The 120,027-nt window shown below is 44.6% G+C and overlaps 1 protein-coding gene across 1 annotated transcript; it reads left to right on the top strand.

The window, feature by feature from the left end:
• The first annotated feature begins 17,414 nt into the window (after nt 1-17,414).
• On the top strand, nt 17,415-114,187 carry LOC119442436 (CREB-regulated transcription coactivator 3-like). Its single transcript, XM_037707318.2, is given in 15 exon segments — nt 17,415-17,616; nt 25,907-25,981; nt 33,603-33,665; nt 33,667-33,858; nt 35,274-35,338; nt 37,687-37,781; nt 41,728-41,808; nt 46,958-47,073; nt 49,505-49,572; nt 50,411-50,685; nt 53,497-53,753; nt 64,796-65,074; nt 97,470-97,754; nt 102,900-103,152; nt 106,407-114,187. Coding segments are annotated over 15 exon segments (2,445 nt in total). The 5' UTR covers nt 17,415-17,505; the 3' UTR covers nt 106,637-114,187.
• Nucleotides 114,188-120,027: the final 5,840 nt, after the last annotated feature.

Raw genomic sequence — 120,027 nt, 5'->3', positions numbered from 1 at the left:
TGAAAAATCTGTGCGGCTTATGACCCACAATTAGCGAAAATGCATTTCTGTTTCCAGTAACTCCACAGGAGGTCCGGCTGACTTTATGTCTCTTAAAACCAGCAGCTGCAGCTGTTGCGACGTGGATGACATACAAATTAGGGCAGTTAAGCATGCCATTGCTATCGTAACCCCTGTTTTCGAGTACATCATTAATTTCATCGTTTCTTCGGGCACTTTCTTAGGCGTCTTCAGGTGGCCAAGATTTCTGCCATTTTCCAAGGCGACGACTAACTAACTAAAATTACAGATCTATTTCAATTCTGAATATAGGGGTAGAAATAACGACCATTTGAGCTACACAGCAGCTTACTGCAGCGCCACAACACTGAAAAGGGGAAAAAAAAACTACATCTGTTTCTCGACCTTCCTCCGTACCTTACCCTACCGACCTTCCTCCGCACCTTATACATGGCTCAATCTGACCCAGTCGGCCTCAATCTGAAGCGCATTTCTTGAAGTCGCTTATTCCGTGCTGCGCTGACAGAGCAGCTATGGCTGCAGAACGGGCTTGGTATGGCCGTTTGTTATAGGCTCAACAAACGTCCCTGGCCCACCATGCCTATAAGCGCGAACGCTGTCGGCTCATGATTACTGCGTCAGCAAGTCTCAAAAAAGAGACAGCTGGAATGCCAATGGCCACTATGAGTCGCGCTTCATGCAGCGCTGACAGGACGACTGGATCGACGGGCACGCTTTTGCAACTCCATCGAGTTAATGGCGCCCCTCAGCTCCCACAGCACTGCACGGAATCACTGGCACAAAGCTAGCAGCAGGCGCTCGGCAGCCAGCCTGTTACATAACTCGAGCTCATCATTGGATGCCGGAGCGCAGGCGTCGCGCGTTCGCTCGGCCCACTTCCTATAATAGTCTGTTGCGCTGGCAACCGATTCTTCGTCGGCCAACCGGATCTAGTCCCGCGGGCCCATTCCTCTTTCGTGATATCCATAGGAAATTACGATATATCATGGTTGGAACAGGTAATATAGCCATTACCCGGCCTGTCAAATGTACTAAACTTGGATGTAATGTAAGGGATTGGAATTACGCACTCGCCAAACAACTTACTGCGTACCCGCCGTGGTAGCGTATTAACTAGCTGTCGCGTTGCGCTACTAACACGAGGGCGCGGGATCGAATCCCTGCCGCGATGGCCGCATTTCGATGAGGGTGAATTGCAAGAACGCCCGTGTTGCACGTTAAAAAAACCCCAGGTGGTCAAAATTAATCCGGAGTCCCTCAGTATGGCGTGCCTCATAATCGAATCGTGGTTTTGGCACGTAACACTCCTGAATTATTTTGTTAACGTATTGCTTCTCACTCCCCCCCCCCCCCCCCCCCTTTCTTGTTTCTTATATTTTATTCTTTCTGGTATCTATCGTTTCATTGCTTGTGTTGAATCACGCAGACTTAAATTACCATGAACCTCTTGTCACAACGTTTCCTTCACACAATACTACTATATCAAACGACGAACGGTAACAACAGATGCACCCTCAGCACCCTGGGAACGTTCGGTCCGTTCCTCATCATAGCGGTGGATCTGAGTGAGCCTTTCAGAGAGGCAGATTAGGAGGAGCGAGCAAAGGACAGCTTAAATCGTGCATGATACCCCCCTCCCCCATTCCTCCCTCCCCCTCTTTCCCCCTTAGCAGTGAACAGACAACATTCCGTGACGATGAAAACAGCTCGCTCGTAATTGAGTTGTCAGGGCCACGTCACAAGTTGCTGTGTTCAGACCTGCAACATCGACCTGTTGTTCACAGCCGCACTCGTGCTTTAGTTAAACTGCGGGTCCTTTCTTTTTCCTTTCTATTTTGCGGAGAGCCGTTCAGGACATCAGCGACGCACATACACGCATGAGCGCACACACAAGCACTTGTTACAGCTTCAACTCTGTCCAAGTATTTGAGACAAATAATAATTTTATTGGCAAGCAATCAATGCAGTGGCGGAGACCAAATCTTTGTGAAAATCACCAATACACATATCAACAAGTTATATTCTTTATAATTGTAACCTTTTAAGCAGTAACTTTTGCACATATTCTAAATTCGAAATTGAGTGGGGAAGAGAGAGAGAGAGAGAGTTTATCTTAAGAGAAAAGTTCAGAGGTTGGCCTGAACTACTGTGTTCTTGCCTGCTACTCAGCATTGGGCTAAGGGACACAAAAGTAGAGACAGAAAGCGAACATGATTAGGAGTCGCATGAATAATAAGCAGAGTCGCAAGCAGAGTCGCAAGCAGAGTCGCATGAATAATAAAAGCATCGGAACACTTATTATTACAGTCGCATATCCAGTTCACTTTCTCTCGAAAAAGTCGCATCAATTGGTCTTCGGTGCCTGACACACATATCATTTTTCGCCAGGGACCTTAAATAAGACTTTAAGAAAATTATCCGGTTGTCAAGGTGTGCCGAAGACTTAGCCGTTGATTGTCCCTCTCGCAAGTACAGCGGGCACCCACAAAGCACGTGGTCGATAATGTCCGGTACGGTGGAGTTATCAATGTTCAGGCTATCCGCACGTACGGTAATACCATATCGAGTAAAAGACATGCCAAGTCTCAATCTGTGTAGAAGGCTTTCGTGAATTCTTTGAATGTCACGTGGTATGCTAAATCGAAGGGCGCGAGGACATACCGCAGCGCCACCGCCTGAATGACGTTTAAAGTTGGATCCCGTGCAGGAGCGTCGGCTTCGGCACCGGAATTTCGGTTGGTTGTTGTACATGTACTCAACAGTACTTGTTCTTTGTTCTGAGTTTAGGGTTTTGTATGCTGTATAAGAATGTGCGGGGTTTCTCTGCGCCATTAATTTCGGGCCCGATTTCGCTATATAAGTACTATCGCACAATAGAAAGCATGGTAGCTTCTACAGAAGCTCAACGGTAGTTAAATCTCGGTGGCATATTTCGAATAAAAAGGTCTATTCGCAAGTGTGAGCAGTCGAGTACGTAAAGCGGGATTCACGCGACTAGTGCAACCAGTCATGCACGTCACAGGGAGATGTTTCATAACTCTAGGGCCTCCAGTTGGTTTGAACATGTGAAGGGATCTCGTCGTAGCTGTTTGGCATTCCAAGGTACGCTTAGTATATATATATATATATATATATATATATATATATATATATATCTTGCCCGTGCTGATTTAGAGGACGAAAATCTCGAAACTGACGCTGATTTCCCAATTCTACTGTGTGGACGTACAGTGGCGTACCAACTCTTTATCGAGTGGGAGGGGGGGGGGGGGTAGCCGTGCGGGGTAACGTTCCACTCTACCATCCTGGAACTTCGTTCGCGGACGCTACCCTCTGCCATGCCGGACGCCGACCAGCAGACTCTTCCATCGCCACCCGTCCCTTGCGCTGGCACCGTTCGCCAGCGGGAACCTCCCATCTTCAGCGGAACCGACGACAACGACGTTGAAGAGTGGCTGTCATCCTATGAACGGGTGAGCGTTCACAACAAATGGAATGACTCGGACAAGCTGGCTTACGTATCCTTCCATCTTGCGGGCGTCGCCAGTCTCTGGTTCCGAAATCACGAGAGGGATATCCGAACGTGGTCGGCGTTCAAGACGTCGATTACCGAAGTATTTGACCGACCCGCCGTCAGGAAACTCCGAGCCGAGCAGCGTTTGCGTACACGCGCAAAGGACACGGGTGAGACGTTCACCAGCTATATAGAAGACGTTCTCGATTTGTGCCTGCGCGTGAACGCTGCCATGACGGAAGCGGAAAAGATCAAGCACGTCATGAAGGGAATCGATGATGACGCGTTCCAGATGCTTTTGGCCAAGGACCCGCGCACTGTTGGCGACGTTATCAGCTTGTGCCAGAGCTATGATGAATTGCGTAAGCAGCGAGCTCTGACCAGGCGACATCCCACACCTAATGCGGCGTCACTCTGCAGCCTGACCACCGGCCCCGAACAAGCCTCCCTGATAACCCAAATCAAAGATTTCGTCCGCGCAAGAAGTCGCACGACAGCTATCTCTGGTGTCCATCACTCCGGAGTCTGCCAGCACTTTGCCGTCTCCTCTCCGTAATGTGATCCATGAAGAGGTCGCGAAAGCGCTGCCAGCTGTTCCCCAGCAGGATGCCGTGGCACCACCGGTCACTTATGCTGCGGTTGCTGCAATGGCCCCTCCCAGTGCGCCCGTACCACGTTTCCAGCAGCCTGTGCACCGCCCTCCTCCTCCCGTTCCCTGGGCCAGCACTGCCGTCGCTAACCCGTGGCGTACGCCGGACAACCGCCCTATATGCTTTGCTTGTAGGTATCCCGGTCACGTCGCAAGGTTCTGCCGCCGCCGATCGCAGGCGTTCGATGACGATCGACGAGCGTCCTATGTGCCGCCCGATCCAAATGCGTCTTATGGACCCTTCGATCCATCACCAGCTCGCTCCCAGAATGATCGCCATCCTCGCTTCGAACGCTTCCGGTCACCCTCCCCACGTCGCCGATCGCTTTCCCCAATGCGTCAGCGACCCGTCTCTAACGAAGAGGGAAACTAGACGACGCAGTTCCTGAAGCAAGAACTGCGCAAGTGTCGACATGCCGAAGTCCTCCTCCTTTACCTGCCAATGTCATTGATGTGTTTGTCGAAGATGTCGCTACAGTCGCCCTCGTCGATACCGGTGCCGCTATTTCAGTTATGGATGCCAGGTTTTGCCGCTTGCTTGGTAAAGTGACGACGTCTCTGTCTGGATTGTCGCTTCGAACGGCAAGTGCTCAACCCATTCGCCCTACAGCTGCTTGTACAGCCCGTGTAACCATACAGGGCGTTTTATACACGATTGAGTTCATCGTTCTTTCATCGTGCTCCCACGCCGTTATTCTAGGATGGGATTTTCTCTCACGCCACAATGCCATCATCAGTTGCCCTCGGGCTGAGATTGAACTTTCCCACCTTGGTGACCTGGCCTCGGTCGATGCTCATCCTGCCGCTAAACTTCTCGTGAAAGAAGACACCTGTATTCCCCCGTGCTCTTCAGCATTCGTACCAGTTTCGTGTAGTGCTATATCCGACGGGACGGTCTTATTCGTGCCCTCTCATCACTTTGTTACCCGGAAAGCGCTTCCTTTGCCCTTTGCAGCTCTTGACCTCGCCGCCGGTGTCAGCACGATGCCCATTTACAATCATCTTTCATCGCCGCTATCACTGCTCCGCCGCGAATACCTTGGTTACGTCGAGTCGGTTGATTCAACACGAATTGTCTCCGTCCTCGACGAAGTGCCTTCTACTGCCGTTCATGAACTGAGTGCCCTCTCCGTAGCCGACTCAGCATGGACAGATGTGTTCAGCCCATTCATCGCCGACGATCTGACACATTCGCAGCGATCTCAACTTCTCGCAATCCTTCAGCACTTCAGCCGTTCTTTCGACGTTGCGCAAACATCTCTTGGCCGTGCATCGACAATCGAGCATCACATCGACACTGGCGCTCACTCACCGCTGCGATATCGCGTGTCCGCTACGGAACGTCGAGTCATTGCAGAACAGGTCGATGACATGCTTCGTCGAGGCGTCATTCAACCTTCACAGAGCCCATGGGCCTCTCCCGTGGTACTTGTCACAAAGAAAGACGGTTCCATCCGCTTCTGTGTTGATTTTAGACGGTCGAACAAGATCACACTGAAGGATGTCTACCCATTACCACGCATCGATGATGCTCTGGACTGTTTGCAGGGAGCCGATGTTCTTTTCTTCGCTGGATTTGCGGTCATGCTACTGGCAGGTTCCGATGGCAGAGGCTGATCGCCCGAAAACTGCCTTTGTTACACCAGACGGCTTGTATGAATTCACCGTCATGCCTTTCGGACTTTGCAACGCACCTGCTACGTTCGAAAGAATGATGGATAATGTTCTGCGTGGCCTCAAATGGAAAATCTGTCTTTGCTATCTTGACGACATTGTGGTGTTCGCCTCTGATTTCGAAACGCACGTACCTGCTCCACCTCCAGCACGTACTCACTTGCTCGACCAAAGCCGGGTTGCAACTTAACCTGAAGAAATGTCGATTTGCTGTTCGTCAGCTCACAATTTTAGGCCATGTCGTGTCAAAGGAGGGCATTGGCCTGGATCCCGAGAAGCTACGTGCTGCTACTGCGTTCCCAAAACCTACCACTATCAAAGAGCTACGCAGTTTCATCGGCCTCTGTTCTTACTTTCGCCGATTCGTTCGAAACTTTGCGTCAATTATATCACTTCTCACGCAGCTCCTTGGTGGCTCTAGAGATCTCTCATCATGGTCTCCAGAGTGTTACGACGCCTTCACAACCTTGCGCCGTCTTCTCACGACGCCACCCATTCTTCGCCATTTTGACCCTCACGCGCCAACCGAAATTCATACTGACGCAAGTGGTGTAGGCCTTGGCGCTGTGTTGGCACAACGTCAACCTGACCACACAGAATACGTCGTCGCATACGCGAGTCGCACGCTAACCAAGGCGGAGACCAATTACAGCGTAACAGAAAAGGAGTGTTTGGCCATTGTGTGGGCGCTTGGCAAGTTTCGCCCATATTTATACGGCCGATCTTTTCACGTAGTGACCGACCACCACGCACTATGTTGGCTGTCGACGCTAAAATACCCATCGGGCCGCCTTGCCCGCTGGGCATTGCGAATTCAGGAATACGACATCCGCGTGGTTTACCGTTCCGGGCGAATGCACTCCGACGCTGACGCGCTATCCCGATCACCGCTTCCCCCGAAGGCCAGTCACGACTCCTCCTGCGAGTGCACATTGTCATCTCTGGACTTCGACACTATCGCTGCTGCACAGCGTAATGACCCCTGGACTGCATCTCTGTTCGAACTTCTCTCGGATACGTCGAAAGTTCCAGCGTCACGAACGTTTCGGCGCCAAGTTCCTCATTTTGCAATTCGAGACCAGCTACTGTATCGACGCAACTATGCCCCAGAGGGACGCACATGGTTACTCGTCATTCCACGAACCTTGCGGTCAGCGATCTGCTCCTCCTTCCACGTCGACCTACGAAAGACTTCGACACCGCTATTACTGGCGGGGAATGTACAATTTCGTTCGCCACTTCGTCCGTGCCAACGCCGCAAAGCGCCACCGCACAACTCCGCCGGTGAACTCCAGCCTTTACAATGCCCATCCTGACCCTTTGATCGCGTGGGCATAGATCTCTACGGGCCACTTCCGTTGACTCCTACCGGCAACAGGTGGATCATCGTTGCGGTAGACCACTTAACACGTTATGCGGAGACTGCTGCTTTACCAAATGCTACAGCGCAGGAGGTCGCCAATTTCATGCTACGCCGTTTTCTCCTTCGTCATGCAGGTCCACGTGAACTTTTAAGCGACAGAGGCCGCGCCTTCTTATCTGAAGTCATCGAACAACTGCTTGCTGCATGCGCTATTGTTCATCGTAAATGCACTGCCTATCAACCACAGACTAACGGTACCACGGAACGCTTCAATCGAACTCTTGGTGACATGCTTGCCATGTACGTCTCACCTGATCACTCTAATTGGGACCTAGTTCTTCCGTTTGTCAGCTACGCCTACAACACCGCGACTCACGGCCACTACCGGATTCTCATCCTTTTACCTTTTTTACGGCCGTCATCCTTCGCACGCAATCGACACCATTCTGCCCTACCGGCCGGACCCATCCGAATGCCTGCCGATCTCGGAAGCAGCCAGACACGCCGAAGAATGTCGCCAGCTGGCCCGACAATTCACCTCAGATGACCAGAACCGTCAAAAAGCCGTTCACGACGCCCAGAACTCGGCTCCCACTTTTCTCCCGGGCGCCCTCGTCTGGTTGTTAGTGCCACACCGCACGCCTGGGCTCGCTTCAAAACTCCTTCCGAAGTACGACGGGCCATACCGCATTCTCGAGAGAACATCACCCGTTAATTACCTGGTCGAGCCGCTCACGCCGCGGTCCGACATGCGACGTCGGAACCGCGAAGTCGTTCACGTTCAGCGTCTCAAGCCGTATCACCATTCCCTTATTTCCGTGGGGCCCTTGTAAGGAAGATGACGAACGTCGGCGCAGAGTCAGCAGCATCGGCAGGATCAAGCGCGTAGCAAAAGCTCGAGCGAGAGGACTGTGCTCGGTTCATCCTACGACCGGCTCGCACTTCGAACCTCAATAAATCTCTTTTTGTGTATATATATATATATATATATATATATATATATATATATATATGACTCTCTCTCCCTCTAATAATACATACATACATACATACTACATACATACTACTACATACATACATACATACATACATACATACATACATACATACATACATACATACATACATACATACATACATACATACATACATACATCTCGAATTACTATTGCACTAAGCGAAAAATTAAGCGTGGAAATGCGTCTGTCAGTTATTTTTATGTTTAACGAACATAGACCTCTTTATCAATCACACATGGAGAACCACGTAGGCCCGAAAAATCATTTCAATTTGCATTTACTTCTTGACACAATATAAAATCTATGATACAGCGACAAAAGGCAGCGGATACCCAGAGGTCCCTGATCCTGCCCAGGAGCAGCAGTGCAGCGCACATAATTAATTATGGCGCTTTACGTGCCAAAACCACGATCTGATTATGAGACACGCCGTAGGGGGGGGACTCCGGAATAATTTGGACCACCTCGGTTTTTTTAACGCGCACCTAAATCGAAGTACGCGGGTGCTTTCGCATTTCGCCCCCATTGAAATGTGGCCGCCGTGGCCGGGATTTGATCCCGCGACCTCGCCCTTAGCAGCCCAACAGCCACTAAGCAACCACGGCGGGTCGTGCAGTGCGCATAAAAATTGTACAGTTGTTAGAGACAATTTTACTAATTAAACAAAAAATTGTACCTGCTGTTTAAGTCTACAACACGAATGTATCGCTAGTTAAGATAATCGTATTGTCGAGGTTATACACAACGAAGTACAATCAACATAAATGACTTGCAATATTCACAAGAAAAAAAAAAGGCAGCAGACCTGTGTGACCTTGCAGAATTGCAACAAAATTTCCAGCGAAGCTGTTTCTTTCGATCAGTTTCAATAAAAGTTTCACTTACCTGCAATTATATCGTATAGTTTAAAAAGTTGCCCGTATATGATTGTTCTGTTTGAAACCTTGCCCACATGTAATGCTGTAAAGCATTTCTTGTTAAAAATTTTCAAAAAGCCAGTAATTCCTTAACAAATCTTACTTTGCCATTACATTTCCCATTTATCTCCCTACTCTCCCCCCCCCCCCCCCCCCCCTTTAATTCAAATTTTGCTAGCTTTGATATATCGGGTGAGTTCACAGTTATCCCAGCGCAGCGGGATCAATTCTGCTTTGTTTGTAAAACAAATCATAGAGCTCCGGATCGCGTGCTTGCGCAATTTACTGCAAATATCACAATTAGTCCCCTGTCTTTGAAGTTTACTTACATAGTGCCCATACCGCGCCCTATATTTTCGCCAAATATAAACAAAGTGTCTCGTTTAGTTCACCGAGGACATCGATGTAACCAACTAGGAACACCTTATGACGTATGAAAATAGGGGGAAATATGACTGAACCAGGAACGCGAAAGTTTTGTCGCACATTGCACTTACCATGACCCCCCTCCCTTTTCCATGAAATATAAATCTGTTTTAACCTACAGCTATATCCGAACACTGGGAAGCATAGCTGGAAGCGATCATATCACACGCTCTAACACTTGAATAAGAATTTTTTTTTTAAAGACCGTGTTTGATCCAACCTCATTTAACTTCGCTCAGAGAGTTTTCATAGCTAGCGTACCCTAAATTTTCGATAAATTTGGTGTTGGTGGCATTTATAGTTCTGTGAGGGCTGCGGGCTCAGTTCTGCCCCGTTAGACAGTCTTATGAGTCATAACACTCTAGAGCGCTGCATACGTAATTTATTGCGAAAGCCGCAATTACTCATTTATTTTGAACTTCACCTACACATCAAACATTACCTGGTCCTCTGAGTCACAAAACATAGAGAAGCTGCTTCCTTTAGTTCGGTGAGGACACAAGGTAAACCCAATATATCACGCATGAAAAAGTAAAGAGAAAAAAAAGAGGGTTCAATAATTATTCATAACGCTCCTAAATAAGCCAGAAACGTTACAACTTTGCGACATATTCTGCTGAAAATGCTACCTTTTCTGCCAAGTATAAAAAATATCTAAAACGCAGAGTTCTCTTGGGACATTGGGAAACCTAGCCAATAACAGCAGCGTGATACTTTCGAATACTTGCTTACAGTTTTTTTTTAAACTGCATTTGATCAACACGCATCTACCATCGCACATACACGCATTTACCATCGCACATCCCACGGTAAAATTGGCGTATTGTTCCCCCTAAGTTCGCAAAATTTTACCTCAGTTGTAGTTAAATCTACGACAGTGAAGCCGTCTGTTCTGTTGGAAAAAGGCGAATTTAACCCACTCATTTGTGACATTATCTACATATTGCCCATTCTATGCCGCTAATTTTCCCCAGATATAAACAAGATGCCTTGTTTAGCTCACCTGGGACACCGGAGAAACAAACTACGCATCTAGTATGATGCACAAAAGCACATGGAAAGAACGATGGTTAATTAGTAATTATCTGCAACGCTTGCATTTAAAACAGGAAAGTGAAAGTTTCGCCACGCATTGCACTTGAAATTATCCATATTTTCACGGAATTTCAGGTCCATATCTTGTGCAGTTGTTTTAGGAGTCTGGGAAACATTTTGACTAGCGGCAGTATGGCCACCCTGGAACACTTCAATCAGTAACTTTCTACAAAGGCTGTAATGAACCTAAACAGAATAAAGATAAATCGCCTGCTACTCAGAACATTGCTTCCTACTTCGAATAAATATAAACACCGTGCCCCGCATAGTTTACCGAGGATACCAGGGGAAGACAACTAAATACCGTGTATACCGCAGAAAAACTGGGAGGAAAGCGAATATTCAGTAACCATTTTTAGAGCACATACGCAACCTTTACGGGTACACGTCACCAAAAGTGGGTTCCATTTTTGCAAAATATGAAATATCTGCTGTTCTTGCTCCTGTACGGAAACAAGTAATAGTGTAGCTCTTATTTAAAAACGACTTGAAAATGAAATCGTAAAAATCCTAAAAAGAAGTGACACATGCCTTTAGAAATAATTCAATTCAGTACTCTATTGCTATTGAAATGGCTTTGCAGTTTCGACCACGGTCATTTTCACGAACATATCCCCGTTAAGTCGTGATTACACAATGAAATTCGATAGTTATGCCTTTAATTGGTTTGATTAGATTTTTGATGGTGATAAGATACTGAGACTATCTCTGGACGGAGATGCAATAGTTCCAGCATTTGATAATCCAGCGATTTCATGCCGTAATGTGCAGCAGTCGTTGGGCGCGGCTGACTGTAAATATTATCCGGACCTCTCCTTTCGCCCGCAGTTTAAATATAGCAAGCCTAATTTGTTTTCAAATACGGTTAAGTGGTCCCAAAAAAGTGGGCATGATGCAAGTAGCGCAAGTGGACATTTTTTAGGGCGGGAACTGTCCAGCGCCAGGCTTCTCCGCAATGCAAGCGTGTATGGAGAATCCGGTGCGTCGCTCGCTAGAGCGTCACGAGGAGCCACAATAGACGATCCTCGCTGCCCAAGCAGGAGATACTTAGTAAAGAAAAACATTCCTTACGTGGCCACTCTATTAAGAAAACAAATTTAGCATCAGCTGTAGTTTTGTTGGATTTTCCGGCACGCATCCGAAAGTGCCCGCTTTCAAAAGGGGAGGGGGGGGGGATGGCATACTTTGCCCCGCCCCCACTTTTGACAGTGAGGGAGGGGGGCACGTGCCCCCCCCCCCCCCCCCCGGCAGATACGCCTATGTGGACGTATCTCGAGCACCGGTTGGATCCAATTCTACGATTTATAAACGTGACGCTAATGCTGCTACTAAAAACATGTATATTTAGTGGAATTTTATAATCAGTGATTCTAATGATGATTCTTGCACAAATTTTGATATCAGTTACATGATATATGATACTAAGAGGCTATTTTGGACATTGTCCAATTCTGGCATCTTGCCAAATTTTGTAATGGTGGCGTTTTTATCCAAACAGAGAGGCAGCAGCAGCCCTCTGGACCAATCAGAGCTGACAAGATTGCAAATTCGACAATACAGTGCTCCGTGCATGATGCACCATAGACGCGTCCGTGTGTGTGAATGAGTGTTAACTGTTTTATGTTCACGTATTCTCACTCTCTCTATACCTGTAAGCTTCGACCTCCCACCCCCCTTCCCCTCGGACGCGGGACAGTTCAGGTTCCCGTGCAAGCGCAAGACAGTTACGAGGCCCGCTGCCTTTCCCCCCCCTTACCAAACAAAATACTACTACTACTACTACTACTACTACTACTACTACTACTACTACTACTACTACTACTACTACTACTACTACTACTACTACTAACTACTACTACTACTACTACTACTACTACTACTACTACTACTACTACTATACTACTACTACTACTGCTACTACTACTGCTGCTGCTGCTGCTGCTGCTCCTCCTCCTCCTCCTCCTCCTCGCCTAATTTGTCAACGTCCGGAATAGCACTCCTGGCCGACAAAAGTTATCATTTTGTCTCGATTTGCTTTATTTATAAGCCCATAAAAGCCACTGTGTTCGCTAAAGAACTTCGCATGTCTTCGCCATCTTCAAGTATCGCATTCTGCACACTGGCACTGCCGCGAACGCCGACGGTGGCCTTCCTCCTTTCTACATTGTGGGTCCTCACCGGTTCAAAAGCGTATATGCTTTTAAACCAATGATAGGTAGTGCATATTGCACATGAGGATAAAGGGGCTGAATTCACGAACTTTTCGTCCCTAAGAGCTTTTTGCCATTGACAGGACGCTTTCGCTATATATTTAGCCTTTTGGTTGTGCGGACCCAATGTTTGGGGATGCAAACCGCTGGCCGGGCGAACAAAGAACGCGAGAAGCAGGCCCATAGCCAGGGGAAAGGGGAGGAGGGGGGAGGGGCTCTTTACGCTCTTCTATAGCTAGCGTTATTTCCTTGTTCCGCACTTTAGGTACGATTGAATAGGTTGGCTCTGATTCGCTCTAGAGAGAGAGTCCTTGACGTGAGCAACATAATCGCAACGTTTACGAAAAAGGCACGGAGAACTTTGTTTTGCCGTATGCACTTTGAAGCAAACGGTCGCTTTCGAATCCCGCCCGGGCGAATATTTAGCTTTAACGCTGTTTTATTTTTATTAATGAAACCTATTGAGACGAACGTATAAAAATATTACACTATTAGGAAGATTTCTCAAAACGAAAAGTATAAAACTTTAAAGTAGTATTTAAAAAGTCACAAATTTCAATACCGATTTTTACCGAAAGTAATTCTGAAATATGTGTTCCTGAAATAGCCGCCTTCAGCAAGGAGGTAGCGGGATCGATTTTTTCCCGGCCGCGGCGGCCGCATTTCGATGGAGGCGAAATGCAAAAACGCACGCGTGGTTGCGTTGGTGAAGAGACGTTAAAGAACACAGGAGGTCAAAATTAACCGGTGCCTCCACTACGGCGCGCCTCATAATCAGAACTGGTTTTGGCATGTAAAACCCCAGAAAGAAGAAGTATAGTGCCCCCCCCTACCCCCCGCCTGGAAAAAATTCCTGGCGACGGGCCTGGCGAGAAGGATCTACAAAATAACGTGAAGTGAGTACAAAAGAACGTAATCAGCGCGTGGGGCTTTGGGTACGCAGAGACACTCAGGTGTGCTATTTATAAAACTTCCTATTATTAATAATATAATTAATGTCCGACACCACGATTGTCTCGCACTTCTTTTACGAACAGTTCTAGCCCAAGAACTCTCTGAAATCGTGCTCTGGGCCCGTATTCACAAGGATGCTATTACGCTTTTCATAGCAGCAAATGCACGGTCTCATTTGTCGTTTTACCATGGGCTCCCAAAGCCAACCGGCCTACCGATCTTTGGTTAACTTCCAGCCCCGACAAGATATCCGATTTTAAGCATAGAAGGGCATTTGCGAATGTTAGCAATGGCACCATTACTCCTTTCCAGATTCCACGCACCACCTCATACTTGTTGTGGCCCCACAGTGCTCTGTGTTTCATTATTGCTGCATTCCACTTCCCCTTTATTTTCAGATTATCTTGGTGGGTGCTTCAGCGAGTCTTTCCTTCGTTTATGTATTCGCCAAGGTATTTATATTGCTTGACTATGGGTATGACTTGACGTTGAATTGACACCACGTAATTACTCGTCTCTTCATTAAAGATCATAATTCCCGATTTCTCTGTGCTAAATTGAGGTCCTAGATTTTTCGTTGCATTGCCGTACATATTGGCCAGTGTCTATAAATCTCTTGCATTGTCCGCTAGTAGCACTATGTCGTCCGCATAAATCAGTGCGGGGACCTTCTGTTGCACCATTTGTTCATTACGCATGTAGGATAAATTAAAACCTAATTCGCTGTTTTCCAGTCGTCTTTCTATACCCTTAACGCAAAGCGTGAACAATAATGGTGACCGAGGACATCCTTGCTTCAATCCTTGGTGAATTCCCACCATTTCATTACCTTTTCGACCTTCCCATACAACTTGTACTCGCTTTTCTCTATATTCCCTGTCTACGTTGTCATAAGCTCCTTTAATATCTAGAAATGCCATGCTATCGATAAAGGTCTTTTCTGACCTACTGAAATCTCTATGCACTGAGTTAGTACAAACATATTGTCTTCTAAGCGTCTGCCTGGCCTGAACCCATTCTGTAGTTCTCCCAATACACCGTTTTCCTCCATCCACTTCGACAGTTCTAATTTTATGGCTTGCATTGCCATTCTATATATCACCGACGTTACCGTAACTGGCCTGTACGAGCTCGTCTCATCCTTATCTCCTTTGCCTTTGTAGAGTAGGTTCAGCTTGCTTTCACGCCATCAAACGGGAATTTTCTTTGTTCTAATCACTTGCTCTATGGCATTAGTCAACAGTGCCTTGCTCTTTGGACCGATGTTTTTGATTAGCTGTATTGGGATTTTATCGGGTCCTGCTACCGTGTTATTAGGGACATTTTCTGCTGCCTTTTTCCAATAAAAGCTTTCTATGCTAAGTTTTGATCGCGATCGAGCCCGATCCGGATAGAAATTCTCGACTGCGATTGACTCCCTCGCGCAGCTTGCGCAAAGGAGCCGATCACGACTGAGAAATTCGATCCGGATCGGGCTTGATCGCAATCAAAAGTGCGCCGTGGGACACCCGTATAACTCTTCGTAATAGGAGATGCTGGGTAATAGCGATGTCGGACATATTATATTGACCCTTTTCGCGGCGATCCCGTGGGCGGTGCCATGTTTGATCACGTGGTGACGCGTCCATTGCTTGCCTCAACTGCCTCCGTTGCCTCCTTGTTTACAATGGAAGTGTATGACACCGGCGCGGCTTAGAAAACCTCTGTTTTCGGAGATATCGTAGACGGTGACTAGGTGGGCGACACGAAGCTTTGATCACAGCTTCAGAGAACATGCAAAAGCGCTTTCGGAGCTGATTAAGCTATTTCCAAACGGCGCAAGCAGCGTATATGGTGCTTAATTTTTGTTCTATAAAAGCGGTTCCAAGCTATCCCAGCTTTCCGATTATGAATTCAGTCAGGATTGGTGTGTTTCGCTCTTTGTTCTTTATTCGGCAAATATTTTGAAGCAGTGGCTTGTCAGTTTGTGACTCAGTAAAGTTTCTCGGTGCGGCCACTATCTGATTATTTTCTGCCTAATCGCTCGCGGGTGGGTTCAGTTCCGATAGATTTGTTCTTGCTGCGCACAATGCTTGAAACGTAGCTGTTTTGTACATTCTAATACCTTGTAGCAAATATATATTACAGCTAGTAACTCGCTTACTCTTGTGGACCGTCACGAAACATTCAGCTTCGACCATTCGTGCGCCATAGGTGTAGTCTGTCATTTATTGTGCCTATATATACAGTGCGCATATATTCAAGAATGCGCCCATTCAGTTATTCTTGATACGTCGGCGATAGAGTCGGCGTAAGTTTTCCTGACATTTGGGACAGATGTGTATATATAACGTGCGCGAAACTTACTATGACAGGAAGCGGCGCTACTCTTTTTGTTATTGTTTAACGAGTGGTACTCACTCTTGCCGAGGTTCTGGGGATGAAGCCCTTTCTTTGAAGGTTAGCGATACAAGGCTGGCGGATGAGCAAATTTCTCTATCCTCGAGGAAAGCCGTACAACACGAAATGCCAGTAACACGTTCGGAGAGTTGCAGCAGTAGTCCGCGAACTTGGCCACACAGATTCATTCTATTCCTTAACATGTCAGTCACTATTTTTGCAGCCAACTACTCCACACGTCTTCAATCCACATGATTCAATCTAGCATAATTGGAGCACAGTGTGTCAGCGAAAACTCAGTTGCATTTCCGACAGCTGATCGCACAGAAGCAAGGCAGGAGCGGTAATGGTTTCGTATTCGTGCGCGGTCGCTGAGGAGAGGTATGGCGCGCCGCCGTGAGCGCCATCTCGTTTCTCTAAAACAAACTGCTCCGCGAAAAGGGTCAATAGCAAAGGCGACTGACGTTGGCAAACATCATTTACGAAAGGAAGCTTCGTGAATTCACACCCACGTCTTGCGTAGTTTGTGTTCATATAATGTCCACGAAGAAGCGGGTCTTGCATGCGCCTTTACTTTTTTCATATATATGCATATATTTAATTTTAGCCAGCGTCACATGGTACATACTGTAACATACCGTATTTATACAAACATCAGCGCAACGCTTATAGTTCATTACTTAGACAGGAAGGTGCTATTTCTCCGTTTTTGCATTCTGCCAAAGAGCGTGATTTTTCCAGTTAGCGGGATGGGCAATGAGCTTCTTAACAAGCGACCCTCATTCTTTGCCACGTACATCGTTACAGCGAGGTCACCGCCGCAAGTGTAGGGCTGCGTTCAACAAATACAATGCGGAACGAAAGCGCCTCTGGATTATTGCCCCGTCCCGATTTGTCACCATTTGAAAACACATGGAAGAGAAAATGTAGATGGAGAGGGAGGGGAGAGGAACAGCTGTTTTGCAACAAAAAAGTGCATGCCCGCGCGGCATTCCTCTGCCGAACAGCACATATGCTGCTGCAAACGCATTCGCAGAAAAAATAATAATACAACCACGCTAGCGATTACAGCGCCAACTTTTTTGGTGTACAAAATAAACACTAGTGACAAAATTAGGGTCTACTCACTGAAACTTTCAGCAGCCACCGTCATCGCGCACACTCTTTGCTGCTGTTGCGTTTTTTTCGCGCTCGCTGCGCACCAGCGCGGCCAATGGACGCATTACCTATCGTCGCTGTGGACGGGGTCGAGGGTATCGCGTAGTAGCGAGGCGCTTTTCTATCATGGCGAATCCGAGGAAATTTAGCGAGAAGATCGCTTTGCACAATCAGAAACAAGCTGAAGAAACGGCGGCGTTCGAGCAGATCATGCGTGAAGTGATGGGGGCAACCCGAGTAAGTGTCCGTTGTCATTCATGCTGTGCAGTGCGGCGTCTCTGCGGCGCGCCACAACAAAACGGTCGCTGGAGCCTCACGGTGCGACCACGAAGAAAACATCGCGGACGACCGTTTTCTGTTGCCTTGGACATCGATCAGCGTCCCTGTGTATTGTAGCTGGTGTATCCACGCGCTTGGAGCGTTCCGCAGTGCCCTGGCGCGCTTATGTGAAACCGTTTACCGGACTTGATCGTTCCTATGATACGCGTCTGATCTGAGGCGCTCTGCTGTCGCTGAAATGTATTGCTTACGAACCAGTTGGATGGCGCGCTGACGTTTCAACGCTCGTGTGCCGTACGGACCATCATCCCGGCCGCTCGCATTACCCCAAACGAAGCGGCGGTACGCTAAATTCGAGCGAGACGCTCCGAGGTGTCTGCGCGGCTGGCCCCCTTACAAAAACAGATCAATAGATACCCAGCAGCACACCACTTTTTCCAACGATTGCGTTGCGGGGAGGAAGGGGGGAAGCGACTTCGGTAAACTCCGTACGCGCGCTTTGTTTTCGCTTCCTGCGGTGCTTGTGGGTCCGTACGAAACGCGGTGTTCGTCCGTGTCCTGCGGTCCTGGGCGAGCCTTCCGCGTGTATCGTTGACAGCCGCCCGTGATAACAGCTGCGCGCGATGACCCGTCTTATCCCCGTGTGCGCCGCGGGCCCCTCTCTAGCGAGCAGCACCGACCCAACGTTTGGCACAGGCCGGAATTTATGAGCACTCGGTGCGTGCATGCTACCGTGATTGCGCTACGTAGTACTCTCTCGGCCGCGGCATCTTGTTCGCGCCGACCGCTGCCAGACATCAACCGTTGTCGCGACTCTGGGCTGGTTACGTAACACTGAGCTCGGCATCGCTGCCGCATGTATTGTTTTGGAGGGAAACGCAATCGCGGACGCTGCTGCATGTCGTGCCTCGTGCGAAGCGTGCCGTATCGGAAATGCGAGTACCGCCGGCCAACGCTGTCTGTTTAATCGCATGACGCACGCGCGCCCAAACCGCAAATCCCGTGGTTGCAACGGCCGGCCATTCAACGAAGTCTTGGAGGCGAGCCACTCTTCTCATCGGGAATTCCGTGAACGCTAGTTATTCGCCGCGCTCCGTTGCGCGTATCAGCTGCGCAGACGCCGATGCATTGCGACTGTTGTTTCTGATGCTCGCGAGGCGCGCATGCTGTAGCCAGAACGGTGATTGCTGCCATAAATCACTGTTCACTGTGATATCACTAAGTGGTCCATTTTGACAGCTGAGACAGCTGCGCTGAAACTGCTCGCAGTTTGATTCACAAGAGCCCAGTGCCTTTAAATGCCTCACAACGTGCGCGGTGCTTTGCGCGTTTCCTTTGCGAGCCTTGCTTTACTTGATCGTTTTACCATGATCGGGTTGTTTTACAGACCGAGCCAACATAACGTACGACAAAAAAGATTGTTTGACAGCCTGAGCTAATATAACTAGCAGGAAAATAAGATGGCGGTTACGTTGTACTCAAAGAAACCAGCCCAAGTTATGCACAGGTGTTTTTGAGGCTGCTCACAATAAAGTATTGGGAGTGAAAGGGCAACAGCTGCCATATGTGAGTGGTTGCAGTGCGGCTTGTGCCTTCTCCTTCTTCCCTTTTGAATTTCTTGTCAAATTATATGAACGTAATTACAGCCTGCTTGGGGGATGTTAGCATGCTCTTTTTTTGAACTGCCATTATACACGTTTACTTTCACGAAGAGAAAACATACTCTGTTGTTTTTATTCATATCCTAACACTTCTCCAAGCAGTTCGCTTCATTATGGTGGAGCACTTCTAATCTATTTTCCTTGGAGCTTCTGCTCAGATTTTGTTCTTAATTGTTGATCATACTTTTTTGTTAGCATTTTATTTCTGCAAATGAGCAGCATACTTGATTTACTTTGATTTACTTCCACTGACGTGATTTTCAGGGGGTTATGCAGTACTACTTGCCAGAAATTGTGGCAGCTTTTGGTACTATGCGATTTTCATTCTTGTTCTTTGCAGGCTGTATTGCAGCATTGTATTAGGCTGTAGATTGATGTCTTGTTATGCTTGTAACGGTGACGGCTCATATGCACGATGCAGTTAGTACTGCTCCCCCCAAAAAGAAGGAAGGCAGGGCAGCACAACACATACACGAATATATTTGGGCACTGCACAGCTCTGTGATTATTAAATTTGAGACAGCAAGAGAGACAAAATAACCCTGGAAGCATGATTTTCCTTGACACTGCCTTTGCATACATTCATTGGTATTGTTTCTGGGCCAAGACAAAAACCTTTCTGAAGACCACTGAAGTTTATCGTAATGTTTCAGTTCATTGAGGAAGTATTTGTGTTGACGAGATTGTTTGGTCTCCTGTTTCTTGTGTCTCGCTTTATTTTGCCCTCTTGAAATTGTTCTGCAGGTGTTGGTAGGGCATTGAATACATTTTAGTTGCAGTGTGGTGCACCAAAGTTAAGTTGCAGTGGGCACATGTATTTTTTCTTTAAAATTAACATTTTGAATTTTTAACCAGTGGCCTGCATTGGTTGAAATGTCAAATGTCCTTCACAGAGCTGCTTAAAGCGTGCATATCGCTGTGTGGCATAAAAAACTTCCATTTATGATTGAGGATTTAAGTTGTAAAGTACAGCATCTGCTAGTGAGTGGACTTCTGTATGTCTGTGTTATTTCAATTCCAGTGTGCTGGAATGAGGCCTTTAAAGCAGGCTGCAGCTTGCAAAAATGGCTGTAGAATATGAAGATACAAACTACTCTTTTTATCGTTTCTTTGTAGATGCAATGGTGACATGCTAACATTATTTTGGTAGAGGTTTAATTTGCGTAGCGGTAGGGAACAGGGCGTGTAATTTTTTTTTTCTTTCACAATGCACTTATGTCCATCAGTAGTAAATAAAGAAAAAGGAATGTTGCAGAACTACAGTGGGGATCTCCTCATCTGTGTCTAAAGGTCAAGGGTGAGCAGACTGCGAAGCAGAGAATCGATGATGCATGCACACATGCTTCACTAGTAGTGAGTCAGATGATATATTAAAATTCTGAGGCTTATATACAGGTGCTTGAAAATACAATATTTCAAAGGTTTATACAAGCAGCTTGTTTGTGCAAGCCAGCACATTTTGCATGTTGCGGATGAACATTATTGAATTGACACCATAACCGGAAAGCCTTCCTGATAGCAATCGATTTAGGGCTGTGCTAAATGTTTAATAAACGAGAGCATTGTGACAAGTACTGCTGTTCCACCACCTTACTTCCACATGCAATATAGCTCCAAACTGAATTGGTGTATTGCCAGCTAACATTGCAACTTAAATTCTAGACCACTGGTGTGAGTTCTGTGGGTGCTGGTGTCATGTATCTTGGTTTTGCGTCTATACTGTGCCAAGGGTAATAATCTGAGAGGCTCTATGTTTTCTGTATATGGGGGGTGTAGGTGAAATGCCGCAGTATGTGAAGCAGGGTGCGCACCCGAGACACAGTCGGTCGCAGACTAAAAAGAATGCATTGATTAATGCAACTCGGAGAAAATTTGTGCATAGGCTTTAATTCTCCTGCTTGTGCAAACTGTCTCTTTGGGCATCAGGGTGGCGCGAACCTCCCTTGCCTGAGACGAGAGACTGCTTTATGCAACAGGCAGTCATTGATTGACAACACTGATGAGATCTGTTACTGAGCCCTGTTGCGTGGCTGTTGTAGACCTGGGGCCGTATAATGTACAACTACTTCATTCTGACTTTATTCCAATTTTCTGATGTCAAATTTACTTAATCACTGACGCAAGCATCAGGTCAGGACTCGTAGCTTTTTTTGTACCGCCAATTCAAACGCTCTCCTCTTTTGTAGAAGGTCACTTTTGTGTGCTTTAAAAGGGAATAGAATTGCCTACCTTGACAGGTTTTTCTTATCTAATTGGCTGACAAGAAGCGAGGAGTGCGCAGAACTGGAGAGGGTTTTGATGGGTCCCAGCTAGCACAGAAAAAGTAAATAATGAAATGAGGAGGGCAGTGTTGGCGTCTGCGGTTGGTCTGCTTCCCTTCACTTAGCTTGCGGTGACTAGTCGAAAATCGCAGTGGCGTGCAATGGAAGGTTAAAAATTGCTACTAAAACGGATCCTCATTGAAGAAGTGATGGCACAGTGATGTTGCATAAATGTCCGAAGGGGCTCGACAACGTTATACTGCCATGCAAAAAATGTTGATTATACACAGAGAAATCCATTCTCTCTGATAGCTCTGAATAGCCAGTGCCAGAACGATCTGCCATCTTTTATTCCTTTCGGAATGGAGCAGTCTCTGGCTATTCCCCCAAAATTTCAGTTTTGTTCGGCATATTAATGTATCTTTAGTGTGTACACATCACTTTGACGTGGTGAGTTCTCGTGGTTTTGTGATGTTGCATAGCAGAAAGACTTAAGTGGCCGCAGCCCCCCCAAAAATTGAGCAATGGCGTAGGGCTAACGGCGAAAAAAGGTGTAGAATGTAGAGGGTGCAGTTTTCGTGATGTGACAGACAGGTGAAATGGGTTTGGCCCGTAAAAATTTGGATTAATCTTGAGGCGCTAGTGGCAGACATGCAATAGAAACAGATTAGAATAGCTTTATGTTGTAGCGCCCCTGATGTTTGAACACTCACAACTGTAGTGGGTGCTGTCCCCCTCCGTTTGCAAGGTGTTGGAGCAGCAGAAACTCTGCAGGGGCCCTGTTATGTGACCCGACGGCAGCTCTGTTCACATGCGCAGTGGCTTTGAAACCTTTGACTGAGAGCATACAATCTCTGTGGCTGGCGAGGGATTAGTTTGGCCCTCTGTGGTGTGTCTATTCTTGGTGACATGAGTGACTTGGTGGCACATTACCTTGCTTATGGGTGGGAAAATTGAGTTTTTTGTAAGTGATGTAAGGGTAAACGCTTTGTCTATTCACGATTCCTCTTCATAGTCTTGCATGCATATGTGCTTGTGCTGCGAGTGTAACTGTTGTGTGTTCGCTATTTACTGCTCAACCAGTGTAGTGCTCTCACGGGTGTATCACGATTTCGTGGAAGGACTGCCTGTAGAATTTTGAGGTGACTGAGTCGTAGTTGTTGATCTGTCTTCTCCTTCTTGTTTCACTTTTTAATGCTGTTAATATCAATGATTAGGGAAAACTATGTTAAGTTTAAAGGCCAATTGCAAGGAAGTTTTACTGTGTCTAAATTACTTATAAAATTAGTGTATATACTGTTGAAGCAGTCTTGGTAATGGTGTCAGGCTAACTGTCTAATTTTCCTATTAGCAGCGTTTAAATAGCATCCAAGCAGACAGTGCATGCATCTGGTGGTTAGTCGACATGACTTAAATCCCAGCACGTCACCTCCGAGATTTATCAGCGCGGTGTGAGCAGCTCCGGGCACCGTCTAATCTAAGAGGTTATGTCGAGGAGCTGTACTAGTTATAGGTCTGGGTCATGCGTCACTTCTGATGAACCGTAACAGGGTAATTTTTTTTTAATTTTCCAGTATCGAGACATATTTTTACTAACTTTTCGTGCCGCATCCACTTATATCTGAAACGTAAAAGTTTGTACAGAGGCTGCTTTATACCTACACTATCTGTAACCGAGGGCAGCTTTAAAGGGGGGTGAGAGGGGGTGGCTGACGCCGTTGTATTTGTTCCTGCCCCTGCATTGCCCCTCTTCTAGCATCATGTAGTGCCAAGTAATGGATTGCATCATGCACCCCCAGTGAAAATGGAGAATCATGTTCAGTCCCTTCCGTCCCAAAGAAACATCCTGCCACCGCCCCTGCCTGTAACCAGACTTCTTACACTGTCCAAAATTTTGTTGCTGTTGGCCTTAATGAGTTTCTGTTGTACTGGCGGCATTAACCCCTTTTAAATTATTTATCATTGTGGGCAGTACCTTGGGGACATGATTTATTGGCAGATTTTACTGCCTCACTTTGTATATAGCAAGACCTAGGCATGATTTTCATTACTAGTGGACACAGCTCATCATTGCCCAAGCTCCAAAAATTGGGCTGGAATGCGTCCCCCACCCACCCCCTTGTTGCCTTTGTCCCACAAAACTCTGATGATATACTTCCCATCTTGCAGTTGCAAAAGATTTGTTTTCCTTCGTGGATATGTAGACTCGCTTGCCTCATTAAAGTAGTGTGCTTTGCTTAGTCTTTTCTTTCATGTCATGGAAAACGTTACTGATTGACCTTACTTATTCTATTTATTATTGCGTCTCGCACAATGCTTATCCGCCATATGCTATACTTATTACATTCATACTGAGCTGCAATTTGCATTAAACTTTCTTTTATAAAAATTGAGTTGTCTGACCTAATGCAGGTGACTGAAGTTTTTATTGGGTCTTTTAAATTGCTTGTGCTGTGATTAATTATATACTGTGTAACCAGGGTTGTGGAGGTTGCAAATTTTTTCATCACCCTAGTAAAGTTGACAGCTGCATTAGTCTGCAAAGCATTGCGAAATAGGCTGGGGCAAAATGATGTGGCAGAAGAATGTAACAACGCACAAGCACAAACATTTATCTGGTGGGTTCGTTGAACTGTCTCAGTTTTTCGAGCAGTTCATGACTACTAAGCCAGGTTTGTCTTTTAGTCTTTCTGCAGTGTAGGCCATCACTCACATCCTTTTGTGCCCCTGAATATTTTGCCTCATTTGCATTAATATATTATTATTAATATGATAAGGGTAGTAGGATCGGGGAACTTGATTCTCTGAGTACCGGCAACTGGTCAGGATGCCAAAATCAGAAAATATGATTTGCTATATTGATGAAAGTTCTGTTTAAGATTACTGATTATTCTAAATACTGCAGTTCCAAGTAGGCAGCCACTCAAAGCCTTGTAAAACTACAAGATGTGATGCTTTGCGGTGTTGCTTTATAGACACGGTACTCTTTGATCCCTTTGACTAGAAGCTTTTGCAGATCCCTACTTGTACACGAATTCCTCACATTATTGCCCACAAAATATATTTGAAAATGTTTCACTCTCATCAGTAACATTTCAGGCATGATTTCTTATACCGGTGTCGCAATCGTGGCCGACCCAGATCGGATTTCTTGATCGCAATCAACAATGGTCACTGCTACACGGTCCAATGATCCGGATCGGTTTATTACCATCTTCTGATCGTCAGCAACTCTCAGAACTGCATAATGCCTTCACTACAAATTCAGATTTGTAAAATATGGTTAAATTTTGACAATATTTCAATTTTACAGCTTACTATTGCTGATAAACAAAGTTTTTAAACATTTTTTTATTCAGCTGCTTTCACTTTTTGTTTTTAGCGTTGTAGAGAGTGCAGATGTTAGCCTGCGATTGCATTTCACGGATCGTGATTGTCCGGATCCGGAACCCGCAAGATCGCGATTAAGCTCAATCCGGATCGGTCCCGATCGCGGTCAGAAGTGTATATGTGACACCAATATTACTGAACACATGAATATTGGCATAGGGGGATTCACAGGACGCTGTAATCATCCGATGAACTCAGTGACATGGATCACTAGTACCAAGTCACTTTCAGCAACAAGAAATCACTCGGTGGTTCAGTACCAGAGCGCCTTATTTCTTTCAGTCCATGGAATTATTCAATGGTTGTGCAAATCCATCCAACATGGCGCTGCCATCAATGTTCAACTGCCTGCCATCTGAGATTGAAGCATCTTAGCGTGGATGCCCTATGCAGCTCTGTGAATATTGAAACACTGTGCTTTTGGATAGGGTGAAGGCCTCACATGTTTGGTGTTATGCAGTCACTGTTGCTATAAACTGTGAGCGCTTCTTGACACCCTGTGCAAGAAAGAACTTGCCGATTGAAAAGTACTGTTTGCTATTTGTTGTGTTGTCTTTAATAGAATTGATGTGGCATTTAATACGGCATTTAATGCTTCTGGCAGTGAGCTTTTAAATGTAAAAAAAAAAAAAATAAAGTAAGTGGGGGGGGGGGGCTGGAGTGGAGGAGAAAACAAAACTTAATTTTCTTTTCTTGAGCCCTTATGAGAGCCAGCCACTTACAAGAGATGTAATATGATCGTTATGTCTGAGATATATTGTTTCTATATTATGTTGCTCTGTTCACTTCTAGGGTCAGATATCTTGTTTTTGACTATATATTGTAGTTCCTTGGTTTTTGTTTTGTTGTGAACATTATGATGTGTTTTTATCCTTGCAGAGCTTATGGAAGGGCAGTTATTTATTACTCTTTATTTTGTTCTTGTTAAATTTTCAGAACAACCATGGGCAAGACAATATGCAGGGTTATGCAACTTCATATGACAGCTCTTACATCCAGCAAGCCGCCAATGTAAGCAGTTTTGCCACAACGTTATGTTTGCATTGACACTTGTATCTGGTATTGAACGGATACCACTACACTTTTGTTGTCATTGCTGAATGGACAGATATAGACGGGTGTTGTTGTGTTTTGTTATGGTAGTTATGCTGGTTATGCCTCAGGGCTGTTTCAGGCACTGCTTTGTTTACGTCATTCATATATACTGGTTTTGAATGCTTGTTTGCAGTCACTCTTGTTGTGTATAGTGATAAATAATGATGTATGCACTTCATGTGACACATTGCAACTTGCCACATTTTGTCCTGTGAGCGTTTTGAATACATTACTAAATTTGCTCATTTGTTGTCAATATTGTTACCATTTAAGCAACAGTTACACGTTGAACAAGCATGGGCAAGGTTTGTCTAACCCCCCCATTGTAATTTCAATTAGCAAAAAGAAGGGCTCCCTGCTTCTGCACTGTACATGGTGTATAATTCCAAACCATCGATGAATCTTGGTCATCACAGGGAGTTGTATTGGTATGACCAGTAGTACTAGTATAGGTCGGCATACTCATTCACGAGCACACTGACTCATACTCTTCACATTCATTTCACAGGCGTGAGATAGTGTGTTAGTGAGTGATGAAGGGTGCGAGTTGTTGGAGTATGAACAGGAGTGAGTGCCGATGAATTTGAGTGGATGTGAGATATGAGTGCAAGTGACTGGCGGCTAGTGTGAGTGGACATGAGTATGTATGCGATTGAGTGTGAGAGTGGCTGGGTGCGGGTAATTGTGAATGGAATGACTGAATGTGAGTGAATGTTGGTCAGTCTGAGTGGGCATAAGTAGGAATGTGAGTGAGTGCTGATGAGTGTGAGTGAGTACATAACCTGCGAAAATATTTGTGAGTATGAGTCAGTATTCGCTTATACTGCTGAGCATCCTCTTACATATCATACAAGTACTGACCTAAAATTTCATTTTTCATGTTTCTCACTTTGTTAGGTACCTGCTGAACTTGTAATAATGCCATGATGCCTCAGTTTCTTGAGCATACAACTAGTCATTAATTATGTTATCTTTTAACATGAAGAGCTAAAAATGCACACCAAGTGCAGTGCATCTATGAAACAAAGCAGGCCTTCTGTTTGTATCTGGAAATTGGCTCTGGTGGTCATGTGTTATCACAAACTGTTGGCAGTGTTCAACACTGGACAAACAAGAAAACCTTCATCCTGGAGCATTAATCCTGGAGCCACCAACTTTGTGACTAAGGGCTTTGTCTTCATCAGGGTTAATAACCATCAGTCAGCCTGCTGCAGTGATTGAACGCCACACCATGAAAGTGTCACGAAAGCTGGGCATGCTCCACCAAATCAGCCCTTCTGTCAATTTTACAGCAGAGCTGTTATGATGAGTTCCGCAACAGTGTGGCAACAGTGAAACCTGATGTCCTGATGGCCGGCGTGTTGTGGCATGGCTGGTATAAACATCAATCAAACAACAGCCAGCAATGCAGCCTGCATCAGAACCCTGATTTTGCTTTGAAACATAATTATTAATGGTTATAAATTAAGAGTTACCTTGGGCATACCTCACACAAATAGACAACTTCTTGGTTTATCTTATCCAGTAACCTGTACATTTTTGTTTCTGGCATCGCGTTTCACTGTCTCCACCTTGGAGGTCAGCTAGGAGGTGCCCTAATCAACAAACATTTCGTGGCTGTCGCATCTGGGCTTTTTGGCCAAGATCAATATTAGTACCAGTTCTTATGAGTATGTTCATGCTGTACTGTTTCTTCCTTTTAGATTATTTGAAGGAGAAACGTATGTCTCTGTACAAAGCTCAGATATAGTGAAGTGTTTGCAAAGTCTTTTCAAAGCATTTCAGAGACCCCTGGGGCTTCTGATGGGTGTGAGAACTCTTATACAGCTTCGTTGTCCTTGATGTATCAGTTGCTCAGATTGGTATACTTCTGTAAAGGATGTTTTTACTCTGTGCTTCCTGTATATTTGACAAGGGTTAAGTCTGGTCCTCTGCTTTAGCTTTTATTTGAACATGGGGCACCCTTCTCACCTTGTCTTCACGGTTATCCCTTCAAGTACTCATCACACTTGGCTTTTGGCAATAGGTTCAGTGTGGCCTGTGACCACTGCACAGAGCTGAATCACCCACACATCAGTGGTTTTTTCATGCCATGCCACAACCATCACCTTCCACTTCTGTGATGCAACCACCACTGCAATCACCTTCGATTTCTATGATGCAGCCAGGAGGCCTGATTTAAGTGTGAAGCCATGCTACTTTTGATGCAAGTTTTGAAATGGTTGCATTAAGGTATGATGGAACTAATAATTTGTTGGCCTCTTAAGGCTTGATGCCATATTTAATAAGTGGATGACTTTGCATCAAAGACAGGGAAATGAAATGAGGCAGAAATTTGTGTCAGTACTCCTTTAAAGTATGTTTTGCAAGAAAGTTGATTTTCCAAGTTTATCAGTTTACTTCAAATTATGTGTACTAGAGGCAATCATTCTGTTTAGTGAAAGTTAGCATGTTGCCTTTCTTTGGCATTCTTTTGGCCTTAGTGTAAAGATGGCGATGTTGGTATGATTTTTATAATTGTTTGTGATAGCGAAAGGGTTAACATGTTGATTTTCTGCACTAGAACTTGTTTGGTGCACTTCATGCCTGTTTATGCTGAGTCTGTATAATGTTCTGAACCACCTGGCTGCCTATGTGTCCTGTGGGGAACTTTGGGACTGACATAATGTGTTTGTTAGTGAATATACCAATTTCTGCCTTTCCTTTGTTTCCGTCTCTATTATTGCTATGTTTATTCACAGATACTGAAGTGATTTTTAACTGCTTGTAGTGGTACATTTGCACATATTACATTTGGAAAATGGTGCAAGGTCTGCGTTGCCTTCTGGAACAGCGTTTTCCATTCAAGACTCTCGTGCTCTTCCAAGGGTGACAAGACATCGATGTCACAGAAGACTTTTGTGCGCGGATCGCTGACCAAGCGACTCGTCCAAATCCTTCAGCCGAAGTGACGTCCCCCATTCCCGTGATGGCCGCATGGACCTTAACAATGGAGGAGCTCGAGGCGGCACTAGCTCTCTGCAGGCTCTCTTCATCTCCGGGTCCAGATGGTATATCGTACTGAGCCTTGTGCTGTATCGGAGAATCCGCACGGAGAGAATTGTTGAGTCTTTACAACTCCTCATGGCAGGAGGGAAATGTTCCTGATGAATGGAAAGTAAGCCGCCTGGTGCCACTCTTGAAGCAGAACAAATCCCCACTCGAGCTCACGTCTTACCGTCCAAGTGTAGGAAAGATAATAGAACGGATGATCCTTGGCCGCCTGGCATGGTACCTTGAACACTACAAGATTTATCCGAATTCCGTGGCTGGTTTCCGACGTGACCGCTCTTCCATCGACAGTGTAGTTGATCTTGTTTTGTATGTTCAGCACGAAAGGTCCCGTAAGCGTTTATCTGCAGCTTTATTCTTAGATGCGAACGGTGCATATGATAACATATTACATGAGGCCATTCTCGATGCTCTTGCGACGGTTGGCCTAGGTGGTCGAGTCTTTTTGTGGATTGCAAGTTACCTGGCTGCAAGATCATTCTTTGTGTTAACTGACGATGGCCCAACTACACGACGCTTACCATCAGGGGCGTTCCTCAAGGCGGTGCTCTCAGCCCGACGCTATTCATCCTCGCTCTTGTTGGACTTGCTGAATACTTGCGAACTACCATCAAGATTTCAAATTTACGCAGACGACATCTGTGTCTGGACTTCAGCAGTCACATGTCCTCAGATACGTGCGTGGCTTCAAAGAGCGGCAACTTTGACAGCGAGCTGCTTGTGTAAACAAGGTCTCAGCATATCACCAGAAAAATGTGCACTAGTGGCATTTACTTGCAAACCAATGACTCCTTATGTCATCTCAATCAATGGGCGGACCATTTCCTATGTCAGAACCCACTGGTTTCTTGGCATATTCATTGACCGAGACCTCTGTTGGAGCCCGCACGTGGCCTGCATGAAACATTGCCTGACAGCAACTTCCCAGTTGTTTAAATACTTGGCAGGAAAGACGGGGGGGATGTCAGTAGACTGCAATGCCGAAACTCTACAGAGCTCTCTTTCTCAGTTTTCTAAGATATAGTCTACATGTACTGAGCAACACTTGCAAGACAAATATTCGTGTTCTGTAGGCAGCACAAGCTCAAGCACTCAGAGTTTGCCTTGGTTTGCCCAGATGCATGTCAACAGAGGCAACTATTGCGATTGCTCGGGGCCATCCAATGCAAATTCACATTACGGTGGAAGCACTGAGAATGCACATCCGACATTTTGCACGTGCCCCCTATCTTGATGCAACACCTTGCAACACTGCACCTTGCAACACTACCTTCAGACAGGCGCCAAGCATCGTTCTCTAAAACTAACATCAAGCACAACAACAAACTTCCCTCGGGCTTCACCGCTGCATCTAAACCATCGATACCCCCTTGGTGTCTTATTAGCCCCACAGTACATCTCAGTGTACCAGGAATCGGGAAGAAATCTGAGCAGTCGTCACCTGTGCTGAAACAACTGTCTCTGCTTACTTTTGCATGAGAGGTATGCGGACAGTGTACTTATTTATACTGATGGTTCCATAAACCTCCAGTGTTCGTCCGGTGCTGTGGTTGTCCCAGCAAGAGCTATTGCCATCAGCTTTAGGACTGACCACCCAACGACATCGACAACTGCGGAACTAGCTGCTCTGCGCGCTGCACTTTGTTTAGTCAATCGGGAACCACCTCGACAATGGTCAATCTTCAGTGACTCAAGGGCAGCCCTACAATCTGTGCGATCAGCTCTACGTCGCGGGCCATACGAACAGCTCGTATTCGATATTAGATGCCTACTCCATGCATCACATGAGAAAGGACACCACGTGACGTTTCAGTGGCTGCCAAGTCACTGCGGCGTCATAGGGAACGAAGACGCCTGATAATGCCGCTCGGGCAGCTCTTGAAGACAGACAGGAAGAGGTCATACCACTTTCACGGTCCGACGCAGCCAGCAGACTTCGAGTGCTTGCACAGGAGATCACGCTCTCTCTATGGTGCACACCAAGCAGCCAGACGAACCGGAGCAATCGTCAATACCACCTGCCCTCTTTGATGCATCTCTATATGCCAACTGGACTCCGCCGAAGAGAGGCCACTCTACTTTATCGCTTATGGCTAGAGGTGGCATTCACAAAATCTTATTCATTTCTCATTGGAATGGCCGACAACGCTCTTTGCAATGCTTGTCTTTGTGAGGAGACGCTAGAACACATTCTATGCGACTGTCCTGAATATAATGTTCAGAGACAGTCTCTGGCATCCGTTCTAAGCGCACCTTGACAATAGACCAATATCAGTTAAAACGATTCTCACATGTCGTCGATAGAAGACATCGCAGCTGAAGGCGACGAAGGGACTACTTAGGTTTTTGAAAGAAACGGGCTGGGACAAGCGGCTGTGACAGTGATGTCATGTACCACGTAAGAGTGACGGACTGTGACTGACGATGTGTGTGCTGTGCTATGTGCGCTCTCTCTCTCCTCCCCATCTGTCATTCTCCCCCATCCTGCTCCCATGTGTAGGGTAGCAAACTGGTTGTGCTGAACTGGTTAACCTCTGGTTAACCTCCCTGCCTTTCCTTCTCCAATCTTTTCTTCCTTCCTTACTGGAATAATACTTCAGAGCTTCTTCGCTGGCGTGCTCAACAATGCTGTAGATGGTGTAGTGGCAAGAAGCCTCCTTTGCTGCTCAGGCCTGTTATGAAATGTTTTCTATGAAGAACCTTGTAGTAATGTTTATAGAGTCCACGTGCTGTCTTGGCATCATCCACTCTTGTAGTTTTCATTCTTGGGTGCCTCTAAGTGGCTTTATTGAACAAACAGAACCCTGTTATATAGGCACATGCATTTGTGGGAAGCATCCATAAAGATGTGCCAAAGTACCTAAGTAAAAGTGTCCTTTCTTTAGGGATTGGTGTTGTCATTTGTTCTTAGTTTTTATGAACTTCTGCAACTGATGTATAAAGCATCGTTGAAGTCTTATAGCCAAGGAAAGCTTTGAGAGAGCAGGCATATAGGTCATGTGTACATAGCTATAAACAGCAAACAGCAGCTCTCATTGTGGTGAGAATGCTGCTTACATGGCCACATTGTTGTCATGAGTGACATTGATAGCATTGACACTAAATGACATGATCCACATAGATTATTGAAGTGCCTTCCCAATGCACTATTATGAGCTCTGTATGTGGGTATTGTAGATGCATCAATTTGGGCAGTGCTTGGGAACTGTGGTCCTTGCCTTTGTTACTGCTTTGCTGATAGCTAGTACTAAGAGTTGTTGCTTTGTCCTTCATTAATTATAGTAGCATAAGATATGCGAAAGAGCTACTCCAAGCACACTTTTCATATACTCATGTCTCAGTACATAGGCCTTTTCTGTAAAAGGTCTTTTGAAAGTGCAGGCTTACTACTCTTTGTTGCTGGTGCTCTGAATCAACCCATATGCCAGGATGGCTGTGCAAGATAGGCTGAATAGCTTCTCTGTCACTTCCTCTGGACAGTGGCTCATGCCCTAGAGCATGCCTACCGGCAAGGAATGGCTAAATGTGTGCTGCTTTTGATGGATCTGAGATGCAAGTTCTTTTGCCTCTCTATCATAAAACATTAGCTTTATGTTAGAAAGCAAGAGGTTGAAAATGAGGCTTGGCAAGCTTTCTAAAGCTTCCATGTTCAGATATTAAATTTAGCAATAGCATGTTAACATATGGCTTGTGATGCCATGATTTGCTACTGTGTGGTGTACACCGGTTCAAAAACAACCATGAAATGAAGCAGTTTATGATTTGACAGTGCATGTTGTGTCATTTACATGCTACTGCTTCAGAGGTATGCCGATATGAAGATTTCAAGCCAATTTTTCTGTGTATTATATATTTTACACCTACTTGCAAACCAAGTTAAGTGCCTGGCTATGTTAATGAACTTATTGTATCTCCTCACAATGTCATTGTAGCAGCTGTGCTCTGTATGCCTTCCTTCTTTAATAGTTACTGGTAATGCAGTACAGAGGACATGCAATATTTTAAATAAATCATTGTGTATAGAGTGACCACTAGGCCTAAAATTATATTCTGCTGAGCCTGATGATATTGATCACAATGTGACATTGCAGGACAGGAGAATGAACCCTGTGATGTGGAAAAACTTTACTGCCGTGATATCAGAGTACTGGATGCAAAAATGTCCATGCAGTGTGATTCAGAGAGCAGTGGGACATATATTGAAAGGCATCTCTTATCTTAATTCTACAGCCTGTTGCTGACTGTTGCTTTTGCACACAATTGCATTCAATGGAAGTAATGTTCAGTGTACAGCTTCTTAAAGTGTAAGTTATTCAGCTGAAAAAGTTTGAGTGGTTCATGATTAGCCATGACCTTACTATCAATTTAAAAAAAATGAATTACATTTTTTTTATGTCAGTGTTTCTTTAAAAGAGGTGCTACACGCATGCGCTGCTTTGCACTGCTATATATATCTTCGCTTTGGTTTTGGTGTGGCACTGTGCAGGGGGCATACTCAAAGCACCAGCTCAGCATCTCGCCTTCCCTGGGTGCCTATCGGGGCGGCTCAGTTGCCGAATGTGAACCAGATGAGTGGAGGGCCGGCCCACAGCATCGACCTACAGGGGGCACTCAGTCACCTCGAGGACATGCGCCAAGGCCGCGAGGCATCTGCAGTACTTCCTGACCGACCACACGTGCGTGAACGGGGTCGTCATGCCACTGCTCCTCACAAAGGCCGACAAATGGCCTTCGACAAGCGTGTATCCTTCTGGGTATATGCACTGTCAGGCTGATTTTGGTGCACTGAGAGTCAACCCACACTAATTCAAAACTTCTTCAAACTATATCTAAAAAAAATTGACAAGTGTTAGTGATGCAATATTGAGTAAAGCATAATTCAAGCTAAGCTATTGTTTTATCTACGAATGAATGTGCACATCGAGCATTTATTTTGCTTTCTTGAACACAGCACCAGGTGTTGTCAGTTAAATACTATAAACAAATTGCAAGTTTGCCTGAAGGCAAAGCATCAAAAGCGATAACAAAGTTTAGTGTTGTGTTTATGGTGTCTCAGAACGCTGGTGGGATGAGGAGCATGCCAGTGGCGTTGTAGGTGTCGCAACTCAATGGTGCACAAGATTAGACACAAGGAAAGCCATTTGTGTTGATTGCATCCAAAAAAAAGAATTACAGAAATTTATCTTGGCGTTCAGCATGGTGTGGTATGCACACAGCTGCTCAGGAAGAACGCTAATGTGCGCATGCTCAACACTCATGCCAGCAGTGGAATCCTAAAGGCTCCACTGTGGCTCCAGCAGAGCCAATTGAGCGGAGCAGAATGGTGCATCCACTTAGCTTTGTCGCTTTTGCAGCCAAACGCACTTCGCGTCTCTGGAGGCCTTCTAACCCTCCATGCGCATGCTGGGAATGTATTCTGCGGCGATCACTTTCGGCGATATTATCGCCTTCGGCGACAGTATTGCCGTCAGACGCGCGCTGATTGGCTGGTTGAGCACTACTTCACGCGAAGGTGATAGTATCGCCTAAGGCGATCAGTCGCACAATACGACCCCTGCATATGCGCCGTCGATAGCAAGACAGTGCGACAATGCCAGTGTTGACGGTGCAAGTGCGCCTTGAGTGTCCATATAATTGCTATTGCAATAATAATAGTTTTATTTGAAATGTGCAGATACAATATGCATGTATGTCTGCCTTAGTCAACATAGGTGCATGTAAGAGTAGCGAAACATTGAAAAAAAAAAGGTTTATTGTTCAGTAATCATTGTGGATTCTCTCATAAAATAGTTGAGTTTTTTTTTTTTTTTTGCTTGTGATTTCACTATAAAGTTGTTGATGCGAGTCATATTTTGATTATGAAGTACTTAGGAATTCCCGTTATTCAGCCAGTATAGTTCACGAAGCCACATTTTGGTGTTGCTTCAGCTGGGAAGAGTGGAAGGTTTGAATTAGCTAAGAGCATATTTAGAATAGACTGGTTTCAAATTGTGTTGAAACCTTAGTGAGGTAAGCAATATTTTTTTGTGTGACTTATTTGAAATAACCTTATTTAGAGTTATCTAAGTTGGTGTTAATTGCGAGTTCACTGTGTGATCCTTTATGTCTTGTTGATGGAAGTTAAGTACCATTATATCCTTGACAGTTTGGTGCTCAGGCCGACGTGTCTCCATACAGCTCGTCTCTCTACCTTTCCCCGCCACCTGACACCAGTTGGAGAAGGTGAGTTCTTTTACCAAATCGAGTCATAGAGCTAATGTTAGTGTAGTGCTAGCAATCCATTCAGTTGGGGCAAACAAAGTATAACATCCTTTGCTATGAACTTCGCAATGGGTGTAGAACTGCACATCGACAACCTTTTCAGTGGCAGTCACACACACAGAATGTCGATGCAATGTTCATTGCCTTGGTTATAGAGGAAATAAAATGGCCTGCACATCTGTAGTAGGGAAAGGCTTCAAGAGCAGGCACGCAGTGAATACAGTTTGTACCTAAGGGCCTGTAAGTTTTCATTTGTTTTTATTCTTTTTGATATGCGTACCTTGTTACAACGACAAGTGTACATATGTGTGCATGCCACATGTTTGGAGTTGATTGTTATTCGTGCTCTGTCCTAATGGCCATGGATGTTTTTAGTGTAAGTTAAAGCAAATCGTGTCACTTGCACAGTTCATGATTTGTTATGTTGGTGTTCAAGTTTTCTCAGCCCTGCCACTTGTAGTGCATTGATCACAAGTCAATGTCTGCAATTTTTTTTTTTCTAAGCTTATGATAACTCAATACTGCAGCAGTATGGGGTACTACTTTGTGCTTGTCAGTTTAATATTGCATTTATCTACAGAAAATGGTGTCGCTAGGTCTAACGGCCCTTATCCTTTTGATTCTGACACATTGATAAAGCAGGCAGCTTTCTTCCATGTCTCCGTATTTTAAATATTTTCAGCTGTTTGAGCTTTAGCTGATGGTGTGACACTCTTCCACTAGAAAATATATTGAAATCAAGTTGCAGTCTGCATGCATTAGGCATGTTAAGCAGAGGTTGATGTAACACTGGATTATTCTTCCCAGTTTTTTTTTTTTTTCATCCGTGTTGGTACAGCTTAACAGCAGTATGTTGTAGTGCACAGTTATTTTTTCCGCAGCTCCTATACACTGTTCTTTATATGGTAGCTTTCTTCCTCAATGCCGTAAGGCAACCTCCGCCCCCCCCCCCCCCCCCCCACCCCGCTGCCTTCTGTCCAATACAAAAATAAAAAATAAAGAATATTTTAGTGTTAGAAGTTTTAACATTTTGTTAAACATGCAAGATCATAATTGCCGTCAACTTATGGGTTTGCACAGTTTTCAGTTCCCAGTAGGTGAGCTCTGAAGAAGCACAATCATTTTGTGCATTCAAATGGTGTTTTTAAATCTCAATGGCTAAGCTGGCACAGCATTGCTTAAAAAAAAAGTTTAAGGCTGATATGCAAACACTTCCTGCGGGCGTGAGGGCTCTGTTTTTCATTACATACCTTCTCCTGGAGCTACATCAACCACACTCGTTGATCTGTCTTTCAGTAATTGGGACTTGTCAGCATGACACATGATCTTGCCTTTCGAGAGCATCAAAAATCAAAAAGACTGCTGACATTAAACAGTGGCTTGCACAGCAGTGCTTTTAGCATATGCAGCAAGGTTTATGTAGAGCTTCCTCAGGAAAGAATACATTTCAAATGCTGAATAGACCTCTCCCGGGCCACGTCACACAGCGCTACTGATGTAACAGCGGGACGGGACGTCACCGCCCCACGTGCAGTGGCCCCTGGTTGACAAAACACAGCCTGCTGCTGGTTCTAGGTGTGGTGTGGTCGCGTATTGTTTGGTATGACTGTGTGCCACTTGGACGTGTTTTTTTTTTTTTTTTCATGAACCTCCACAATTATTTTGTCAACCAGATTCGCAGTAGTGTGGGCCGGATAACATCGGCGTGTGATAAGCTGTGCGATGAAAATGTGGCGCCGCTATTCTTTTTACTTGCGGAAATTGACCACGTTGTCAGTGGTGGACGATGTGATGAAAAACAGTGACATCGATTTTAACAACTGTACTTCCTTTTTTCCCCAGTAATCTGAAAGGGGCCCATATGTATGTGCACAGTGCGAGACTACTTCATGGCCAAAAACAATTGCAAAGTAGCTGGAATCTTTAGGCTGATGCTAGCTTATGTCAGCTTTGGCAGCTTCAGAAATGGTGAAGAGAAGCATACTTTTTGAAAACAGGGGCAACCAATTTTACATACTGCGTGTTAACTCCTGCATTACTTGTTGCACAAAACGTGGCCGAGATGTTCGCAGCATCATACTGTGCTTGCACAATGTGTTCATTCACCTAGATGAAAGGTTGAGACGTTTTGCGCTTGTGTCGTTTGCTTTGTGTTCTTTTAAAAAGTGTTGTCTTCTTTAGTTATCCTAACTGAATATGCATGCAAGCTGTTTGCATATGTGTGACCAAAAAAAGGTCGGGTGCCATGAGGAGGCTTTGTTGTAAGTGTGTTCAGCACCTTACTTTCTCTCATGGTTTACTGTTTGCAGGACCAACTCGGATTCAGCACTGCACCAGAGCGCACAGACTCCTCAGGAAAATTTTCCCGGAGTTGGGCCTGCTTGTGGGCAGCGCAGAGGTACCGGTACGCACCGGGGGCTTCCCTTTCTCTCTTGCTCTGCCCTGTCTCGCTTGTCTCTTCTCTTTCTCTTGCCTTGCTTTTCTCTCTCTCTTCCTGTGCCTGGCTGGTGACTCAAGAATCTGGGACTCCATCTGAAGAAGGGTTTGGTGTTGCCGCCTGCCTGGTCCCCTACTTGTCGACCACGTCACCACTTGCATGAGCAGAGAGGACAGCCATTGGTGATGCGGGCATGGGGCTAATTGCTTGCCTGCATGCAAGATCTGTGCTGGCTTGGCATGGGAGTACTTTCTTTCTGGGCATTTTGCACTTTTTATCCTTTTGTCTTCATTGTGAGTGTGTGTGTGTTAGGCCTTTTTATTTGTTTACATCAGTGATCCCAGGTAGCTTTTTGTCTCACCAGCTGTGATTACCGGCTAAATTTGGCAGGCATTTAAACAGGATAGCAGTCTGCGACTGTGCACCTGGGTAGTAATCTCTGTGTGCTGCCTGCCTTCCAGTCGTAGTTAACGTTAACTTCACTTCTTTTTTGATCGGTTTTGCTGTGATACGTTAAAGAACTAAAAGATGCACACAAGATATGTGGACATAAGACATTTCTTCATTTCAAACCTTCTCTGCATTAAAAAAACCTCCTTGTAAATAAGGTAAGGACGTAGTGCATTTATTTCTTGGCAAATTTGAGTGGAAGTGAGGTGTGACTCAAGGTTTTCTGGGAACTCTGGCAACATTGACGGCACCATGCCAACAGAAAGGAGCTTACGAAGGAGTTTATAGGTGCAACTAATAAAGGGCACTGGTAGATGATAAGATTACTGGTGGCCTTTGTATGTTGTCAAGCAGTTTGAGCACCAGTGTACAAGAATTTATTTTCTGTTGAAGCACAAGTTCATTGAAAGTGAAAACAATTCTTCAGTTTCTTATTTTAACCCCTGTGCCCCGTTGGTGGGACTGAAAGTTGAGTGGGTCTCGACATTTTAGAAAAGTCCAGTTATGGTATTTCTTGCTGCTGTGTATATACTTCTTTTAGTCTCTGTATGTCCACTGTAAAGCTTGTACTGGCTGCCACATGGGCAGCTTGTATCCTCGTTAAAGTTGCTTTGCATCGAAATGAAAAACAAAATGGTTCAACTCAATGCTAATTGAGATGTTGATCTCGCCTGATTTCTCCCATATATGCTCCTGCTTACAGGACATTGCTGGATGCTCCAAAACAGAAACTGGCAGTTGATGAATGTTCATCTGATTCAGTAAAAGTAGTGTAGAAGACAATTTTCTTCACAGCAAAGCAATTCATTTACGAGTTGTAGCAAGGCATGTTGTTGGGCTAGTCGGTTCATGGATTCAGCAAAATATTTAAACTGCGCAATGAAGACAAGACGTGAACAGAGCGTCTATGTTTCTGTTCACGTCTTGTCTTCTTGGCGTAGTTTAAATATTTTGCTGAATTAGTTGTAGGCAGAAGTGTGGATCAGGTTTTATAGTAATTTGATATGGATTGCTACTACAAGCTCGGATTTATAATTGTGTGCATTATATCAAGTAAGAAGTTAATTTGAAGCATTTTTACTTTACTTTTCTTCTTTTAAGGTTATCTTGGTGCCATTTTGTTTTTCTTTCTCGTGTAAGCTCGTGGAGCTTGAGGGTACACATGCCAGCCGTAGATCATGCTAAAGAATGTTAGTTGTATTTGATGAAGCATGATTGAGTCGAACAGAAGCAACGTCAAGCGTGCTTGAAGCTTACTAGATTACCATGAAATAATGCTAGGCATGTGTTAGCTTCAGTCGCAGTTGACTCACACATGCGCAAAAGTGCTTGTATGACAGTTGTATATAAATTATGTGAATATTTTGTAGCATACCAAGTTGTTGAGGACATGTTTCTCATCTGGAGCAAGATTGATACATTGTGTAACTAGTTGACAGTTGCGCACAGTATGTTTTGTTGCTTTGAGCAACCAGCCTTTGTTCTGATATGCAGTCACGGCTTACAAACATTGCAATGTAACTTGAGTTATAACGTGATCTAATCTATTGGTACATGCTACAGACAGTGTCTATACATGCTCAAGCATTGTACCAGCTGCCTTCAGGTGACTGCCTTAATCAAGTTGTAAAAGAACTACTATTATCTTCTTTTGACTATTTTCGTATAAAAAGCTGCAGGTGCTTGTTACATTACACATATTACAGCAATATTTTGACATTTGTTCTTTTATCCCCTTTTAAGAGATCTTAAGGGCCTCAGCTCGTCATGAGTGATTGTCACTTTGTGGTTCTCGCCCTTTCTCGTCATGAATCTTTCACCTATTTTCATTTTTTTTTTTTTTGCGTGCAGAGGATGTCAAACGGCGGCGTTTTCTTCCGTGACAGAGATGGTCATAGACATTCCATTATCATGCCTTTTCTATTAAATTACACTTTTGGCACAATTTTCAATCATATTTCTGCACTTGTTATTGAAGCATATCACATAAAAAAAGAAAAGCCATTTTGGTACAGCTTTTTAAAGAGCTGCTTAGGAGGTCAGTGTAATTCCATAAGAGGTGTAGATCCAGCAAAACTTAGAATACAGGGTACTGGAAGGGTGCATCCAGAGTTTTGAACAGAAACTTTTTTCATTCCAGTTTTAGTTGCGGTTTACTGAAAATGTCTCAGTTGCGGTTCAACTCCAGAGTGAAAAAATAATGAATTAAACTGGTTTGAATCGGTTCAAGTTAATTTGCATAACCGAAGAATACAGGCGAACCCGAATATATCTAACCCACATATAACAAATTATTGTGTATATGGAACAGCTGTAAAATCCCCCTTGGAAATTTCTTTATAAAGTGTTTATTTTATATATCGAATTACCTATATATCGAACTTTCTTGTGATCCCCTTCAGATTCGATATATCCGGGTTCGACTGTAATTACGGGAAAACAGTACCAATTTATTTCGTACAAAAACTCAACACTGCCGCTAAGCTGCACTGAAAGATTATGCCTGTTGTTGGTTCTTCAGGCAGCACGTAGTTACAAAAGAATTGTACAGATCCAACAATGCTGGAATCTGTTGAGCGAAGCTTTATTGAGGGAGAGAGGAGAATATATTGAGCATGCTACTCTGCTCAGGGATAAAGAGAAGAGGAACAAAATATGGTACTGAAGAGTAAGGATGAGGACAGGCATTGATTGATATGTCCGATTGATGGCCCAGTAACACTTTATCTGAACGCGTCCTGTTAATTGGTGTTAATGAAGAGATCAGTGCCTGTTGTTCACAGTTACACCGGGGACAAGTAACAAGTATACATGCTCCACAGTCTTAGGTACTTTGCATGCATCGTAGCTGGTGAGGCCGCGTGTCAGATGCGATACAAATGTGGTCGTGGTAACACAACACCTAGTCTGCCACCTGACATCATAAACTGAAGACTGTACTAATGGTGTGCTACTTTCAAAATCACAGGAATCACATTTTTGATCATCATACACGTTAGTTGCATTTTAGCCTAAGGCCTTTGCTCAGTTGTATGGTCTTTTCTTTCTGTAACAGCTACAAGAGTTGTTTGGCAGCAGTCTGTAGCCTGCACTACTACTAGCTGAATGGACTCTATGAAAGCGCTTTGCAATAGTAGCTCACAATATTTCATTAAAATGTCTCGAAGTGCTAAAATTGACGGAAGCAGGTAGCAAGTGTCATCAAAAAGTCACTGTGCTGTATTGGGCTAGGCAAGAGTTGAAGCTTTTTCCATACTACTTCAGACTGATGGGTGAGTTTAGTTGAGCAGTATTCTTGAAGCTGTCAAAAGCTTCCACAGTTGTCATTGAATAACTGTTACTTGCATTGTGTGCGTCTAGTTTGGAAAAGGTGCCCAATTGTGGTGCAAGCTGTTAAGGTTGGGATGCCTGTTGGGGCCTGAACAATCCCTGCAGCAAACCATGTCATCCACATCCCTTGCAGACCCAGTCACAGCTCGGGAATTGGACCAGATGTACCGTGACTGTTCCGCACGAGTTGATGGCTTTGGGCAGGAGATCATGGGTACGCGAGCTTATGAGGATGCTCCTTTTTGTGTGCGTAGCCAAGTGTTGTAGAGTAGAGTGTGGTGCAAGCTGAAACTGGGCCTGTAGATGTTGCTCCCGCTTTGTGTTGTTTAGTTGTTAGAATAGCAATCGTGTCTCACTTATGCTGATGCATATTCACTTGTCCCAGTGATGCTGCAGGAAAGGCAGTTCGTTTCTGAGCTTTACTTCATTACTTCACCATGCAGGCATGATGCCTACATGACGGTGATTTAACTGCAGTAGGCAGATGTGCAGCGAGGAATTGCCAGTGTTCTAGGAAATGGCAGCTAAGGCTGCCATTTGTTTGGTAGCTCACATATTGTTCTAGGTTATAGTAGGGGGCGTGCCCCCTTCAACCTTGAAGCCTACTAATGGTGATTCTAGCTTACCTCAAAGAGCTATGTGGGGCAGTTTACATAATTGTTCAGAACAGAGGATGGGCATGTGCATGGGGGGATTGCATATGCATGGGCGCTGACACTAGTACTTGCACTTATGCACGAGCACGAGCAACAGGTGGAAGACACATCTTGAAATGTACACCAAGCAATATCACTGTGTAGGGGTGGGAATAGTGTGCCAGTTGTGCCATTTTTATACTCAAGCAAATTGCTGTGCCAAATTGTGGCAAAAGCGTAAAAATGACCAAAATTGCGCCACGCTGTGCCAGAACAGCTTTGGCATCTTTTTCTTCGGCAGGCATCAGCGAAATCATCCTGGGGCGGTGCATGGCATTGTGTTGTTGGTCTCGGAGCCCGAGTAAAAGTAACTTTCCTATTCCGGCCATCAGTGAGTGTGAACAGCCGCACCCAATTAAGTTCCCTAAGTTAAACTAAATGTAGCGACATTCTTTTATCTTGTTGCCCGAGCTGACAAGCAAGGTCAGGCGAGGAGGCCTGAGGCTTATCAGCGCCTCATAGTTGGTGGAGCGGAGTCACATGGTTGTGCTGGCACTGTTTCTGTGGAAACGCGCGCATGTGTCCGTGCGCTGCAGGCTGCACATTTTGTTTTCTTGTTTTCTTGTGTTTTTTTTTATCACGCCGGCGCCATGACAGTTACTCTTGATCGCCGTGCATAGGCACACGATCACGGTGATCGCGAATCCTGATATCTAGTTGATTGCATTGCTGTACAGCACGGTCTTCACAATCAAAAAGTTAAAACTAAGGGGGCGAGTGGCAAATGAAGGCACGTGTGGCGAGGAGAGTTGAAAAAGGAAAAGCTATGGGAGAAGGAATGTGGCTTCCTTTAGCTTATTGAGGGGCTTAGACCCAATCACTCAGTGTGAATCCTAGATGTCTAGGTACTTCTAGTGAGCCTAGTGAGTGGCAAAGCAGTCACATGCAGAACCTTGCTTTGAGCTAGTTGGCGCTGTCACATTACCTAAAAATGTCTCACTGTGATTTTCACTAATCATAGCTTCTTCACCACTTTTGTTTGCAAACACCTTGAGTCACTTCACCAGCACTTAATACAAAAATAGTATGAAAAATACCTGTAAGCTGCTCATCAACACTTTAATGCTGCAGAATGCAAGGCTTTTGGACTGTTATCCCACTTATTAATAATAATGCTGTAAAGTAATGTTTGCATGTTCCAGACTGCTTCAATAATAAGATATATGTGCTACAAACTGCTTCAAAATCAGAATTTGTCTGTTCCAGTTAGCTCGAGAATGAGATTTCATCTGCTCCAAAAAATTGCTACAAAATTTCTTTGGGCATTCCCAGCCCTGCTGGATGGTTCTCATGCTGAAGTGTGGTTGGAGGGAACTGTTTGGGGGATGATGTGAGAGCAGGTGGAGAATAGGGACATATGCAGTTTGGGATCTTGTCAAAGGCAGTTGGGTAGGGGTCAGTTATCACAGTACTTGCTTGGTTAGTTTAGGCTCCAGAATCCAGCTCTTGAGTTGGACGGTTAGTGCACCTCGAAGCTGCCAGCTTCCAACCTCTTGGTTATCCCTGTTAGCGGAACTGCCCCATTCAGATGGTGATCCCATGTTCAATTCCCAGTGCAGGCCAATTCAGTTATGTTTTTCTGTGGACCGTGCGCAGGTTTCATTTGTCGTGTTGGGGTGTAAACAGGTGGATGGCAATGTTTCCATTCGGACAGGGAAACTACATTGGGAGTAAAAGCATTAGCTCTTCCATATTTGATGCACTATTCTAGTCTCCTTTTGAAGCTGTCTGATAATTCATGACATCATAACTTGGGTGCATAGTGTTTGCCACATTCTTGAGATTATGGAGCTCAAATATGTGTCATGTGGATGGTCTATTTGAAACCAGCTTGCCTTTCGACATTTCAACCAACATTTTGGAACTGTTGCCCCATGGCAGCTGTAAATAGGTTCCTGAGAACATCTCGTTAAATACATTTGCAGTCAGAAATTTCTCAGTCTTGCTCAGTCTTTCACACTATGGTAAGCGGTTTCTGCTTGTGAATATGACAGAAAAAAAAAAAAAGAACTTTGAGGGTCAATCTGCTTATAGGCTTCCATCTCTGTTTGTTTGGCTTCCCTCTTCTGTATATCATGTACATTGATGCTACAGACAGGTTTGTTGTAGTCTGTTTTCCTAATGTGTACGAGACTGCACTCACTTTGAACTTTGCTAGAACTTTCCCACTCAATTTACTAAAAACCAAGTAAAGGCCAAGCTATGGTACAAAGTAACAGAATAACTTTATCACACCCCTACTTCTACGTTCTGTTACGTGGGAGACTAAATTTTATGTGTGTGACCTTACATTCAGCATGAATATATATTGTATTTACCTGATTCTAATGCCCACCCAATTTTCATGGGCTTAAATTTAGAAAATAAAAGTGCACCTGAATCTAACGTGCCACCGATTCACACACAAAAAATATAGCATTCCCCAATGTTCGTGATCAAAAAAAGCGAAACGCACAGAATTTACTTTCACAGAAGGGAATTTCTTTAATGGAGTATTCATAATGAAATCGGCTCGTCATCATCGCCATTTGTGCTTCATTTACCACAGGTATTGAGCACACAGGGGCAGTATACTCGAGTGAACATTGACCCACTGCGGTGGTTTAGCGGCTATGGTGTTGCGCTGCTAAGCACTAGGTCGTGGGATCAAATCCCGGCCACAATGGCCACATTCCAATGGGGGCAAAATGCAAAAACACCTGTGTCCCGTGCATTGGTCGCACGTTAAAGATCCCCTGGTGATCAAAATTAGTCCGGAGTCCCCCACTACAGCATGCCTCGTAATCAAATCGAGGTTTTGGCACTTAAAACCCCAGAATTCATTCATTCAATTTAGACAATGCTATTACTTTCACGAGACTCTGAATCGGACTTGTCGAAGTATGCGGCCAACAGCGTTCCTGGCACTGTGTGCGGATAGTGAACTTGGTGCAGCGGCCGAAATGCTGGCACCCATTACGCCGACACATTTAGCGCAGAGTCGCGCGAAATCTCGTGTCAGTGATGGTACAGTGTAGACCACTTATAACGTAAGTCGCCAGAGTCGTGGATATCCACACTATAAGTGGTACCGCACTATAACCAAAACAGCTATTTTATTGCGATAATGGACACTCCAGGTGCATTTCTGCCGTCGCTGTCACCGTGCTCTAGGTTCCGTATTCGCTTACTAAATAAATTAACAAGCATGGTGTCACGCGCGCACAAGCAAACACGAACACATCTCGCTCATTGACCGCGGAAACGAACTGTCAAAACGCTCGAGTGACGAAGCGCGGCGAGCGAATTGACCTTCGCGTTATCATGCCTCTCGCTTCAACGCGACCTATAAGCGGCGAAAACACGGCGCGCGGCAGACTTTCCCCCTCACAGATTTCTTTCAAGATAGGGCCAAGGCGATCGTATTGCCGAAGTGGATCGTCGCAGATTACGTCCTGCTTTGGTCCGCTGAAACCGTTCCGCATTGCTTTGCTCGCGAAAATCCTCCTGTTCTGTTTGCGTCAGTCCCGAACGCAAGTTTCGGATTCTCCGAACGCCCGTGATGCGGCCCGATTTCCATCTTTCTCCACACACATGATCACTTTCCCTTTAAATGCGGCATCATGATGAATTCGGTACTTCATGCTTATAGAGCAGATGCAGAGAACGTGAAGACAGACGGTAGACTATGGCCTTAGCACGTGTACTGTAGCACATGGAGGAAGCTACGGTAGCTAGGCTCGAGAGTAGCTAGGCTAGACGCGTGTGCAAGGCGGCCATTTTGAAATGCCGACGGCTATATGGTAACGCAGATTTAAGGTCGTACTCGATTCTAACGCACATGCAATTTTTGGACCTGTTTTATCGGAAAAAAAGTGCGCGTTAGATTCGAGTAAATACAGTATTTGTGGCTTGAGGGGAGCGTTTGCTGTCTAGGTTGACTGCCGAACTTCCAGGCAGCCGCACTGTAACCGGTATTTCATGGTCTCGCAACTGCACTATAAGCGATACGCGTATACATGGAAAATTAACGGGAGTCTGAAAATACCGTATTATATCCGGTCCTGCACTATAAGCGGTTACGTTATAAGTGGTCTATACTGTACCTACGAAAGTTATTGGCTGAGAATATCGTTCTAGACTAGAGTCGAGCACAAAATGAACCAACAGCAACTTTTGCAAAAATGTGCTTTGTCGCCATTTTGTGATTGCAATGACGCTGCGTCTGACAGCTCTGATGGTAGGCTGTTGCCAATGCTGTGAATGCAGTTGTGGTTTCGTGTCCGATTGTAATACGATGGCAATCTTTGGGCCCATTTTATCAGAAAAAAGAACAGGTGCGTGTTAATTTCAGGTAAATAGGGTAAACACAAAGGATTCTTGCTTTTAAGTGATTCATTGTATATAGAGTTGAAGGAAGCTAACTTAGGATGAGTTTGAGGACTTTTAATGTAGTGTTATAAATATTTTTTGTTGCTTGAAATAAGCCTTTCACTGTCTTGGTGCACTTCCCTGGTATAATGCATCCTTTCTGACTGAAAAAGCATTTGTTGTGCATGTAACAGAGCATGTCCTATGTTTGTCATCATGCAACATGAACTTGCCTGTCGCAGTTCCCCTGCGGTTTCAGTGGCCTCTCTACAGCTGGCTGGTTTCAACAATTGTTCTGATTTGTGTTCTACTTAACAGGTATGCAGGATATGAACAGCATGGCCATGGATGGAATGAATATGAAGAGTTACTGGGACCCAAAGGGAGGAGGGGGAGGTGACTGCTATGGGAACAGCCTTTCCAGTATGGGATGTGTAAGTCCTCTAACTTTTTCTTTTCTCCTGTGTGACTTAATGTGAACAAAGCCTTGAGCTGCTTTTGCTTCCTGCTGTGCATTACTTCCTTCTTTAAAGGCCATCTGCAGCAAACTTTTGGACAGCCTAAAAAGCCTAAATTAAGATAGTGTAGACATAGAGCAGCCTCTGTGTAAAATTTGACAAATGAAAGACCATATTTTACGACCTATGACCCTCCACTGCGTACCCACACCCTCAATTTCAACAGCTCAGAAAGATAGAAAATCCACGCATAGAACCTGCGGAAATAACTGCATTCAACAATACTCGCATCTTGGCAAAAACAGTTTCCATTCGCGAATGCACTACTCGTCCAAGTTGTATCTTCGACCAGCAGCTCTCCTCTCCCCCCTCTTCACTGATGCTCGTAATCTTCAGCTGCTTCTGCGCTTTAATGGATGGCCGTTGCGCGCAGCTCATCGTGATCCGAGTTCTAGTTTGTCGGCACCGCGTGCACTATTGCTATTGCTTCATGCACTTCGCTATTGCTGCATGCACTTCGCTATTGCTGCATGCACTTCGCTAACTACTAAACGCAAAATGGCGACCCATAAAGAGGAAGAGAATGTGCGACCATAAAAGTAGGGAGAAGGGAGTGTCAATGTGCAAGGATGGGGATAGGGTGGGTTTCCCTCAGAGATAACAAAACATTGCATAGTGGAGAACCTTGCCTTGAGGTGTGGCTTCACAGCAGCTTGCACTGCACTGCCTTGAGATGCGGCTTCATGGCAGTGTGAGATGCATCTTCATGGCTGCTATGAAGCCACCCCTCAATGCAAAATTCTAATATAACCCGCATCCCGAGTTTACTGTTAAATTTTTTGCATTTTTGGTGCAGGTTATATATGTGCAAAAATACCGTAAGAGGAGAAGCATCAGTAAAAGCTTGTAAAGATAGCTGTTTTTATACCGAAATTGATAAAGAAGAATGCCACCGTTACTGCTCACTGGAAGTGACATGACCTGAAAATGTATGGCTCCTCGGTGTGACATGTACGCTTGCTATTGACAGTGCTTCAAAATTCACAATCTGGATTTGGCTACTATCCATAGGTCAGGCTGGTGCAGGCCAAAGCCTGTCCGCACCACGTTGCATGGCCAGACTCGAGCATACTAGCGCGAGCGTTTACTCTCGCAGTTACCTGCATCAGCTGCGTAGTGTAGGTACCACAGCCGCTGCGAGGTGCCACGACGAGCCTGCTCACTGTCGAGATGCTTGGACAACCGCATGCTCCAATTGGTTTCTGTGGATGATGTAGCTCCATCCGCGTGGTGATGCGAGCCAGCCTGAGTGCCCAGCACCCGTGGCGGGCTGGGACTTAGGTCGTAGTGACAACCACCAGGTGCACGCATTGTCTGCTTAGGTGCTGTTTAAAGGGGGCTAATAAGAAAAACTATACAGTTACGAGCCCTGTGACTTTGCCAAGATTTGTTCAGTTGTATACAGTAAAACCTAATTAAAATGACGTTGAAGGGGATGGGGGAGCCAAAATTTCATCATTATATCCATTACTGCCTGCTACTCGAATATATTGCCAAATAGTGTGCACAACTTTAAATATGCTTAGAAGAAAACGACTTTGTGGCCCATGGAACCGCTACATGGCCACGTATGTGATGAAATCTTAATAAAACAACAAAAGGTTGCGCATCGTGCAGGCTGGTGCAGGTTCGGTGCAGGTTCGGTGCAATTAAGAATGGCCTTTGAGATTACACTGGTGCAATTTTGGAGGCCACTCTTACCAGCCTGCGCTGAGTCGCAGTGAGAAACCGAAATGTGATGAGGTAAATGAGGTCCGGCTTATGTGCAGCTACACGCAGTGGTGAGAAAGACCAGTGTTGCTCGACGACGCATTGAACATGGGGACACAGGAGTTTTGAACGTCTGCACCAAATGTTTTCGAAACCCAACGGAAAGAGATATATCCGGTCTGCAAGGGTCATTTTTTTCCTTCTTTTTTTGGGGGGGGGGGGGGGGGGGTTGTTTAAATGATGTCCAGCTCATTTTACCGTGTGTATGATAGTGGCCATCTGCATGTGTTTGTACAGGATGCACTCGGGTGCTATTGTGCTGCGTTATGGTTAGGGACAGCAGAACGTCCTCTAAATACCTGATGTGCTATGCTAGTAGCAAAAATTTAACGGATAGATGGCCAGCTCTGAAAGAATTCAAGAAAAGCTTTTTGAGCTGGTGCTTGAACTTTCAAATCTTGGTGGCAGCATTGCTGAGCTGAGGCCTCACTCTGGGCAACCTGTTTTGAATTCATATACTAAGAACATTAAGAATGCTAAGAATGTGGAGGTCCAGCCATTTAAAACATCTGTTAATCGCTACTAGCACGTTTTTAAATGTTCACTTACTTTTGCCTTGTGTGCTGACTTTATGCAGGGAATTTCAGCCCAGCAGCATCAGCAACAGCAGCACCGACCAAAGTCCTGTGATGTCCCTGGAATCAAGTCAGTTTGCTATACAAAACAATCTTACACACTTTTATGAGTAGCTTTGGGGATGTGAATGGCATTTATAAAACCTGGTTGTTTTAATTAGTGTCTGTACAGTAGATGTATTAAGTACAGGAGAACCCTGCTCATACATGTTTTAGGGAACCACGGATAAAGAGTGCGTAATCCAGAAAAACGTAACATCTGATAACGCTTGCAGCAGCGCTATTGAGAAGACGATAAGCTACACTGAAAAAAAAAAAAAAATCCATATTTGAAGTTGCATACAAAGCCATCAAGCCATTAAAAACCTGCTCAGTAAAACTCGTTGTCCCTGCCTGGTGGTCAGGTTGAATGTTTAACACTTTCTTGGAGCAGTCGTACCAGTGAATCACGCTGAATGAAGCTTTAGCGAGAAGAATGAGCGCATCTGAAGGGCTTGATTTTTTGTTAGCCATAACTACACGAAGAAACAATGGAGCCAGAGAAAGCTTAGGAGAAATTAATTGTTTTAATTGAAATGCAGAAATAATAAGGTAAAGGGAAATGGAAGTGGTCGAACAGATAACTTGCCACAGGTGAAACCTGAACCCACATCTTTTGCATTATGTGTGTGGCGCTTTGCCAATTAACAGTTGTGAGAAGGGCCTATTAACCTTCATTAGCTGACTAAGCAAACTTATAAAAAGACTGCTCAGCTATTCTGAGCTGATTCAGGCCGAGTTATTCCGAGAAACAAGTGCTCATTAAAGAAAGAAAAAGGCGACTGAACAATAATATGCCAGATTGCCAATAGTTCATTTCTTTTTTGTCTTGTTATGATCAGGTGTGAACATGTGCTTTTGTCGTGCAGTATTTACCTGCCCCAGGATGAGAGCGGCGACGGGGTAACATTGGCAGCCAGCAGCCCCAATGCAGCAGTGGCATCTCCTCAGGGGGCAGGGGGACCCAATTCTGGAAGCCTTCAGGCACCCCCCATGGGCAACGGCAACACGGGATCGCTGCCTGACCTGACCAGCCTGCACTTTCCGCCCCCTCTGGCTACCCCACTCGACCCCTCGGAAGAGCTTGCTCACCAGCAGCAGGGAGCCAGCCCGGGGCCACCGTCTCTGCCGCCCCTGCACCCTGGTCAGTGCTCCGCTTCTGCGGCTTTTGACAGTACTGTGCTTCTGATGCAGTAAGCTTACACTAATGCAACCTTCGTGAATCGACTCCACTGTTTTATTTGTGTTAAGAAAGGAGCTCCAGTAAGGGAAGTTGGAACAAGTGTGCCCCAAAGGGATCTGCCAAAAGTGAGACCTCTAAAGGAGTGGTGGAAGAGGGGGAGGGTTAGGGTTGTGTGAGGTTGATGCTGCTCAAACTATGATCTTTAGTGCTGTTGTGTACTTGGTATGAGGAGCAGTCTTCCTCTTAAGGTATGTCATGGTGGTGCACTCACTTTTCAAAAAGGCAAATTGGAGTGCCCGCTGATCATAGATATTTTATCTTTTTCTTACACCTTGATATTTACCGCACTTTCATGTAAGATTTATTTGGATTAAAACATCTAAACAAGGCAGAATTTTCAGCTTACTAGGACTCTTTGTTACACCGTCATGCATGTAGCACAGAGCATAATCTCCCAAATCAGCAATCTTTGATTTATTGCAGGTCTTGGAGGTTGTGCCTTGATGTGAGGTTCATGCTATGTGTTAAAGGTCGCAGCTCAAAGCCAATTGATAAAAAACAAAAGCAGCTGAAACAGATCTTACAAAGGTTGATGCATGTTTGTGATATTAAAGTTCGCTGCAGCTTCTACACATTGCAGCTATGTACTATAGAAGATGCTCCTTCACACACTCTGGGGCCGGCTTTCTTGAAGCAGTTCAATAGTCTTTCTTTAGACTGTTATGGCACTCAAGAAGAAATTGCTTACATGATGATCTGTCGCTTGAGGTGACTAGTGGGCCAGTATGAAAACAAACTCTCATATTTATTCAAATATAAGGCTAAGTTTTTCCCCCCAAAAATTCTTAGCCTTAGGAGATGCAAATTTGGTGCAAGCTTTGACCGTACTTTCTCCTGTCTATAGCAATGGCATGAATATGGCTGAAATATAGACTGACGTGGTCGCATGTAAAAAATGGGCACACAGCACCGCTTTCAGAAGCTTTTCTGGCCACTTGCAGTTTAAAGACACCTTTTTTTTTTTTTTTCCCCATGGTGAATTAGTTTTTTCGGGCTTGGGAATAATATTCCGTCTTGCTGGCAATCCCTGCCGAGTCTGAATAAGTTGTTGGCTACTGTACATTATCTTATATTAGTGTGCTTACTTATTTTCCTGGGTCCTCCAAATGCGTCCTCCTTATAATGGTCCTTATAATGGTCCTCCTTATAAATGTGGCCGCCTTATAATTGAATAAATACAGTAAGTTACTCTTTTGTTGCAGGCAGTTGATTAAAACTTCTCTCTCAGGCTCACACAGTCCATGCCCACAATACATGTGCTGGGCTATGATGTTAGTAGTCCTTGCCTCCTTGTTGTTTAGCTTAGGTGATAGGCAACACTGATTTGTGTGATCTTAGCTACATTGCAGCTTTTGGATGTTTCTTATCCTTTTATTTTGCTTATCCTTTTATTTATTTTATTTCCATGCAACACTGATTTGCGTGGTTTTAAGAGTTGCTACATTACAGTTTCTGGACATTATTGATTCTTGCGTGCTATAAAGTAAAGTTGAATTCACTTATAACAATATACCAGTTTTTACAATATATCGGCTATAACAATGAGCAGCCGATACACCGTCAGCTTTTGTACGTTTTCTATGGTAAAATAAACAGCTTACTACAATGCTCCCATGCCACATTGTCTGTTACAACAATTAAATCTGACTACTGGGTATGTAAAAAAAAAAAAAATGAAATTGTTGGGGCAATGTGGCTCGCGTTCTTTTTTCTTTTTCTGGATTTCGCCATCCTTTTCCTTTTGGTTTAGACACCCAGTAGCCAGATTTAATTGTTATAGCCAATAATGCGGCATGGGAACATTGTAGTAAGCGGTTCATTTTACAGTTGAATGCACATAAAAGTTGATGGGGCAGAATCTGCTCAATGTTACATCCGAGTATTGTTAAAACCAGTAATGCTATAAGTCGATTCGACTGTACTTCTTTCTATATAATTAAAACGTTTGGATGTTTGTCTGTCAGCTTTTTCTTGTGTGACCCAGTTATAACAGTTATCGGTTATAACAGTGGGATTTTCTCATGACTTGAATGTTGTTATAAGCAGGCTAGACTGTACATGCTAAGGCAGGGGTTCTCAGATTGAATTTTGCGAACGGTATTATAGGGTTCCACAAGTGGTTAGAACAAATCCAACCTCATCCCGTTTTTTGCCATTTGTTCTCACAATTTCTCGATTTAGGGAAGAAATGTTGCATTGCATTTTGAATTTAACGAAGCCAACGCACGCCACATCCGTACTTCTGTAGTCTGTGTGAGAGACCCACACAGCAGTGGCATGCAAGACTCATCACTCAGCGATTTGCAGGCCCACAGTGTCTGTGCTGAGTTGGTGTAAGCACATCGGTGGAAAGAGGGAGAGGGGAAGGGTTCTGTGACACTCCGAGAAAGATGGTAGGCGTTCTTCTGGGCCAGAAAGTTTGAGAACCCCTGTGCTAAAAAAGCAAAAAGTTGATATTCAAAAAAGGAAAAAAAATGTTTTGATGTTAAAAGACTGAGAATTTGTCACTCAGCAAGACAGGCACCTCCAGTTACTGTTGCCATTAGGTCTGTGAGAGACCTAATGCTCTTGCGGCAGTGGTTGTGATTGAAGAACTTGTGAAGTTAATCTATTTGACCATTCGTAGAACCCAAAAAGTGCATCTCTACAGTAGAGACCTTTTGGTTTTGCTGACAGGGGCCCCCTGTGCTAATATGTGGGTAGGCAATGCAGGTTCCCCGGGCTCCCCGCGCGGCTGCACGAGCCCATCGGGGGGCCGACATGCGAGCCCCGGCCCTGCTCCGTCGCCGTCATCGCGGCGCCGGGCGCACCATAATTCGACAAGCATGGTGCTGGGCTCGGGCGGTCGCCTGCATGGCCCCAGTGGGCAGCAGGCTGCCACGGCGGGGGCACCCCCCGGGCAAGTACGTGCACACTCCCCCCTGCACCGCCGACACCACCGACCCCACCCACCCCGGATCACCGTTGAGGTAGGGAGGAAGGAGGAGCCCCCTCTGAGGGAGACAACACTTGACACTTCAGGGGCTGTAGACCTTTTTCAGGCGCTGGTAGTAACTGCACGGAATTCAGATGTGCTCATTGAAAAGAGCACATTACCATGGGGATGTGTTATAGTTGGCTTCAAGTGTCAAGTGCTTGTTTTAATTGTGTTTGTGTTGCTGTAAATGCTTTCTATTAAGTAAAATGGGCAAAAAGAACACTGGAATTTAAATATTTAGAGTGGTTTGATACCGCTTATTCTCTTGAAATGCTTGAAGGCAGCTATGGACATGTTGATGTCCAGTTCTCTTCTGGTAACTCTGCCACAGCCAAGCAGTTTGTCATCTCTTGTCTGTTCAGTCTGTCTATCTTTGTCAGAGTACATTTTTACAGATTACAGGCCACGAGTTTTGGGATCTATGTTTATCACAGAGCCTAAAGTGTGCATCTGTTGTTGCTACAGTCTTCGTTTGCAGATCAGATGCTAGGCCTACTATTATTATTAGAGACTGGATGTTTAGGCACCAAAGGCTGCTGTTTTAGGTGCCTATAGCAGGCATTAAAGTTGTCATTTAAGGCATACTTAGGCACCAGATACCGTCGTTTAGGCATGTGCAGGCTCAATTAACAAAAACTTCCGCTGTGCATCTGAGAATAAACTACAATTCTTAAGGAACACAGCCCACTAAAACCTGTTTTGTGAAATTTACCTTATTTTCTCAATAAAACGGAATGAGGCATGTTGCGTAGGTGTGAAGATTTATCTGAAATTTAGTACGACTAGACACCTTGACAAAGTTGTGAAAACAGGGACAAACAAGCGACAATTCGAGCCCTTCTCACAGCGATGTTCTCGTTGGTTGCAAAGCTTTTACACCAACAGAGTTTTTGTGGTATTAATCAGCTGCTTGCAGCCAGGTTTCCCAGCAAGTGATATCTTCATAAACAAAATGACGCTTGGTCAAAACACAGAAAAAGGCATTTTTAGGCTGGCAATCTAATATAGGCATCAACATCTAAATAGGCATTTATAGGCTCAATAAAAGGGACGCTAAAATGTTTTGAGACCTGTAGTTCATGCTTAGATGTTAAATAGGCACGATAGGGATATCAGGAAAAAGTAGGCATTTTGCGTTAAGTACCGCTCTGAATATTATCATGATTTGAGGTTAAGCGCAAGAGTGCATGTAGGACGACAGAAGGGAACGAAGACACAGCGCTACTAACAACTGAATTTTTATTGCATATGATTAACACATATATCAGTTGTTAGTAGTGCTGTGTCTTTGTTCCCTTCTGTTGTCCTATGTGCTCTGTTGCGCTTAACCTCAAGTTATGCAGTACCAACTAGCCCACCAGTGTATTTATTCTCTTGTATTATCATGAGTCTACTTTTGAGAGTTGCAAGAAGGCAGGTCTGTATCTCGTGACTTCTCCTTAGGTTGTTTTTATTGGCGCATTGCATTGTCACTGCGGAGTGGACACTGCCACATCTGTCTGGGAACAGCTTTTTGCACATGCTCAACTTTTTGGGCTTTTTCAAGGCTATGTCACGTGTTCCATTGTGCTAGTGCATTAGGGCAACTGAAAATTTTGATGCCATACTATAGTTTACTTAGCTTTTTTGTATGTGGTCTGTGCGCCCCATAGTTTAATATCACTGCTTGATTATCAAAGCAGTTATGCTTGTACAATTTTGCCTTTATTTGTACAGGGCGTCACTGTTACAAATTGGGGTACTCTGAGTTTTATCCTCACTTGAGAGACAGGTGTTAGTGGGGGGTGGGTGATTTCTCCTCATTTTGCTGTAAATGCTTCAGAGACTGACTGGTTGGCTTGGCGCAGATAGTTGCTGCTCATTGGCGCATACCGTATTACATGCATAGGAATGCAAAGGTTTTTGAATTTAGTGTTCACTGAAAAAGGTCTACATGCCTTGTCTACCATTTGATCAAAATGTTTTGTGTTGGACTCGTGTTCCCAATGGGTCCTCTGTCATAAAGGCACCTGCTTGATGCTCACTTGCTGTTCTCTACTACTCCTTTCGCTGCTTACGCACGCTGTAGTGCCCTTGCTTTTGCAGACCCGTATGGTGGGCTGAATTGCCAAGTCACATTGCTGTACATTCCTTGCATGATTACTGTGGCCTTGCTGCCTTGTGAATGAAACAAATATATGTCACCGTGGATACTGGCGGGACTTAGCCAGCCTCTCCTTGCCTCATAAAACGGCGATTATACAGTCAAACCTCGATGTAATGAACATGGATATAACAAATTGTCAGATATAATTATACAGTCAAACCTTGATGTAATGAACATGGATATAACAAATTGTCAGATATAATGTAAATCTTAGGTTTTTTCTTGCATACTCTATCTGCATGTAACAGATAGAGTAAAACCTTGTTAGTTAGGATTTTATGGGACTGAAAAAAATGTCTGGATCAACTGAATGTCAAATTACTGAGGGTATAAAGAGAACAATAAACAGATGCTTACTACATGAACACGCTTTTACTTACTGAATGAATCAGCAAATCTTATTTCTATTTGGCACAAAAATGTGGAAGCTGGAAATCTCATCATCTCGTGACTGATTAGTGCTTGCAGTGGCAAAGGCCTCTTGACTTCCTTCGCAGTGCGATTGCGGTGCTAGACCCATGTCTTCATCCGAAACATGCTTTTCACTACCACGCGCATATACCGATTATTTTTTTGCCACTGAGCTGGTCGGTAACAGATTGTCTGTCCATCGTGGTGTAGCCGGCAGGTTTGCTGCCAGTATGCGCGTCACGGTAGAATCTCTCTTCATCTTCGGCAGCTTCCTCTATGTTTGCATCATTGTGCGTACATTGCACTGAATCAAAACGAGACTACTGCTCTCCACAACAGCTGTGGTTGGCACCGTGGGAGTTGTTGACGCGATCATGTACAGGTATGGCGACCACGCAGTTTTGAAGGCATGCGGCCAACGTGTACCGAGTCAAAACGAAACTACTCTTTGCCGCATCCGCTGTGAAGGAAACTGGTCGCTATTGATGCAACCATGTATGGTGACTAGGCAGTTCTGCAGGCACGCGGCCAACATGCAATGTGTCAGAGGGGAACTACTGTTTGCTGCAACTGCTACAGATAACACCGCGGCCGCTATTGATACGATCATAGATGGCAACTGTGCAGTTATAAAGGCACATGGCCAACGCAGTGTCATGCACGATGGTAAACGCAAAAATAAATGTTATAGCTATAAAGCCACAAATAGGCACGAAGCATTTCGGACTTGTTATTGCTCTCGTACGGTTTCCGCTGAAGACTATGGCGATGCGGTCGTTGTCAGTTTATTTCGGTTGGACGCTAGCGCTGCTATTACTCTTTTATGCCGCACATTCACGGCGTTTAATCGCTTAATTAATCGGTGTGTGGCTAAATAGGTCCCAATTAACAAGAGCTTGATGCCATTAAATAATGCATACGCCTTGCCAGGGCCAGAGGACAACTTGGAATTGTCAGATTTTCCAAATTAATGAATGTCAAATTCATGAGGTCTTAGTGCAGATGCTCATAACGAGTATCAGGAATATCTACAGTGTAATGAGATTCGACTGTCATGAAGAGGTTTGGCTGTAGTTACCTTTAAAGGAAAAAAAAAAAAGAGAGAAGGAAGGAAGAATGGGTAGAGCACAGGCTAACCCTGGACCGTTTTTTTATGGAGTAGGTGTAGTTAACTAAAGGACATGTCTGCATGAGCCAGCCTGCAAAGCGAACATGACCTTTTCCTTTCCTGTTAGTGTTAACATGCTCAACCCTTTTCGTAATTGTCAAGCCTGCTTCTTAACATTGCACTTTTGCCAAACTAATTGTGCAGCGTCACTGAAATGACGACTAAGTATCATGTGTGCATGCTGGCATTTCACAGTTGCACATGTTGCTATGGGTGAGAGCCACATTGACATTTTCCATTTTGCGGCAGAAGTCGCACTCAATGTGCACATACCCACTGACTTAAAATGTGGCCATGGACAGCTGGTGCCTCTAGGTTGGCAAGCTGCTCTGTGGGAAAGCTGGCTTGGCAACTAGAAGAAGGTCTGTTCACAGAAGCACTGAAAAATGTAATACTAATGTCGGGGTGTAGTGTACAAAAACTGCCTCGTATTTAATCATCTGCTAAGTTATGACGTTACTTGAATGTAGTTCTGCCTTTCCTTAACTGAGATGAGTAATTTGGCCCTGCATGCTTGACTTTAGGTTGCTTCCAGAACAGCATCCATTGTTGTTGTCTGCCTGCATGCTTTTTAGTGATGTGTATGCTCTTAATGCATTGCCATTGTGTTGATGCTGTAGTTTGAATCTCGGCAACACAGATAACACAGCCCTACAGAGTTCTTGTCTGCCTACTTAACCTACAGCTTTGTTGCAGCATTGGATTCTTTATGGCTTTGTTATAGCATGCCTTAGTGGCTTGAGTCTGCTAGAATTAAGCTAATTCTTTGGTAATACTACTATATATATACAGCAATCTTTAGATTGCCCTTAATAAAACCTTGAATAGTTACCAACAGAACATAGTCATTGTATGTGGTTACAAATATCTGGACTAAGTCACAATTAAACAGTCGTGAGCATCACAAAGTTCAAGTTAATCACTTGTCTGAGCTTTATTGTATAGTGGGCATAGACTTGACAGCTTAGCCAGAAGCTTAAATCCTTTCCTTTTCTTGTGGCAATGCCTCGCCACATTCTGGAACACTTTCTTTTGTCTGTAAGCTTGCACCTTATGTTGGCAAGCTTCAAGTGAGGATGGGGAGCAGAAATGAACAGAGCATGATGGCATGCCTGAGAATGTAGGACACAGAGGCTTTATGTACTTGTGGCAGTGACCACTTCCAAAATGCAGAATTCGCGTCATGGCATGACCATTGCGGATGGTACACTGTAATGCCTAAGTGCAATAGAAGATGTCAATTTGAAAGGAAGTGAAAAAGGATAGCTCACAGGCTTCGCTCACAATTTTTACAAGAAGCCTTTGTTTTAGAGATGAGTGGTGATAGGGAAGACGCACTATGCCTGGCTATCTTTGAAATGCATGCCAAGTGCTTGCCTGTGGAAAAGAACACAACATAAAGGGACACTATTAGAGGCTATTGCACTTATGATGTAACGAATGAGTTGCTTTTACATCGGGCTAATGTTTAGTATGTCTGAAAGTGACATAATGCCTCTTTGCCAGTCTCAGTAACATAGAAGCACAGCACTGAGGGGGTGTGTTGGAGCGGTAACTTGTCGTGCCACCTTGGTACTTCCAAACCACTTCAGATCTCTGACAATGTCTGGCCCTGTTCTGGTTGATATAATAAAGAAATAATTATGCTGTGCTAGTTTGGAAGTCAAGCCAAATACATCTGAACACCGTTTGTAAGCTCTTTTCACAGAAATTCACAAAAGTATCGTAAAATTTTTGACACCACTGAATGGCAACTTCGGTGCTGTGGCATTTATGTGAAAAACATTGAAATAAAAATAATACTGCAACCATATGCAGTACATTGAAAGAAAGTTGGCTTCCATTTGCAATTAATGTAATGCATAAATGCTGAGAGAATTTTCAAAGAGCAATGCATAAATTTAGCCGAACAAAGTGTTTTGCCTTCAGTGTCTTCATGAGTTGTACATAGGTAGGAACATGTTGTCTGAGAAGTAGGTTTCTGAACTTTCTGCTGCTGACACTTCTGATCCCTGTTCTTAACTGGATTCTCTTCCTTGGGTCTTGCCTGCTATGCATGAGTGTGCACCTGCACGCACGCACGTGTTATTCTGGCAGGGGACTTGGCGGGACGAAAGCATTCCATGTCACAAGTCCCCACTCTCCGCCAATAACACAAGAGGCGGTGCCCCAGGTGGGTCGCCAATAACACTGGGCTCTTTGTGTTGAAGGGGCTCTTTCTCCTCTCCGTACTGACCTCCCCTTCTCCCTCCTATGCCATCCGCGTGCCTGTAATGCCATGACGCTGCAAGGCGCCATCTGCTTTGTGGCTGCAGAAGTGCTCCCTCCGCTAACGGCTGCTGAGGAAGGTCACTCTCCGCTTCTTGTCTCGTGAGAATTGTGAGATCTTCAGTGCCTTATGTTTGCTAGTAGATGCTACTCCTAACAACATAATATTTAAGTACTGTGTGTATCTAACAGATGGAGCACAGAAGAAAGACTGCACAGGGAAAGTGCAGATTCTTGTACAGTAGAACCTCGTTGATACGATCCTGTTACGTACAATTTCTCGGTGTCAATGTTCGCAATCGAGAACACAAGCAATTACCCAATACATACAGTAAGCTTCTTTTTGTGCTGGTTCATACCTTCCCGGAAAACACCATTTTTCGGCACCAGCATTCAGTACATCGACAAACTGCAATTGTATGATACCGCTTTCTGGCCGCTAAATCCCAGGTAAACAAGAAAAAAACATGAGGTGTGCGATCGAAAACAGTAGCCGTCCTCCACTGCAGCTTCCTCGCAATACTCGCCCGCCTGTCTCATGTGAAAACGCCGGTGAGCACTCAGTTTTCTATTCTGGTAGCAGCAAATCTCCACTGCTGCATTCACAGCTGTTGCCGCCAACCCTGTTACGATAAGCACCTTCGCCTATCTGTTCTAAAGTGCGTGAGGTGTAGTGCCGTTGTAAGTGTAGTGCATGCTTTTAATAGGTGGTAACCCAAATGCGCTGCCATTCCCTACTGCAGGCAGCGCGAAGTGAGCGTCATGTTTTGCCAGCAACGATCATCGCCATCGTATGCTCGCATCGCCCATCAGCTTGATTTCAGTCTTGGTTTCTCATTGCCGTCTTAAAACGCTGTGCAATAGGAAAGTGACAATGTACGTCTTGGGTTGCTTGGGCCCCATCAGCTCAACGTGTGTGGGCGTGTCATACAGTAATTATTTGCTCTGAGCAGGCGCAGGAAAACTTCCTGCCAAGATGCACTGCTCGAAGAAGCAGCTGAGCCAGGCAGAATTCGAAGAGCGCAAGTGTAAGCTTGATGATGCCGCAAAAACGACAAAGCGTGTCTTGGGCCGCTTAAGCTCCACTTGCTCGGTGCTTGTCGGTGTCTCATGCTGCAACGATTTGTGCAACACTTCGAATTATGTAATTGTCAACTATAGTTGAGTCTGTCTAACGATTTAGTGACTTCGGATCGTATGTTTCTTCTCGTGTGTGTGTGTGTTTTTTTTCCAGTACGTAAGAACGAGGTTCTACTGTATTTGTTACTTGCTACACCTCTCTCTTTCTTTTATATATGTGTGTGTGTGTGTGTGTACGCACTCAAACTGAAATGGGTGAACACACGAAAAAACTTTCTTCCAACATTTTGGCTAGGTTCCTGCCTTGGTCGGCTATGAGAAAGGCCAGACCCCAGCCAAGAGATCGAAAGAAAAATGTTGTGTTTACTTGCACAATAAATGTACTCATAGAATAAATGCACCCCCAACTTTTCTCTTCCCAATTAGGATCATGCTTTGCCCTTCCTATGGGAATTGTGGCATTTCAGTATTTACGAAATCTGTGTACACTACTGGCGGAAGCAGCAAGACAAGCTGCACGCTACAAATTAGATGCATCATGCTTTGCGTGAGCCAAACACTGGAAAGCTGTCACTGTTTGTAAATCAAATGGTGGTCATATTTATTTACTGCCAAGCTAAATTATTGAACACATTTGTTTGTCATTACAGCCTTCTAAATTTTTGCTCTTTCGAAAATATTGCATATTGAATGCACCCTCCAACTTCGCCTCATTTTTTAAAAAGTGTGTTCATTATACGACTAAACAAAGTTAATGTTTTCATGTGTTTGTTCATTCAGATTCCCATAAAACAACCTTGTCCGGAGATACATTTACTTACTATATATACATATATATATATTACGTAAAGAAAGAGAAGTAAGGAAACTGAGGGGCCCGATGTTCATTACTCAAATCATAAGAAGTCGAGTGTCATTGTTTGCTTCTTCTTGTGATTTGACTAAAGATGTGCTGTGAAATGCTTTGATGTTCCAGCTAATATTCTTGCAGATGGATTGCCATTTTAGCAAAAGGTCATGCTTTGAATGCTGGCTGATTTCAATTGTGCAGTTACAACATGCCCCCTAAAGTCAGTAATCAAAATTATAATCAGGTGAATATTATTGATTAGCCTTTTATAGGCCTGAATTTTTTATTGCCCGAAAAAAAGCATTCGAATTACAGTTAGAAATACTTTTATGTGAGGTAAGAACATCCAGAATTACTTGATGCCACTTTCTACCACAGGTGACATTTGTAGACTTGTTTAAAGAAAATTGAAATGGGCACCTGGCACAAAACAGTGCCATTATCTTCGCAGGTTTTTGCACTGAACAAAGTTAGACTTGGTAGGTGAATGGTCTCGCATCTTATGGCAGTCTTTAAAACAGTTGCTTTTGCAGAGATTGCTACTTGAAATTATGCACCTGAATGGATGCATCTGTAAAGGCTTCTTGTAGTGCTCATGAATGACCACACATGGTGTCAAAATCGAGGTTTTTCTCGCTTAGGCATCTCGTTTGAATTTATAACGTCAGATTTGGCACGTTCGCAAAATTGCGACAACAGGCTAGAAGAGGGTGTAATGATATTGGCAGTTTTTGTGCAAATTCTGATGTCGGTGGCTGCTATGAACCTTGGTCTGCAGAAGTTATCATTTTGTCTTGAATCACTTTTTTTTATATCAGACAGTTGTCACTGAAACAAGTGGTGTACACCTGTGTGATTCACATAGTGGCACTAGTGCTTTTGTAGTGTGCTCATTCTTCTGTGCTCTGTCTATTTGTCAGCACTGTAGGTAAGGTTGCTGTAGTACTGACTTGCCAAACTTTTTGCTGTACTCCTAACAAGTTTTGTTGTGACTATTTCTAATATATACTCTGTATGCTGCTTCTGAATGTGTACCCTAGGGCCACATAATGTTACTTTTTCATTGTGTTATCGTTAGTGACATTTGAAAGGCTTTGAATGTGATGCAAGATGAAGCTGTTTATACTTTCATAATTGCAGGTATTCGTGTTGTTTATATCTTCAAAGTTTATGTAATGTTGTGTGAATTAATATGGTAGTTGTCATCACGGGTAGCAACTGCTGCTCTTGCAGTTCAATTGCAGTTGACTACATCTTTTTTTGTTCTCATCATTTTGGTTCTAGCCACTTGAGATTACATTTTGTGTTCAGGCAGCAGTGTGTCTTAAACAAGAGTGCTGACATTCACTGTGTGAAGCTGGGGGAGCGGGTCGAGGAGGTTGGGGGGGGGGGGGGGGTGGCGGCTTAGAGGAACAGTATACAGCTTAGACCAATTATAATGTAACCATTTATAGTGCAGAACCGGCTATAACGCGACCTTTTCTGACTCCCGTTTGTCTTCCCATAGAACTCTATGTATGCGCATACCGCTTATAGTGCAGCCGCACCAGGCAAAATACCAGTTATAATGCGGCCTCCGTGGGCAAATCCTGCAGACAAGTGTGGTGGCGAGCACGCTTGTCAACGTGGTGCGCCGGTCAATGGGAGGAGAGAGAAACAAAGGCGATGTGGAGGAGGAGGAGGATGAGACGCAGAGTGTATGAACAAGGAACGCAAAAAAAAGAAAAAGAAATAAAAGCGGCATTTCAGTGGTTGCCTAGGCGACGGAGAATGCTTGGCTTGGCCGCTCATCAGTGGCGCATGCTCTGCACTGAACAAACGAATGCGGCTTCAGTTTGTATGCGCCCGTCGCAATGCGCGTTGTCGTGAAGTGCAGATACATGTGTGAGACCTTGACTGCTCTCACTTTAAGCGGTGTTTCACAAATTTAGTTCACAGCTTTTAGGCTTTATGTTCACATGTGAGATTCCGCCATTCCTACCAGTATGCATACTGTACATACAAACGTGGTAGGCATTCGCAGTAGCCACGACTGATTGCCTGAGAAACCAAACTCCGCCTCACACGCATTGTTGTCAGTTCAGCCCAAGCGCATGATCGCATGCCATCGCAGCCGAGCTTCCCGCGACGGCATGCCACCTGACAGCCTTGCCGGCTAGGCCTCACCAGCGCACTTCATCTTTAGTCGGTTGCAGTTTAATTCCGAGTCAACAAAACGTGTTGCAGTGGCTGCACGGCACTTGGAAAGCAGAGGAGCCACCTTGATAACAAAAGTGAAGGCACAGGTGGCATGGGCAACACTCAAATGGTGGCAACTTGGTCTGCGGTCGCCATGCTTTCGACAACGTGCGCATGCCGATCAGTCTGAGATATGGAACGAGACACTGTACGGCATCCAGAATCTCGGTTGCCATTTTACATTAGTTCTGTAGAGTTTGGCAGAACGGTGGGGAAATTAGATTAAATGAGCAGGTCTGAAAAATTAGTCAGTGACTTAATTTCTTATACGTAATTTTTTTTACTTACTCTGCTTCATGCAAAGACCATGGATCCGCGCACATTAACGTTTCAATGTTCATAAATTCAAACAGACGCAAGCATCCCAGTGGCATGCTTCAATTCTCGGATACGTGCAGCTGCTGGGTCTACATGTTTTGCACATGTGTAGCTTTTGAAAGGTGTTGTTTTGGTTATAGTGTCGTACCGCTTATAGTGTTTATGGATAAGTAAGGTTTGCATTGCTTTTTTTAGGAAATCAGAGAATCGACTTGGAAACGTTTCAGAACATTTGGCTTTGACTTTATTTTGACATGTATACATATACAATGTATCGTGCCAACGAGGTGAGGAACAAGGAAACAAGAAGAAATGGCTCAAATGGGCTAATATATAATATACTGTGAAATCTATGATGTCACACAAATGTCATTGGTGCTGTGGTTTAGGTCTGTAATTCAAGAGCGAAAACTCTGGCCTTCACTTTCTGCAGTTGTGATCAACCTTTTCGCATCAAATTAATAGAGGCAGAGTTTTGAAAGAATATTGTAACAGTCTAAACTGGTCTGGGATGCTTGGAATCTAGAAGTTGTACTGCTTCCTTTCCCCTGGCAGGGCCTTACCATGGACACGAACGCGCTTTCCTTGGATGGCTATGGGGGTAGTTCCCAACAAGCGCAGCAGCAACAGCAGCAACAGCAGCAGCATCAGCAACAGCATCAGCAGCAGCATCAGCAGCAGCATCAGCAGCAGCACCAGCAGCAGCAGCACAACCAGCAGCAGCAGCAGCATCAGCAGCAGCTGGGCTACTACCCACCCCATTCACCACAAGTTCTGGGCCACAATCCCGGCTCTCCTCTGGGTTATCCCCCCTCATCACCTACCCTATCCCAAGTAAGTGACCACTTGTAAGTTGTGAGGCTTCTGCCAGGAAGTTTTCATCGTCATTCTCTTTTTTATTCTTGTAACAAGAACTTCAAGTATTTCTCATCCTGTGGCTATGGTTGTGATCAGGCAGAAGATTTTTTGCCTTGAAGCGAGTACAATACCCCGTTCTCAAGTTTAACACAATCCTGAATTGAATAAGTTCAGTCTACCTTCTGAAGCATGCTTAGTAGGCTTGCGTGCATGTTATTTAGTGCTGTTCTTTTTTTTTTTTTTTTTCGCTTTCCTTCTGTTTCATTTGTTAACCAGATGTGTGGTGCGAGCATTGTCTCGGTGTTTGAGTGAAAACATTTCATAAACATTCACTGAGGGTCTCTCAAGGTTCCTCTTTGGTATTCTCCTGCTTGCACGACAAAGTTGGACACTACGCATGTTGCAAGTCCTTGAATGGCCTAGGGAAGGTGCATAGAACAACAGGAGAGTTGGTGTTGTTTACCGAGTGTGACTGTGATGTCTGCTAATTTAAATTTAGTTTAGTGCATTTGGGCTTGATGGCGCACCGGGGCATGCTTTTTGCAGCGCATATCCCATGAGCTCTGCCTTACTCTCTTACGGTGGCAAGACGCAAGTGCATGGTGCTATGGCAGTAGAGAACCATGTCCTGCTGGTTAATGCTACTGCACCGGTGTGCATGCTTGAGCATGCAGATTGCCTGGGGTGCATTGATGGATGTGGCTACGTAATCATTTACAAATTCCACATCTGGTGACCTTTGTCAGCGTTTGTAGGCCTTTTAACTTGCTCTGAGGGCTAGCAGATGCTTTTGACTTTTTTTTAAATGAAATTAATGCATTGCTGAAAAGTGGGGTTGAGGGACAGCAATGCATTGAAATGGCTGGCTGCAGACAGGGGCAAGTCTTGATGTTTGTAGAGGTGGGTGAACATCCTTCTGCTTTTTGTGAATTCTATATTTTGCCTAAATGTGTACAGTCGCCAACCGATAATTCGGACTCGACGAAGCCCTATAAAATTCCGATTAATTGGGAGTCCGAATTAACAAATTAACGAGAAAATAAGTGACTTTATTCCATACGTGGCCAATAAAAGCTTGTTAGTGTGCTGCAATATGCACACATGCTTGCATGCGACCAGGTCAGACTTGTACATAACGAATTACATGTAATTAATTACTTGTAATCAATTCAATTTTTGATTGATTGATTAATTTTCTACACAGTAATGCTCGCTATAATTCAATTACTTTTCTCAGTAACCAATTATACATGTAACCAGTTATTTTGTTGATGAAACAAACTATAACAGGCGATGCAGCTTTGAAGACTTGAATTTCGTGGATCTCAATCCGCCAGTAGTGGTCGCACGTTACAACAGCACCCTCCCCTCCAGCTTGCACATCGAGCAAGTTTTCAATGTCACTGCTGATGTCTTCACAAGAAAACGAGGGAAGATGGCCAATAAAAATTCTGGAAAGCAGTGTTAGCAAAGGGATAAACAATGTGTGAAGGGCTACAAAGGACACACTGAAAACGCCTGGTCAGCTCACTTGATTTGCTGTAATTGTGTAATGGTTGTAAAGGTTATGAGGAAAAGTATGTAAAAGTAATTGATTACATTTTGTTATCGCTCAACTACTTTTGTGGGACAGTAATTGGTCACTGTAATCAATTACTTCGTTTCTGTAATGTGTACAAGTCTGGACCTCATCAGCTTGTATTTCAACCATTGTAATGCTAACGCCACAGATAGATGAAAGTATTGTCAATGCATGCACCGTAATATCCATCCCAGACAACTTGGAATAGAGGCCAACTGTTGCAGGTTTCCTCACAACAGTCTTTGTCCAGCACTAACCTCGCTTCTTTGCCGCCCTCGTTGGCACAAACATAGAGGGTGGAGTTGGCATCATTTGAAGCTGCTTGCTGATTCTAAGCGACAAAAACTTTTTAACAGCAGCCAAATAGGTTGCCCAAAACAATGTCACTATTTAATGTGTAAAGAAACAAATGCTGGAGGTCCAACACACACGTGAAACTGAAAAAGCAGCCTCCAGAACTTAGCGGCTTGGCTGGGCTTGGCCAGCAATCTTGGCGTGGTTGGTGAATACTGGATTGTCTAGGCTTCGCTACTTTAGGTTTTGAGGAGGTGCTGGCGACATAAACAAAAACGTTGCTTGGTGGCTGAATAAGCTAGCAGTTGTGCAGGTATAGCCCAAATTATCAAGCAATGTGCTGTAAGGCATTAGACATTTCGGTCATCCTTATATCTTGTCTATGGGGGCAGTGGCAGTGCTGCAAAACTCTCTCAATAATCGATCATGTCCGGATTATCGGCGTCCAAATTATTGGTCGGCAACTGTAATAGGAAAATGTCTTTGTAATGGGCAGTAACTAGGCATTATGCATTTAACTGCATCCTTAATATTGACATTGCTGTTGCCAGCTGTGGTGGCTTGTCTGTTCAGGCACCACTCAGACATTGACATTGACAGAAAGAGTAAGCATGAAAAACTATGTGTGGCTCTTATCTCATGCACCAGACATTAGGGAAAGCACATTCTTCAGCTGACATGATGCAGCCTGCAGTAAATAAGCTTAGCGATGACATAATGTGTTATGATAGGGAAGTATGTCATTCTAAATTTTTGTGTACATCCTGATCACTATAAGCTGCCTATCTAATGACTACAGTTAGCGCCTTATGAAAATAATGGGAAACTAATGTCACTTGTGATGTGGCCATATTAACTTGTCTAGCTGAGAGGGCTGGGCCACATGATGTTCTTAAGTCAGTGGATACACTGGCATCCTGTAGCTTTGAAAACATATTACAATGGAAGAGCAAGCTATACACAAGGCTCAAAGCATGGCACGATGACATTGCAGGTGGGCCAACAGTATAATGTTTAGGCACACATTTGTTTGTTTGCAGTGACCCTCCACACCTTGGGTCCTAAAGGGAGGTAGCGGCAGCCGCAAGCTTGGTGCAGGCCCTGAAGGAAATACGTTAAAACCAAAAAGCTGACCACTGACCTTAGTGTCAATGGGACGCCAAAACATGGGAACACGTAGTGGGTTTTAAAAAGAATAAAAGGAGGAATCGCATGTCTTGCTACATTTGTGCCAATTTGTTTGCTTACTGCACCAATGTTGCCCCTGGCATACGCTTGGTGTGTTGGCTGTGTCAAATCTGTCCTTTTGCATGAAATGACTGTTTTTTTGTAGCCTCTAAACTGCTTGGCTTTTTCTTCTTTGTTGCTATTGCTTGATTGTAAGCTATGTTGCAAAATCCTTCTGTTATACTGAGGAAAAGATACCACATACAGTCGCTGACCAAATTTTTGGACGCTGATGAGGCCATAGAGATGTCAGAATTGGGCAGTTAAAAAAATTAATTTGGTTCTTTTTTACTATGCTATCAGCATGCAAAATTTATTTGCAGACATTCGCTCAATGTTGTGCTTCATGAAATAATGTCCTCTTGAAATTTCGTGAAGGTAGAAGCTTAAGAGCCGTTCGCATGTGGCCTTGACTTGCATGACACCGGCAGTTTAGGCTGTTTCGTGCAAATTAGCTTTGGAGTTTTCTGCCTACACACGTTTACTTCTTTCTATCCAGTAAGCACACAGACAAACTTGGTAGACACACTTGCAGTAGTTATTGGCTGGCTGCCCATAGAGTTGAACACCACTTTCGGTACAGCCATCAGTCTAAATTATGCATGTGATCTCAGGCTTGAACGTTGATGAGCCCCTCACAAGAACCCTGCTGACTAGCAGTGAATTTTCATGGCTACATGTTCACTATTCCGTGTGCTGTTAGGCCTAACCATCAATGCATTGTGGAGTGTTGGCAACCAAAGTTATGGTCAAGAACCAAGTAGATACATATCTATTTGTAGCAGCTGCATGTCACTCAAAAGGCTCAAAAACCACCGTGCCAACAAAAGCAAGGGTATGGGTATGGGACCTGACCAGCACCAACTTTGTTCATAGCTGCTATCTTTGTGACCTCGCGTGCGTAGGTATTTAAAAAAATGAGCAAGACACCATTCTGCATCCAAAATTTTGATCGCTGTTATGCATTGATTTTATGGAGAAGGTAATGGGTGGCCACATTGAGGTCCAAAATAATTGAGCAGGATCGAAAAATTGCGCGTCCAAAATATTGGTAGGCGACTGTATTGACAGAACACAACACTATTATTGACTGTTAACTGAATTTTTATTATGGAAAACACATTTAAGAGAATATTCTGTTCAAGTGTATGCACCTTTATATATATATATATAAACGAGAAGAAAGGGAACTGAGGGGCCCAATTATACTCTTGATATGCATTTCTAAATTTCTGCTGGCAAAATTATGATTGGGCATTCTTCTTTAACAAACACACACACACAAAGCACAGACACACACAATTTTATGCTAAAAAAAATTCACCGACGATTATGATACTCCCTAATGCGAAATTTGAGCACAGCTCTATACGTGTTTTCATTTCCCAATATATTGGCTGGCGCCGACAATCTGTCTCGTGCGGTATGTTGCAAATGGAGCGAAGTGTGGCGCAACCACGGAGAAAGAATAATTTAGTAGGCACAACTCGGCTCCTTCCCGCGTCGTCATAGTGCCACGCAGGGGCGCGGCGGTGGACGTCGTGACAGCGCTCCCTACCGAACGCCGGACGCCTGACGTATGGTCACGGGACGGTTTGTTGAAGCGATGCTGCAGATCTGTGACTCGGCGAGTGTACTCTGTCGTCTGCTCGCGTGCGGCTGCTTGATGCCAGTGCACCGTCCTTGCATTAGGTAGTTACAGCTCGAGTACACGAGCTGAACACGATGCCTGTCACTAAACGAGACGGCAGCTACTACAACTTACTCTCGCTAAGCTGGCCGGAGCGCCATGAGACAGGGACTGACCAGTATTGCCTCAAGGAGAAACAATGGCTTTTTCGGTTGGTCAAGGATGACTGCGCCTCGAAGGTCAGCGTAGTATTTATGCCTGCTGAGCGTACCGCTGGGGAAATGCTTTTAGCAGACGTAGTCGCTTGTCGTCAGTTCTCGATCCCCGCTTTCTATAGCTCTCGCCGATTCTGGCAGGCGTTCAATGTCATTTGGAGCTTCGAAAGCTTGCGCGCCGTGCTATTGCTACCCACTATAATACGTCTGAAGCTGCGTGCCTCCTCCTCACCCAACGTGACATTATCACGACAAGTGCACACGCTGGCGCCGGCCCATAGTTTCACCTCCTGTTATTCTTTCTCCGTGGGCATGACGGCCTCACTAATCTGGAGATCACGAGAGCCAGCGCGTGTGTTACGTGTGGACGCGATCACAGCCGCCGCCGCTGACAGACCTCCCTGACGATGCGCGCTACTCTGGTGCCATCTTGTAGCCATCATCGCCGCACTACGCTTTTTTTCTCACGCTTCGCCATACCCGCCTCTGCTTTCTGTCTCATGGTTCTGCTGCACCCTCCTCTCCGTTTTCCTCCTTGCGCCTTTTTGCTCACCGCCTTTTTCATCCCCTGCTGTGCACCGTGTTCACTCACATCTCTCGCTGTGCTCGTTCGCTCGGTTACAAGTGAGAACGCTGACACTCACCACTGGAGCAGGCGCCGAAGAGCTGCGCTCTAAAATAAAAATGCATGCTGGATTGAGTCACTATAGCAGTGTGCTTAGAAAGTAATGCAATATCCACCTGGAAAGTTTGATTAGTTCAACCACACGGAATCTCTGCAGTTGCATAAAAGGCATTTGTGTGGATGTTGTCTAAATGCTTTTTTTTTTTTCAATTCTTTTGATAGTCATGAAGAAGCACTAACAGTAGTGATAAAGAATTTTATGGAAGCGTATTTCTCCTAACCTGATATCACCATTGCCATAGAGCTGAGTTCTGTGTTCAATATTGCAAGCAGTATCATCATGGTATGGTTGACTCCAAAGGGGCTCTGAGGAGCTAGGTAATCATATCCAGATGAGAGTTCAACGAGCAAAGCAAGTGTACGTGTCTATCTAAACAATGCGACTACACTACAGTGAAATAGAAAGGCACATTAACTATAACACATACACACATTGCTTAAAGCCAGTTCGGAAAAAGAATTTTGAGAGGCCACTGAAGAAGAACCTCAGTGCCGCCATTAACAGCGAGAGCTGTTTCTCCACTTAGCTCCCAGCTCCATGTAAAGCTTCCGTAGCAACAAAGTAATAACAGCTGCAAGTCGTAGCAAAGAACCATGAGAAAAAGCCATTGCAAAAAGCTAGAGGAGGAAACAGCTGCCACTGTTAGCAAATGCACATAGGTTCTCCTCTTGTTACCTTCTTATAATAGTAGTTTTTTTTTTTTTTTCTTGCTAAGGAAGGTGCAGAAGTGCTTCAACCTGCTTGAAAACTTTGCCTATGCTGATGTAAGTGAACAAGAATGTGCCTCATGTCTTGTCATCATGCTCAATGTCAAAAGACTTATCCAACGCAGAGTGGCTGGCTAGAGGAATATACCTCAGGCCGACCTCTCTGCATTTCGTATCATTAAAGTTCTCTCTCTCAATCACAGAATTCTAACAAACAGGCACTGCTAAATTTTGTTGTCACTCTCAGCTTGTAGATCTCTTGGCTCACTTTGCTTGTGCTTGTTTGCTGAGCACCCTCACACACAAGCATGGACATCATGCGCGCTTCCTGCATGCCAATTTCCCAGTGCGGCAAATGTGCCATGGAGGTGCTTTTTTGCTTGCTGCTTCTGTGTGTGTCATTGCAGAGGCTGCTAAAATGCATGGGCAGTGCGTGAAGACCTGGTAAATGAGGACTGTAGTAAAATGTGACTTTGCTAAACCAGAATGAAACCAATAAGAGGTCATCCATAGGAACATGTGGGGTGAACAGAAGAGCTTAGTTAAATTGAGAATTGTTAAATTGAAATTGGTCATGTCGAGGCTTGAGTGTGTAGTGCTGCTGAAGGGAATGTTCTAAAAAATGACAAATTTTTCCTACATATGGGCTTATTTATTCACACAAGTGCAATTGCATAAACAACTTCAGAGAAGCATTTCCAATCACTTGCATACCTCCGAACTGCCGAATTTTCTGTAAAGCTTTAGAATTCAGGCTCATTCTATGATTTTATGAATGTCGTGCCAAGTTCTACGAAAAATAAGCTCTGTTTGCAAAGAATTTATAAAGAGGGGCGGCACAAGAATGCAAGAAAAATGCATACAAATAAGAAGTTCTGATGGTACTTGTGCTACCCTTTTGTGGTAGTGCGAGATGCCATATGGGCATAGTTTCTTGTATACTTTTCAATGCCTACACCTGAAGTTCTACAGTAGGGATCCTGTCAATTTCTGACAAAAATACTGTATGTGGACGGATATTCAGTGCTGCCAACAACACCCGAACAGTTTTGCTCATTGGGTCTCAACCCGTACTCTTGGAAGTCTTTTGATAGCGAAAGAACACCAGAGGCTACTCGCTTAGAGGATACGTACTGAGCAAGTTTATTTAGACAAGTTCATAAAGCAGGCAAAATCAGCAACAGCAAAGACGCTGAAAAAGTTGCAGTTTGTTGCTCTCTGAGTTATTGCCATTCCAAGTTTGCTGCTGCTTGTATGCTTCGTTTAAAAGTAAATGATCACTAATAAAGTGTGCTTGTATCCCACAGAAGGCTCAGGGAAAATTTACAACGGAAAAAAAAAAAAAAGTTGTGCCAATTCTTTCTGTGGTGGCCCCCTGGCATCGTCAAGCTGTATGCTTACAGCTTTCTTGCCAGAGTGGCCTTCAGCACTGTACTTTGTGCATGTTGTAAATAAAACTTGACTTGAATTAACTGCCCCCTACCCGTGGGAAGGAACAAAATGCCAAGTGCTAGATGCTAGATGCTCTGGCTTCTTTGGCACCTGCTAGTTTAACCCTTTGTGGTTGCCCAATTTGTGGTTGTTCCATGTCAGGAACCATATTGTGCATTTATACGCCTCGCAGAAAAAGGGCTCAGGTAAATGAATGCACGATAAAGCGATTTATTAAAAAAGAATTGTTTATTCCGTAGGCTCTCGAACAGTGCTTGAGCACTTTGTGGTAGCACTTTCCTGGGTGGAGGCCAGGATTTGCAATGCAGGTCTGTAGGGTTCTCATAATTGCTGTCTTATGTGCTCTCATACGAGGAGGCCTACTGTCCATATGTAGGGGAAAGATATGCATCAGGGGCACTAAAATCATCTTCTGATTCACTGAACTGAAGTGGTTTTTGTTCACAAAATGCACTTGCAGAAAACGCCGCTTTCCCTTCGGCTCTGCACACCACAAATAGCGCAAAAGTTCCTTCAAGCATGAAGGAAGAAAAAAGTACATCCCTCATCTGGAGACATTGCAAAGGGCACTTGAAAAAAGTTCTCGAAAGCTGGTGCTACCAACCCAAATAACTGGCGAATGTGAGCATGCACTTGTTTCGGGCGCTACCCGCCATCTGACTGCAACGGATATTTTTGCATGTTGGGTGGGATCCGACACATGACTGCAAAAAGTTAACATTGGTTAGCATTGCAGAATATTGTTCACATATGAGGCAGTTGACTTTAGATAGAATGAACTGTTTCCCACATACCATATTTATTTGACTATAGATCGCCATTTTTTCGGAACCAAAGAACTATATTCGTGAGCAAAGCTAGCAAAATCACTGAGCTAATGGGAGTTCTGCCGTCGGATCCGCTGTAAAGCCACTCTGGAGATTATCCACACTGGCTTCAAGAAATGCTGCATACCCAACGCGCTCGACAGCACGGAGGACCACGTCGTTTGGGGTGCCGAGGATGCCTGCAAAGCATTTGATTAGGACGACTTCTCTGGAAGTTCCTACTTCGATTCAGCTTGTGGCATCGACTAGTGAATTTTAGTAGCTGAGCTTAGGGTAAATGCGGAGCTTAGGGTCACGTTAGGTTGAGCTTAGGGTAAAGTTTAGGGTCATGTTCAAAGTTTTTCGTTTTTCTAAAAGACCCGGGTCAACCTATATTCAAATTCAAATTTAAATTTTTAAATTTCTCGGCGAATCAAATATATAGGTATCGACCTATATTCGTGTTCGACCTATCTTCGAGTAAATACAGTAGCATCTGGTTGTGGATGTTAGTGAATAGCCTGATCTGAAGCTTTGAATGGTGACCAGTTGGAGAAAGAGAGGGAGTGAAAGCATTGAAGTCGGAGAGTTTAACCAGGTTTGCGCCTGTTTCGTTACTCTACATTTTGAGAAACCTATGAATGACAAAGATCGCTATGTGTTTAACGGGGCTGCCAGTATAATGCGTCAGTGCGACCAAACATTGTAGATAAGCGGCACAGGTGGAGCTGCACATGTGAATTGTGTTCTTTCTTTGTAATAGGAACACATACAATTTGGAGACCACACTCCTGGCATTGCCTCCTGGTGCTAAAGCATTGTGTAAATGATGTCAGCAGCCCTGCTGTAGAACTCTTTCATTGAACCCTGGAACATTATGAGCTTAGGTTGAATTTTTTGAGGCTGTAGTTGTGGAAGAAGGTGATTGTAGTGGCTGCTGTCTGGTTGGGCATAGTGAAGAAGCTCAAGGCAGGCTTGTTGGCTGGGCAACAGTTAGCACCTTCATCGGCATTGGTCATATTTATGTAGGTGACAGACACGGGGCGCGTACAGGTCCTTGAAACCCTTGAAAAACCGTTGAAATTTAAAAGCATGTTTTCAAGGCCCTTGAAGGTACTGGAATTCTTTTTCTTCCTCTGAAAACCCATGAATTTCTTGAGTAATGCAGTCTAAGATCGATTTTATGACCTTTTTATGGCGGATAAGTGTGGACCCAGCGAGCTTCAAATTTCAGGAAGAAAAGAAAAAAAGTAACGTGAGCCATCGCGCTTACCTGTGTGCCATACACCTTCGCCACACTCCCCTTGTCGGACCCCTGTCTCAGAGGCATGGAAGGGGGACGGGAGAAAGGTGCACAAGGCTGGCGATGCAGCGAAATCCTGCCGCATCAGGTGTGGGGCACAAAGGCAGGTGCAGTGGGCCGCTTTCTTTATTTTTTTTCACACAGCCCTCGTTCCTTATCGGAGGTGAACTGTGGCAGGTTCAAAGCTTGAGTGAGCCAAGATGGCTGATAGCGTCATTCCACCGTAGGGCGACATATTCAGCTGTGGACACGAAAGCTTCGCAGGCTTAGTTTCGTACCGTCTATGTTAAGATATCGACACGGCATGAAAACTGCATCTATGGTCGCAGACTCTCCAAGTCAACAAAATAATTTTTTCACATATTGAAATTCCTTTTATTTTTCAAATTGTGCGATCATTCGAAAATTTTTATGTACTTCCGTGCAAGAAAAATATTTCGGCAACTATACTTATTTGCATAAAAGGTCTAATTTCAATATAACAAAGTGAAGTGCCGATTTTACTGACTTCAATGTATCTAAGTTTAACTGTAGTGTTTTGGAAACGTTGTAGTAAAAAATTACTACACAGGATGCCGCTCTGCACCCTTGAAAAAGCTTTTACCGGGGCTTGAAAGTCTGAATATCCTTGAATTTTTGTCTTTGAGTTGTTAATCAGTTGTTAGTTAGCACCTGTGTTCGTCTTCCTCTCTGTTGTGCCGTCCCATTGCGCTGCATTTCAAGATGGTTCTTATGTCAAAATACCAACTAGCCCGACATTCAACTCTTGTAAACTAAGTGAAGGAAACACTAAAGGATGTTGGTAGAAGTCATAGTCATGACCATGACTCAGCAAAAATGACAATGACTCAGCAAAAAAAGATTAACACTAAAAAAACCACTGTAATGGGTTCGGACGTGGGCACTAAGTTAAGGAAACAATAAAGGAAGATGGTAGAAGTCATAGTCATGAGCATGACTCAACAAAAAATGACAATGACAGCGAAAAAAGATGAACACTCAAAAACCACTGAAATGGGTTTGGACGTGGGTACTCAGTGAAGGAAACACTAAAAGATGGTGGTAGAAATCATAGTCATGAGCATGATTCGGCACAAATGACAATGACTCAGCAAAAAAAGATTAACACTCAAAAACCACTGAAATGGGTACGGACTTCGATACTGAGTGAAGGAAACACAAAAGGATGATGGTAGAAGTTATAGTCATGAGCATGACTCAGCGAAAATGACAATGACTCAGCGAAAAAAAAGAATAATACTTAAAAACCACTGAAAGGTTCGGACATGTCCACTAAGTGAAGGAAACACTAAAGGGATTGTGGTAGAAGTCGTAGTCATGACCATGACTCAGCAAAAATGAGAACAACTCAGCAAAAAAAGATTAGCACTCAAAAACCAATGGAATGGGTTCGGATGTGGTACTAAGTGAAGGAAAACGCTAAAGGTTGATGATCGAAGTCATAGTCACGAGCATGACTAAGGCTTTCGCCTTTGGCCTTCTACCTTCTGTAGCTAAAGGGACTCCTGAAGACTCGTGACATGAATGTCATGAAAGAGGCGCCTACATCTTGGTGCATCTCATGGTTGTTTCGTTAACTTTCCCCGCACACTGCTTCGCATAATATTGATTCCCACAGGGTGTGGGATCTGCCAGAGTTTATTTTTTTGGATTGTTACTCTTTGTGAGTCTGTAGCTATTCATGCTTACGAACAAGAATTTTGCCGAATGTGGAACATGTGCCCTCGTAATGGCAGCTGCAAGGTGTCAGTGGGATTGGAAAACTTTGAAATGTATTTAAGAATTTATAAATGCTCAATTAAGATGATTGATTAGGCTCTGTTTTGCATGTGATGCACATTTAATGCACTGTACCAGTGATCACCCAGAAGCGTAGGAGCACAAGTTGTGATGGCCCTTGCAAAGAGCAACAAGTGACAAGCCCCCAGTTCTTTTGGTGGGCCTATACAGTGCAATTGCATCCAGAGCTTAGTGCATTTGCACTTTATTACCCTTTCCGACAGATGTATGGAGGGTTTCGTGTGCATGTGTAGTATGAGAAACGTCTTTGCATGTGTGCACATTTGGTTACACAACACCAGGAATGTGTTTGCTAAAGTATGTTCTTATGGCTAGTGCATGGTCTCATCAGAGTGTGAGAGCCTTAAGTTGCTGTCATTGTAGAAAAGCTTCGCTGTTGCTTGCTAAAGGGACACTAAAGGCAAATATAAAGTCAAAGTGGAGTGTTGAAATACCATTCCGGAAACATTGCAGCACTTGTTTGGTGCCAAGAAAAGACTTACTTTAAGAGAAAATTGCGTCTGAAGGGTCTACATACCTCTAGCGCAATTCAGTTCCTTTGAGCGGGCAAATTTTTTATTACGAGTCCCTGAGTACTAGTGACAGAATTATAATGAGGAGTTGCTATGTCTTCACACTAGTACTTGAATGTCCCAGTGGAGTTTCATGTTGTGCGCTGTATTTACCTCTATTTCTTGATTACTAAAGCTCTGTTCTCTATAATATTGATGCCTTAGACGTTCTGGAGCATTAACCCCCTAACTGCCATAAACAATTAAAAAAAATTATGAATAGTGTGGATTTATATTTATCTGCATTTACTTTGTCATAAATCTCTAAAAAATATGAGAACAGGAATGCCTATAGCCATTTTTTACTGCTCTTGTTTAAAAAATAGCACAATACATTGTGCATTATTTATTTATGTGTCAAAATTACAAGGTAGTGCAATCTTTGCCACGACGAATTAACTCTTCATTCTCAGTTAAGGGGTTAATCTATCACTTTAGCTTGACCTAATATTTGCCTTTAGTGTCCCTTTAAGCACACCTTTTTTGCAACACTGCATTCGAAATGGTATTACTTAATCATTTGCACATCTTAAATGGGATGAACAGTTCAGGTAGCAACAATAGACCACTTTAGTTTAGCGTCCAAAGCTTTTGTGTATGCAGTGCGCAAGGGCACTGCATACGCAAGTAGAATTTTGTCAGACTGCTTTTAGTTACAAACTTTTTTTTCCCTCTCCACCCAGATTCAGTCCTACATCTGTTACCGTATATACTCGTGTAAGGGCCGCACTTTTTTTTTGGAAATTTTTGCTTGGTGCGGCCCTTACACGAATCAGGCCGACGACAGCTCACCAAAGGTCTATACAGTTTCTGCAACAGTAGCAGTGTGCAAGAGAGTCACAAATGACATACCAGGAATGTTTTTATTATGATTCCATGTCGCTATCGCTGTCCTCGCCCTCAGAAGAGCTTGTCTCGGCGTCTGCATCCCCCCAGAGACGATCATCCTCAGTACCGTCCACGCTGTTCGAAATTCCAGTCACCTTGAAGCTTTTCGCAACTGTTTCCAATGACACGGCACGCCACGCACTCAAAATCCACGCACACACTTGTTGGAGCGATGCCCGCTTCAGCCGTCCCATAGGGGTCTTCTCACGATGGCCTCCAGCCACCCATTCCGAGTAGCATCGGCGAAATTCCGTTTTGAAAGGATGGTTAATGCAGACGTCAAGCGGCTGCAGCACACTTGTTAGCCCTCCAGGAATAACGGCCAAGTCCGTGCGAGTCGTGGCGAGTTGGTCCTTGACGCGGTCAGTCAAGTGGCCCCTGAAACTGCCCAGAACAAGGAGGGCTTTCCGTTGTAACAGGCCTCCAGGTCTGTTTGCCCATACGGTCTTGATCCAGTCTACGACGAGTTCCTCGCACATCCAACGCTTTTCTTGGGCACGTACGATGATTCCCTGAGGGAACTTTTCTTTTGGGAGAGTCTTTCTTTTAAACACGACATACGGCGGAAGTTTTCTGCCATCTGCCATGATGCACAGCATCAGAGTGCATCTTTGACGTTCTGCGCCGGTCGTGCGCACAGACACACTTTTCGCGCCCCTTAAATCCACTGTTGTGCTTTCAGGTGTGTCGAACCACACAGGAGTCTGGTCCGCATTTCCAATTTGGGAGAGGTCGTACTCATGTTCCCTCCTGAGAGCACTCACAAAGCGATGGAATTTAACCACATGGCTTTTGTATTCACTTGGAAGTTTTTGACAAATCGTCGTTCTGCAGCGGATAGAGAGCTGGTTCCGGTTCATAAACCGCGTAGCCCACCACCGACTTGCCTTGAATTGTGCCTGGGATATTTCCGTGTGGCGAGCGATGTTCAGGGCTTTCACGCATACCATGTCAGTTGATACAGCGTAGCCGTCAATTCGAATGTCGATGACATATTTGACGAGTTCGCCTTCGAGTTCCGGGTATTTGCATTTCGTGGCGCGAAACGCCTTTCGGCTCCTGTCATCTAGCTTCGTCATCTAGCGCCATCTCCTGTCATCTAGCGCCATCTAGTTTCGATTGAAATAACTACACCTTTCTGGCGGGACCTTTAGAACTTTTTTTTTTGAAATTTCTCCTTTCAAAGTAGGGGTGCGGCCCTTGCACGAGGGCGGCCCTTACACGAGTATATACGGTACTTGGGAGTTATCATGTGGTGGTTGTGCTGTCACTGTGCCAGTGCCATCGTGCCGGCGCCTTTGTTGTCACCAAGCTGTTGTCACCATTTTTGTCATGCCACTGTCATCACCGTCGTGTCGTTATCATTTTTATTGTTATTGTCGTCCTTGTTATCGTTTGGCTAGCTATTGCTGTTTGGGCTGTACTTAAGGCTTTTCTTAAGTAGCCTTCTGGCAATTTCTTCTGTTCTGCCATTCAAATTGTTTGCATGTCAATCAAATTTGTGCATACTGTCAGCAGTTTTTTGTTTTATCTGGTGCAAAAGTCATCACTTGACGGGTGCCATAGAAGCCTATGATACAAAAGAATGCGTAAGCTGTATTGCATGCACTTTGCTCTGTCTTGTCCAGCTCGCTAACTGTACAGAACACTGACTAAAAACTGAATTCTTGAAATGAGGTAATAGTATATCTATGAAAGCCCTTTAATAGATTTTTCTGGTCATGAAACTCTGGCCTCAGTTTCCTGTAGAGCCAGTGCCGGCCGCCAGGGGTGCCTCAGTCTGTGAAAGGGCATCCATCTGCAGTGGCTGTTGCAGGGCGCTCATTCTTTTTTTGCCTATTTTTCTGGTGCTCTTCGGTTCATTTCTTGTTTTATTTCGGAACAGTCTTGGCCATAGCAGTGTATGTTCAAACTTGAACATATGAGCCTGCCTTCGTATTTAAGGCAAGCCCCGGATAAAAGTAAGTGAATAATCACGACATATGGCTGCCAGGAGACACATGGTGTGAATTTGCACGTGATACTTCTCAAGACAGGTTGTAAGTCTGACTTGCTGCATACGATGATTCACAACACATGGAATGGATGAGCGAGCAGCATGTAAGCTTTCCGTACAAATGGCGAGCTTGTATGCATGCGCAGAATATTTTGTATCTTCACCACTGAAGGTTAAGAAAGAAAAGGAAAAAAAAAAAATCCCTACAAATGGCGAGCCTGTATGCATGCTCAGAATATTTTGTATCTTCACCAAGAAGGTTAAAAAAGAAAAGGAAAAAAAAAAAAAGAAGGAAACGTCTTCACATAATGCTTTTTTTGTTTTAAGCTCATTTCACATGGTGCAAATTTACGGTTTTCACACTTGCAAATTCGCAGGTGTGGTAAATGGGCCATTGGCCCCTTCGTCGGTGCGATTTTTCAATGTTCGACGTGTGAAGAGGCACACACGGTGAGGACGAAGAAGCAATAAAAACGTGGATCATCAGATATGGCAATGTGACCTGTGTGGTTGATAAGGTAACGAGCTCGAACACAAAAAAACTTTTCACTTTGTTTTCATCGAAGTGGATTGACGCCAAGAGTAATTCAGTCTTCCACTAGGTGCTTGCAAATTCAAAAATTGCAGCTGTCACAGTTGGTGCATTCGAATATTAGGAAATTGCAGCTGTGAAAAAATGCGGTGTAAAATTGCACCATGTGAAACAGGCTTAACATGAACAATGCCAATAAAAGCGCTTCTGTACACATGCCCAAACTTTTTGCAATGGTGCACCATCCACAGTGTTGCCTACGCTAATGCGCACTGATCAGTGGATAATTGCTGCAGGCTGGTAAGTGTTAGTTCACTGTCAGACCCGCAGCTGACCACGCTTGTGATCCCACCATTGCTCGTTAAAATGCTTATATTTATAAACAAAATAATGGTAAGTGTTAGTTCGCTGTTGGACCCGCAGCTGACCACGCTTGTGATTCCACCATAGCTCGTTAAAATGATTATATACATCAACAAAATAATGTTTGCAAGATAATGGCAAAAGAAAATGCAATTAGCTTTTGGGACGCCATCGGTAGTGCAGAGCAAATACGGCCACCAGGTGAGCCGCTCGCTCAGCTGACAGCCGCTGGCCGTTGGAAAGGCCTAGCTCACTGGCCTTCTGATCCGTGGTCGACGGCGCTTGTGATCCCGCTGTAGCTCCTCATAAAGTGCTTATATTCATCAACACAATTAATGCATGCACAATTATGCCGCTCTTTAATGAGAGTATATCTGGTTTTCGTGACACGGTTGGCAGCGAAGAGCGAACAGTGCAATACAGATGAACCACTTTGCACAGACAATCGCTGCACTGTCTACCAGCGAGTCGAAGTTATGCCAGTGATTTAGTACTGTTACCACATTGCATAACAGGCACAGCATCATGATTACTTCATTAGTTATTTCGTATCGGATAGAAATTGCAGGTGGGTTTTATGCCGCAGGCAGTGGCGATTGAGGCTTAAACTGGTGGTCAAGGCATAATTGATGTCATCCTGAATTCTCAGTATTACACCAGTTTCAATATAATAATTCCCAAACTTTGCAAAAATTACTTTGGTGGTCAAGTTACTTTTGCGTTTAAATGTGTAAAATGGTGATTTTTTAGAAGCAGTAAGTGGAATGACAGCGCATTTTTAGAGCACGATTGATTTTCAAAGATGATGCCATCCACAGAATTCTTTCCAAGTGGATATGCCTTGCAGTCTCACAGACTAAAATTTGTAAATTGCAAGTATGTGCCTGTAAGATAATTGGTTAAAACCTAATCAGTGAATTTTAGTAATTAGTCAATTATTAATTTTCATTTCTTGTGCAAATGATGTCTACCTCTTTGAGTAAACCAGCTCAAAGACTGGAATTGTGCTATCGGCCTCAGGTGATATTTAAACATTTTTAGCAGTCTTTGCAGGAATGCCCAGTATACAGGGCGTTTCACTTCATCATCATCATCAGCCTATATTTATCTCCACTGCAGGACGAAGGCCTCTCCCTGCGATTTCCACTTACCCCTGTCTTGCGCTAGCTGATTCGAACTTGTGCCTGCAATCACCCCACCTAGTTTTCTGCCGTCCTCGACTGCACTTCCCTTCTCTTGGTTACCGTTGTACTTTGGGTTTGTTGGTATAACATGATGGAGGCAAAAGGCGTAGCGCAACAGAAACAGGACACATTCCGCAACTCTAATGGTCCACCAGTTATCCATCCTACGCAGTACGTGGCCTGCCCAGCACCTTTTTTTTCTCGTAATGTCAACTAGAGTATCGGCAATCCCCGTTTGCTCTCTGATCCACGCCGCTCTCTTCCCGTCTCGTAAAGTTAGGCCTAACATTTTTCGTTTCGTCGCCCTTTGTGCGGTCCTTAATTTGTTCTCGAGCTTCTTTGGTAACCTCCAAGTTTCTGCCCCGTTTGTTAGCACCGGTAAAATGCAATGATTGTACACTTTTCAACGATAGTGATAAGCTCCCAGTCAGGATTTGGCAATGCCTGCCGTATGCACTCATTGCCAAATCCTGACTGGGAGCTTACCACTGGAAAAGAAAAGTGTACAATCATTGCATTCTACCAGTGCTAACATATGGGGCAGAAACTTGGAGGTTAACAAAGAAGCTTACCACTGGTGTTTCACTTAACGTCGGCCAAACTTTAAAAATATGCAAATGCTGCGTAGCTAGACAGAACCAAGGTAATGTTGTTTGCCGTCGCTTGGAGATACTCAGATTATTTTTTGCATTCCGCATAATTGAATAATTAGTCAAATAATTAATCACCTTCTAAATTTTTATAATTAGATGAAATTGTCAGTGAACTGCTGGAGTTCACTTGCCCACGTCGCAAGTTTTCATCAAGGCTCTGAGAGGTTAAGGATATAGGTCAAGGCTTGATGGTTGGAAAAAAAAGCTTAAAGCTCCTTCCTTCCAGGTAAGGTCTAAAATAGTGTACATAACCATTTTTGGCTCCTTTCTCCATATTCATGAAATTGAGTTGCGGTTTCAAAAATGTATTCGAATAATATCCCACGACCTTTTGTTGCTGGCTTTGTGGAGCGTCTATATCCCTGTGGTAAAGTACTGCACCCTCGCCGTAATAAGAGGAGCAGGTGTTCAACTTGAAAGGCAACCTGAAGTCGGGAAGCGTCGGAATTGGATTGGATGAAATAGCACTTACAAAGCTTTGATAAATGGTGTCGCAGTCCTTTGTCCACGAAAACGGTACATTCTTCTTTGTCATATTTGTGAGACACTGTGTCGCATAATCTGTAATAAATAACTGAAAATGCCCTGCTAAGCCAAGGGAGGGCTTCTGCATTTTATGGATTTATTCGACTGACTACTGCTTGGTTGTCTTGGTTTGTCCATCAAACGCTCTGCCTAGGAACACAACTTTTATTTTGAAAACTTAGCGTTTCTTATCATTTAAGCTATGAATCACTCAGTGCCTGAAGTACACTAGCGAGATACTCTAAGTGCTCCTCTTCATTCCTGAAGTAAATTATCATATCAGTGTAAATGTTACAAAATTTCCTGGTTGCAAGACATCATTCATCATCATCAAGTACCAAGTGGGTGGATTATTCAATCCAAATGGGAGTTGATCATATTTGTATATTTAAAATGGTGTTATGAAGGCCGAGTAGTTATTGTACTCTTCAGAAAGTTGGACTTGCCAAAATCATTTGCATAATTCAGTGTGTGAAAATACTGTGCAGCCGTTCGTCTTGTTGTTGATAGTCTATTCATGGCATGGGAAAAGGCATAAGCTCCGTCTTCTTATTAATTTTGCCTGTAGTCCTTGCAGAGCTGAAGACTGCTATCTTTTTTAGGCGCAGTGGTAATGGGGGACGCAAATGTAGATGTGGACGGATGAATGATCTGCGCATCTCATGTCTTTTGAAGCTCGTTCTTGAGCCATGTTCCCTTCTGCCTTGAATTGGTTGAGGGATATTTTCTCATCATTGTAATATCACTTAACTTAAAAGGTACCTTGAACTTTGTAGTTGCCTTGAAATATCCTCCCAAGTATAGTAATTCCAGGTAAAGTATCTTAACTTCTTTTCCTGACAATGGTTTCCGCAGTCTCTTTGAAGATGAAGCTGAAGACGCACAGAGACTTTGGCACTTTTCTTCTGTTTTTGCTTTCCAGTCCAGTAGATGCTATGATGTAGTTCACTGATGGCCGAACGAGGAAGGAGCAATTCATAGCACACTCCTTTGATTACTAGTGCTTGTACTGGAACACTGTTGCTGAGACATGTTATAGTTACACATGGCAATTTATTGAGAACATCTCGACTTCCATTGTGTACATGTACTTCTACTAGCCGTCCCCGACGTGCACTTTTAGTCTCGACGCTACTTGCATTTATAATCATGAGGCTTGCTCCACTGTCAACTAACGTACTTGTTTCCTTGCCATATCTAGAACAGATATGTTCAAGATATGGACACCCAAGGCTTGCATGCGACAAACCAACAGCTTCCCTTGGTGTCACCAGGCAGAGTCCTAGGCCCTTATTATTTAATTTTTATCACATTATCCAACTCCTGACGTTGTCTTGAGACCCCCTTTATTTCCGAGTTAGAAAGGACACCCAAGTGGTAGCAGACCTTCATGTTGCAAGCAAGCATCTTTCATCAGCTGGACATTTTGCACAGCATATCACAGGTTGCTGGGGCTTCTTGAAGGAAGAAGTTTCTCATTCCCTGAAGAAGGTTGTCGCCAGTTTTGGGCCTTCTCACTTGCACTTGCTTCTGCAGGTCCGGACTCAAGCCATGAATGATACAAGGTGCCATGGACGTCTCAGGCAAGGCTGAGTCAGCCATCTGGAGAAACTTCCTCTTCTCACAAAAGTAGCTAAGTGCAGATCTAGATGTGTAATTGAATGGGATAGCTCTGCCCCATAGCAATACCGTGTTCTAGTGAAAAGAGCTGAAAAAGCTTTCCTTCCACTCTGTGCATGGCTTGTTGCAGTGAGCTTGGACATATAGCTCATACCAATTTTTGGCTATTCCTGACATGAAAAGCCACATGTTTTAAAGCAAAGCTTTCTTTGCCTGCCATTTCATGGTTTGGCTGGATCGGTTGGTCAATCTGTCGGTCAATCGCTGGTTGGGTTCTCGCCGTGTAGATTCGCTTTCATTTAAACAAAAATGAAGCGTGTCCGGAGGCGGGATTGGAACCTCGGCCCCCCAGCACAGCAGCCTGATGCTCCAATCATTAGGCCACAACCGCATGTACAGTTCCCTTGTGCCAACACCAACTAGCACTTTCATTTGGTCGCAACTATGGCACATACCCACAGCAGGGGATTGGCCAAGAAGCGAGCGGTACATATTGTGATGTACTTCGTGATGATCGCCACATGATGATGATGATTATGATTTTCATATACGTCACATACCACATACCCACGAAGGGGGATCGACCAAGAAGCGTGTTCACGTGTTGATGATGATTCTGATTTCCATACTGTGGCACATACCCACAACGGGAGATAATCAAGAATCGGGTGAAACAGTGGCATATGCACACAATGGAGGATTGGCCAAGAAGCGGGAGGTACATATCGAGCCAACGACAACTAGGAGGAGGAGGAAGAACTTTATTCTAAGTCCTGCGAGTTGGTGGGACGAGCTAAAGGTCCCACCTAGGTGACGGCCAGGAGTTCTTGAGTCCTGGCGGCATCCTCGGCCTGCTGGACAGCCCAGAGTTGATCCTCGAGGGCGGGGCTGAGCAACGCGGTCTCCCAGCGCGCGGAGGCTTTCACTAAAAGCTGCATCCCCATTACCATTATTTATCCCTCGACATTCCCATAACATATGTTCTGGAGTGGCTCTGGATTTGCAACTAGCTCTTTGAGATTATTGCCATGTAGTGATGATGATTGGCACATACTCATAATGGCCAACTGGCCAAGAAGTGGCCGGTACATTTAAAATAAAAAAAAAGAAATACAGGCCTATATATGATTCGCCACATTGCGTAGCACGGGTGCATGAGAGAACATGCGCGCGTCAGTTTCCTTTATGCCAAAGACACGGGAGTAAAACTGGCAAACTTAAAGCATTTCATTAACCACTTCATGAGAGCTTCGCTTCACATAGTTTCCCGCGTATGCGTTGGATCTGCATAATTTATTTCATTTTCTCGTCGTCAATGTACCAGTAGTTTTTATTGCACGCATATTCATAAAGCAATAGGAAGAACTCGGGACTGCTGAACATGTTTTGTTGCATCTGTTTGAATCTCGATTTGTTGAGCCATTTTTCGGTCATGTTTACATGCTAAATCAATAAACTCTTTTTGTTGCCTGTTCCAGTTGCATCTCAAGGAACTTGGTAAGCAGCCCAGTCTGGCAAAGCAATGGTAGCATACTCCTCGCAGCTTCGAATTGGGGTCAAAAGACAGTTCTCATAATCCTGAAGTTTCATATTCAGCTCAACTTTTTTTCAAACCGTCAGAAGGGAGCTTCATCTTAATACTTTCATAGGAAACAGATATGTTGGTGCTACTGCTTCCGGAGGAGCTTGTTCCTGCTCTTGAGGCGTTGCCAGTCAAGATACGAACACCTACCGCATTGATTTGCTCCAACTATAAAGTCCATTCACTTGATGACTTGAATGTTCATAGAGAAAATATGTGGCTGCACCAGTTTGTAATAACACACAATAAGCCTGCGCTATAGCAGTGGCCATCTTGAGTTTATTCTGCCTGTTCCTTGCCCGTTTCGTCCTCTTCCTCATGTCAGCACCTAACTTCTTCGGAACGGCTGCGTACAAGTTGTATATTATCTTTACACTTGTGCACGCTTGGACAGAGGTGGGGGGCTGAGTGCACGAGGGGTGGCACCCTACGATGTGTTGCTCACATTTAAAAAAAAGTGCTTCAGGGTCCCTTTAAAAATGATAGAATATGCATCTTTACAGAAAGCAATGAAAATTTGCATCGCTGGATGATTGTCGTGGTCAAGCTCTGGCTTTCCAGTAGACCTGCTGGGATATGCTGCTGGGGACACTTATTGGTTAGCTCTACTATTAAACACTATGAAGTGTTGGGGTGCTACGAGGTTGTACTGACACCAGGATTGGCCTGCATTATAAACTACATTAAGACCATTGAGAGGACACCTATTGTGCAGTGTATTCGGGAACAAACCACCAAGCCATCGTCATTGTTTACGCTGTCTCTGGGATCGATCCAGTTTACTCGGCCAAATTGCCATCCATGCTTAGTGAGGCAGGGAATAGCCAATGAAAACTTCACTGCATGATAATAATTAAGTTCACTTTAAGTTAAATAATAAGACAAACATAAAACTAAAAAACACCAGTGTGATAAGCTGGAACACCTAAGCAAGACATTGATTTGAGCAAGTAGGTTCATAATTAACTGGGGAGAATGCAGCACAAAAAGGCACGGACAAAAAGGACAAGGTACACTGGACAAGTGCTGCTCATCACTGCACAGCGCTCATCCAGTGTACTGTGTCTTCCTTGTCCGTACTGTCCTGTGTCTTTTTTGTCCCTAGTTGACTGGAATACCCATTTCGGCAATTTATGGAAGCAATGGGGCAATTATTTCAGTGGCTGGAATTGTGTCATTGCTGGAGCAAAGAATGCCAGTAGCATTGGCTCTTTGAAGACTGAATAAAAACTAAGGTCGAAAGCACCTAGTTCTTAATTTTTGTTTTTCGTTAACAAACTGGCTTATCTGTTCTAATGGAAGAGTAAAAAGGTACAGTGCTCAGTGATTGAAATGCGATACTGGAAGCGCGTGACTGCCGGCCCTTTCTTGTGCCACCGGTGGCCACTGGGGCCACCAAGTTGATGCATTTTTGTTTCACATGAAAGCAAGAGCCTTCATGATGCATAGTGACTACATTTGGCAAGCGGGCTCATTGTGGCACCCTGCGGTGCCTGCGGTATTTACACTACGCAGCAAATGCAGCGAAGGCAGCTACATGCAGCGAAGGCAGCTACATGCAGCTGTAAGTGCACAACAGGGCCGGAGTGCGCTCTTGTGTTCTTTAGCCTGGCCGTGCTACAGGGTTCGGACCCATTTTTTTCCTGCACGGATAGTAGGCAAATCCAAATTGTGCACTTTGTAGCGAACAATACGAAGCTCAATACGAAGCATGTCTAGTCAGGAGTGGCCAGGAGTGAGCATGCACTGGCGTGCGTCCCTTGTAAATGCTAAGCACTAGTAATCTCAAAGTGTGGCAAGCATAGCGTACGTGTGGTCTGGGCTTAAGTTCTGCATAGTTCAAGGCTAGTTAAAGGTTCCAGACTAAGCACACTTAGCGAGAGCTGACAGCTACGACATCCTAATAAGTAATGCCCAAATTTTCATTGCTATGTGGGCGTGCGTGGCCGAGTGAGCAGACAGTAGTTGGCTCACGCTTTTTGATTGATGTCAGCTATTGACCAATAGCAGCTGTGCGTGGGAATCTCCTATATGACGAAATATGGCAGCCCCGAAAAGGGTGAGGATAATGCATTTGTTGAAAAGCGTGTGTTTGAGAAATAGGTGACCTTGTACTTCGCTTGTGAGCCCCATATGACGCACATGAGTGCAGAATTTGGCTGAGATGTTCGCAGCAGCGTATGCTATCTGCAAAATGTGTTTTTTCACCTAGCTCGAGGGGTGCTTCAGGACCCCTTTTAATGTAGCCTTGAGCTTGAGTACATCAGAAAATTGACAAAGGCTACCAGCATAGTGACAATAGCAAGACAGGTTTGCATCACATACATTCTGTGCATGTTGAAATTTGACTTAATTGACAGAGCCTGAATGCTGATCTTGTTGATAAAGCTGCTGTTGAGCTGGATTCTCATCAACTGAATTTCGGAATCTGCTGGAAAAGGTGGGGATGGCTGGTTAATTACATTTTAATGTAATGGCTGTACACTTATGATCGGCTGACTTCCTTGGTCACACAGGGATGGCAAGGTAAAAATCAAGATCAAGAATGGCTCACAAATATCAAGAGTGGCTCACAAAGATCAAGGGTAGATCACAATAGGTGTTCTGAAAAGTTTCCAAAACTCTTGAGGTACTCTAGTTGTTGGCCTATATGTCAGCGCTTGACATATAGGCCAACAACTACTTGATCACTGTACTGGCTATCGATTATCACCCATGCCAAATATCAACTACATGTGCGTTGCTTGTGTGGGGCAGTGACTGCTGTAAGCAGATGTCCTGCACGAATCCCCACTGGAATTCCAGTGGATTCACTCGCATATTGGTGTATCTGGAAACGAAGTTGCTGACAAGTCTTGCACGTCAAGCGCTGACATATAGGCCAACAACTAGAGTACCTCAAGAGTTTTGGAAACTTTTCAGAACACCTATTGTGATCTACCCTTGATCTTTGTGAGCCACTCTTGATATTTGTGAGCCATTCTTGATCTTGATTTTTACCTTGCCATCCCTGTGTGACCAAGGAAGTCAGCCGATCATAAGTGTCATTACTGCACCATATTTGTATGCTGGCAGCACAAACTCTGGCTTGGCTACACGAGATATGACTATCAAGATCACTAACGTGCTCATTTTCTCACGACCACGGAGACGTGAAACATCATTTGGTAGAGCTAAAGAGCTAAGGGCTGAAACATAGAGCAGCATTGTGCGTGACCATGGAAGACTTGGTCTTTTCGCATGGACACTGAAATTTTAGAAGGTAGGTGTTTTGCCTCCTACGGAAGGTTCTTGGAGATACTGATTTGTCCAGCGTGTGGTGATGTTTAGCAGTACTTACTCATCATCATCATGAGCCTATTTGTATGTCCACTGCAGGACGAAGGCCTCTCCCTGCGATCTCCAATTGTGCTAGCTGATTCCAATTTCCACCTGCACATTTCCTAATTTCATCACCCCACCTAGTTTTCTGCCGTTCTTGACTGCGCTTCCCTTCTCTTGGCACCCATTCTGTAAATCTAATGGTCCACCGGTTATCTACCCTACGCATTACTTGGCCTGCCTAGCTCCATTTCTTTCTCTTAATGTCAACCAGAACCCGCCGTGGTTGCTCAGTGGCTATGGAGTTGGGCTGCTGAGCAAGAGGTTGCGGGAATCGAATCCCGGCCACGACGGCCGCATTTCGCTCCCATCGAAATGCGAAAACACCCATGTACTTAGATTTAGGTGCACGTTAAAGAACCCCAGGTGGTCCAAATTTCCGGAGTCCCCCATTACAGCATGCCTCATAATCAGATCGTGGTTTTGGCACGTAAAACCCCATAATCTATCTAATGTCAACTAGAATATCCACTATGACCGTTTGCTCTCTGATCCACACTGCTCTCATCCTGTCCGTTAATGTTACTAACATTTCGTTCCATCGCTCTTTGTGCTGTCCTTAACTTGCTCTCGGGCTTCATTGTTAACCTCCAAGTTTCTGCCCCATATGTTAGCACTGGTAGAATGCATTGATTGTACAGTGCTCGGCGATTGAAATACGATCTCGGACAGCATGTGGCCACCGCTTGTTGCGCCAGTGGTGATCGCTGGGTGATCGCTGAGGGGGCCGAATGCAGTTACGATGCATGAAAAAGCTTCTTGCTTTCATATGACACAAAAATGCATCATCTCAGTGTCATCAGCACCTACCGGTGGCGCAAAAAAGTTCTGGCCGCTATGTTGTCCGAGATCGCATTTCAGTCGCTGAACACTGTACACTTTTCTTTTCAATGACAGTGGTAAGCCCCCAGTCAGGATTTGGCAATGCCTGCTGTATGCGCTCCAATCCGTTTTTATTCTTCTGTAAGTTTCCTTCTCATGATCAGGGTCCCCTGTGAGTAATTGACCTAAATAAACGTACTCCTTTACAGACTCTAGAGGCTGACTGGCGATTCTGAATTCTTGTTCCCGGGCCAGGATATTGAACATTAGCTTTGTCTTCTGCATATTAATCTTCAGCCCCACTCTTACACTTTCTTCGTGAAGGTCCTTAATCATTTGTTGTAATTCGTCCCCAGTGTTGCTGAACAGGACAATGTCATCTGCAAAGCGAAGGTTGCCGAAATATTCGCCATTGATCCCCAGTCCTAAGCCTTCCCAACCGAAGAGCTCGAATACTTCTCTAAGCATGCAGTGAACAGCATTGGAGAGATTGTGTCTCCTTGCCTGACCCCTTTCTTGATAGTTAACTTTCTACTTTTCTTGTGGAGAACTAAGGTAGCTGTAGAATCTTTGTAGATACTATTTCCCAAGATATTCACGTATGCCTCCTGTACTCCTTGATTACGCAATGCCTCTATAACTGCTGGTATCTCTACTGAATCAAATGCTTTTTCATAATCTATGAAAGCCATATAGAGAGGTTAATTGTACTCCACAGATTTCTATATTACCTGGTTGATGACATGGATATGATCCATCGTAGAATATCTCTTCCTAAAGCTAGCTTGCTGTCTTGGTTGGCTGAAGTCAAGTGTTGCTCTGATTCTATTTGAAATTACCTTGGTGAATATTTTATACAATACTGAGAGCAAGCTAATGGGTCTATAATTCTTCAATTCTTTAACGTCTCCCTTCTTATGGATTAGTATAATGTTGGCATTCTTCCAGTTCTCTGGTACAGTTGAAGTCATGAAGCATTGCGTATAAAGTGCAGCTAGCTTTTCAAGCATGATGTCTCCTACATCTTTTATTAAATCGACTGTTATTCCATCTTCTCCTGCCACTTTTTCCTGGGTCACGTCTTGCAAGGCCCTTCTAACTTCATCATTAGTTATAGAAGGAGCCTCTGTATCCTGTTCATCGCTACTTCAAATGAAGGTAGCGTGACTGCTCTGGGTACTGTACAGGTCAGTATAGAATTCTTTCGCTGCTCTTACTATATCATCGAAATTGCTGATGATATTACCCTGCTTATCTTTCAGTGCATACATCTTGACTTGTCCTAAGCCAAGTTTTCTTCACTGATTTCATGCTGCGTTCATCTTTTACTGCTTTCTCAATCTTTCCCACATTATGATTTCGAATATCCCTTACTTTCTTCTTGTTGATCAGTTTTGACAGTTCAATGAGTTCTATCTGATCTCTTCGAGTTGGGCATTTTCATGCTTTGTCGTTTCTTTATTAGGTCTTTTGTTACTTGGGAGAGCTTACCTACTGGTTGCCTTGGTGCCTTGCCTCCCACTTCAATTGTTGCTTCTGAAATCAGCCTAGTTACAGTTTCATTCATTACCTCTATGTTATCTTCTTCCTCTTCGAAATTGACAGTGCTTACTACAGTAAAAGCTCGATGATACGAATCTCACGGGGTCACGAAAAATATTCGTATTAGCCGAAATTCGTATCATCGAAACACAATTAAAACTACTGTCGAATCTCGATAATTCGAACTCGAAGGGGCCCGAAAATTTGTTCGAATTAAAAGGACGTATTTTTGAAGTATTCGTGCACCATAGCACGATGCACGAACGGTGCGAGTCGTGAAATATCGCGGCTCGCAAGCGCATAGCAAGCGCGGGCCACGAAACGGCCCACGCCGGCTAACGGTCGCTTCCCGATAACGACAGAAAACGAAGCTTCAAAACGAAGCGAGCGGCGCCGGCACACGGGTGCGCGCGGAGACCTTCGAAGGTGAGGGAGGAGGGCGGCAGGAAAGCGGATATGGCCGTTTCAAATCCGCCGCTTCGGTGGCTCCCCTCGCCCTCCCTCTCAACTCCCTCGTAGCTCTCTCACCTTCGACTCCGTGCGCACATCTCCGTGCGCGCCCGCCGCCGTGCTGGCGCCAGCTTGTTTCAGCCGCCCTCTGAAGTTTCGTTTTCTGCCGTTATCGAGAAGCGAGCGTTTGCGGGCGTGGCAGTTTCGTTGGCCCGACTGTGCCTCCGCCGCTGCTTCCCTCTGCGCTGCTGCCGCAGCGTGCAAGGTCAACATGTGACTAGAAAATAGAGAAGGGTTCACTGCCATTTTATCCGCGTGGCTGAGACGTCTGGCTGAGACGTCGGCACTATTGTGTGCTAGAATACGGTTGTCTAGAACACTCTAGTCGGCACGTACACGCTTGTTCCGGCGCGATGCAGAAATGGCGACCTTGCAAATTGAGAGAGGGTGAAATTTCCGCCGCGGGTTTTTTTTTTTTTTTTCCCGTTCCTTCGCGCGCGGCATTGAGGGGTCTCTCCTGAGCTTTTGCTCTATGGCGGTGTCGGAGCAATGCCGGTCGGAGACGCCGCTGCGTGATTTGGCGCGCTGCTAAGAGCATTGTCGGTGCGTGGTATGTTCGAAATAAGCGCGTTCGAATTCGCTTGCTTCGCGTTGACGTTGAACGAAAGCACGTTTTTCATGATAGCTTGCTATGCAACAATTGTGCTCAGTGTTGACGTTGCGAGGCCTAGCTCTTTAGCCAACTCCGTCCGCTTCCTCTTGGGATCCTCATCGACCTTTCGAAGAATGTCTAATTTCTCTTTAAAGGAGCGTGATTTCCGCTTGCGAGACATAGCTCGCTGCGACTAGGCAAAATGGCGCAAACACGAAGAACGCGGCCCGAAGCGCAGCAGCCACTCCATCTGACGGCTCGCAGAAAAGGAGAAGTACAAAAGCACCAAAAGCGCCACCGCTTCAAACTCTTCGCGCCCAGTTGCGGAGTCCGCGCGGTCCGGCGCTGCGCCTCCGCACCAAAAGAGAAGGAGAGAAAGCGCGTGACTGCGCGCTGTTCTCTTTCGCGGCCGTCGGTGGGGCGGCGTTTATTCGTATCATCCGACGCAGGCTGAAAATCGATTCGTAACAACCGTTCTCTAGCACGTTGCAAAGTAATGGGTCTCGGCCGGGACCACAGAAAAATTCGTATCATCCGGAAATTCGTATTAGCCGTGATCGTATCATCGAGCTTTTACTGTAATCGCCGCCAATTGCTTGATGCAGTAAGACTGGACTTGGTGGAGTGTGGACATCCTACCTTTGCTTCGTCCAGCCACCTTATTCGTCGCTCTTAACAGCATTAGTGATAAGTGACATGCATGCGCCACATGTAGCCCTGTGGCATACTTACATCGCACAAGTTAAAAGAGAAGCACAGGTGGAGCAATCGTCGGCATGTCTGTTTGCAAAGCTAGATATGCCTGTAGCTAGTACAATCCTCCTCCTGTTGGGTAGGGCTGTGGGAGATTTCTGAAACGCTTCCTGAGTTACGGGTAAGATATTTAAAAAATTTTATTTGTAGCCTGGCTGTGAAGATATTTCAAGTTGTAGATTCTGGTATTCTTGACTTTCTTCAGGCTGGAGTAATTTCTTTGCCACTGATACTAGTAGAATGGGTGTAGGATGAATGAACAGAGATAAGGTTTCAGGAAGCTTGTGCGGCGACCAAATACCAGTCAAGTTGAAAGCATATGTTCACGAGACATCACAACCAGAAATTTTGTATGCAACCGAATGAATTCTTGTGGTGAACTCTTAACGTGCAAAACATGCAACTGGTTGAGATGTGCATGCATAGACTGAGAAGGAAAGTTAGAGCTTAGAACAATTGCATTTTCGAAAAATGGTCATTGTTGTGGACATTGCTACAAAGGTTTAAGAGGTAAGGCTGAGAAGGCTCTCTATGCTGTAGCAAGAAGGGACGAGAGCTGTGTTGGCTAGAAGGCAGTGTCCCAGTGCTAAGAGAAGACAAGGGTGGCAACCTAAGAAAAAGGGATGTAAGCATCAAAGATAATTTAAATCAGGGAACCTAAGAAATGAGTCAGTGACTGAAAAGGTGACCTGGAGAAAACTAATAAAAGGCTGTGACCCCATATGGAAGTGGGACACAGCTCGCTGAAGAAAATTGAGCCATGCAAGATCTGACATTGTGCAGCCTTGGGCTCTGCAAAATCTATGTTGTCCTTTTCGACACTTGCCACAAATGTAGAGGATAAGGAATTATAAGGTGGAAGGGAAAAAATTGTCATTATCGGGCAGTGTAGCCTGCACCAAACATGCTTCAAGAATGCAGTCCGGATGTGTGCTCTTGAGCGACAGTAGAACCCCTTTTATTCTCCTGGCTCGTCTCATATGCACCTCCTGGCACATTGTGGGATCAATGATAAACTGACAGGCGTTTGCCACATTTTGCTCACAGCTTCACATGTGGCACATGAATAGGCAATTAGAGTGCAATAATCTTGAGAGCTTCCAGCTGTGTATATATCTCACTAAGTGACAAAGCTTCTGGATTTTGGAGCTCTGAAAAGAAAGAAAAGCATGCATGAGCATGAGCAACCTTGAGGACTTTCACAGTGACCCATTGCACCATGGGTTCATTTGTTGCTTGTCACTGTACATTTGCAGCTTTCTAAAAAAGTGGATAGCTGTAGGAAAAAGGAAGGTGTGTCTTGGCAGTGCTGAAAGTGTGCAGTTGGTGAGATTTTTAGGCTACCCTTCTGGATACCTTATAGCATTTGGTTCATTCCCAGTTGCAAAGGAAATTGGGACTGTAGGGTATGCACAATTCTTCCACATTTCATCTCTGCTGAAGACAGAGGGAGCTCTTAGGTAGCTGTACGAGCGACCTTGGAGGTCATGCTCTGCCATGTGCTTCTGCCTGCTTTGACTAAGGGGATTGCATAGAGGGGGAAATGTTGACAGACTGCTGTGACGAGGCTGCACCAGCGAGTTCTGTAGAAGAATCAATAAAATGTGATATACCACATTTTGTTTTGCGTTGAAATGTGATGTCAATAATTTTTTTAGTATCAACAGTTAACTACAGTTTAGCAATTATAAATGGCAAGTTTATTAAAATTAGGCCTACTTGTAAAATTTTGAAGGTCAGAAAAAAAAAATCTTGAGTGTAAGTTGAATGAAAAAAGGGCATTTTACTGCGAAATGAACATGCATATCATTATGCTTTTCGATGCTCATCGCGAGCATGTGGAACAATCACTCGTTTTCATCAACATCATTGGCCTTTCGTTCCATTGTTTCTGCCATTGGAGCACCTCTTTTTATTGAAATAGAATTTGTGCTGAGGTGACTATTTGCTTGAAAGCACTGGTGTAGTGGCATCATGAGCATGGGTGTTTAATTAGGTCAAACAGCATGACGCATGCAAACACAGTCCCTCAGAACAATGAGACACTATGTTCTAACAAAAAAAAAAAAAAAAAAAACTGATGAATTGGAGCAAGGCAGAGAAGGCCAAATTAGACGCGCTTATAAGAACGGGCCTCAAACGTGTGCTGGGACTTCCCCAGTCCACGAGCATGGAACGACTACTGAAGCTAGGGCTCCATAATTGAGGGAGCCTTCGGCTCCCCCTGGCCAGTTTCTCAGGACCAATAAAAGTTCTTGTCACTGTGACTGTCAGCCCGTCAGCTGCATTCATGGTCTCTCGAGATCAGGCAGCACACCGCCTTATCTCGGAGGCATTATTGTACTGCAATATGTGCTCATAGTGGTACACAACTTTAAACGTGCATAGAATAAAACAACTTTGTGGCCCGTGGAACCGCTACACAGCCGCATATGTGATGAAATTTTAATAAAACGGCAAAAGAATCTTTGGCATGTGTAACAAATGACTTCTTGGCACCTGACGCAACTGCCTTTACAATCACTGCTTTCTGTTCCAATCTGATGGTCTTTAGTTTCCACTTTTCACTTGGCTTGTCTGTAGTGTTGTGAAACCGGTGAAATGATGAGATTAAAGAAAACAGTGTGCCTGTTGTGCTCGAGTAGCATATGGCGCACAACACTGTGTGCCGACTACGCAGCTGATCCAGGCTGGTTCGCTGCTCTGCTCCAGGCTGGTTCGCTTTTGTCCATAAGCCCCTGTGGGTCTGTAGTGCACAGATTCAGAAATGTTGGGTTGGGGCATTTTGCTGATGAGGATAATGTTACAGAGGTCATTCTCGGTCACTAGTGGCCACATTCTAGCTAGAGTGGAAGGCAGAAACATGCATCTGCTAATATTTCGACGCAAATGAAAGGACACATGATTAGAACTCTTATAGCTGTGGTGCAGCTTTGGGGCGTTCAGTTGATATACGGGTAACTGAATAGAGAGGGGCTGAACGGGCATGTTGGTAATGTTGCAGCTTGGTTAGCAGCGCGACAACATACATGGGAAGTAAGAGAAGTGACAGGAAAGAGCGCTCTTTCCCGTTACTCCTCTTACTTCGTCTGTAGATCGTCGCTCCACTAACCAAGATGAACAGATAGTGAAGTAAATTTTTTGTGCCGTGCAGACGCCAGCCAGTCCTCGGCCGCGGCAATTGTACCAAGGCGGTGCACCACCTTCCGAGCGGTCGGGCAGCGCCCCTGCATCCCCAGTCTCTCATGGTGCACCATCTCCTGTGTCTTCTCCGAGTGCGGTGGGCAGTCCGTACGGTGCTGGTGGCTACCGGACAGGCTCTGCCCTGGGCAGCACATCACCCTTGCAGCAGCAGATGGAACAGTTCCGGGTTGCAGCCGGCAGCACTGATGACTCTGCTTCTCCCTCTGCCGTTGCAACGCAAAACCAATACTTTGTGGTGAGTGCTGAAGACGTGCCATTATAAAGCAGGCTGTTGCCTATTCTGGTCGTGCGAGTGTAAACTCTGTTATCAGTGTTGGCGTTGCACATTAAATCGGTTGCCTGCATCAGCTGCCTATGACAGGCAGCTACGACAGGAAGGCTATAACGATGGAATTCTTTAGATTTTCCTGGAATTCATCAGGTTTCACTGATACTATAGATTGTACTCAACATTTAATTAGTACTTTGGCTGCCAGCTTGGCTGAATCGTTGTAAAGCAGCTTTACAGGCTATAGCTGCGGGTCGCTTTCACAGTTAATCAGGCCTTATAAGAACTTATGCTTATGGAGAAAAGGATCTTATGACCTTGGAAACAGAAGACTTGTTCGTGAAAATCAGTAGAGCATCGCTGTGCTTCCTCAATATAGTAATAGTCTGTGGGAATGCCTATGGCTGTCTAGTGAATGCTCATTTGCAAGTGTGTTGTGGGCAATTACTATGTTTCATTATCAACTATCCTTTCTGTCCCTTATCTCCTTCTCAAGCATAAGGTAACCAGCAGGGTTTAATTCTGGTTAGCTTTCCTAACTTTCCTTCTCTCCCTTTTCTAAAGGATTGTGGTGATTGTGTTTTGAAATGGCCCGTTCACCATAAGCTCTGCTCTCCAGCGTGCCTTTTATTGTTCCATATGTAATAGAAGAACCTGGAAGACATCAAGCTTCGACATATGCTTCACAAGTGTGTACTTATACAGTCGACTTCTGTTAATTTGACCTTGATGCGACTGACAGAGTTGATGTTTCACCTGGCAGGTTGAATTAACAGAACAGGCAGGAAAAAACATCCATGCGATTCGCCTGCTTCATTTCTCAGTATTTAACCCATTGAAATGTGCCCACAAATCTCTTGCTCACGCAGAACCTAGTTCTTATGACATTGTAGTAGAAAACAATGTGTACCGTAATCTAACGTGCACCCGATTCTATAACACAAAAATGTAGCATGCCTTTGATTCTGGCAATCAGGAATAAGATAAAAATTGCAGAATTTACTTCACACACTTGAAATTTATTTACACTTCATGTCCCTTGTCGTCAATCTCAGCTTTTTATTGCTATGGACATGTTGCCCTCCTTGCAGCACAATGCCATTTGAAATTCAGCATTTCTCTTACCACTCGGTTACAATTGCAAAAAACGGGTGTCTAGACTACCCTCTTTACCAGTTGCCCCTGTAACATGTGCAAGTGCCTGGCGCACCGAAAACATGATGCGATTCTGTTGCCACTAGCTTACCACAAGAAATATGTTTTCCTTTGAACGAGCATGCGTAATTAAAGCTTGAAAGCGGCACATTGTCATTGCCACCCTACGTGAAAACTTGTTCTGCTGTTATTTTATGATGACAATAACACTGGCTCTGTTGGCAGGCTAGGCTGTTGCTGCCGCAAACAATGTTTTGGTTTCATATTCGATTGTAACATGCATGCAGTTTTGGGACAATGTAGCTTGGAAAAAAGGACATGCATTAGGATCGGGTAAATATGGTAATCATTTATTGTAGCCTACCATTTTCGCTTTGAAATGTGCCAAAATTGGGCTGGAAACGGGGTTTTTCGGTAGGAGATAACGTGTCTTCGACGTATCCACCGTCCTCTAGTGCCACCGAGTCTGACACTGCAGCCATTAGCCAATGTTCACTGTTGTGGTCAGGCACATGTGTGCTGACCAGTCTATTTCAAAACATTGAGTAAAGGCCAAATTTAGGATTTCAATTATGGAGATGGCGAAGTCGGTTAGGCCATCTGCATTTATTCAAGGGTTCTGAGGCAGGGCGTGGTGGGCTTTGAGGAAAAATGAAGATGATGGTGCCTGGGCACTCCCTTGCAGGGAGTGCGAGGAAAAATAAACACGCACCAGCAAAAATAAAATAAAATGTTGCTGGAAAAGCACAGAAAAGTACATACAAAAGAAGAAGATGGCATGAATAATGCTGACGTCACAATGGTTACTATCTACGCAGTTGTTCGATATGTGTGCAGGTAGGAATCAGAACTATTTACAATCTGTGTACAGGCTAAGGGTAATGCCTAGCGTGATCATAACCCTAGAGAAGTGCAGGTTGTAACTGAAGAGAAGTGCAGGTCGGGAGCATACAAGTAGGGGTGTGCAAATAGCAATTTTTGAGACTGAATCGAATAGTGCCAGAAGTGAATCGAATAGAATGAAATATCGAATACTTTTCGAATAGTTTTCGAAGAATGTGCATCCATTTTCACAATTGATGTAAGACGGTATTCATATCCTCTTATAAGGTATTTATAAGCTTAGCAATTTACATCATTATAATGTGCATTATCAAGTGTTGTTTATCAAAATGCACAAATGGAGCATTAGGAACAATTAAGCAGTTTGTTTGCATATACAAGACTTTGCGGAGAGTGCGAACGATGCCTGTAACATAGCCTGTTGCACTACATAACCTGCTGCACTGCGTAAGTTCTCAAGTTTTATGTGTATGACCTGTGTGCGGGGATGAAAATAATACTTTTGCTCCAATTTTATGTTTGATTGCGTAGAGTTTACATTAAAAAAAATTCGAAAACTATTAAAAATTATTTGTATTTACAAATAGCGACTATTCGATTCGTTTTTCGAAAGTTTGTAACATTCTTAAACCCCTACAGACAAGGCAAGACCGCCATAATTTCGCAGTTCAGGAGGCCGTCCCCGAGAGTAATGATCAGGGTATCATTGACGTTGCTGGGGATGAGGTAACATGGTAGAAATACTCGCAAAAGACTCGAAGGAAGCTGATGAAGGTGTGACACAGGCGGTGTGTCGCGTCTTGCAACAAGAGGTGCAATGCCTAGAAAAGGGATATGTCTCTTGTACTCGCAGTGTCATTCTGGTTGAAGCGGGAGTGGTAGTGGACCATACGTTGATGTGGCAGTCGATAGTGGGAACGCCTACGTGTGGTGGAGCGCTTACGGTAGGCAGAGCACTATTTGAGTTGTGAATAAAGTTTGTCGTGCATAAATATCACGCTAGGTTGAGGGGTCTGTTGAGGCTTGGATGGTTGTCAGTTCACTTGAAGTTGCAGTAGGGATTGTAGTAGCAGGTAACGTCCATTTCGCAGGTGCATAGTTTCACTAGGATGAGTTGTCAAACGATACATAAGGCATGGGTTGGAACAATGGCAACGTTGGGGAAAGGTTCGATGTGCTGGCGCTGTGGTGGACGAATGTGCGTGGAGTCCTAGCTTCATGGCAGCAAGAATGTAACGTGCCACTGCCACTTCAGGTAGGGCCAGCACAAAGGTCCAGAGTGCGCCATAAGCCTGTAGCCCTGGAGGCAGGACATTATGACGCAGAACAGGAGGAAGCATAGCTATGGTGATGTGGTATTGGTACTGCTGTGACATTATGCCACAGAGGTAACATCCTGCCTCGAGCTTGAGCAGCCAGATTTTCTAGCTTCCTGGCTGAAACTCAAGGAACGGTGGTGGTGCGAGCATGCTGTTTCACTGCTGTGTCTTCAGGCAGGCTGCCATGCTGCCGATGTCAGGGGTGACCAATGAGGAGATGGTGAGGCCAGTTAGACCGTCTCCGTATATTCAAGGGTTCTGAGGCAGTGCATGGGCTCTAAGGAGAAATGAAGACTGCGCTACCTGGGTTGTCTACCTGGGTTGTGGCCGCGTCGTTGTGAAGCTGGCCTGGTTTTCTCCTGCGTGTGCCTCGCGTGCTTGCTGAGCTGGGTGGTGGCAGTGAGGCTGCCACGAAATAACCAAAGTTCCGACCCCTAGAAATGTACGGGTGCTGGGCGGAACATTCGGTCGGGATTGAATTAACTAAAAAAAAAAATTGAATTCGCCGAAGTCACATTATCAAAAGTCGACTGTATATTGATGGCAAGTTTAGTTGCTTTGTGCTAGTTATTAGTTGGTGTGGTTATGGCATTAAAGGGCACTAAAGAAGTATGCTAAGTCAGTCTAGACTAGTTATTTACACTTTCTAATTTCTCTCTATGTTATTTTTCTTCTTTTCTTTTTTTTTTCAATGTTAAAAGCCAAGTCGTTGTGGGAGAAAATAAAAACCAATGCTTCCCTTCTCAAATTTAAAACCTAAATTGTGACAATAATGACTTCAGTACGACAACAAACATTTTATAGTATCCCTGCATATTTCATGTTCTTTATGTGCACGAAATGTCTACAAGAGTTGCCAAGCTAAGTTGTAATTTGTTGCGCGTTTAATTTTGCCCACTTTCAGGAATAAGCAGATAAGTAGAGTTATCCTCGCATTGCTGCAGTGACACATGTTGTGCTGACACAGCAATTTCTATGTGGCTTTTCTACCTACTCCTTGCTCTGCAGTATCGAGCCACTACACTCAGTAAAAAAAGTGACCTATGTGGCATACTGAAAGTGTATTCTACCTGTCTAGCTAAGCTCATATTATTCTTTAGTGTCCCTTCAAAAGTCTGGTCAGTGCATGTAGGTGATCAGTAATATCATTAATTATGCTAGTTAGTACTGTATCCGATAATCTTGAAAAGGAGGGTTTTTGTTTAAAGGGGTTGTGTTTGGAGGGCTTGTGTTTCGTTTTTGTGTTTTGTTTTTGTGTGCTGCCCCCTCCTTTTCAACATGTAGGTGCTGTTACTGGTCACTGAGGTCCTTGCCGAGAAATGAAGTTGATGATATGGCTTTATTCAGCATTAATTTATTTTAAGTGTATCTACTTGTCCATTTAAGGGGTGTTCACACGAGGGAGAGATCCACTTCCCCGTTGCACCATATGACATTGTCGTGCCTTTGTCAGGCATGACACATGTCATGCCACGACTGTTTCACATGGAACAGTTCTTGGAACAGCTCTTGGACATTGAGGACGGTTTGTCCTAAGCTGCAAAAAGTCCTCCACAGCTGGGGAGGTGTTAGCTGCCGAGTTTCGGCTGGTGCATCTGCTGGGCAGTGGCACACAACCTTGCTGCTTGCACGGGATGGCGCTCACCAGAAACGACGTCAAGGGTAATCCTTCCCCCAAGCCCAAGGGATAGGCCCACTGCGTGAATACCCCTACCCTTTTATGTGTGCCCTAATGCTTCTTTCGAAGTGACTGACTGTCTGTTTGCTTACTGTCTAACAATTGGGGGATTTGCAGATGCCTGATGGGAGGTACTGCAGCAACCCAAGCATCCCAACCAGTGCTTCCTCGGGAAGCGTGTTCTTCCCGGACATGGGTCCAGGGTCAGGAATGGCTGGCGATGCCTTAAGCTGTTCCATGCCTTACTCTCACGACTCGCTGTATTACACGGGTGAATTGCAGTACTCGGCAAAAACGGCTGCCAGTCCTTCGAGTGGAGCACCGCAAACACCCCAGACACCTACCAGCATCCCTGACATCATCCTAACAGGTGTGTCTTTCTCTTTGTCTGCTGAAAACGACTGCAGTAGTGTAGTATCTCTGCCACGTCATGCCACTAATTTAAATAGAAATCAATTTTAGATGGTTGCATTTGCCATCGCTTCGTAATAGTATAAGTTAATCTTGACTTTGGTTTGAAGAACAGACTAAGAGAAAATGCATACATAGGTAGTCTTGATGCAACTGCATAAAGCCACCAACTGACTTTCGGACACCAAAATATTTAGCCGTGCTTGATTATTCGTACTTCACATCACTGAAGCTCGTTCTATAGATGATGTGATAATGACTAAAATTTCAGAGGTGTCACAATGTACTGTTAGTTTGTCAGATTTGGCCTGTGCACACACATGTAAACTCGACCACTGCAACGAGCAAAAAAAGCAAAGTTTTTGTTTTAATACATTGCCAGTACCATTCTTGAGATCGAATTGAGCGTAAGAATTGTTATTGCTTGGCTTTCCAAATCCATTAGCAGCCCACTCCGTCCAAACCATGGGACAAGCCAAGCCACTTTGTCAAGCTGGCAGGCTTGTGTGTTTACTAAGTGTATCCTGTGTGTCCAGCATTTGCTTTTTAATGTGTTAAATTGACACAATGTTAGGACACAATCTTGCACAATCAAATTGACTTTATTTCATATAGATGAAAATTAAAGCAACTTAATAACCTTTACTGGCCATGGAGAGATCATTCACACCAAAAACAAAAACAATGAAATGTTATTCTAGTTATAAATTAATTAGTGTAGCATTTAATTTGTAATTACTTTTCTGAGCTATCCATCGCTGAAACTCAGCTCCAGCATGTCAAGAAGGGTACTAGGGGTTTTGTGTGCCGAAAATTTCTGTGTGCAAATCAGCATTTTGAGGTATAAAGCTCATCATATCAAAAACGATACATTGGGCGTTGTGTGGTTAAAATTGTGTGAATTTCATCCTTGCTGGCTGTGGCTGTGGTAAGGCGGATGAAATACCAGGCAGTTACAAAGAAGAAGACATGATCGTTTGGCTAGCGTGGAGCAGTCTATCTCTGTTTGAAGTTGGCCAGGGAATGTAAATTCGGTGCAGTCAGCAGACTTACTTTCCTAGCAGCTGCACTTTGATAACATGTGGCTTCGAGGAAAGATCCGGGATGCGTTGGCTTGAGATTGCTAGAAGCCTGTCACATAAAGAAAAAATGTGATTCCTGCCCTAGTGTTTTGTTGGTTTCACTTCACAAAAGCGAACTTTCGAATTTTAAATTCGGTTTGCACATAGTTTTTCTGGCTTGTGATTGCTGTTTTGTGATTTCAACTATTTTGTCAGCATTCCTGTACGTGCGGCGATTGCAATGGTTGTATGCATGTATCTTTTTTGCATATATATATTGGGTGCTTCCTGGAATAAAATTAGTTGTGAGTTTGGCACTCTTTCTGTCTCCTCTCATTTCTTCTATTGATTTTAACCTTGCGCTACACATCCTTCTTGAGCTATGAATCAACTAGCCCAGCATAGTACTCTGATACTCATTTTTGTCTGTCGTTAGTGATGGCATGACATAGGCTGATATACACTGGTTTCGCGCAAGTGTATATGCATGCTGATCACTTTTGTGGCCACTTCTGACATAAAGGCACTTCTTTTTTATTTCATCTGTTTTTTTTTGGACTTCTAGACATTCCTCTGAGTCCGAATAATCAATTGGCAGCTGTATGTGCATGTTAAAGGCACTTAGTATAGTAGCACTTCAAAATTATGCTGTTGGGAGTGCGACTCATTTCTGATGTGCAGTACCTTGTGGGAGACACAGGATTGAATTTTTCAAAAGGTCTTGTACTGCCGCTTGTGATGGTGCTCAGATGAGATCTGGTGTATAGCCTGCTTCAAACAAGTGGCGAGTTTTGAATGCACGCAGTGCAAATACATCACTTTTTTTTTACAGTCAGCAAAGTAGTTTGCATCTTTTATTTCTGTATAGTTAGGGTTGCTGTGGAGCAATGCCTGTGTCTGCATTATTTTCCAATTCGCATGCAGGTAGGGTTGTCCACTCTTTGCAAAAAGCCTGGACAAGGTAGAGGTGGGAAAGGGCAATGCCGAAGTGATTTGTTATTTTCTTCTTGCAATGCTGCATTCTGCAATGCTCGTTAATGATTGTAGGATATGTCACAATTCAAGTGGAATTATGGTCCACCATAACTCTGTATTCCACTCATACCTGATTTTGTGGTCTCTTGACAAGCTGTTACGATGAGTGCTCTGTAACAGGTCGCAATGTTAATTTTTTAACGAGTTGCTTCTTGAGTGGTAATGAATGTGCTGAGAACAGAAAAATATGCCCGGAAGTGTTTGTCAAAGGATTAAGCAGATGGGTGCTCATCTTGTTGGGAAGTGGGACTAGTTTCTAGCAACGAACCAGGAGCCAGTGGCTACATATAAAGGAGTACTGCTACTAAACTTAATGGCAGAATGCGTTGTTAGTTGAGGGGGCTTTAACTGCCTTGACTGACGCCCTCTCCTTGCATACAAAATACCCATCTTTCAGCCCTCATCCATAATGTTAAGGATGCATTGGTAGAGCGCACTAAAGTTGCAGTTTGACCTTGTTGGTGACTCATTACGAGCCGTAGACGTAGCACATTGTGGAGAACAAAAGAAGTGACAGGACTCAGTAGGTGCTAAGTCTTATTAACTGCAAAGATTTTAAGTCTCATTATTGTTAAGGGTGTCCTGCCACTTCATTTTCCCTTGTCCACAACCCGCTCAGTCTTGCTTGTAAAAGTCCAACTCAACTACAACTGCGTGCCAGACTGAGTACTTGTTTTTAAAAGCGAAACTTTTCTTTGCGAACCTTGCTGGGTTTTGTGACCATGGGTGCTGCGTGCTGCGCACGCCGGTGGGTTCCTTGCAACACCACCAGATGGTGCTTGCCTCCGTGCATTCGTGACAGTGGCGGTGCCGACCGTGTGGAGGAAAGAAAAAGAAGAACCAGAAAGCTTGCCTTGGTGCATCTGCGGCAGCATTGGATTAGCCTCTCTACAAAGCCTGAATAAAGCCTTCCATATCACTTTGTGAGGACATTCAATAAACACAAACTCGTATTTAGACTCTTTATGCACTAGCACGAAGCTTCGCTGTATATAGATTCCAACTCGTCGGATCTGCTGCATTTTTTTCTTTGTTTGTAATCTTTTGTCCATTGGTGTCTCGCAAATCTTGGTCTGCTTCAGGTGGTCATGCTCAAACATTGTGATGTGCTTTACAGGGCCTGGCACGGATGAGGCAGCTCTGCTCAAAGGGGCGCTGCAGCAGAGCAAGGTGGATGGCCAATCTCTGGGCTCATTCGACTCAGCTGACCTGTTCTCCGCAGAGGAGGCCCTCCGCGCAGGCCTTGACCCTATTGACATTGACGGCCTGCAGATCCTGACAGATCCTGACATGGCGGTGATCAGTGACCCCGCCGCTGAGGAAGCCTTCCGCCTCGACCGGTCGTAGTGGTCGCCACAGCTATGGCCGCCCCAGGAAGAGGAAGAGTACGAGGAGGAAGAAGAAGTGCTTAGGGCGCCAGAGACTCCGCGGGCGCAGCCAGATGCGGGGCGAGCCACGGCTAGCGAAGACCGCCACGATTGAACCGAGGACACACACAGACCTTGCACACCCTCCTTGCCTCCTGCGCTCTCCCTGTATCTCTTATTGTCATGCTTGACTTGGGATGTTCTTTCCACCCTCCCCATTTTTATACCCATGTTGGTGGCACTTTTGCGTGCTCTTGCCTACAACCGGAGGCCAGCTTGTTTGTGTGGGAGGGAGACCACCAACATGTGCAGAGCAGTCCAAAGCAAGCCAACTGCTGTATGCCGAACATATAATGACTGTGTGCTAGGCATATGTTTCGTCTTGACAAAATTCATTATTGGTCCTGCTTTGACTGCTATTGACCGGTGTACCTTCGGTTGGTGGACAAACTTCTGGCGTTGGCATCCCTGCGTGACTTGCATGTTTGTGATTTCAGAGGGCATGGAGCGTGTGAAGAGGGGAATACAGTGCTTTTGGTGCAGCAAGGTGAATATTGGGTCTCGGCAGTGTTCTGAAGGAAGCACGAAAGGCATTTGCCCTCCTGTTTTTCTCCAGAGTGTCTCGCTGTTTGCGGAAATCTTGGGATCACACACAGTCCTGTCTATGTGTCTGCAGACAGGGCAAACTAATGAAAGTCTGGCAAGCACCCATTTGCCCTGTGCAATCATAGGCAAGGTTTCTCTTCACATTATCCGGGAAAGTGGGGTTGGCACCCACTTGGGCTAATTGCACCTGAGATGCCACTGTGAGTTCGCAAGATACATCTTTTTTTCTTGCTTTTGCAAATGCTGTAAATAGCAGCCGGGACAAGGGGTGGTTGCCTTGATGGCCTGATGCTATGACCTCCTAGCAACAGTTTGTGGCACATCAGTCTCTGCTTTGTCACAGCGATCACTGCTAATGTTGTTCAAAGGCAGTGGCAATTCCCGCTCGTAGTGCATCGATGAAAACAAGTGGCATTAATGCACCAAGCTTGCAGCTTCGGTGCAATGGTGATACCGAGCAGTTGTGCCAGGCTTCTTTGGGCAGTTGTGGCATTCCAAGCCCCATTTTATCAGCGTCCATTGAAGCGGGCAACAGCAGTCAGTAAGTGTGTGCCCACCTACCTTCGGACTGCGGCAGAGTCACCAGACAGCTCTCATAGCACTTCAGGATACAAAGTTGTTTTGTACAGTATGAATTTGTTTTGAAAGCTGCTTATTTGTCCATCCGAAAGCCTTAGCCCTGTGGCAGTGGCAGGCGGCAAAATCGACGCTCAGTGGGTTTCTTTAGAGCCACATTGTTTGTTGTGTAAATATATACGAGACGAAGGTTTTAAGTCTGATTACCTCTTTATTTTTGTTGTTATGGTGTGGCGTGCACACATGCCCAAAGCTCTTGCTCTTTTTCTTTTTGGCATACTGATTATTAAATGGGGATTCAGGTCTCAGCATTGAGAAATCATGTAAAAGATCGAACTTTTTAAAAATGGAAATGTTGCTACTTCAGAGTACATTCATCCTCATCTTCATCAATGTTTCTCATGTTATACATCAGTATTTGATCTGTAATGTTAACTTGTATAGCATTTTCGTTCTTTCATTTCCTTAAAATGCCAATTTCTGACCCATAGTAACCTGTAAGAACGGTACCTTGACATCAGTTTCAGCCAGCACAATATATATTTCTTTCAGAATGCAGTATAATGGGCAGACCACAGTACGTTGTTATTGAATTCCCTAATATCTATGTTCAAGGTTTTTCTACTGTGGCATTTCCTATGATGATAGTGTATTTATGTTAGGACTGCTGAGCATCAGTGTGTTAAAGAATCTAAGTGTTTTGATCTGATAAGTGCTTCCATCATTATGTTTCCATGTTTCCAAAACAGTTGACTTCCGTTAATTCGACCCCAACAGGACTGATAAAATTGATCGTATTATCCGGCGGGTCTTATTGAACAAGAATTAAAAAAAGGTCATCAAAACGCATCACTGATTCATTTGACAGTATTAGCCTGACTCTAACACGCCCCCGAGTCAAACGCGCATCCTCTTCCTATGCGTACAAAGTATAAATATAATGTAGAGATAAAAATAAAGCTCCTAAACAAAGTAGAAATCTAATGTGCACCCGATATTTTAGCAAGAAAAATGGGAAAGAGTTTAATATGTGTTGCACAGCGGCGGCCGGTTTCCTAAAGTCTGCTTTGCCGCAATGCAGCCATGTTATGCGGCAAATCATACAAATGCTGCAAACGCAGATTTTAGTCAAAATTTCGCGGGGGAAAAAATAGCACTTGTTAAAAGCAGGTAATTATCATAATTAGCCATTGTGAGCCACCGTTATTGCATGGAAATCTTGCTAAGGCAAGCCAAAAACGCGTTTTCGACGAAAGGTGACGTGTGTTGTGGTGACCGTCCCCTATGCTCAGCCGAGACAGACGCTGCCAGTAGAGGAGTCGCTATTGGGGCCACCATATCGGTCAGGCGCATGCATGCTGACTGGTCACATTCAAATTATCTGGCAAAGGCCACTTTTACTATTGAAATAACGATAGTTTGGGCCCATAGAAATGCATGGATGTTGGCTGAGACCTTCGGTCGGGATCAAATTAACCGAAAAGTCGAATTAACTGGAGTCAAATTATTGTAAGTCTACTGTACTAGTGGTTCTTAACCTTTTACCTGTTGTGGAAGAACTTGATGCACTCTGTAGTCATTCAGGGGCTCACCAATTTTAGTATGGCAGTTCGGCTGTTTGTATGATTGCAGGCTGTAAAAACCTTGGTATAATGAAGTTGAAGGGGGAGCCAAAATTATTTCATTACAGACATTACCCTGGTAATCATTTGCCTTCATGGCCATCATTGTCTGCTAAAAGGGGGAGGTAGTTTCCTTTGGTTAAGCCAATGCAAATGCAGCAGACCCCACCACGGATGGTGAAAAATTGAAAAAAAGAGCGCACATGTTTAAATTACCGTACTTGCATGATTCTACCCTGCCTCCGACTGTAACGCGCAGTTATATTACCGCCCAAATATTGAAAAAAATAATTTAGTGCCGATTCTACCGTGCACATCAAGTAACGAAACCCAAGTTGACGCGTACCGTGTTCAAACAACTTCATGAAACGTACAAAGGCACACAGACACGCACCCAGCTGTATCTTTGCGGCTAGTTGCTATCGGTGTCCGACGACACCGCCTTTTCGCTGTCTACCAACCACAGAAAGTCATCTTCATTTCCGTCTAATGCATTAGAAATGCCACACGTACAGCAAATTAGAAAATGGCGACGGCAAACCAATGCATAAACTAACAACTTCCGTTCGATGGCAGTGTGGCTAGTTACCTTGCATTAAGCTTTCATTTTTAGTAAGAATTGGTTTCGTTTTTTATTTTTAGTACAGTTGGCTGCGATTGTAAACGCATGCCAACTTGAACACACTTTTCATTCAAAAAGGGTGCACGGTAGTATCGTGCGAATACGGTATTCTTCCAGTGCAAACCAATAGTCCTTTATCGAATAGCCACCTCTCAGTTTAGTGGAGTGCTTTTACTTTGATTTCTCCAAGAAAGCAAAAGGATTTTTTTTAGAGTTTATTGACCTAAAGTCCTTCCATACACGTTTACACTGACCTGGTTAAGTACTGCCAAGTTACCCTTCTCCGCGCTCTTGCTCATCCCCTCGGCTTTCGGCATTGAGCGGAACCTTTGTCGTCTCAGCTTCTTGTTCCTAGCAGAAGATATGTCATCTGCCATTTGCTACTATTGTGTCAAGGTGCGAGTATGCAACATCAGTGAAAGCAGAAACTCTGGAAGCAGGAATTGCGGAAGCGGAACTGCTGCAAGTGACAAATTGGAAAGTGGTGACATACATCAAACGTCGGCACTGCTTAGCAAAAGGAGGGGTGAAGCTTGTATGGAGGTGCTTTAGATTGGCCTATTAGCAACTTGCATAAAAGAATGACAAAATGAAACTGAAGAAATGCGCTATATTTAATTAAACCTCATCTAAAATTGAGAAAAATAGCCATCCACTGAAGGATACTGTGGTTTTTGGGTTATGCTTCCTTCTGGTGCTATCAGCTAAACATGGAAAACTGATGTCAGTATCCATTTTGTCTCCTACTTGCCATATTCGTGCGTATTACTCACCCCTGCATGAAACCTGTATTCCCAGTTGCAGCCCTCAGATAATAATAAAAGGACACCTTCAAGTAAAACTTGTGCCAATAACTGCATGCAAGAGCACCCAACTATTTCTATTAAAAAGAAACTTGGCACAATTTTAGGCAGAATGCAAAACAATTTTGTTTTGTGCTACTAGGGTTTTGTATGCATGTCACAGCAGCATTGCCGTGCGTTGCCATGAAGCTGGACCTTGATAAAAATTTGTACCTACAACCCACACCCCAATGTTGTACTTAAGCATCTTGAACCTTTGGTGTAGGTTGTATGAGTGAAAATGCAGCATGTTTTTATCTGTGGTGTTGTACTGTAGAATAGCTGCCACAGAATGTCTTTAATGGGAGAGGCAGTTTTACACAGCAGTGTAGCAAAGAGGTAACTGTTTATAGTGAGATTAAAATTTTATTTCATGCAATAACATTGGGGCAACAATCTTTGCATAAACATCACTGCAATCTGTCCCTATAGCTTATTTTAATGGTATCTATGCCTAGTGTGTACATGTTGCATGTAGAAATGTAGCATTTATATTGATGACATTGTGTCATTTTTGTTATGGCTACACTGTAAGTTGAACACAGTGGCTATTTCGTTGTTGTGATAGCCTAGTCTTTATCACATCATTAACCATTTATGGTGAAATTTCAGTATTCAGACACCACCACTATTTGAACATTTTCATTGTACATCATGGTTTGTTTCACAGCAGACTTTTTTTCTGTTAAGTTTTTTACATTTATTACATGCATGTGTGTACGTGTGCATTGTCACGCACAATCACTAATTGTTCTCTTGCATCAGTCATTTTATGATAAATCTCTATTGACATTAGTCGATACGGGGCATCTTCACAATGCTATTTGCATGTTTACACACCTGATCTCTGCTAAAGTGTTCTACACAGACATGAAACAAAATTGCCTAAAATACAGGCTCACTGTACTTACTGATCATGTAAATTTGGTTGTGCTTATTTGTAGAGGCAAAGATTCTTTGAGAAATATTGCATGTCAGCCTCGAGAAGTGCCAAGTAGTTGTGCCTTGGGAGCTTTTCTGGTGACTCTGCACGTGTATGTGCTACCGATGCTGCAATTGGTAAACTTAAAGTGAAGCTGTGTGCAGAAAATGGAAAGTGTTAAATGATAGCATTATTGTCGAAACTGTGTTTTAACAGCTATTTCTGTTAGCACAGTACTGAGGCATATTCTGTTCAATTTCTGCACTGAAAACGGCTAGGCTTCCGTGCAAGCATTTACACTTGTGCGCAATGGGCATGTGCAATGATGAACTCTTCGTGGTGACACTCGGCTTAATTTTGGCTGCACAAATTTCTTTATTTGTTTGTTGCTGTAGATACTAAAGTTCTTTATTGTCATCTAGCATTCCAAGCAATGTTTAAGAGTTACGGCCACGAAATTGATGCCCCTAAAATCTTGCCTGCTTACACAGTCGAGCCAACAAAAATTATGGAAGAAGCACTTGTTGAATGCACATTTCTGGAGTTATCTTTGTGGGAGGCTTGTTATTGCTGTCAAGGCTTCTTCACTGTGGCAATTTGGGAGCACTGATGTGGTTTGTACAAAAAGCAAGGACAGGTGTTTGAAGCAGGCAGGCAGTGTGCTGGTCACTGTACCATAGTGTTGGCTCCATCCGGGAGGTTTTGCATTTGAGTGAGTTGCTTAATGGCAAGTGATGGGAAGCAGCATTCAGAGCTTGAAGAAAGAGGCAATGGTGTCACATTCAGCCGGCACAAGTCTAAATGCATTTGTTGGAGGACTTGGACGCTTGGTCAAAGGAGTCCTGGGTGTTCCTTTTGTGATGAGGTCCTTGCTTTCCACGTGTCATTCTCTTCTTGTGCCCCTGGCCCAAGATTTTCCGCTTGAGGCACTCGTGAACAGGTTCTTGTTAACAGGTGCTTGTGCATGCATCTTTTCTATTTCAGTGATGGAGGGCAACATGCGCACTGTCGCAGGGACCGAACATACCTCTTCCTTTCTGCACCCATCTCTCCTGCTATTCATGAGAAAGGAGAAGGAATGATGAACGATGATGTTTTGTTTTGCTGTACAGTTTCACTAGCTTTTTTTTTTTTTACACTTCTCTTTCTAGCTCTCTGTATTTCGCCCTCCCTTCTCGAAAGTATCATTTCTTGGTGCAGAATTTTGTGTGTGCAATGTTTCAGAACCATGGGTCATCGCATTCCCTGTCGTCTCATTATCAGACGTTTTTGTAGTGAACTTGTGGCCATTCGCAGAAAATGAGTGCCCACCACATTGTGGCTAAGGCTCAGTTGAAGAGGCTTCTCCTGCAGGCTTGATTTATGCGAATGGTTTGTCAGGCAGCAGTGATGTTAGGAGAATATAGTTAAAGAACAAAAACGTAATGAACTCTCTTGGGACAGTAATAATACAGGCTTCAAAGCTTGAATCACTGTGACGCACGAGAGACTGGAAGGATGGGGATTATGAGCAGGAAAATACAGCTACAGAATTGGTGCATCATTATTGTTGCATTCCGGTCATCATTTGTGCTTTTCTGCTCATGTGAAAGTGCAAAGTGTTGTTTATAGAACTCGAGGTGTGTTTTAGCAAACAAAAATGCAGTGCACTTGGTATAGTGTGACCACAATCACAACCCTGCTGTCTAAAGTTCCACATCTCGGTTTGTTGCTGTCTTGCCTGGCAGCATTCTCAAGTGTGCTGTGGGCATTGACACAGGAGGAGCCTGTGCATGCTGCAGCCAAGCCATGGCCGCATGTTTTTGTATAATACTGTACAGCATAAACAGGAGCCCGCATTTTTCTTGCGGAAACAAACTGCCATACTGCTCCCCCTCTGACTTGGTGTAGCGCATCTGACACCAGAAAACGGATTCGAGTGCCGTGTGTGAAAGCAATCAACTTGTAAAAAGTTTTGTTTGTTCTTATTGTGTTTTTTAAAAAATATCTCGCCTTTTCTCTCGGCCCTTGGTTCTTGTGGCCACTCGCCCATACTTTTGCGAGTGTTCAGTGCGCGATGTCTTGTTCGTTGACGTTTGTTGACATATAACGGCTGCCTGTTCTTTCACCCACCCCTCTGCCGTCGTTTTGTGACCCTCCCGGGACGCTGCGTGTGAATGGCACCGCCTGGACCACACACATGGTCGCCGTTCAAAGAGCGCGTCGCTGCACCCTTTGTTCGGGATTCGTTAGCGTCTTCTTGCCAAGTTGTCTGCTCAAGATATTATGTTGTTCGTGTTCGTAATGGTTTTATCATTTGTACAGTGAATCATTATCAATGAAGAAAAGTTACAAAGTTTTCCCAACTGGTATGTTGTCGTTTTATTTGACCATCTGGCGGTGGAGCCTGCACGTCCGACTGTGGGACCCAAAACTTCTTGCTTATGGGTGTTGACGACGGACTGGTAGCCATATTGGTAGCCGAAGCTACAGTACATTCTACCGAAGCAGCCGCTACTTGCAAGGTGTCTTGCTGAACAGGCGCGGTGGAATGCCGGTCCACTGCTGGACGTAACCACGCAGATTTGCAAGGTAAGGCTCTGTCACGGTGTGGTTTCGGCAGAGGATCCAAACGTACACTGGGTGAACACAGAGCAAATGTACAGGCTACAGTGCTCTGAAAACATCAGCAATTTGTAGTAAATCATACTTGATTGTCTCCGATCAAGCACACAAGAAAAAGTTTGACCAATTCTGAGATTCTTGTGCAAACAAGTTTCTGCACTAAAGAAGCCCTGCTGGCTGCTGTCTACCGCCGAAGACCGTTGCACGTGATGTGGAGGAGAAAATAACATTTAATAGTCCCATAGGAACTAAGGCCTGCCCCGGTCCGGGCCTCTTAGATAGGCTTGTGCATCTTGGCCCAGCACATCTTTGATTCGTAGCAGTGGAGACCTTTCTCCTATTTGCCCGAACATCGTGCACGTGCATGAGTTGCGAGAGACATCTGGGAACTTTCACTTCTAGGAATCTGCCTTTCTCTAGGTACTATAGTATCGCGACGCACTTTGCTCTGTTTGTCTCTAGCCGAGCTGCACTACGTGACAGCAGATAAATGCTCCGGAATAAGGTATCTCGCTGTGGCCTCGTGGCAAAGCAATGTGCTCACTGGGAAGTCCGTAGTTTGAATCGCGTATTTGGTATTTTTTTTTAAATCTTCAATATTTGATCAATTTCCCCCTTTGACTTCTGTAGTAGTTTGCGACTGTCCTGAATATGTTCAGAGACAGTCCCTGGCATCCGTTCTAGCGCACCTTGACAATAGGCCAATGTCAGTTGAAACAATTCTCACATGTCGACAGAAGACCGCAGCTGAAGGCGACGAAGGGACTACTTAGGTTTTTGAAAGAAACGGGCTTGGACAAGCGCCTGTGACAATGATGTCACGTACCACGCAACAGTGACAGACTGTGACTGACGATGTGTGTGCTGTGCTATGTGCTCTCTCTCTCTCCTCCCCATCGTTCATTCTCCCCCATCCCACTCCCATGTGTAGGGTAGCAAACCGGTTGTGCTAAACTGGTTAACCTCCCTGCCTTTCCTTCTCCACTCTTTCCTTCTTTACCTTGCTTCACCAACAGAGCTGACACGGAGGGTTCTTGCCAAGAGGAGCGAAGCGACGCAGCGCGGGGGAGGGGGGCATAGGTAGATGCCGCATACCAACGAATCGTATGGCACATTGTTACTGCGGATGCCTTTTAGTGAAAAAAAATATATATTAATTTGCGGGTTATACTTAAGTTCTTGATCATGGCTGGACGGCGCATATGCATAGCATGCCCATGTGGCACGTACTTCGGTCGCCGACGGCGTATTTTTGCTTTGTCAAGGGCGCAGACACGCGTGTACGGCACTATAGAAGCGGCCACTATATTTTTTTCTGCAGGGTTCATGGACAACTTCCCCACGAACGTTGCACACGAGACGGAACTCCAGACTAAAGTCACTAATGCTCCTCCGTACACGTTTTCGCCGACGGTGGCGCCTGGATTAGGGGGCGTTACTGGAGACGAACGGAGGGAGGGAGAGCTTATTCCGGAGTATTTATGCACGGTCGCGTAGTGCAGCTCGGGCCCGCACATTTTATTGCGATATCAATTATATGGACACTTCAGGCGCATTTCTGCCGTCGTCGTCGCCGTGAGGTTCCGTATAAAGTCCACGGGTGATAAAAATGTCACAGTTTCGCCCTAAGGGCGAAGCAATGAATGCGATAGCAACACAGCAATGTCATACGAAGTAAGGTGAGCGGCTTTGGTAGCAATATGAATTGTAGTAAACATGAGCTGATTAAGTAAGCAGGTGTGCTGCGGCGTAAGTAGACCGACATGAGAGACTCGATGACCACGAGAAGGCGCGTGTGAAACCGTGATGTTGATGAGAAGCGCTTCCCGTGGGCAGTGCGTGCGAAGGGACACACCTGTAGTGCTGCACTGCCGATCCGGGCAGCATTGCATGTGTAGCGTGCGTTGGAAAATGTGGCCCGACTATTACTAACTGAATGAACAAGCGTGGTGTGAGCGCGCACAAACAAACAGGAATAGATCACACTGAACGACTGCAGACAACGACTGTCAAAACGCTGGCAGCGAGCGTATATACGCCGCAGCGGGCGAAGGTACGTGCGGTCTATCGCTTCAACGGAAACTGAGCGGCGAATACACGGCGCATAAAGGTCAGAGCCGTGTGGAGATAAGAGACGGTGCGGACGAGCGACGAGCGCGGTTGTTGGCAGCGTAGAAGTGCGCCCCCCCCCCCCCCCCCCCGCGCTCCCTCCGGCGCTGGCTTCCCGCTTCCTTGCTTGCGCGTGCGTGATTGAGTGCGTTCGCTCTCCGTGAAGCGCGCGCGTCCCCGCATGCTTCCGCTCGGGCATACGGCGCGCGGCGAAGATTTTATCTATAGGGAACCTCACGGCGACGGCGACGGCAGAAATCCGGTAGAAGTGTCCATATAATTGCTATCGCAATAAAATCGTCACCGCGCGCCGTATGCTCTATGTACGAGGGTGAGCCGGCGATCACGGCTCATTCTCGCGCACGCAAGGGCGGGAAGGATGAGCGGCGTTTTCCAGTTGCGCGCAACGCTCCGGAGGGAGGGTTGGGAGGGGGAGGGGGCGCGTTTTATTCCGCGCAGCCCGAGCGACTGCGCGGCTGCGCGGCGTAGTCTGCGCAGGGCTGCGCGGGCTGCGCGGGTAGGGCTGAGCGGCGTAGTACGCGAACACGCGTACTACGCCGCGCGCTCCTGCCGGGTCGGCTGCATTATGAAAGCCATCTGCGGCGGGGTCTGAGTCCTTCCTCCCTGCTGTCCTCCCTGCTGCAGCTGTCCACTAGTTTGTTGTCAGCAATTGATGCATCTCCTTTCGGGTGGAACTGCAACTTTATTCTCTCGCACCTCACGCATGCGCACGCGGGTCAGGAAAACGCGGCCTATCTTTGGCGTCTCTGCGGCCATGACAAAAAGAAACGCGCGCAATTGGGCTGCTGTTCTGGGGTGATGGTATTGTGGACATTGCCAAATTCCGCCGTAATGTCGAATTCACGAAGTTCGCATTGGCCTCAGGACTGCAGCGGCCTCTGTGGCTCAAAATTTCTTCATTGCAGAACATGACAATATGGCTAGTTAAAAAAATAATAATTCTGGTGTTCTACGTGCGAAAACCACGATATGATTATGAGGCACGCCGTTGTGGGGGGACTCCGGAATAATTTTGACCATCTGGGATTATTTACCGTGCACTCAATTTGACCTGTGTGTTCGGTCTTGTAACTGTTCGGAAGGCGAACCGTTATTTGAGACCGCGCCCAAGAATAACACCCCTGAAATTCCGTCATATTATCGAATTCGCAATCCCTTTGTCTTTGATAGGATCACAGGGCGGCTACAACACCTCCGAATGGCTCAGAACGCTAACAAGGTGTAATTCAACATTATGAATGTTAGCAATGCCCAGCATGGATGACTTAAAAAGCTAAGAGGGAACATTGCGCAGCGCTGTTGAAGCTGAGAGAGTTCACTGCCGCGCTCAGCGGACGCTCTTCCAAGAAGACAACAGCTGCGGCAACAACGTCGTGTGGCTACCGCGCATGCACGTTGCAACGAAAACGATAAATGAGTACTCGTTGCAATAAACGACTGAAGATGCTCATCGGAAGAAAATCGTGCGCTGAATGGTTGGCAAAGGGGAGGATATAGGTACGAAGACAATTTTACTATAACAACGTGGGTGAGCGCAGGAGCTACGCTTATCAAGTGAACTCGGTCTCTTGCCGACGGGCTTTCCTGCGTGCAAAAAAAAAAAAAAAACGTGTATATTTGTACTATTTAGCGCCTTATGGCATAACAGCAACGAAGGCCACATTGTGCTAACCCAGGAAAGAATGCATGAGAACGAAGCAATAACATATCGCACACTTCACAAAATTCTGTACCGCTGCAGAGGCAGATAAGTTGGTGCACTTCGGAGTTCTCCATGGCCCTGGTGATGTCATAAAATATTATTCGTTTGGTAACTGTCATCTAGTGAGCACTTAATTTTTGCTACAGATTATGTCACGAAATTGGAAGAAACATGCAGTAAGCAATATATATATATATATATATATATATATATAGTAAGCAAGGGCGCTAATAGTAGCATGACTTTGACAGGAGGAATAATGCTGAGTGTTACCGGTGCATTAGAACGTAATCGCGGGCAACTCACGTACTAGTGTGCAGCCATAGAGAGCGGCGACAGCGGTACACGATGGCGCACTTGTCGTAGTCCGTGTAAAGGATCCAAAAAGGCCGCTGCTCCGGATCTGAAACCAGAATAGAGCAGTAGGCGCTATATTTGGAGCAGCGATATTTGGGCATGCTGTGTAGCATTGTGCAAAAAGAAAAAAAAAATGTATATGACGTGTAGTGAGCTGTCGCCAAGGCCGCAGGGCTGTTGGCAGCCACTAGAAATAAATAAACCAAAACAAATAAAAAAATTGTCGCAGTTTCACCCGAAAGGCGAAACACCATTTGCGATAGCAAATTAGTAGAGAGCTATACGGAGTAAGGATAGTAGTTTTATCAGCTGTATAAACTTGGACATGCAGCAGCACCAGCAACGCGCAGAACTGTTGTCGACGCCGTCGGCGTTTTGCCCGCGTTCGCAGCGAACGCGCGCGGCGTTTTTATATAAATACCTATTTGGTGCCGCAGCTAAACGTCGCCTGCCCTCCCTCGACCCTTTCGCGCGACGGAAAAAGTTGCGTTTGCTCTCTATATATGGAAAAGAGGAAAGAGACGCTTAATTCTGCAGCCTTTCAGGGCCGGAGCACGGCGCAGAACGCGCGTTTGCTCTCCGACGTGCGTTCGCTCCCCGTGAAAGCGCGCGTCCCTCGCGCCCTTTCACTTGCCCATACAGCGTCCGGAGCGCGGCGACGATTTCATCGCCGTTGACATTGCTGACAGTCAACTGCTGTACGGTATAGCTGAAATGTTTCACTCCACCAATAATCACCCTTCATTCATTGAACAATTTATAGTTGGTGAGAAGCCGGTGACACATTGCGCTTGTTGCCAACATTTCCGATTCACAACAAACAAACAAACAAACAAAGAAACAAACAAACAAACAAACAAACAAACAAACAAACAAACAAACAAAGAAACAAACAAACAAACAAACAAACAAACAAACAAACAAACAAACAAACAAATAAATAAATAAATAAATAAATAAATAAATAAATAAATAAATAAATAAATAAATAAATAAGATCAGGGTGCTTGCTCCCTGCTTCAACACCTGGCATTGCAAATTGTGTCGCTACTCTAGTTTTTTGCGTCGCAGTTGCATAGTGTCGTATGAAGTTGCTGTCTCCAGTTGCCGTCCAGTGGCTCCGTCAGTACAAGTCGCTCAGGAATAGTGTGAAGAAAAACGAAGCTTGCTTTTTTTTTGTTTTTGTTTTTTTCTTAGAAGCATATGCGTTGATGCTACATAAGACTACTAGAAATTGACTGCAAAAACTTTAGTTTGAAAGTGCGAAGGGGAATATACAGCTGAACGCGTACAAAATTGGCTCAACGGTGTTGGTCATTCGTATGTTTTATGTCGTTGTGCACTTACTTCTAGCGTAAAACTTCATGGACATCTTGGCGGGTTCTGTT

The sequence above is a fragment of the Dermacentor silvarum genome, chromosome 2 (genome assembly GCF_013339745.2).
Source record: "Dermacentor silvarum isolate Dsil-2018 chromosome 2, BIME_Dsil_1.4, whole genome shotgun sequence".
NCBI classification, from domain to species: domain Eukaryota; kingdom Metazoa; phylum Arthropoda; class Arachnida; order Ixodida; family Ixodidae; genus Dermacentor; species Dermacentor silvarum.
This window is presented reverse-complemented; position numbering and strand designations above follow the sequence as displayed.